Source organism: Ahaetulla prasina, chromosome 4 (assembly GCF_028640845.1).
Source record: "Ahaetulla prasina isolate Xishuangbanna chromosome 4, ASM2864084v1, whole genome shotgun sequence".
Taxonomy (NCBI): domain Eukaryota; kingdom Metazoa; phylum Chordata; class Lepidosauria; order Squamata; family Colubridae; genus Ahaetulla; species Ahaetulla prasina.
Window position 1 is genome coordinate 5,369,061 of NC_080542.1, and position 118,223 is coordinate 5,487,283.

Genomic DNA, 118,223 nt, shown 5'->3' on the forward strand with positions numbered 1-118,223 from the left:
TGATTGGTTGCCCAACTCCCATGGGGGGGCATGCAGGGGTAACTTCGTAGGTTGCCTGTGTCCCAGGCTTGGTTGACTCTTGCCAGGTGATGATGTGATGAAAGGGCATTTTTATGGCTCTGCCTGAAGGGGGTAGATCTTTGTTATGTAGAATAGACTGACAAATTGTGTGGGGACGGGGCTGAGTTTCTACCTCCCTTTTAGGGGAAATATTCTGCCCTAAAATACCTCATTTTTCTAGGAGACGGGTGGGTGCTATATGTCTTACAGTATCATATAACATATATGTGTGTGTGTATGTATGTATGTGTACGAAGCTGAAGCCTGAAGATGACGAATGAGACTTGATAAACGTCACAAGACACTTCCAATTTTACAGGAGAAAACCCAACAACCAAAGACCTATATACAAACACCCGTGAAAACCTCAGAAAACAAATATATATATATATATATATACACATACATACATACACACACACACATATATATATATGTAGGTCTTTGGTTATTTGGATTTTCTCCTGCGTAAAATTGGAGGTGTCTTCGTGACGTTTCGACGAAGTCTCATTCGCTCACCAGCTCAAATCCCCCTGCAACTCAGACTAATCTGGGCACAACCAAGCCCCCACCCAAACAGGACATACCCCCAGCCAATCAGAGCACAAAAAAAACCCCATCCAATCAGAGCACAGCCAAGCTCCCACCCAATCAGTTCAAACCCCCACTAGCAGTTAAAAAGGAAGAAACAGCTGCAATCCCACATTGCTCCCAGAAGCACGAAGCTGAAGCCTGAAGATGACGAATGAGACTTCGTCGAAACGTCGCCAAGACACTTCCAATTTTACGCGGAAGAAAACCCAAATAACCAAAGACCTACACACACACACACACACACACACACACACACACACACACACACACACATATATATATATCGAAAGGTCGGCAGTTCAGCGGTTCAAATCCCTAGTGCTGCGTAATGAGGTGAGCTCCCATTCCTTGTCCCAGCTTCTGCCAACCTAGCAGTTCGAAAGCAGGTAAAAAATGCAAGTAGAAAAATAGGGACCGCCTTTGGTGGGAAGGTAACAGCGTTCCATGCACCTTTGGCGTTGAGTCATGCCGGCCACATGACCACGGAGACGTCTTCGGACAGCGCTGGCTCTTCGGCTTTGAAACGGAGATGAACACCGCCCCCTAGAGTCGGAAACGACTAGCACGTGTGTGGAACACACATACATGATTTTGTATTTATTTATTTATTTTGTCATGTTCGTGTCGTGTATATTGGAGGCGATGACCCTTTTGGGAGCCGTGTGCGATTCCGGCAACCCATTTTTCATCTATTTTACCCTCCGGTCCCCCTAAATCGTGTTTTTGTGGCTCTTCTTTGCACTTTTCCGAAAAGCTCAACATCTTTGCTATAACGGTGGCGACCAAAACCGGAGACAATAGTCCAATATATTGATACTAGCCCTTCTCCATGATCTTAATTCAGAGGAGGAGATAGGGATTCAAGTCAAAGTGCCCTGGTTCTGTTCTATTCTCCAGAGCACCGGAAAGCAGGAGAAGAAGCAACGGATGGGAACTCTTCAAGGAGTTAGCTCACGCTGGTAAAGCCTGTTATTAAGAACACAGTAGCCTGCAATTACTGCAGGTTCGAGCCCGGCCCAAGGTTGACTCAGCCTTCCATCCTTTATAAGGTAGGTAAATTGAGGACCCAGATTGTTGGGGGGCGCAATAAGTTGACTTTGTAAAAATATACAAATAGAATGAGACTATTGCCTTATACACTGTAAGCCGCCCTGAGTCTTCGGAGAAGGGCGGGGTATAAATGTAAAAAAAAAAAAAAAAAAAAGGAGAGACGCAACCTAAGAACTAAGGAGAAATTTCCTGACAGTGAGAACAAGGGAGAACAAGGGAGGGAGGGACCGAGAGAGGGGGGAGAGGGAGGGACGTGTTGGAAGAAATATCCATCTGGGTTCAGTTCCAAGTGGGGACAAAGACACTGGAAACATGGAGGCTGCTTGGAAAGATGGTTTAATGGTGGTCAGGATCACATGGCTTGAGATCCTGAACAGAAAAGGGCTGAGATCCTGTGTGCTCCCTGGTTTTATGCTTTTTCTGAGCTTTGAACTTTCTGGGGCACAGGAAGAGTATCCTGATTGGCTGTCAGACTCCCAGGGGGTGGGGGTCTTAGCTAGCCTTGCTGGCTGTCTCTCAAGCTTGCCTGAGCCTTGCCATGTGGTGAGTTTCTATTCTATTGTGTTGCAAATGATGGTCCATTGAGGAAGGTGGGGGGATTGAGTGAGCTTGGCTGAAGCTTTAATGGCCCATTGACAAAGGTGGGGGGTGGCAGGAAGTTGCAGGGAGCTGCTTTGTCTTTAAAACATGTTTCTCCATTTCTCATCCAGGGAAATATATTCTGCCTTTTAAGTATTTTCTAAAATATTTCATTCTTCTAGGAGGGGGGTGGGTGCTAAATTCCTACAGACGGGGAGAGAGAGAGAGAGAGAGAGAGAATATAAATCTGAAGAAGAAATATCAGCTACTGAGATACAAGCAGAATAAGAAGCAATGGATGGAAACTCATCAAGGAGAGAAGCAACCTAGAGCTAAGGAGAAATTTCCTAACCATTAGAACAAGAGAGAACAAGGGAGGGAGGGAGGGAAAGATGGAGAGAGGGGGGGGAGAGGGAGGGAGGGAGATACACACACACACACACACACAGAGAGAGAGAGAGAGAGAGAGAGAGAGAGAGAATCTGAATCTGAAGAAGAAATATCAGCTACTGAGATACAGGCAGAACAAGAAGCAACGGATGGAAACTCATCAAGCAACCTAGAACTAAGAAATTTCCTGACAGTGAGAACAAGGGAGTGTAGGAATTTAGCACCCACCCCCCTCCTAGAAGAATGAAATATTTTAGAAAATATTTAAAAAGGCAGAATATATTTCCCTGGATGAGAAATGGAGAAACATGTTTTAAAGACAAAGCAGCTTCCTGACTCCCCCCCACCTTTGTCAATGGGCCATTAAAGCCTCAGCTAAGCTCACTCATTCCCCCCCACCTTTGTCAACCATCATCTGCATCATAATAGAACCCATCTAGCAACTGAAACTCGCCACATGGCACCTGGGAAGATTACATCAGCCAGCAAGGCTAGCTAAGACCCCCACCTCCTGGGAGTCTGAGAGCCAATCAGGGTACTCTTCTTGTGCCCCAGAAAGTTCAAAGCTCAGAAAAAGCATAAAGCCAGGGAGCACACAGGATCTCAGCCCTTTTCTGTTCAGGATCTCAAGCCATGTGATCCTGGCCACCATTAAACCATCTTTCCAAGCAGCCTCCATGTTTCCAGTGTCTTTGTCCCCACTTGGAACTGAACCTAGATGGATATTTCTTCCAACAGGAGGGAGAGAGGGAAAGACGGAGAGAGAGAGAAGGAGATGGGGGAGGGAGAGAGAAGAAGAGGGAGAGACAGAGAAAGGGGGAGGAAGGGAGAGGGAGAGAGACAGGGGAGAGAAGAGGAGGGAGGGAGGGAATGAGAGAGAGGGGGAGAGGGAGAGAAAGGGAGAGGGGGAGAGGGAGAGAGGAGAGGGAGAGACAGAGAGGGAGGAGGAGGGAATGAGAGAGAGAGGAAGAGGGAGGGACAGAGAGAGAGGGAGAGACAGAGAGAGGAGGAGGAGGGAATGAGAGAGAGAGGAAGAGGAGGACAGAGAGGAGAGGGAGAGACAGAGAGAGGGAGGGAGGGAGGGGATGAGAGAGAGAGGAAGAGGGAGGGACAGAGAGACAGAGCGGGGAGGGGGTTGGGAGAGAGAGACAGAAAGAGAGAGAGAGGGAGGGAGGGTGAAGTTTATAGAGGGGGTGAAATTTGAAGAAGAAACATCAACTGCTGAGATTGCAAAACTTAGAATTAAGGAGAAATTTCCTGACAGTTAGAACAATTAATCCGCGGAATGACTTGCCACTGGAAGTTGTGAATGCTCCAACACTGGAAATTTTTAAGAAAACGTTGGATAGCCATTTGTCTGAAATGTAGGGTTTCCTGCCTGGGCAGGGGGTTGGACTAGAAGGCCTCCAAGGTCCCTTCCAACTCTGTTATTATGTTATAAGACCTCCAAGGTCCCTTCCAGAAACTCTGCGTTTCTGTTCATCTGTCATGTTGCGCAGGCTCATTTAGACACACACACACACACACACACACACACATACACGCACACACGCATTTCCTCCAAACCCACCGGAATGTCTCGCCGCTTTCAGGATAACAGTTGTTTCAATATCCACTTTATACTGACTAAGTGGACTTTATGTTCGAGGAACCGAGCCAATTTCCCGTCCACCTCTCATCTCCCTCCCCACCTACCAGCATCTCCTACCGGGCAGAGTTTCGGCCCGAAGCAAAAGCCACCCGGCTGCCAGATCGTTAATTGCCATCACAACACACACACACAATGCCACCCGCCCCCACCGCCTGCTCCCGCTACTCCTTAATTCCTTTTGTCTCAATATAGAAAGGATGAGATTCCAGAATGGCAGCCAAAAGTGGAAAGCTGTCAGCGGCAGCTGAGCGTCAAGACAGATATTTCCCAGAGACATTCTCACATTCCGAGGGGTTTTTTTTGGAGGGGGGGGGTCCCGCACCAGCCTCTCTCTCCCCCCCGCCCCCACCGCACCCCTGTTCCTCAAACTCAACCGAGACCACAGACATGGTCCCCGAGCAATTTTACAGCTCGGCAAAGATACGGCTACTGTCCCTGTGTTTGGATAAATTGAGAATAATAAGAATAAAAATAAGAATAATAAGAATAACCTTATAACTGTCTGGTTCGGTTCTGCAACCCAACAAGAAAAACACAGACTTCAGAGGATAATTAGAACTGCAGAAAAAATAATTGCTACCAACTTGCCTTCCATTGAGGACCTGTATACTGCACGAATCAAGAAGAGGGCCGTGAAAATATTTGCAGATCCCTCGCATCCTGGACATAAACTGCTTCAACCCCTACCCTCAAAACGACGCTATAGAGCACTGTAGACCAGAACAACTAGACAGAAGAAGAGTTTTTTCCCGAAGGCCATCACTCTGCTAAACAAATAATTCCCTCAACACTGTCAGACTATTTACTGAATCTGCACTACTATTAATCGTCTCATAGTTCCCATCACCAATCTCTTTCCATTTATGACTATATGACTATAACTTGTTGCTGGCAATCCTTATGATTTATATTGATATATTGACCATCAATTGTGTTGTAAATGTCGTACCTTGATGAACGTATCTTTTCTTTTATGTACACTGAGAGCATATGCACCAAGACAAATTCCTTGTGTATCCAATCACACTTGGCCAATAAATTCTATTCTATTCTATTCTATTCTATTCTATTCTATTCTATTCTATTCTATAACAAGAATCGGAAGGGACCTTGTAGGTCATCTAGTCCCACCCCCCAGCTCGAGCAGGAGACCCTATACCAGTGGTGGCTCACCTTTTTGCCATTGTGTGCCAAAAGCGGTGGTGGTGGTGTCGCACCTACACGCATGTGCCCACACTTATAACTCTATGTGCCCTGCCCCCCCCCCCGCATATGCACACACGACCCCCTCCGTGCGACCCTCACTTTGGCACGTGGTGGGCAAGGTGGGTCCGGTAGGCCCGTTTTTCGCCCTCCGCAGGCTCTAGAGCAGTGGTGGGTTGCCCCCCCGGTTCGGACCGATTCTATAGAACCGGTAGTAAAACCGGTGGGAGGCTCCGCCCACTGACCCGAACATCATCAAACTCTTCTGCACACGAAGCAGGCACAGTGCAAACCGGTAGTAAAGGTAATTTAGAACCCATCCCTGCTCCAGAGCCTTTCTAGGAGCCTGAGGAGGGTGAAAATAGCTTCTTTTCCAAAAACACCACACTACTAAACAGAGCATATAAAACATTTGCTAGACCAATTCTAGAATACAGTTCACCTGTTTGGAACCCTCACCACATCTCTGACATCAATATAATTGAACGTGTCCAGAAATATTTTACAAGAAGAGTTCTCCATTCCTCTGTAAACAACAAAATACCTTATCCCACTAGACTTGAAATCCTGGGCTTGGAAAACTTGGAACTCCGTCGCCTTCGACAAGACCTAAGTTTAACTCACAGAATCATCTATTGTAATGCCCTTCCTGTCAAAGACTACTTCAGCTTTAATTGCAATAATACAAGAGCAACCAACAGATTTAAACTTAATGTCAACCGCTTTAATCTAGATTGCAGAAAATATGACTTCTGTAACAGAATCATCAGTGCTTGGAATACTTTACCTGACTCTGTGGTCTCTTCCCATAATCCCAAAAGCTTTAACCAAAACCTTTCTACTATTGACCTCACCCCATTCCTAAGAGGACCATAAGGGGCGTGCATAAGCGCACAAATGTGCCTACCGTTCCTGTCCTATTGTTTTTCTTTTCTTCTTTCTATATATATATATATATATATATATATATATATATATATATATATTTATATATATATATATATATATATATATATATATATATATATGCTTATACCTTTATATACTATATAACCTTTCTATATGATAGTTACATATATTGTTGTGACAAAATAAATAAATAAAAATAAATAAAAATGGCCTGTTTGCCAACTTCCGGTGGGACCGGAAGGCCCGTGTTTTGCTCTCCCCAGGTTCCAGAGCCTTTCCAGAGCCTTCCCCCCAGAGGTAGGAAACAATCTGTTTCCCTACTTTCGGTGGGCTCAGAAGGCCCGAAAATCAGATGGCTGGTGCGCGCATGTGCGCAGGAGCTGAGCTCGTGTGCCCACCGATATGGCTCCGCGTATCACCTGTTTTTTTCTTGAAAGCTTCCAGCAATGAAGCACCTACCACATCAGAACTCTCTTCGCAAACAAAACAAAGACTAGATGTTCTTCAAACGAACATGCTCCTAAAGTCCTCGGATCAGAGCTATCTTCTCAAGGAGGACATCTAAGATGTTCTCTCAAACATGCTCCTAAAATCCTCACACCAGAACTCTCCTCTCAGAACAACAAAGACGAAGACTTAGATGGTCTCCAAACGTGCTCTGAAAAAAACCCTCAAACCAGAAGGACAACATTTGGGATGTTCTCCAAAGATGCTCTTCAAGCCCTTCAACCGATGACTGTGGATGACCGACCTTGGGATGGAAGAGGCTGGTCTCCAAAAAGGAGTTCAAGACAGATATTCCTTCTCAGCTTTTGTTTAAGGAACCCTCCTTGAGGGGGAAAAAAAAATAACAGAATATCAGATTTGAAAGAGATCTTGGAGGTTATCTAGTCCAACCCACCACCCAAGCAGGAGACCCTACGCCATTTCTGACAAGACGGCACTCCAGTCTCTTCTTGAAAGCTTCCAGGGATGAAGCTCCCACAACTTCTGAAGGCAACTTTCCACTGGCCGGTCATTTGCTTGCTTGTTTGATTATTTCCATGGGTTGATTATTATTTGCGGACAATACCCAACTCAAATTGTTCAACCAGGCTCTGTGGACACCCTTGTAAGGCGTAGAAGTAAATTTAACCCATGTGCAGAGATGCTCTTGTTTTCCTGTAGTAAGACTGCGTCCACTTTTGGTCAACGTGTTATTAAAAAGATGTTGAGATGCTGGAAAGAATAGAATAGAATAGAATTTTTTATTGGCCAAGTGTGATTGGACACACAAGGAATTTGTCTTGGTGCATATGCTCTCAGTGTACATAAAAGAAAAGATACGTTCATCAAGGTACAACATTTACAACACAATTGATGGTCAATATATCAATATAAATCATAAGGATTGCCAGCAACAAAGTTACAGTCATACAGTCATAAGTGGAAAGAGATTGGTAATGGGAACTATGAGAAGATTAATAGTAGTGCAGATTTAGTAAATAGTTTGACAGTGCTGAAGGAATTATTTGTTTAGCAGAGTGATGGCCTTCGGGAAAAAACTGTTCTTGTGTCTAGTTGTTCTGGTGTGCAGTGCTCTATATTGTCGTTTTGAGGGTAGGAGTTGAAACAGTTTATGTCCTGGATGCGAGGGGTCTGTAAATATTTTCACGGCCCTCTTCTTGATTCGTGCAGTATACAGGTCCTCAATGGAAGGCAGGTTGGTAGCCATTATTTTTTCTGCAGTTCTAATGATCCTCTGAAGTCTGTGTCTTTCTTGTTGGGTTGCAGAACCGAACCAGACAGTTATAGAGGTGCAAATGACAGACTCAATAATTCCTCTGTAGAGTGCGGAGAAGAGCAAAAAAGATGATTAGGAGACTGGAGGCTAAAACCTACGAAGAACGGTTGCAGGAATTCCAGGATGTCTAATGAAGAGAAGGACTAAGGCATGACATGATAGCAGTCTTCCAATGTTTGAGGGGCCGCCCCAAAGAAGAGGAGGTCCACCTGTTCTCCAGAGCACCAGAAGGCAGGACAAGAAGCAAGGGATGGAAACTCATCCAGGAGAAAAGCAACCTAGAATTAAGGAGAAATTTCCTAACAGTGAGGACAATCAACCAGTGGAACAACTTGCCTTCAGGAGTTGTGGCTGCTGCATCACTGGAGGCTTTTAAGAAGAGATTGGCGACCCATTTGTCTGGAATGGTATAGGATCTCCTGCTTGAGCAGGGGACTGGACCAGAAGGCCTTCAAGGTCTCTTCCAAATCTGATATTCGGTTATTCTTTCTCAAGGAGAATTCCGTAAGCAAGAGCTGTGATGGAATATCTGTCCTGAACTCCTTTTTTGGGAGCCAGCCAGCCTCTTCCATCGCAACTTCCATCATCCACGGCTATTGGTTGAGTTTGGAGAACATCCAAATTTTGACCTTCTTGTTTGAGAAGATAGTTCTGATGGGAGGATTTTAGAGACACATTCGGAGAACATCTAGACTTCATCCTTCTGGTTTGAGAAGAAAGTTGTGATGTTGTTGTGTCTGCGCCCCCCGAGCCAGAAAGTGACTTGGAGCCGGGCCCCCTGCCAGAAAGTGACTTGGAAAGTGAGGGGGAAGGGCCATCAGGATTTACCTCTGGAGCACCGGCTTCCCTGGCTCAGCTCCAGGAGCCAGAAGCAGGCCAGGTGGAGGAGATAACGAGGCCTCCATCCCCTGACTCTTCCCCCCCCAGGCCACACCTTCAGACCCAGCTGATGTCAATCAGGCTTGGTTGGACCCTAGATTTCATAGGCAGGAGAGGAGGGAACAACAGAAGCAAGGGTAGGGAAGCCTAGGAAGTGCTGAGTCATGGAGCCACACCCCACAGAATATAAAGGCAGCAAGAGCTGCTGTGCCTCTTTGTAGCAAGAAAATTAACTGCTGAACTAAGAGCTGAAGTACTGTTTGACTTATCAGCATCAAGGGAGATAACAGAGCCACTTGGCAGACGCTTGCTTTTTTGCTGCCAGAGCTGATAGTGCCGGCTAATTAAGCCATCGCTCAGACGGAGGTGAGGGAGGACAGAACAGATGTAAGGAATTTAGACACACTTTTGGAAAATATCTAAATTTTATCCTTCTTATTTGAGAAGATAGTTTTGAAGTGAGGGATTTAGGAGCACATTTGGAGAACATCTAAACTTCATAAAGAAGATAGTTGTGATGTAAGGATTTTAGACACACATTTGGAGAACATCTAGACTTCATCCTTCTTATTTGAGAAGATAGTTGTGATGTAAGGATTTTAGACACATATTTGGAGAACATCTAGACTTCATCCTTCTGGTTTGAGAAGATAGTTGTGATGTAAGGATTTTAGACACATATTTGGAGAACATCTAGACTTCATCCTTCTGGTTTGAGAAGATAGTTGTGATGTAAGGATTTTAGACACACATTTGGAGAACATCTAAACTTCATCCTTTTGGTTTGAGAAGATAGTTGTGATGTAAGGATTTTAGACACACATTTGGAGAACATCTAGACTTCATCCTTCTGGTTTGAGAAGATAGTTGTAATGTAAGGATTTTAGACACACATTTGGAGAACATCTAGACTTCATCCTTCTGGTTTGAGAAGATAGTTGTGATGGGAGGATTTTAGGCACACATTTGGAGAACATCTAGACTTCATCCTTCTGGTTTGAGAAGATAGTTGTGATGGGAGGATTTTAGGCACACATTTGGAGAACATCTAGACTTCTTATTTGAGAAAAGATTTCTGAAGATTCAGAAGGGCCACACATTGGCCCTGGGCAACAACCCACAACCTCGCAACACATTTGAAAGCATGAGACAGTAGAACATTGGAGCCTTCTATCATGGGACTTGATCCTAAAGCTATTATCCATGTTCTCCTGCCTTAACAAGAGCTTTTTCCTCCTTTTTTATGGACCAGAGTTTGCTGTCAAAATAAATTGTCCAGTAGGGCCTTTTCTACAAGTATTTCTCAATACTTGGCCTCTGGTGGCTCAACAGACTAATGCAGTCTGTTATTAACAGCAGCTGCTTGCAATTACTGCAGGTTCAAGTCCCACCAGGCCCAAGGTTGACTCTGCCTTCCATCCTTTATAAGGTAGGTAAAATGAGGACCCAGATTGTTGGGGGGGCAATAAATTGGCTTTGTATATAACATACAAATGGATGAAGACTATTGCTTGACATAGTGTAAGCCGCCCTGAGTCTTCGGAGAAGGGCGGGATATAAATGCAAATAAATAAATAAAATAAAATAAAATAAATAAATAAATAATCATGGCAACCTTAAGAGATATGGACTTCAACTCCCTGAATTCCCCAGCCAGGATTGGGATCGATCTATCTATCTATCTATCTATCTATCTATCTATCTATCTATCTATCTATCTATCTATCTATCTATCTATCTATCTATCTCTCTATCTCTCTCTCTATCTATCTATCTCTCTATCTATCTATCTATCTAACTAAATAACTAACTAACTAACTAACTAACCTTCTGTCGCGAGCTTAAAACACACTTATTTATCTGCGCAGGACTGGACTAGTTTTTTAAATTTTATAGGGGTTTTAATTGGTTTTAATATTTATACTATTTTTAACAATTTGGCTTTTTGAATAAGTTTCTTAATGGTTTTCTTAATTTGTATATATATGTTTTTTATTTGCCTGTGAACCGCCCTGAGTCCTTCGGGAGATAGGGCGGTATACAAATACGAATAATAAATAAATAAATAAACAAACTAACTAACTAACTAAATCTGGGTAGCAAACATTTTCAATTTCTTTCCCCTTCCTTTTGACGGCAACCGCAAGCAAGAACGCACAATCATCACAAACGCAGCTCTTTGGCTCACCTTCCTTGGTTAACACATTATCTGGATTCAAACCAATGGTGGGTTTCTACCGGTTCACCCCAGTTCGGGCGAACCGGTAGAAGCGGCAGCGAGAGGCTCTACCCACCCGCCCAGACATCATCGCAAATGCTCTGCGCATACGTAGAAATGCTGCGCGTGAGCGAAGCAAGTGTGCGTGCATGCACATTCTCACTGAAGGTAAGTGAAACCCACTACTGATTCACACAACGACCTCGCTCTGCAATCCACTCCTATTGTGCGTTTACACAACCCCGTTGCCACCGACCAGATTTGCAAGGGATGTGACGGGCGAAACAATTGAAGACATGCAAAAAACCAACAACAACGATCCTAACCGAACTAACTTAAATTTGAACCACGGAATGCGAATCCAACTCACCTACTTAAGCGTGCAGGGCGAAGCAGGGCCTCTCGTTCACGGTGAGGACTAGAGGCTTGTCCTTTGGTGCACAACGGAAGCCGGCATCCTCTAGACTCATGGCGACAGCGGTTCGACGGCATGCGAAACCCTGTTGCAGGGTGAGTTTTCTCCTTAACAACATCACAGCATCTTATTTTCTCCGCCGATCCGTGTGTTTCCTTTCCAAGTTATCCCTAACGCAAAAGAGAGAAGGTCTGAGGAAAGGATCGGCCTAGCGTAACAAACAAGGAGGTGTTAATCTCTCAAAGTTGCCAAAACTTCGGTCCTGCCCTTCCAACCACCATTTTAATTCCACCCCTGGGTTTATCCCAGCTCCCGACACCTGTCCCGTTCTCCATTCCACCCCCAGTGGGTCAACAAGAGCAGCTGAGCATCAGCTCCAGATCCAAAGACCACGAGAGGTGAGGTGCAGGGTTTCAAGGCCGAGCTAATTCCAGCTTCCCCGTTATCAGCCTGCCCTCGCCAGACCCTCTCCCCTCAAACAACCTGCTTAGCGTTGCTTCTCTGCACCCTGCCGAGCTGCCCAAGGTCAGAAGGAAGGCCTACCGGTTGACCGCAGCCAACGTCAAATCTGGTGATGGGGAAGAAGGGTCAAGCCAACTGGTTGACCACACAGCCAACCCCAAGGTCAAAGATAGGGAAGGGGAAGGGGACATCTGGAGGACCACAATCAGCCTCAAGGTCAAAGACAGGGAAGAGAGTGAGGCCAACTGGTTGACCATAGCCAAGTTCAAGATTGAAGATGAGGAGGAAGGGGGAGATGTCATCTGATTGACCGCAGCCAGACCCAAGGCCAGAGGTGAGGAAGAGGCTGAAGTCAACTGGTTGACCATAGCCAGCTCCCAGGTCAAAGATGGAGAGTAGGGTGAAGCCAACTGGTTGATCACACCTGGCCCCAAGGTCAAAGATGGGGAAGAGAGTGAGACCAACCCGTTGACCCCAGCCAAGCTCAAGGTCAAAGACGGGGAAGAGAGTGAAGTCAACTGGTTGACCTTAGCCAGATCCAAGGTCAAAGATGGGAAAGAGAATGAGGTCAACTGGTTGACCACAGCCATCCGCAAGGTCAAAGATAGAGAAGAGAGTGAGGCCAACTGATTGATCATAGCCAACTTCAAGATCGAAGATGGGGAGGAAGAAGGAGATGTCATCTGATTGACCACAGCCAGACCCAAGGTCAGAAGTGAGGAAGAGAGTGAAGTCAACTGATTGACCATAGTCAGCTCCAAGGTCAGAGATGGGGAACAGAGTGAGGTCAACTGGTTGATCCCAGCCAAAGGCAAAGATAGGAAGAGGGTGAAGCCAACTAGTTGACCTCAGCCAACCTCAATATTGGAGATGCAGAAGAATGAGGCCAACAGGTAGACCACAGCCAGCCCTGAGATCAGAGATTGGGAAGACACTAAGGTCAACTGGTTGACCACAGCCATCCCAAGGTCAAAGACATGGAAGAGAGTGAGGCCAACTGGTTGACCCTAGCCAGGCCCAAGGTCAAAGATGGGGAAGAAGTTAAGGTCAACTGGTTGACCACAGCCATTCCCAAGGTCAGAGATAGGAAGAGGGTGGGTGTCAATTGGTTGACTACAGCCAGCCCCAAGGTGAAAAATGGAGAAGAGCGTGAGACCAACTGATTGAACACAACCAGCCTCAAGGTAAAAGATGGGGTGGGGTGGGGTCTACACTAGCCCCACGTTTCTCACGGGCACCTTGTTGGAAAAATCAGGTGGAAAAATGCATCATAAATGCCCTGCCTAAGGCCCCACTCCAACAAACCCCCTTTTGTGAAAATCAAACCAGTCCTATTCATGAGTAAATGAGTAGAAAGAAAATTTGCTTCAGAAAATTCCACCGTTGACTGAAAAAACTACAAGTAGTAGTAGTTACTAGTAGTTATTACTAGTATTTGTAACTACTTGCTACTACTAGTAGTTACTAGTAGTTACTACTAACAGTTAGTAATAGTTACTACTGGTAGTAAGTGGTTACTAGTATTAGTGGCGATATTTAGATTTGCTCGTCATGTCCTCAGAGGCATATTTTTAAAAAAGGTGGTGCAAGATGGCATGCTTGTTGCTGCCATTTTGACTTTTTTGACACACATGCACCCCGTTGGACATCCCTGGAGCCCTGCTTCTGCCCGCAGAGCTGGATCTTTTCAAAATAGATTCTTTCCAAACAAGTCAAATACATAAATGAATCCTAAATCCAGGCATCAGGTTGTAAGATAGTGTTTACTGACAACAATATCTGATCTTCTCTGGGGGCACAAGGAGAATGAAAAGACAATTAAAACCATAATTATCTACCACCCACTGTGTTCTATCTCTGAAAGTCCAGCCTCTAACAAACAAGGGAAGGGTGGAATATCTTTCTTATTTGATGCTAAATTTAGGAACTTTAAGAAAGGTGGACTTCAACTCTTAGCTGTGCTCGCTGGGGAATTCTGGGAGTTGAAGTCCACCCCTCGCAAAGTTCCTAAATTGTGTTTATTAACTGGATTTGTTGACTATTTACCTTACTGCCTTTCTGGGAAGATCTCAATTGATCAATGAGATTCAAAAACATGAAAATGTTCCGGATGTAAGAATAAGAGAGTTGGAAGGGACCTTGGCGGTCATCTAGTCCAACCCCCTGCTCACACAGGAGACTTGTGCTAGGGATTCGAACCGCCAAACTGCCGACCTTTCTGATCGACAAGCTCAGCGTCTTAGCCGCTGAGCCGCCTCGCCAGGCTAAACCTAGGTGATGTGGCCACCGTCACAAATGAGCCCCACTTCAAACCACGTTAACCAACTCAGTAAGCTACTCCGAACAAGCATTTTCACAAACCTGTGAGTTGTGACTCCATCTAAAGTGGCGATTCCCTTAACAGGGCGACTTTAAGAGGCTTGGATTTCAAACTTCCAGAAGTTTAAAAGAAAGTGGCTGGCTGGCTGGCTGGCTGGGGAATTCTGGGAGTTGAAGCCCCTACCTCTTGTGTAATTTAGCCCCAAAGTCCTTTCACCCGCCTTGATTTGGTGCCAAGACTCTTGTAATACACCATATCCATCCAAGAACACACAATGGGGAAGTGAAATTTCGGGATTTTATACCGTTCTCCAACCTTGCCATCTCCCTTCCTGTTGGCCATCTGGGGCCGGCTCTCCAACAGACGCTTCATCTGCTCGCTTATCAGCCGCCACCTCCACCATCGGCGCCCTGGCGAGTTGTGTGTTTGTGTGTGTGTGTGTGCGTGTCTCTGTCTCTCCCTCACCCCATCCTCTGGAATGTATGTCTCCTCGGAGCATCAAAAGGATGCAGGAAGGCGGAGGAGAAAGGCAGCGGATGAGGAGCTGAAAAGCAGCACCATTCATGGTCAGAGATGGCCCTTGCTGTGGGACCATCTCGCTGCTTCCTTGTCAACATGTCACTCACAGCTGAACGGGCCTGCAGGGAAGGGGAGGCTGGAGGGGGTGGGGGGAGCAGCTGGTGCTATTTTGGAAGGAGGGATATAAAGAAAAGGGGCCACCAACAAAGCCAGAGTTCTTGCTGGGACACCAGAGCGAGACACCTCCAGCCAAGTAAGTATGACATTCTTTGGATTAGGGACGGTTGTGTTTTCCCAGGAAGATCTGGGAAAAGGAACAGACCAGATCCAGAAACTCCAACCCATCCTGGAGCGATTTCTGTACCACTCCGACCAAGTTGGGCTGGTAGAAAGCTAGGAGTGGTAGGTTTTACCCGTGCCTTTCTCGGAGCCCTGGATGGAAGCCTACCATGATGGACATCTATCTTGGTGGAAGGAGGACTTCTGCGTCCTAGCAGCGTGGAACGTCTTCGGAGGGACTTCTTGGAGGACGTGCATGGATGGAGGAGTTGGGTCCGGATTATGAGGACGGTGGGGTGGGGGGGTGGGGGGGGGCACAGCATGATTGGAAGAACTGAGTTGATCATAGTTGGGGGAGCATCTACAGAGCTTGGCGTCCAATGTGGGTTATCACAAACATGGAGAGCATTGATTAAAGATCTAGATGGCTATTGTAGTATTTGTCAAGTTTGGGCATTTGAAGATGTCTGGATTTACACTCCCAGAATTCCCCAACCAGCTTTTGCTGGGAGTTTATCCAGACATCTTAAAAATGCCCAGAGTTGAGAAACAATCAGGTAGTAAAAGGAAATCAGGCCAGGACAACCTGGTAGCAGGTACTACACAGCAAGAAAACGTGCTGTAATTAAGAAGAGAGCGGATAACCCTTTGTCTGGAATGATATAGGGTCTCCTGCTTGAGCAGGAGCGGGTTGGTCTAGAAGACCTCCAAGGTCCCTTCCGATCCTGTTGTTCTGAATCCACGGATTTCGCCCTGGAGGTTTGCGCCGAACGAAAGAAGTTTGCAGAAGAGAAATAAAATTTAGCAGGCATTTTTTTTTTTTTTGGCTGAATGGGAACAACGGCCGCGAAGAAAACAGGTGATTAAATAAAAGATTAACGGTAAACTAGCAGGAGAAGAACGGAAGGAAACCTGCTGGAAACCATATCAACTAGTGAAGATGCTGAGGTAAAAAAAAATAATAATTCACAGATGGATGGCTGACCAGAAGCTGGAGAGAGAAAGAGAGAGGAGGGAGAGGGAGGGAGGGAGAAAGAGAGAGAGGGAAGAAGAGGAAGCGCGAGAGAGAGGAGGGAGGGAGAGAGAGGGGGGAGGGAGAGAGGGAGGGAGGGAGGGAGAAAGAGGGAGGGAGGGGGAGAGAAAGAGAGGAGAGAGGAGGGAGGAGGAGGAGGGAGAAAGAGAGAGGAAGAAGAGGAGGAGGAGGGAGAGAGAGAGAGGAGGGAGGAGGAGGGAGAGAGGAGGAGGAGGGAGAAAGAGAGAGAGAAGAGGGGGGAGGGAGAGACAGAGGAGGGGGGGAGGAGGGAGAGAGAGAGGGAAAGAGGGAGAAAGAGAGAGAGGGAAGAAGAGGAAGCGCGAGAGAGAGGAGGGAGGGAGAAGGAGAGAGGGGAGGAGAGAGGAGGAGGAGAGAGAGAGGAGGGAGAGAGAGAGAGGAAGAGAGGAGAGAGAGGAGGGAGGAGAAGGAGAGAGGGGGAGGAGGGAGAAGAGAGAGGAGGAGAGAGAGGAGGAGGAGGAGGAGAGAGGAGGGAGGAGGGAGAAAGAGAGAGAGAAGAAGAGGGAGGGAGAGAAAGAGGAGGGAGGGAGGAGGGAGAGAGAGAGGGAAAGAGGGAGAAAGAGAGAGAGGGAAGAAGAGGGAGGGAGGAGGGAGAGAAGGAGGGAGGAGAGAGAAAGAGAGAGAGAAGAAGAGGGAGGGAGGGAGAGAGAGAGGAGGGAGGGAGGAGGGAGAGAGAGAGGGAAAGAGGGAGAAAGAGAGAGAGAAGAAGAGGGAGGGAGAGAGAGAGAGAGGAAGGAAGAAAGAGAGGAGATGGAAGAAGGGACAGAGGGGGGGGGTTGTAGAGGGGGTGAAGTTTAAAGAAGAAACATCAGCTACTGAGATTGCAAACAGAACAAGAAGCAACGGATGGCAACTCATCAAGGAGAGAAGCAACCTAGAGCTAAGGAGAAATTTCCTAACCGCGAGGACAATTCATCGGTGGAAGGACTTGCCTCCAGGAGTCGTGAACGCTCCAAAAACTGGAAGTTTTTAAAGAAGTGATTGGACAGTTCTTTCTCTGACATAGGGATAGGGTCTCCCGCTTGAGCGGAGGGGGGGGGTCAGACTAGAAGGCCTCCAAGGTCCCTTCCAATTCCGGTTTCCTCGGTCCTGCCGTCCTTCCGTTCTTCTGCTCCTCAATCGAAATCATGGGGATAAAAATAAGGATAGAACTTTTCTCTGTAATTTCTTCTCCTCGCCCCCAACCCCAAAGTATCTATCCAAGGTTTGCAAACAGCCCCCTCCTCTTTCTTCCATCCCATATCGCAGCTTTCCGAGGGCAGCTGTCAACCTTTCCTTCCCTGGACATCCAAGTCCAGCTGGCTTTGTCCAACTGCACTTGGAAATGACGTTTTCCTCTGTTTTCTTTCTCTCCCCAGCCTCGGTTTCTCTTTTGTTCCGTCGTTCGCTCCTGCACGCTTCTTAAAAGGTAAGTTGTTGGGTTTTTTTGAAATTCTTGGCCATCTTCCTTTCCTTCTGAAGGGAAGACACCGCGGATGGGTATTAATAGAAGAGATACTGGTCGAAGGAAGCCCTCAAGCCATAGTATGAATACTATGTATTACATTACTATGTATTACATAGTATCAGAGGTGAAATGCTCCCGGTTCAGACCGGATCACCCGATCCGGTAGCGATGGGTGGTTCGGAGAACCGGTAGCAAAAATCCCTGCCCCCCACCCCCCATGCCCAGCTGAGCCGCGCGATCATCAGAGGTTTTTTTCAAAAAACTTTTAAAAGCAGTTTTTCTTCGGCTGAAAAAATGCTTTTAAAAGTTTTTTTAAAAAAGGCTCTGATGATCGCACGGCTCAGCTGGGATCATCAGAGGCTTTTAAAAGCCTTTTTTTACAATCTCTTCAGGCCGAAGAGGTTGTAGAAAAAATGCTTTTAAAAGTTTAAAAAAAAAGTTGGGCACGCCCAACCAGTCACATAACTCCTCCCACCAAGCCACTCCCACAGAACCGGTAGTAACAAATTTTACATTTCATCCCTGCCTAGTATTAATACTAGTACCCTGTTTCTCCCCAAAATAAGACATCTCCTGATAATAAGCCCAATCGGGCTTTTGAGTGCATGGCAATAAGGCCAAGCGCTGATTTCAGGGTTCAAAAAAAATATAAGACAGGGTCTTATTTTCGGGGAAACGCAGTATTAATACCGATAAAAGCCTTGGGAAACACCGAGAATCCTGCGTCCAGTTTTGGTCCCCACATTACCGAAAAAGATGTTGAGATTTTGGGGGTGAAAGTGCAGAGAAGATCAAGTAAGATGATCAAGGGCCTGGAGACAAAAAAAAACATATGAAGAACGGTTGCAGGATTTGGGTTTGACCAGTCACGGAGGGACATGGTGGCTCAGACACTGAGCTTGTCAATCAGAAGGCAGTTCAGTGGTTCGAGTGTTAAGGAATGGGGTGAGCTCCCGTGACTTGTCCCAGCTTCTGCCAACCTAGCAGTTCGAAAGCCCATAAAAAAATGCAAGTAGAAAAAAAGGGATCGCCTTTGGTGGGAAGGGAACAGCGTTCTGGGTGCCTTCGGCGTGGAGTCATGCCGGCCACATGACCACGGAGACGTCTCCGGACAGCGCTGGCAAGGCAAGGCAAGAAAGTTCTAGTTCTGCCTTAGGCATGAAAGCCATCTAGGTGACTTTGAACCACTCACTAGGAGATGGTGAGTTCTAGACTTCCCTTAGACATAAAAGCCATTAGGGTGCTTTGGGCCAAACACCAGGTGATGGTGAGTTCTAGTCCCATTTTAGGCATAAAAGCCATCAGGGTGACTTTGAGCCAACTACCGGGAGACGGTGAGTTCTAGTCCCACCTTAATCATGAATGACGGCTGGGTGACATTGGGCCAACCACCAGGTGACTGTGAGTTCTAGTCCTGTTTTAGGCATAAAAGCCATCAGAGTGACTTTGGGCCAAACACCAGGAGACGGTGAGTTCTAGTCCCACCTTAATCATGAATGGCGGCTGGGTGACATTGGGCCAACCCCCAGGTGACTGTGAGTTCTAGTCCCATCTTAGACATAAATGCTGTCGGGATGACTTTGGGCCAAATACTAGGAAATGGTGAGTTCTAGTCCTGCCTTAGAAGGAATGGTAGCTGGGTGAGCTTTTGGCCAGTCCCTCTCTCTCACGTCCCAACCTGCCTCACAGGGTTGTTGTCATTTTGGGCGAAAGAAGAAGTATTAGATAAGTTCTTTGCCTTGAGTTGTTTATAAAGGTGGGATATCAATCAATCAATTTATAGTCCGTCTCCCAAACTTAACCATGGGACAAATACCCCATGCGATAGAATCATCAACGGAATTAGCAACTTTCACTCTTGTATAATATATGTATTACACAGACCTTGTGTAATATACGTATTGCTTGAGCAGGGGGGGGATTGGACTAGATGACCTCTGAGATCCCTCCCGAGCCCTGTCATTTTATGTTTTCTAATGTTCCGCCCAGATGTGTGGAGAGCTCATTCTTTTCAAACGTTGGTGAGAAATGGAAGTTATGAAAGGCAAACATTTGAAAACCTGGCGGTTTTTTTCTTTTTTCTTTTTAATCAGCTTTTGTGCTAGCATTTTCGGCCCCGATGTTGGCATTTCTCTTCAATAAAAGTGAGCAAACATCCCGCAATTATTTTTGAAAACGTTGGAGGGGCGTCAAGAGAAGGGATTATATATATATATATATATATATATATATATATATATTTCCCCCCCACGAAATGGTGGGTAAAATGAAAAAGCAAGGCCTTTCTGGGAGAAAATGTTGAAAGAAGCGAGGCTTAGATCTCAATTGGGCTCTCCAATCGGCCTGATTTTATAATTTTTGAGGTGGTTCACGTTAAAAATGATCGTTTGGATTTTATCATTGGCAGCTACGTTAATAAATGGCTTAAGTCGTGGAGATTTTTATACAATTTTTACCCTTCGCGAAAGGATAATAACCACAGGCAGTCGATTGCCTCGTCTTGAAAAACGCATCGATAAAATTCAAACGTTAAATTCGCTGAGGGATTAAATCAATTGCATTTTGATTGAGCCGGGAAAGATGATAGAGACACTCGGTCAATCCCAGTTCTTGAACCCCATAATTGCGGAAAATCAGGGAAATTGAAGCATCAATCTTAGGGGAAATTCCATGATTTATTCTCAGAAGGATACAGAGAGAGTTTAAGCGGGGGGGGGGGAGGGGGGGGGAAATACAGCAAAAATAAGAATGCAGTTTCCCTTAGTGTAATTTTTAGCAATGCCACCCGTTCTATGCGTGGTCAGGAATAAGTAACATGGAGACCACGTTTATGACTTTAATAAAATTTGATTGACTGATTGGATTACATTGTTATAGACATGTAAAAAAAAAAATCAGAGCTGGCTGGGGAATTCTGGGAGTTGAAGTCCAGCCATCTAAAAGTACCCAACTTTGAGAAACACCGTTATAGAGTATTTTTTTTTAATTTTTTTTGGTCTCATGGAATTTGCTTCAGCTGGGGAATTCTGGGAGTTGAAGTCCACCCGTCTTAAAGTACCCAACTTTGAGAAACACCGTTATAGAGTATTTTTTTGGCCTCATAGAATTTGCTTTGGTTAGGGAATTCTGGGAGTTGAAGTCCACCCGTCTTAAAGTACCCAACTTTGCATGGAATTTGCTTCAGCTGGGGAATTCTGGGAGTTGAAGTCCACCCATCTAAAAGTACCCAAGGTTGAGAAACACTTTTATAGAGTTTTTTTTTGCCTCATGGAATTTGCTTCGGCTGGGGAATTCTGGGAGTTGAAGTCCACCCATTTAAAAGTACCCAAGGTTGAGAAACATTTTTACAGAGTATTTTTTTTCCTCATGGAATTTGCTTTGGCTGGGGAATTCTGAGAGTTGAAGTCCACCCATCTAAAAGCACCCAAGGTTGAGAAACACTTTTATAGAGGTTTTTTTTGCCTCATGGAATTTGCTTCGGCTGGGGAATTCTGGGAGTTGAAGTCCACCCATTTAAAAGCACCCAAGGTTGAGAAACACTTTTATAGAGTATTTTTTTTGCCTCATGGAATTTGCTTTGGTTGTGGAATTCTGGGAGTTGAAGTCCACCCATCTAAAAGTACCCAATGTTGAGAAACACTGCTGTAGAGTATTTTTTTTTGCCTCATGGAATTTGCTTTGGTTGTGGAATTCTGGGAGTTGAAGTCCACCGTCTTAAACTACCCAACTTTGAGAACCACTGCCCTGGATTCAGAACACAGCAACATTTCTCCATCTAGGCTAGAATGTAACCATGGTTTAGAGAAGGGTTTCCTTAAAAAAGACCATTTTTCAGGCTGTTTTCAGGCTGTTTTTTGGGCTTTTTTGACCGTTTTTTGGGCCGTTTTCAGGCCGTTTTCCGGCACTCCAGCACCCGCAAAGACCACTAGCCACTGCGCATGCGTGTGCTGGAAACCAGAAGAGCAGCTGACGACAGCGCGCGTGGCCAGAGAGAGGGCTTTCCGTGTCACCTCTGGCACATGTACCATAGGTTTGCCATTACGGCCCTAGGTCAAAGTTGCTTCATGTTTTCATTGGTCACTACAGGAACTGTTGAGGACTACCTGTAGAATAACTCTCAGTGTTCTGTCCTCCCTCGCCTCAGTCCAATGATGGCTTAATTAGCCGTCACGATCAGCTCTGGCAGTAGAATAGCCAGTGTCTGCCAAGAGCCTCCGTTGCCGGTGAGTCACCCAGAAAACAAACTTCAGCTCTTAATCAGTGGATTTGCCTGTTACAAAGAGACACACCAGCTCTCGCTGCCTTTTATATCCTGTGGGGTGTGGCTCCATGACTCAGCACTTCCTAGGCCTGCCCCACCCCTGCTTCTGTTGTTCCCTCCTCTCCTGCCTATGAAACCTAGGGTCCAGCCAGGCCTGATTGCCGTCAGCTGGGTCTGCAGGCGTGGCCTGGGGGGGGGGGGAAAGAGTCAGGGGATGGAGGCCTCGTTATCTCTTCTATCTGGCCTGCCTCTGGCTCCTGGAGCTGAGCCAGGGAAGCCGGTGCTCCCGAGGTAAGTCCTGACGGCCCTTCCCTCTCACTATCCAAGTCACTTTCTGGCAGGAGGCCCGGCTCAGGGGGCACAGACACAACACTCGGCCTAGGTCAAAGTTGCTTTATGTTTTAGCACCCCCAAGGTGCCCGTGCCACTCCCCAACACTCACTCCTGGTTGTGCCCCTCGTCTTCAATTTCCTTCTCTCGTCTCCTTTTTTTTTCCCCCGCCTTCCTTCCCTCCTGCCGCGCAGAATGGGTGATGCAATGATGGCCGAATTCGGGGCAGCAGCTCCTTACCTTCGCAAGTCGGACAAGGAACGCCTGGAAGCCCAGACTCGGCCCTTCGACAGCCGGAGCGAGTGTTTCGTGCCCGACGAGAAAGAGGAATTTGTCAAAGGCAAAGTGATGAGCCGGGAAGGGGGCATGATGACCGTGCAGACGGAGAACGGCAAGGTGGGTGGACGTGGAGAAGAGGGGTTCCGGAAGGAAGGTGGTGTGGTGACGCAGGCCCAAGTAGGTAGTAGGAAACTCAGTCAGTGTAAAAAGAAACAAACTTTATTCAAACAGCTGAGAATTACTTCATTCTCAGCGTCGTTCAACTAAATTAAAGCAAATTCTTCCCAACACAAATTCCTCAGTCCTATCACCAACGTTGGTCCAATTAGGCAAACTGCCAAAGGCCTTTCTTGGCAAAACATTCAGAAGACACTGATACAAAATGAATACAACAAGATGAAGCTATCAACATTGTTTTCCGGCAAAGAGCCCAAACGCCATTGCTGGTCTTTTAAGCCTTATGGGAGGGGCCAATCATCTCTTGGCTTTACTCCTGAGTCATCCTCTTTGCTTGAGCTGCTCTTGCCTTCTGGCATCTCTTCTCATGTGTGCATTAGGAACAGGCTCCTCCTGTTCCTCTGGCTCACTACTGTCTGCCTCTGGAGGCTCTGGAGTCCGCACATCACTCCCCAATGGCCCTGGCCCCACCTCTGCCTCCAATGCAGAGCCCTCATCCGGACCTTCCCCAGCTTCCAGGACTGGCCCATGCTCTTCCTCAGCCTCATCACTGTCTGATAGGTGGCCATGGAGGTGAGATGGTTGGGATGGTCTCCAAGGTGGACTGGTGAGAATTTGTAGAAAAGCTGGGTTCCAGAAGAAAGGTGGCCATAGAGGTGATATGGTTGGGATGGTCTCCAAGGTGGACCGGTGAGAATTTGTAGGAAAGGTGGTTCCAGAAGGAAGATGGAGAAGGAGGAAACCTGGTTGAGATGGTGTCCAAGGTGGACCGGTGAGAATTTGTAGGAAAGGTGGTTCCAGAAGGAAGGTGGCAAAGGAGGAAACCTGGTTGAGATGGTGTCCAAGGTAGGCTGGGGAGAATTTGTGGAGAAGGTGAGTTCCAGAAGGAAAGTGGCAACAGAGGAAACCTGGTTGAGATAATGTCCATGGTGGACCAGTGAGAATTTATGGAGAAGGTGGGATCCAGAAGGAAAGTGGCAACAGAGGGGAGATGGTTGAGGTGGTGTCCAACATGGACTGAGGAGAATCTCTGGGAAAGGTGAGTTCTTGGAGGAACCTGACTGAGATGAATTCCAAGGTGGACCAGTGAGAATTTGTGGAACTGTTGACTCTCCATCGGCCCAGGCTCTGCCTCTATCTCTCTCTCTCTCTCTCTCTGACATCTTCATTCCCTCTTCCTCCTCGGAGCTCTCAGGTTGCCTTGATGCTGGCCCTGACTCCCATACCGCCTCCTCCTCTTCCTCTGATTTAGCTGCTGGAGGGGCCGGCGGCCAACAGACCACAACAAAAGAAGCTACCTAGAACTAAAGAGAAATTTCCTGACAGTGAGAAGAATTAAACAGTGGAACAACTTGCATCTACGAATTTGTGGGTGCATCACTGGAGGTTTTGTAGATGAGATTGGACCACCATTGGTCGGAAATGACATAGGGTCTCCTTTTTGAGCAGGGGGTTGGATGAAGGCCCCTTCTGTCATGTCCCACCCCCCACTCCGACGAACGAGTCAAGGAAGTCCGTAATCAATTTGGCAACGAAGCCTCTGCAGCTTGCCAAGTTCCTCCGAAGTTTCTCAGGGCAGGCAGAAGTCCAAGTTGTGACTTCAGCGATAGGGTCCGGTATCAGCAGACTAGATGAGACTTTGCTTGACTCAAGGTTGGAATGCCAAAAGCAGGTCCTTTATATAGGCTATGGGGTGTGGCTCCATGACTCAGCATTTATCCAGGCCTGCCACACCCCTCCTTCTGCTGGCGTCGCCTCTCAGATCTCTGGAAGCGAGGGTCCTCCCACTCTGAATTGTCTTCAACTGGATCTGCTGGCAGCTTCTGGGAAAGGGAAGGGTCAGAGGGAGTAGGGCCGAGTAATTCCAGCACCTGGCTGACGTCCTGCTCTGACAGCTGAGCCAAAGGAACATACGCTGCATGAGTGAGATTTATTGGGCTACTCCTTTCACTCCTGGAATCCTCTCCGGGCATGGGGCCAGGGCCGGGGGCTGGAGGCATGACAGGCCGTTCATCTTCATTATCGGAGTCTGATAAAAGGCCCAGTTGGAGACAGGAAGGGCCCGGCTGAGGAGAGGAGGGAGGACGAGTCACAACACCTTCCAACTCTGTTATTGTGTTAGTTTCCAGAAAATTAGGGATGCTTCCCACACCTCTTTTCCTTCCTTGGGCTGAGATGTCTCTTATCTGATCACTGACTTGTCTGCCAAGGTCATTCTCACAGTCCAATTACACCCGGCCAACCTCTGTTCCTTCTTCCCGACCCTTTTCAGACAATGACGGTGAGGGAGGCTGACGTCCACCAGCAGAACCCTCCCAAATTCGACAAGATCGAGGACATGGCCATGCTGACATTTCTGCACGAGCCGGCTGTGCTCTACAATTTGAAGGAACGCTACGCCTCCTGGATGATCTACGTGAGTAAAGACGTCCATCCTTGTGGGCCACACTGGAAATCGGGGTTTATTTTCTCCCCTAAGCACACCCCTCCCATTTCCAGCAATCTCTGTTGATGTCGTCTTATGGGATCTACAGAGATTCTCAATCATCCAGGGTCATTGTTGTCCCAAAGGCAACTGGACTTGAAGATGTTTTGCTCCTCACCCAAGAAGCTTCTTCAGTTCTGACTAAATGGAGGAGGATAGAAGGATTTTTATTCCTTGCAGTCGTCTGGTCGTTAGTACTCTCTCTGAGGCCACTTGGAGGTTTATCTGAGCCCTCAGGATCAGGCAAACCAAGCCAAGCCATGCCCACAGAACCGGTCATAAAAAAATATTGGGATTTCACCATTGATTTCCATGCATCCAAAATGTGGACTCCTGGGAGGGAAGGGGTGGAGTGGGCGGGGCCAGCCAGGAGTTCTCCGAACCGCACAGAATCTTAGCTAGAGGTTCTCCCGAACCCCCAGCAGCCCACTCCTAAAAGGTAAAGGTTCCCCTTGCACATACGTGCTAGTCGTTGCCAACTCTAGGGGGTGGTGCTCATCTCTGTTTCAAAGCCGAAGAGCCAGCGCTGTCCGAAGACGTCTCCGTGGTCATGTGGCCGGCATGACTCGATGCCAAAGGCGCACGGAACGCTGTTACCTTCCCACCAGAGGTGGCCCCTATTTTTTCTACTTGCATTTTTTACGTGCTTTCGAAACTGCTAGGTTGGCAGAAGCTGGGACAAGTAACGGGAGCTCACCCCGTTACACGGCAGCACTAGGGATTCGAGCCGCCGAGCTGCCGACCTTTCGATCGACAAGCTCAACGTCCTAGCCCCTGAGCCACCGTGTCCCTCCTAGCCCACCCCTAGAATCATGCAATTTTGAGTGAAATTTTTGGTCTTTTTCTTATCCCAGACGTATTCAGGTCTCTTCTGTGTGACGGTCAACCCATACAAATGGCTCCCCGTCTACAACGCTGAGGTTGTGGCTGCCTATAGGGGGAAAAAGAGGAGCGAAGCCCCTCCCCATATCTTCTCAATCTCCGACAACGCATATCAGTACATGCTGACAGGTAGGAAACCTTCAAGCAGATGTTGCCAGGTGGTTCTTGAGCGCCTGTAGAAGAGAAGAGTTGTAGCCCAGGGTTGAAATGAGGGGCCCTTGGGGCTCTCTGAGTTTGGTTGTTTTCTTGCAGATGTTTCATCACCCAACTAGGAAACATCATCAGCGCTAGCAGGGAGGGGGGTTTTCAGAGGAGAAGGAGGAAGAAGAGGAGGAAGAGGAAGAGGAGGAGGAGGACTGTGAAGTCCTCTGAGCTCTCCTTTCTTGAAGGAGTTTCATTACCAAACTAGGGAACATTATCAGAGCTAGAAGGGAGTGTGGTTTATGGAGTGGAGAAGAAGGAGGGGAGGAGTGGGAGGAGAAGGATAAGGAGAAAGGGGAGAGGAGAGAAGAGGAGAGGAGAGGAGAGGAGAAAGAGGAGGACTGTGGGATAGTCGGTGGTCTCTGAACCTGGTTGGTTTCTTGCAGATGTTTCATGACCCAACTAGGTAACCTCATCATCTCATAGAAGAGAGTGGGGTTTGCTCTCTTTTTATATACAAGTGGCTCACCCCATCAGTGTCAATGGGAGTGTTCTTGGTGGTTCCTTGATTATGCTGTTGTTAATTTCCCAGCACGTGGATGGACTTAACCATAGTTTCAACAGGGTAGCGATGAACACCCTAGAGACTAAGCCGAGTCCAAAAACGCTAGAGAATTCCAGGAAGCCTGGCATTCAGGCAAATCAGCCATCAACAGACACACAGAGATAAGCAACAACTACACACCATTCAAAAGTGGGAAGCGAAAAGCGAAAAAGGAAACAAAAAGACCCTGACACCTCCTCACCATCAGTTAACACCAGTGATGGGGTTGCACATAATGTTGCTACCGGTTCGCCTTGCACGCGCACACTCACTTCATGTGTGTGCATGCCTGCCTGCCTTCTGCACATGCGCCCGGCCTTCCGTGCATGTGCTTTGCTCTCGCGTGCGCCTTCCGCGCATGTGCCCGGCTTCAAAAACGTGCCTAAATAGGACGGCATAGAGTCAGGACAGGCCCACCCGAAATTTCCGCTACTGGTTCGAGCGAACCGGTCTGAACCGGCTGAATATCACCTCTGATTAACACCCAGATGAGCAGAGACTAACACCAAGATCAACAGTCAAGAAGTAAACAATGCCCCAATCAAGGAACTACCAATGCAGACAAGCGAGCCAAGAGTAAACAACAGCCTAATCTAGCAACTGTCGCCAAAACAGTCCTAAAATCGGACGCGGCTGCCTTAACGACACACCTCGTTAGCAACGGAAATTCTCCTCCCAGTTGTGGCCGTAAGTTGAGCGCTGCCTCTGGATGGTGTCATTCGTGGTCAAAGATGAACGGATGGGTTAAATTCGGCTCCACTCTGAGCCCATCTTGATAGTTGCTATTTTCTTTCAGATCGAGAAAACCAATCTGTCCTCATCACGTGAGTATCGGAATGCATCTTCTCGTTCAAGTTTTACAAGCTGTAGGACCGTGACGGCGAACCTATGGCACGCCCAGCTCAACTCCACCATGCATGTGTGTGCACGCCTCCCGTCAGCCAGTTGATTTTCGGGTTTCTGGGGCAGGGGCGGGATGCATGTGGGAGATGCACAGGCGGTCTCGTGTACATGCGCAAAGGTGGGAGAAGCACTGGAGGACCGGTGTGCCTCTGTGTGCCAAAACAGGCCACAGGTGGTGGTGGGGGTGGCGCCCACTCCTTCAGCCTGTTTTTGGTCCCAGGGGAGCTCCGGAAATTGGAAGAACAGTTCCCCGGCATGCACCGGGAAACTGAGCTTCCGGTCTCCAGCATGCACATTCATGCCAGTTACCTGGCCGTTCGGTTTCTGGTGCGCATGCACACGCAAAGACCAGCTGGCCAACATGCATGCGCGCACTAGAAACCGGAAGCTTTAGCTTCCCGGCGCACACATGCACGCCAGGGAGGTGGTTTTCCGGTTTTCAGCATTCGTCGACGCAGGAAACCAGCTGGTGGCACACATGTGCATCCGAGGTGGGTTTCAACAGGTTCTGACCAGTTCTGGAGAACCGGTAGCAGAAATTTTGAGTCATTCGGAGAACCGGTAGTAAAAATTCTGACTGGGCCCACCCACATTTAATCTCTGCCTCCCGAGTCCCAGCTGATTGGGAGGAAATGGGGATTTTGCATAATATTCCCCTGCCACGCCCACCAAGCCACACCCACAGAACCGGTAGTAAAAAAAATTGAAACCCACCACTGATGTGCATGCTGGAACCCGGAAGAGAAACGGGCGACAGCTGCCACGCCTGGAGAGATGGCTTTGCGTGCCATCTCTCCAGCACGCATGTCATAGGTTCACCATCACGGACATAGATGAAAGCTACTCAGTTTTCCCACATACACAACCCTCCCTCACCTTATTCTGTCTCCTTTCCAGTGGAGAATCCGGTGCCGGGAAAACGGTCAACACGAAAAGGGTCATCCAATACTTTGCCAGCATCGCTGCCATTGGGGACCGCAAAAAAGAAGCCGCCAACTCCCCCAAGGTAGTTCTTATTCTGGTTTTGGGGTTCGATAGTCCAACCCAATCTGCTTCCCTCCAGATATGTTTAACTACGGGTGATGGGGCTAGTAGGCTAACATCTGGAGAACATCAACTTGGAAAAGCTTCTCTTATAGCAGTGGTTCTCAACCTGTGGGGCGTGACCCCATTGGGGGTCGAATGACGATTTGCCAGGGGTCGCCTAAGACCATCGGAAATATGGGAAGTATACTTGAGAGTCGAAGAATCGCGCTCCAATGGTTGACTCCACAAGCCAGCTGCAGGCTCTTCAAATCGCGAGCCGAATTCGGCTTCAGGCGCGTTGAATTAAAAAAGAGAGAAATCTTTGCTCTGATGTCTCCCTCTCAAGCCAGCTGCAATCACTCCCAATCGCTAGCCTAATCTGGCTTCAGGCGCGATAAACTTAATAGGGGAGGAGTCTCCGCTTTAATGCCTCCGTCCTCAAGGCAATCGCAAGCAGTTCAGATCGCTAGCCAATACAGCTTCAGGTGCGATAAATTCAAAACGAAAATAATTTTACGGTTGGGGTTGCTGTGTCATGGGGAATTGTATTAAAGGGGTCACAGCACTATAAAGGTTGAGAACCACTGTCTTATAGCATGTGTCAGCGTTCCAGAAAACCCCTCTTGCAGAAAAGACTCCGAAGCAAACATCTTTCAAAGTTCTTTTACTAGCATAGGTAATCTGGCACAGTTGGTTGAATTCCAAATCTGGGGATCCGGGTTCCTCCCTCAGTAATACAAACTCCAAAATTCCCACCCTCAAGACCCCTCTGCCGATCACATGCTCCAATCTTCAACCGTCCCATCTCGAGACATCAACCCGGCTACTCCTCCTCCAGATGTGTGAGCTCAACCTGACCTTGATCAGCAGGAAGAATGTTGTTATGGCTAATAGCCCCTTGTACCGTCACACACACACACCCTCCTACTTTCCCACACAGTAGAAAGCGGCAGTGTGTGGAAGCCTTCAGCCTAGCATGGCTTCCAAAGCTGACAACATGCTCCTGAGAAGATGTTTCTGGCATTTTCTAGAGAACATCGACCTCAAGAAGCTGGAAAACATCAACTTGCAGAAGCTTCTCTTATAACATGCTCCTGGTACTTTCTGGAGAACATCAACATGGAGAAGCTTCTCTTATAATATGCTACTTTGAAGATGTTCCTGGTATTTTTTGGAGAACATCAACCTGGGGAAGCTTCTCTTATAACATGCTCCTGAGGAGATGTTCCTGGCATTTTCTGGAGAACATCAACCTCAAGAAGCTGGAGAACATCAACTTGCAGAAGCTTCTCTTATAACATGTTTCCTGAAAAGATGTTCCTGGTACTTTCTGGAGAACATCAACATGGAGAAGCTTCTCTTATAACATGCTACTTTGAAGATGTTCCTGGTATTTTTTGGAGAACATCAACCTGGGGAAGCTTCTCTTATAGCATGCTCCTGAGAAGATGTTCCTGGTGTTTTCAGGAGAACATCAACCTGAGGAAGCTTCTCTTATAGCATGCTCCTGAGAAGATGTTCCTGGTGTTTTCAGGAGAACATCAACCTGAGGAAGCTTCTCTTATAGCATGCTCTTGAGAAGATGTTCCTGGTGTTTTCAGGAGAACATCAACCTCAAGAAGCTGGAGAACATCAACTTGCCGAAGCTTCTCTTATAGCATGCTCCTGAGAAGATGTTCCTGGTGTTTTCAGGAGAACATCAACCTGAGGAAGCTTCTCTTATAGCATGCTCCTGAGAAGATGTTCCTGGTGTTTTCAGGAGAACGTCAACCTGAGGAAGCTTCTCTTATAGCATGCTCCTGAGAAGATGTTCCTGGTGTTTTCAGGAGAACGTCAACCTGAGGAAGCTTCTCTTATAGCATGCTCCTGAGAAGATGTTCCTGGTGTTTTCAGGAGAACGTCAACCTGAGGAAGCTTCTCTTATAGCATGCTCCTGAGAAGATGTTCCTGGTGTTTTCAGGAGAACATCAACCTGAGGAAGCTTCTCTTATAGCATGCTCCTGAGGAGATGTTCCTGGTATTTTTTGGAGAACATCAACCTGGGGAAGCTTCTCTTATAACATGCTCCTGAGGAGATGTTCCTGGCATTTTCTGGAGAACATCAACCTGAGGAAGCTTCTCTTATAGCATGCTCCTGAGAAGATGTTTCTGGCTTAACATTGCCAAAATTGAGAAACCCTGTTCTACGGTCTCATTCAGGATGATGGGTTAGGAACTGTTTCTATGGAGATGATGGGATGAAAAAGCAAATTATCTTTTTTCTCATCTGGAATTTTTTTCTTTTTTTTCCCTTTTTTTTCTTTTTGGTCTGTTTGGTTCCTCTTTAGGGGACGTTGGAAGATCAAATTATCCAGGCCAACCCTGCCTTAGAAGCCTTCGGCAACGCCAAAACTTTGAGGAACGACAATTCTTCCCGTTTTGTGAGTGTTCCAAATCTAAAGTTGGATTTGAGCAGAGGGGGTATTCAGCCGGTTTGAGCCGGTTCAGACCGGTTCGCCCGAACTGGTAGTGGAAACTGCAGGTGAGCCCGTTCCGGCACTGTGCCATCCTATTTAGGCACATTTTTGAGGCTGGGAGCATGCGTGGAAGGGGCGCCTGCGAGCAAAGTGCATGTGTGGAAGGCAGGCGCGTGCACGTCAGTGGTGGATTTCACTTACCTTTGTTACCGGCTCGCTCGTGCACATGCACTTGCTTCGCTTGCGTGGGGTGGGAATGGAGATTTTGCAGTATCCTTCCCCTGCTACGCCCACCAAACCACACCACACCCACCAAGCCATGCCCACAGAACCAGTAGTAAAAAAAATTGAATTTCACCACTGCCTTGCAGGGTGGAGTCTGGGCAACTGAATGGAGCTGAGTGTTTACTGGCCGGATGCCCTTCCCTGTTGCCAATCTGGAGTTTTGTTCGGCAGATATATATTCTCATTGTGTCCAGAGAGAGAAATATCCGCCTCTACCTAGGATCGAACTCATAGCCTTCTGATTGTGATGCGAGAGCTCCACCTCACTATTGAATTTATACTCGTTTTTCTACTTAGGGTAAATTCATCCGAATTCACTTCGGGGCAACCGGCAAGTTGGCGTCCGCTGATATTGAGACATGTAAGTCACCCTGGTTAACCACCTGTCCGTCTTCTTTCCCTGGCCAACATCCAGTCTAATGCCTTCCTAAGCAATAGGGCCTCTTAACCAACCCACCGATGCTGGTTGAGTATTTTAGCAGTTACAAACCTGGTTTAGATATCTAGGGAGATTCTCCGTAATCCAGGTTCGTGGTTGTCCCAAAAATGCTTTTTTTCAAGAGGCAACTGGACTTTCTGGTTGTTTGTTTCTTTTTTTGAAGATGTTTCGGTTCTCATCCAAGAATCAAGATCACGTGAAGTATTAGCACCGCTTTATAAAAGGTGGGACGCGGTGGCTGAGTGGCTAAGATGCTGAGCTTGTCGATCGAAAGCTAGGCAGTTCAGCGGTTCGAATCCCTAGTGCTGCGTAACTGGGTGAGCTCCCGTGACTTGTCCCAGCTTCTGCCAACCTAGCAGTTCGAAAGCACATTAAAAAATGCAAGTAGAAAAACAAGGACCACATTTGGTGGGAAGATAACAGCACTCCGTGCACCTTTGGTGTTGAGTCATGCCGGCCACATGATCACGGAGACGTCTTCGGACAGCGCTGGCTCTTTGGTGTTGAAACGGAGATGAACAGCGCCCCCTAGAGTCGGGAATGACTAGCATGTATATGCGAGGGGAACCTTTACCTTTACCTTATAAAACCCTAGTGTAGAAAGTTAGCACCAATGGTGGTATTCAGCCGGTTTTACCCGGTTCGGGCAAACTGGTAATAGCGGTTGCGGAAGGCTCCACCTACCCGCCCAGACATCATCACACTTTGACGCTCTGCACATGCACTCACATTTGTGAACCGTAGCAAAGGTAAATGAATGCCACCCCTCTCCTAGAAGAATGAACACTTTTATAATAAGGCAGAATATTATATTTCCTTATTTATTTATTTATTTTTATTTATTTATTATTTCCATTTTTATACCGCCCTTCTCCCGAAGGACTCGGGGCGGTTTACAGCCAAGTAAAAAGTAATACAAAAATTAGGAACAATTTTAAGAAACTAATTTAAATTGGCCGAAATGCTAAAAATCTACTAAAACCCCATTAAAAACTAACTAAAACTGTTAAAAAAAACTATTAGGCCAGTCCTGCCCGGTGAAATAAAAGAGTCTTCAGCTCACGCCGGAAGGCCCGGAGGTCAGAGAGTTGGCGCAACGTTGGAGGTAGTTCGTTCCAGAGGACTGGGGCCCCCACAGAGAAGGCCCTCCCCCTGGGGGTCGCCAGCCGACATTGTCTGGCCGACGGCACCCTGAGGAGACCCTCTCTATGGGAGCGCACTGGTCAATGGGAGGCCACCGGTGGCAGCAGGCGGTCCCGTAAGTAGCCCGGTCCTAAGCCATGGAATGCTTTAAAAACGGTCACTAACACCTTGAATTGCACCCGGAAGGCAACCGGAAGCCAGTGCAGCCTGCGCAGGATAGGTGGTATATGGGAGCCTCGAGCCGCTCCCACTATCACCCGCGCGGCCGCATTCTTAAAGGAGAAACATAGCCCCCAAGTCTTTCTTAATAGCCCCAGCACTGGGCCAGCCTATCTGCAAGACAAAAGGCTTTCAGCTCCAGGATGATGGGAGCTTATCCCAGGGGGTTCGCAGGAGGTTTGGCAGAACCTCTAGCTAAGATTCTGTGCAGTTCAGAGAACCCCCAAATCCCACTCCTGGATGGCCCCGCCCACCCTGCTCTTCCCCTCCCAGGAGTCCCCACGCAGCCCATTTTGGATGCAGGTAAATGCAGGGCGCGCGTGGAGGCTCAGGGAGGGCAAAAAAATGGGCCTACCGGAAGTTCGGGAAGGCTGGAAATGGGCCTGTTTCCAGGTTCTGGAGGGCCTCCGGAGCCCGGGGAGGGCAAAAACACCCTCTCCACCATGGTGCAGGAGGCCGACTAGGCCACGCCCACCATGACCACACCCACCCAGCAAATGGGCAGAGAACCCCTTGCTAAAATTTTTGAAGCCCACCCCTGGCTTATCCTTGATGGCAAAGCCATTCAATATAAACCGCATTGCATCAGCCCCAACCAAGCTTGACTCCAAAAACTTACAAAGTTAGCTGTGTGACCCCTGCATAGCCCCGTGGGAGTCTGATAGCAACCAATAGAATACATGTCCTTGCCACAGGAACAGGAAGCTCAAGGGCAAAGCCCAAGAAAGGGTATAACAAACACTCACACTCCACTCCATGTGGTCAGCTATCCAGGACCTCCAAACCCATTGCAGGCCTGTTCGCCAGTAAACCATCTTTCCAATCAGCATCCACGTTTCCAATGTTTTTCTCCCCATTTGGAGCTGAACCAGATGGACATTTCTTCCGACACTAGTAAGACCACACCTGGACTACTGCAACTAATTTTGGTCGCCGTATGACAAAACAGATGTTGAGAAAAAGTTCAGAGAAGAGCAACTAAGATGATCAAAGGCCTGGAGACTAAAAACATATGAAGAATGGCCACAAGTTTTGGGTCTGGCTAGTTTAAAGAAAAGAAGAATTAGATGGGGGGGACACATAATAGCAGTATTCCGGTATTGGAGGGGCGGCCCCCAAAGAAGAGGGAGGTCAAATTATTCTCCAAAACACCAGAAGGCAGGACAAGAAACAATGGTTGGAAACTAATCGAAAGAGAGAAACAGCCTGGAATTAAGGAGAAACTTCCTAACAGTGAGGACAATTAACCAGCGGAACAGCTTGCCACCAGAAGTTGTGGGTGCTCCATCCCTGCAGATTTTTAAGAAGAGACTTGACAGCCACTTATCTGAAATGGTATAGGATTTCCTGCTTGAGCAGAGGGCTGGACTAGAAGACCTCCAAGGTCCCTCCCAGCTCTATTCTATTCTATTCTATTCTATTCTATTCTGTTCTGTTCTGTTCTGTTCTGTTCTGTTCTGTTCTGTTCCGTTCCGTTCTATTTCTATTTCTATTTCTATTTCTACTTCTATTATTTCTATTTCTAATTCTTTTTCTTTTTCTAATTCTTTTTCTTTGTCTATTTCTACTTCTATTATTTCTATTTCTAATTCTTTTTCTTTTTCTAATTCTTTTTCTATTTCTATTTCTGCTTCTATTATTTCTATTTCTAATTCTTTTTCTTTTTCTAATTCTTTTTCTATTTCTATTTCTTTTTCTTCTTCTATTTCTATTTTACTTCTATTATTTCTATTTCTAATTCTTTTTCTAATTCTTTTTCTATTTCTTTTTCTATTTCTTTTTCTTTTTCTATTTCTTTTTCTATTTCTATTTCCACTTCTATTATTTCTGTTTCTAATTCTATTTCTGTTTCTGTTTCTTTTTCTATTTCTTTTTCTATTTCTGTTTCTACTTCTATTATTTTTATTTCTAATTGTTTTTCTTTTTCTAATTCTTTTTCTATTTCTACTTCTATTATTTCTATTTCTGTTTCGATTTCGATTTTAATTTCTATTTCTTTTTCTATTTCTATTTTTTTTTCTACTTCTGTTGTTTCTATTTCTATTTGTATTCTATGCTTCTTCAGCTGTGAAACGAAATCCTTATCTCCCACCACCATCCAGTCAAAAGGGAAGAAGCTTCTTGGATGAGAAGCGAAACGCCTTCAAAGAAAAATCAGAAAGTCCAGTTGATTCTTGGGAGGGGGGGGGGAGCACCTTTGGGACAAACCGGGTCTAGCTGAGCAAAACCGATTTACACACTAGAAAAAGTAAAGACTCGGAAGAAGAAGCAGAAAGACAGCAGAGAAGATGGATGGATGAGGACAGCTAGGTGACCGGAAGGGCTATAAATTATCCCCAGAGACGATTAAGATGAGGAGAACCAGCTAGCAGGAATCACCTTGAACTCAATAAAACCCTAATTAATTGCTCATCTGTCCATCTTTCCATCCAACCTTTTGCTTCCTTCTTTAAATTTTTCATCCATCGGTTGGGCACTTCTGTTGACAGATGTTTCCTTTTTTTTTTTTAAAGGACCACTTCTTTGTATCTGATTCCAATATCATTTGTCTTTGGGGTTTTTTTTCCTTCTTCTTCTTCTTCTTCTTCTTCTTCTTCTTCTTCTTCTTCTTCTTCTTCTTCTTCTTCTTCTTCTTCTTCTTCTTCTTCTTCACCCTCTCCCTCTTCCTCTTCCTCTCCTCCTCCTCTCCTTCTTCTTCTTCTCCTCCTCTTCCTCCTCCTCTTCTTCTTCTCCTCCTCCTCCTCCTCCTCCTGCTCCTCCTCCTCTCCCTTCTAGCATTGATGATGTTCCCTAGTTGGGTCATGAAACGTCTGCAAGAAAACCACCCAGCTCAGAGAGCATCAAGGACCCCACAGCCGTCCCTCCTCCTCCTCCCCCTCCCCCTCTTCTTCTTCTTCTTCTTCTTTTCTCCTTCTCCTTCTCCTTCTCCTTCTCTTTCTCCTTCTCCTCCTCCTCCTCCTCCCCCCTAAATCCCCACTCCCTTCTAGCACTGATGATGTTCCCTAGTTGGGTCATGAAACGTTTGCAAGAAAACAAGCAAGCTCAGAGAGCACCAAAGACCCCACAGACCTTTTCTTCTTCTTCTTCTTCTTCTTCTTCTTCTTCTTCTTCTTCTTCTTCTTCTTCTTCTTCTTCTTCTTCTTCTTCTTCTTCTTCTTCTTCTTCTTCTTCTTCTCCTCCTCCTCCTCCTCCTCCTCCTCCTCCTCCTCCTTCTCCTTCTCCTTCTCCTTCTCCTTCTCCTTCTTCTTCTCATGTTTACGTAGCCTCTGTTATATGTCTTTATTCTCTCTCCTTTTTTAAATAGATCTCTTAGAGAAGTCTCGGGTGATTTTTCAGCTGAAATCTGAGAGAAATTACCACATCTTCTACCAGATCTTGTCCAACAAGAAGCCAGAACTTCTGGGCAAGTTTTATATGGGTTTTGGGGTGGGGGGGGGAGGGTGGATAGAAGGAAGATGTTTACAGATTTACAAACATCTATTTAGTCAGGGGTGGGATTCAGCCGGTTCGAGAAAACTGGATGCTAATTTTACATCCGATTCGCCGAACCGGTAGTTGCAAGGATTGGCTGGCCCCGCCCACCATACCCTGCCCCGCCCCTCCCAGGTGTCTCCATGTGGCCCGTTTTAGATGCCAGGTAAGTGTAGGGCCCACACAAAGGCTATGGGAGGGTGAAAAACGGGTCTCCCGGAAGTTCTGGAAGTCCAGAAATGGGCCCATTTCTAGCCTTCGGAGGGTCTCCAGAGCCCGGGGGAGGCCGTTTTTGAAGAAAGCCACCAGAGTTTGGAGAGGGTGAAAAGTTCCCCCCTCCATGGTACAGGAGACCCAGCAACCGGGCAAAGAACCGGTTGCTAAAAGTTTTGAATCCCATCCCTGCATTTAGTAACTGTTCAAAACTTACAAAAAGTACTGAAGAACGGGACTCACACTTTTTCACACTTACGAACGTTGCAATGTCCCCGATGGTCACGTGTTCAAAATTTGGCTGCTTGGCAACTGACTCCTATTTACGACGGTTGCAGAAGCATCCCCTTTTTTGCGACCTTCGGATGAGCGCAGTCAATTCACACTTAACAACTGGGTGACTAACACTGTTATCAACCGCAGCAAGGAAGGCGGTAAAAAAGGGGCACTTCACAACAGAAATGTTGGCCTCTGTTGTGTCTCGTCCGATCTCACCACAGCCGGGGCCTTCTTATCTGCTTCCGAACATGGAGGAATGTCCTAGTATGCCTCCCGGCCCCAGCCCTGGCTCCATGCCCAGACAGGCTGAAGAGGAGGAAGTATCTCCAGCCCCCAGCTCTGGCTCCATGCCCAGGCAAACGGAGCAACTAGACCCCTCCCCCTCCTCCACAGCATGTGAGCCTGAGGAGTCAATTGCCAACAGCTGCAGACTGGAGTGACCCTCGCGTCAGAAGACTTGATAGACGGAGGCAACAGAAGGAAGGGAGGGGCAGGCCTGGATAAGTGCTGAGTCATGGAGCCACACCCCATGGCCTATATAAAGGACCTGCTTTCTGGCATTCTCTGAGTCAGGCAAAGTCTAAACATATCTTGCTGAAGTCACTTTCTGGTCTCCTGCCTGCCCTGAGGACTTTGCTAGGACTTTGGCAGAGCTGCAGAGGCACGCTGGATTCGGATTTCCCTGACCCGGCCGTCAGCGGAGGAGTGGGACACGACAGCCTCTTCCATTGTGGTCGTAAATTGAGGACTGCCTGTATTATGAATAAGCTCATCTCATAACTTCGCTTTTCCTCCCATCCGCTCCTAACAGATCTCCTGTTGGTCACCAACAACCCTTACGACTACCACTACGTCTCCCAAGGAGAAGTAACGGTAGCCTCCATCGATGACTCCGAAGAGCTAATGGCTACCGATGTAAGTGACTTTGGGTTGAGGTTCACCAACTTTTCAGGAATGGGTAGCACCCTACATCTTCTTCACATTTCATGGACATTGTCTCTTTCTACTCACCCACCTCTTTTCCACACAGAGTGCCTTTGACGTTCTGGGCTTCACCCCTGAGGAAAAAGTGGGTGTCTACAAGCTGACGGGCGCCATCATGCACTACGGGAACATGAAGTTCAAGCAGAAGCAGCGTGAAGAACAGGCTGAGCCTGATGGGACTGAGGGTGAGTGTTGGAATTCATTGTTGGAATGTATTTCTATGCAACAACTACAGCGATATTCAACCAGTAGATGGCAGTTTTTACAAGCTTGGATCTGTGGTATATCCTATATGCTCTTTTATTCTAAGTAGAATTTTCCGTTTCCTGTTACAGTTAAACAGTTAAGCAGTAAAGCACATGGTGACTGTTATATATAAACACCATGTCTAACAGTGAGAAAGCAATGGACCCTAGGATAAAGGTAAAAGCGACTGGAGAAGTACCTGTAGATGGTATGAAAGGATCTTCCTCAACGTTCTCTTCCAGTTGTGCTGGTCTACTGGTTGCAGAATTCCATTGGTGGTTGGGAATTTCAGGGGTAGAGGGAAAAATTTTTGGAGGAAGATAGATAGTGAAGGTCTCTTCTGAGTGTCACGGAAGAAGACGACTTCTATGGAAGGAAGAAAACATCAGAAGAGGAATATCTTACAGGCAGTGGTGGGATCCGTCCACTTTGACAACCGGTTCGGTGATCATGCGTTGCGCGCATGTGCACAGTTCAACACAAAGTTACCTTCTGCATTAGTGCTAGGGAATTAAAACAGCTGAGGCACAACAATCTGCTCTGCCACGCTAATCAGCTGCGAAGATAAAGGTAAAACGCAAGGCGGGCAGGCGCATGGGCAGGCCTGTTCTGTCCCCCCTCGCCTCCGTCCGAGCGATGGCTTAATTAGCTGGCACTATCAGCACTGGCAGCAAACTAGCGAGCGTCTGCCAAGTGTCTCTGTTATCTCCCTTGATGCTGATGAGTCACCCAGGAACAAACAGTACTTCAGCTCTTAGTTAAGCAGTTGATTTGCCTGCTACGAAGAGGCACAGCAGCTCTCGCTGCTTTTTATATCCTGTGGGGTGTGGCTCCATGACTCAGCACTTCCTAGGCCTGCCCCACCCCTGCTTCTGTTGTTCCTGCCTCTCCTGCCTACGAAGCCTAGGGTCCAGCCAGGCCTGATTGCCATCAGCTGGGTCTGGAGGCGTGGCCTGTGAGGGGAAAGAGTCAGGGGACGGAGGCCTCGTTATCTCCTCCACCTGGCCTGCCTCTGGCTCCTGGAGCTGAGCCAGGGAAGCCGGTGCTCCCGAGGTAAGTCCTGATGGCCCTTCCCCCTCACTTTCCAAGTCACTTTCTGGCAGGGGGCGCAGACACAACAAGGCCCAGCTGATATGTCGGAGCTACCGGTTCACCCGAACCGGTGCGACACCGATAGAATTGAACTCCTGCTCACAGGGTTGGGAATCTTCCTTGTTTATGTTCCCGTGAAATTTGCTGGAACCGTTTCTTTCATTCTCCAGACGCAGATAAATCGGCCTACTTGATGGGTCTCAACTCGGCCGACTTGGTCAAAGGGCTGTGTCACCCCCGAGTGAAGGTTGGCAATGAATATGTCACCAAAGGGCAAAATGTCCAACAGGTAAGGTTGCTTCCTTCTCCTACCTAGACTCGGTCAAGAGATCCAAGAGAGAAGTCCTTGGACTTGACCCACAGCTGCCCCAATGGAGAAAACAGCATCTGTTGAACTTCCGCCTTGCAATTCTTTTCTTTTCTTTTTTTTATAAAAAAAAGTTTTATTTCCATTTTCCATCAACATATTCAATGTACAGTCTCTTATTCAACATCAATCATTAACTTTTTATTTATTTGTTTGTTTTATTGAAAAAGTTTTAACAAACAAAAATATTTTAATAACATAATGATTATAATAATATAATCATTAACTTTCATTTGTTTCTTATTCGGGCCTGCTCAGCTACCACTTCCTTTCTTAACACAACCTTTCCTCTTCCCTTCTCTACCTTCTTCTACTTTCTCCATCCTTCCTCTCCTTCACTTTTCTACTTCCTCTCCTCCTTCCCCACTCCTCTCTTCCTCCACCCTTTCTAACCCTCTCTCTTTCCCCTTCGTTCTTCCTCTCCTTTCCCCCTCTTCTACCTCTCTTTCCTACCTACTTTCTTCCTTCGCTCGCTCTACTCCTCTCTCCCTCTCCCTTCCCTTCTGAAATGGCAGCTGAGCAGCCCCGATTTCATTTCAAATTATCTCTATTTTTTGATTGCGTATCTTCAATCATTCCTGTACATTAATAATCCTTCATCTTCCACCCCCCCTCCCTAACTCCCTTCCCCCCCCAAGACTTCCCAGAACAAAGTACAGGGTATAAAATTAACAATCATAAATTAAAATACAACATAAGTCATAATCTATAGTCACTCCTCCCCCTTTGTACCCTCAACTCCTCTCCCGATTAAACATATAAACTAGTATAATACAATTCCTAAATTTACTCATAAGCTACTTGGTACTTTTTAGTCTGATAGTTATTTTGAATATAATCAATCCACATTCTCCATTCCGATACATATTTATTTATTTATTTATTTATTTATTTATTTATTTATTTTGTCACAACAATATATGTAGGTATCATACAAAAATATTATATAGTATATAAACACATATATGAGTAAATATAGGAGGTATAAGCATATATATATATATATATAGGAAGAAGAAAAGGGGAAAAAAACAATAGGACAGGAACGGTAGGCACATTTGTGCGCTTATGCACGCCTCTTATGGTCCTCTTAGGAATGGGGTGAGGTCAATAGTAGAAAGTTTTTGGATAAAGCTTTTAGGATTATGAGAAGAGACCACAAGAGTCAGGTAAAGTGTTCCAAGCACTGATGATTCTGTTGCAGAAGTCATATTTTCTGCAATCTAGATTGAAGCGGTTGACATTAAGTTTAAATCTATTAGTTGCTCTAGTATTATTGCAATTAAAGCTGAAGTAGTCTTTGACAGGAAGGACATTACAATAGATGATTCTGTGAGTTAAACTTAGGTCTTGTCGAAGGCGACGGAGTTCCAAGTTTTCTAAGCCTAGGATTTCAAGTCTGGTGGGATAGGGTATTCTATTGTTTTCAGAGGAATGGAAAACTCTTCTTGTAAAATATTTCTGGACACGTTTAATTGTATTGATGTCAGAGATGTGGTGAGGGTTCCAAACAGGCGAGTTGTATTCTAGAATTGGTCTAGCAAATGTTTTATATGCTCTGGTTAGTAGTGTGGTGTTTTTGGAAAAGAAGCTACGCAAGATTAGGTTTACAACTCTTAGAGCTTTTTTTGCTATGTAGTTGCAGTGGGCTTTGGCACTTAGATCATTTGACATGAAAACTCCAAGGTCTTTGACGGGATGGGGGTCTTTCTCTTGTGCGCCTTGCAATTCTTACAAGGGCGCATTTCCTGAGTACAAAAGAGGGGGGCACTGGGGAGAATTTAGCACAGGCGGTCCTCGACGTATGACCGCAACTGAGCCCAAATTTTCTGTTGTTACATGAGATGCGTTTTCGCCCCATTTTGCCGACTTTTCCCGCCACGGTTGTTAAGTGAATCCTTGCAACTGTTCGGTTAGTAAAGGTCGCAAAAGGTGACCTCTGTGCCACGGCGACCGTCATAACGATGGATCACTTGCCGAGCATCTAAATTTTTGCCGAGCATCTAAATTTTTTCTAAATTTTAATTGCGTGAGCATGGGGATACCGCAAAGGTCGTCCCTATGAAAAAACAGTCAGAAGTCACATTTTCCTGCGCTCTTGCAACTTGGAATGGTCCCTAAGCAAACCGTTGTAAGTTGAGGGCTACCTGTATTGGAAGAGGCTGTCAAAGCCATTGAGGGCACCCTGAGAAGCGACGGATGGAAAATAATCAAGGAGAGAAGCAACCTAGAACTCAGAAGAAATGTCCTGAAAGTTTGGACAGTGGAATAAATTGTTCTTCAGAAGTTGTGAACGCTCCAACACTGGAAGTTTTTAAGAAGGGATTGGACAACCATTTGTCTGAAATGGTTATAGGGTTTCCTGCCTAAGCAGGAGGTTGGACTAGAAGACCTCCAAGGTCCCTTCCAACTCTGTTACTCTGTTCTGTTCTGTTCTGTTCTGTTCTGTTCTGTTCTGTTCTGTTCTATTCTGTTCAGTTCGGTTCGGTTCGGTTCCATTCCATTCCATTCCATATTTTCTATTCTATCCTATTCTATTCTATTTATTCTATTCTATTCTATTTCTATACTCTATTCTATTCTATTCCATTCCATTCCATTCCATATTTTCTATTCTATTCTATTCTATTCTATTCTATTCTATTCTATTCTATTCTATTCCATTCCATTCCATTCCATTCCATTCCATATTTTCTATTCTATTCTATTCTATTCTATTCTATTCTATTCTATTCTATTCTATTCTATTCTATTCTATTCTATTCTATTCCATTCCATTCCATATTTTCTATTCTATTCTATTCTATTCTATTCTATTCTATTCTATTCTATTCTATTCTATTCTAATCTATTCTATTCTATTCTATTCTATTCTATTCTATTTCTATTTCTATTTCTATATTCTATTCTATTCTATTTTCCATTCTATTCTATTCTATTCTATTCTATTTCTATTCTATTCTATTCTATTCCACACCACTCCATTCCTGTAACCTATTTTATTCCGTAACCTATTCTATCCTATCCTATCCTTCATTCTTCTCTTCTCTTCTCTTCTCTTCTCTTCTCTTCTCTTCTCTTCTCTTCTCTTCTCTTCCTCTTCCTCTTCCTCTTCCTCTTCCTCTTCCTCTTCCTCTTTCTTTCTATTCCTATTCCTATTCCTATTCTACTCTAGTCTAGTCATCCCTGGTCCTTCTTTTCACTCAATGAGACCCATCCAATTCCTGCCACCGTTCATCGTATCTTTTATCCTCCAGTCCCCTAATCATCTTTGTTGCTCTTCTCTGCCCTCTTTCCAGCGTCTCTGCATCTTCTTTTTTTTTGTATATCGTGGTGACCAAAACTGGATGCAGGATTCCCCCAGGTGTGGTCTTGCCAAGGCCTTAGAATTTTTCCTTTCGCTCTGGAATGACGGGCTGAGCAGAAGGCCTGAAGCTGCGGATTTGGGGCGGGTGGGGAGCCAGGCTCAGCAAACACCTGTCCCACCGACGACCTTCAAGCTACGACGGCGACAGCTGGAACCAAAAACACAAAGCTCGCCACAAATACACAACAGGTTTCCAATCCTAGCCCGTAACTTTATCTCCTTCTTCCATTGGCCGGAAACTGAAAAACGGGCATCTTACTCAGATATTTCTTCTTTCAGACATTGGAAACTGGGGAGGGAGGGGGGAATGGCTATAAATGATACCCGGGCTATTATAGGTAGTCCTCAACTTACAACCAGTGGTGGGTTTCACATATTCTTGCCACCGGTTCGCCTTCCGCGCATGTGCCCGGCCTCAAAAAAACGGCTAAATAGGATCTCTTTATGGCAGGGTGAGTGGGCAAGACCATGAGAAGGTAGAACCAGCATGAACCGGCTGAATACCACCTCTGCTTAAAGGTAAAGGTAAAGGTTCCCCTCGCACATACGTGCTAGTCGTTCCCGACTCTAGGGGGCGGTGCTCATCTCCAGTTTCAAAGCTGAAGAGCCAGCGCTGTCCGAAGACGTCTCCGTGGTCCTGTGGCCGGCATGACTAAACGCCAAAGGCGCACGGAACGCCGTTACCTTCCCACCAAAGGTGGTCCCTATTTTTTCTACTTGCATTTTTTACCTGCTTTCGAACTGCTAGGTTGGCAGAAGCTGGGACAAGTCACGGGAACTCACCCCGTTACACGGCAGCACTAGGGATTCGAACCGCTGAACTGCCGACCTTTCGATCGACAAGCTCAGCGTCTTACCCACTGAGCCACCGCGTCCCTAGTCACCTCTGCTTACAACCATTCATTTAGTGACCGTTCAAAGTTACAACCGCCCTAAAAGCCAAGAAATGGATCACCATTTTTCACACTGTTACGACCGTTGCAGAATGCCACCCCCCCACCATCACGCGATCAAAAATTCAGCCGATCGGCCACTGACTCGTATTTATGACGGTCACAGTGACCCCGGTGTGTGTGTGCGTATGTGTGTGTCACGCGTTCTCCTTCGGCGGCCTTCCGACAAGCAAAGTCAACGGGAAACCCGATTGGCTTAACAACCATGTTACTAACTTAACAATGGCGGTGATTCACTTAATAACTCTGGCAAAACCTCAGTGAAAAGCTGTTTTGCTTAGCAACGGGAAATCTTGGAGTCCATTGTGGTGGTTAGTCGAGGACTACCTTAAACACTCTCCAATTTTGGTAGAAAAAAAAAGAACCAAAAAAACCCCGGTTGCTCGGGGTTTTAAAAAAAGTTAGCCTCGATTTCATGATTCCTTTGATCACAGGATGAGATTTATGTCTTTTTTTTCTTTATTTACATCCCGTAGTAAAATCCTGATAGATTTGATTGTTGTTCTGCTGGATTTGCAGATTTGGTTTAGATCAGAGATCTCCAACCTTGGTCCCTTTAAGACTTGTGGACTTCAACTCCCAGAGACCCTCAGCCAGCAAAGCTGGACTAGAACAGGACTGGACTAGAATTTTAAATTTTAAATTTTATATGCTTCAATTTTAAATCTGGTTTTAAATGGGGGTTTTATTAGTTATATCTCTATTTTAAATATTTGGCCTGTGTAATAAGTTTTTTAATTAATGTTTTACTTTGTATATATGTGTGTTTTTATATGCCTGTAAACCGCCCTGAGTCCCTAGGGAGATAGGGCGGTATAAAAGTATGAATAATAAATAAATAAATAAATAAATAAATAAATAAATAAATAAATAAATAAATAAATAAATAAAGGGACCAAGGTTGGAGACCCCTGGTTTAGATCGAAGTACCAGACCACGAAGGGATGCTTGCAGGATTAGGCGAAGTTCGCTATTTTTAAACCCTGATTATTGGCTTTAGGGAGGCGACGGCCCGACTGCGCCGGAGCTATAAACCAACATTGGTTTGAGCCGATCTGGCTCTGGCGTTCTTTCAGAAGATAAAAAGGGGATTGAAATGCCAGGGACCGTTTGAGGACTGGAAGGGGCTCTGGTAGAGCAGGATCCTGTGGCATTGTGGGAAATTAAGAGTTGGGAGGGGTCCTTGGTTCTCTCTGCGCTTGGCTGTTGTTCGCAGGTGTTTTCATACCCATTGAAACCTAATTAGCCTGATGATGCTGTCTATTTGAGTAATAAAATGTCTGCAAGAAAACAACCAAGCTCAGAGAGTAATAAGGACCCTACAGCCCTCCTACTCCTACTCCTCCCACACTCCCTTTAGCACTGATGATGTTCCCTAGTTCGGTTTTGAAATGTCAGCAGGAAAACAACCAAGCTCAGAGAGCACAAAGGATCCCACAGCCATCCTCCTCCTCCTCCTCCTCCTCCTCCTCCTCCTCCTCCTCCTCCTCCTCCTCCTCTTCTTCTTCTTCTTCTTCTTCCTCCTCCTCCTCCTTCCTCTTCCTCCTCCTCTTCCTCCTCCTCCTCCTCCCTCTCCTCCTCTTCTTCTTCCTCCTCCTCCTCCTCCCTCTTCCTCCTTCTCCTCCTTTCTCTTCCTCCTCCTCTTCCTCCTCCTTCTCCTCCTCCTCCTCCTCCTCTTCTTCTTCTTCCTCCTCCTCCTCCTCCTCTTCCTCCTCCTCCTCCTCCTCCTCCTCCTCTTCCTCCTCCTCTTCCTCTTCCTCCTCCTTCCTCTCCTTTTCTTCTTCTTCTCCTCCTCCTCCTTCTCCTCCTCCTTTTCCTCCTTCCTCTTCCTCCTCTCCTTCCTCCTCCTCATCCTCCTCTTCTTCTTCTTCTTCTTCCTCCTCCTCCTCCTCCTTCCTCTTCCTCCTCCTCTTTCTTCCTCCTCCTCCTCCTCCTTCTTCTCCTTCGTCTTCCTCTTCTTCTTCCTCCTCCTTCTTCCTCTTCCTCCTCCTCTTCCTCCTCCTCCTCCTCCTCTCCTTTTCTTCCTCCTTCTCCTCCTCCTTCTCCTCCTTCCTCTTCCTCCTCCTCTTCCTCCTCCTCTTCCTCTTCTTCTTCCTCCTCTTCCTTCCTCTTCCTTCTCCTCTTCCTCCTCCTCCTCCTCCTCCTCCTCCTCCTCCTTGGGTCTTGAAACATCTACAGTAAAACAACCAAGCTCAGAGCACCAAGGACCCCACAGCCCTCCTCCTCCTCCTCCTCCTCTTTCTCCTCCACCACCACCTCCTCCTCCTCCTCCTCCTCCTCCTCCTCTTCTTCTTCTTCTTCCTCCTCCTCCTCCTCCTCCTTCCTCTTTTTCCTCCTCTTCTCCTCCTCCTCCTCCTCCTCTCCTCCTCTTCTTCCTCCTCCTCCTCCTCTCTTCCTCCTCCTCCTTCCTCTTCCTCCTCCTCTTCCTCCTCCTTCTCCTCCTCCTCCTCCTCTTCTTCTTCTTCCTCCTCTCCTCCTCCTCTTCCTCCTCCTCCTCCTTCTCCTCCTTCCTCTTCCTCCTTCTTCCTCCTCCTCCTCCTTCCTCTTCTTCTTCTTCTTCTCCTCCTCCTCCTTCTCCTCCTCCTTTTCCTCCTTCCTTCCTCCTCCTCTCCTCCTCTCCTCTTCTTCTTCTTCTTCCTCCTCCTCCTTTCCTCCTCCTCCTCCTCCTCCTCTTCCTTCTCCTTCTCCTCCTCTTCTTCTTCTTCCTCCTCCTCCTTCCTCTTCCTCCTCCTCTTCTCTCCTCCTCCTCCTCTCCTTTCTTCTCCTCTCCTCCTCCTTCTCCTCCTTCCTCTTCCTCCTCCTCTTCCTCCTCCTCTTCCTCTTCTTCTTCCTCCTCCTCCTTCCTCTTCCTTCTCCTCTTCCTCCTCCTCCTCCTCCTCCTCCTCCTCCCACACTCCCTTTTAGCACTGATGATGTTACCTAGTTGGGTCTTGAAACATCTACAGTAAAACAACCAAGCTCAGAGCACCAAGGACCCCAGCCTCCTCCTCCTCCTCCTCCTCCTCCTCCTCTTCCTCCTCCTCCTCCTCCTCCTCCTCCTCCTCCTCTTCTTCTTCTTCTTCCTCCTCCTCCTCCTCCTCCTTCCTCTTTTTCCTCCTCTTCTCCTCCTCCTCCTCCTCTCCTCCTCTTCTTCCTCCTCCTCCTCCTCTCTTCCTCCTCCTCCTTCCTCTTCCTCCTCCTCTTCCTCCTCCTTCTCCTCCTCCTCCTCCTCTTCTTCTTCTTCCTCCTCTCCTCCTCCTCTTCCTCCTCCTCCTCCTTCCTCCTCCTTCCTCTTCTTCCTCTTCCTCTTCCTCCTCCTTCCCTTTTTCTTCTTCTTCTCCTCCTCCTCCTTCTCCTCCTCCTTTTCCTCCTTCCTTCCTCCTCCTCCTCCTCTCCTCTTCTTCTTCTTCTTCCTCCTCCTCCTTTCCTCTTCCTCCTCCTCCTCCTCTTCCTTCTCCTCTCCTCCTCTTCTTCTTCTTCCTCCTCCTCCTTCCTCTTCCTCCTCCTCTTCTCTCCTCCTCCTCCTCTCCTTTTCTTCTCCTCTCCTCCTCCTTCTCCTCCTTCCTCTTCCTCCTCCTCTTCTCCTCCTCTTCCTCTTCTTCTTCCTTCTCTTCCTTCTCTTCCTTCTCCTCTTCCTCCTCCTCCTCCACCTCCTCCTCCTCCTCCTTCCTCCTTTTAGCACTGATGATGTTACCTAGTTGGGTCTTGAAACATCTACAGTAAAACAACCAAGCTCAGAGAGCACCAAGGACCCCACAGCCCTCCTCCTCCTCCTCCTCCTTCCTCCTCCTCCTCCTCCTCCTCCTCCTCCTCCTTCTTCTTCTTCTTCTTCCTCCTCCTCCTCCTCCTTCCTCTTCCTCCTCTTCCTCCTCCTCCTCCTCTCCTCCTCTTCTTCTTCCTCCTCCTCCTCTCTCTTCCTCCTTCTCTCCTTCCTCTTCCTCCTCCTCTTCCTCCTCCTTCTCCTCCTCCTCCTCCTCCTCTTCTTCTTCCTCCTCCTCCTCCTCTTCCTCCTTCTCCTCCTCCTCCTTCTCCTCTTCCTCCTCCTCTTCCTCTTCCTCCTCCTTCCTCTCCTTTTCTTCTTCTTCTCCTCCTCCTCTCTCCTCCTCTTCCTCCTTCCTCTTCCTTCTTCCTTCCTCCTCATCCTCCTCTTCTTCCTTCTTCTTCTTCTCCTCCTCCTCCTTCTTCCTCCTCCTCCTCCTCTTTCCTCCTCCTCTTCCTCTTCCTCTTCCTCCTCCTCCTTCCTCTTCCTCCTCCTCTTCCTCCTCCTCCTCCTCCCTCTCCTTTTCTTCTCCGTCTCCTCCTCCTTCTCCTCCTTCCTCTTCCTCCTCCCCTTCCTCCTCCTCTTCCTCTTCTTCTTCCTCCTCCTCCTTCCTCTTCCTTCTCCTCTTCCTCCTCCTCCTCCTCCTCCTCCTCCTCTTCTTCTTTTCCTCCTCCTCCTCCTCCTTCTCCTCCTCCTTCCTCTTCCTCCTCCTCTTCCTCCTCCTCCTCTTCTTCTCCTCCTCCTCCTTCCTCTTCCTCCTCCTCTTCCTCCTCCTCCTCTTCTTCTCCTCCTCCTCCTTCCTCTTCCTCCTCCTTCTCCTCCTCCACCTCCTCCTCCTCCTCTTCTTTTTCTTTATTTGTTTATTTATTTATTTGTCACAACAGTATATATAAGCATAAGCATGAAGTGACTATACAATATATAAGCATAAATATAATCATAAGTATGTAATAACTATATGAAATTGGATACAATCAAAGGACAGGAACGGTAGGCCCATTGGTGCTCTTATGCACGCCCCTTACAGACCTCTTAGGAATGGTGTGAGGTCAATAGTAGACAGTTTTTGGTTGAAGCTTTTGGGATTTTGGGAAGAGATCACAGAGTCTGGTAGTGCATTCCAGGCATTAACAACTCTGTTACTGAAGTCATATTTTTTGCAGTCAAGATTGGAGCGGTTCACATTAAGCTTAAATCTATTGTGTGCTCATGTATTGTTGCAATTGAAGCTGAAGTAGTCTCCGACAGGAAGGATGTTGTAACAGATGATTCTATGAGTTAAATTCAGGTCATGTCGAAGGCAGCGAAGTCGCTTTCTTCTCCTTCTTCTTCTTCTTCTTCCTCCTCCTCCTCCTCCTCCTCCTCCTCCTCCTCCCTAAATCTCAATGATATTACTTAGTTGGGTCTTGAAACGTCTGCAGGAAAACAACCAAGCTCAGAGAGCACCAAGGACCCCACAGTCGTTGTCCTCCTCCTCCTCCTCTTCTTCCTCCTTCTCCTCCTCTGCCTCCACCCACACTCCCTTCTAACTCCGATGATGTTCCCTAACTGGGTCGTGAAATATCTGCAAGAAATCAATCAAGCTCAGAGAGCACCATGAACCCCTCATTTCAACCCCGATTTTTAGAACAAACCATGATAGCTAGTTTCACATCAAAGTCTTAGCCATGAGCTAACAAGATGTCTAGATTCATATGTTGGGCTAGGCCAGAAACAAACCATGATCAATTAAGAGTTATGTGTGAACTGATGACCTTTCAGCTTAGCTATAGAGCAGGAAAATTCCTCAGCTCCAGAATGGATTAGATTTTTTTTTTAACATTAGATTTTGTTAATCACCACTTTTATTAATATTTTATACATAACTCAAGGTGGTGAACGTACCTAAGACACCTTCCTTCTCCTATTTCCCCCACAACAACAACTCTGTGAGGTGGGCTGGGCTGAGAGAGAATGACTGGCTCAGTCACCCAGCCAGTTTTCATAGTTAAGGTGGGACTAAAACTCACCATCACCTGGTGATGGGCACAAAATCAACCAACCCGCTTTCATTCTGAAGGCGGGATTAGAACTCACTGTCTCCTGGCGATTGGCTGAAAGTCACCCAACCAGCTTTCATGTCTAAGGCAGAACTAGAACTCCCAGATTGGCCCACGGTCATCCAGCTGGCTTTCATGCCCAACACAGCACTAGAAGTTACTATTATCCTGGTGATTGGCCCAAAGTCACCCAACCAGCTTTCATGTCTAAGGTGGAACTAGAATTCCCAGATTGGCTCAAGGACGCCCAGCTGGCTTTCACGCCCAACATGGGACTAGAAGTCCCTGTCTCCTGGTGATTGGCTGAAAGTCACCCAACTAGTTTTCATGTCTAATGTGGAACCAGAACTCCCAGACTGGCCCAAGGTCACCCAGCTGGCTTTCATGCCCAACATGGGACTAGAAGTCCCTGTCTCCTGGTGATTGGCTGAAAGTCACCCAACTAGCTTTCATGTCTAATGTGGACCTAGAACTCCCAGATTGGCCCAAGGTCACCCAGCTGGCTTTCACGCCCAACATGGGACTAGAAGTCCCTGTCTCCTGATGATTGGCTGAAAGTCACCCAACTAGCTTTCATGTCTAATGTGGAACCAGAACTCCCAGATTGGCCCAAGGTCACCCAGATGACTTTCATGCCCAACATGGCACTAGAAGTCCCGTCTCTTGGTGATTGGCCCCAAGTCACCCAACCAGCTTTCATGTCTGGAATTGATGTTGAGATTCTAGAAAGAGTGCAGAGAAGAGCAACAAAGAGGATTAGGGGACTGGAGGCTAAAACATATGAAGAACGGTTGCAGGAACTGGGCATGGCTAGTGTTGTGTCTTGCCCGCCCTCAGAGCAGCCGGGGCCTTCTTACCTGCTCCCGCACACTGAGGAATGTATGCCTCCCGGTCCCAGTCCTGGCTCCATGCCCACACAAACTGCAGAAGGAGAATCTCCCTGCCCCAGCCCTGACTCCATGCCCAGGCAAGCAGACAGCTAGACCCCTCCCCTCCTCCACAGCAGGTGAGCCTGAGGAGGTTTACTCAAGAACAGCTGATTGGTGTGACCCTCGCATCAGAAGATTGGAGGCGGAGGCTACAGAGGGAAGGAGGCAGGCCTTAATGAGTGCTGAGTCATGGTGCCACACCCCATGGCCTATATAAAGGAGCTACTTTCTGGCAGTCTCTGAGTCAGGCAAAAAGTCAAACTTATCTTGCTGAAGTCACTTACTGGTCTCCTGCCTGCTCTGAGGACTTTGCTAGGACTTTGGGCAGAGCTGCAGAGGCACGCCTGATTCGGATTTCCCGGACCCAGCCGTCAGCGGAGGAGTGGGACACGACAGCTAGTCTAGTGAAGAGAAGGACTAGGGGAGATCTGATAGCAGTCTTCCAATATTTACAGATTTACCAATTAACAGAGTTGGAAGGGACTTTGTTGGTCATGTAGTCCAACCCGCCACCCAAGCAGGAGACCCTACACCATTTCTGACAAATGGCAATCCAGTTTCTTCTTGAAAGCCTCCAGGGATGAAGCTCCCACAACTTCCAAAGGCAACTTCTGGTCCACAGGTTTGGGATTGTTCTCACTGTCAGAAAATTTCTCCTTCTTTCCAGGTTGAATCTCTCCTTGGTCAGTTTCCATCCATTGTTCCTTGTCTGGCCTTTGGGTGCTTTGGAAAATAGCTTGATCCCCTCCTCTCTGGGGCAGCCCCTCAATATTGGAAGACTGCTATCCTGTCTGCCCTGGTCCTTCTCTTCACTAGACTAGCCATGCCCAGTTCCTGCAATCCTTTATCGTATGTTTTAGTCTCCAGTCCCCTCATCATCCTGGTTGCTCTTCTCTGCATTCTTCCCAGAGTCTCAACATCTTGCTTATAGCGTGGGAACCAAAACTGGATGCAGTACTCTAAGTGTGGTCTTACTAAGGCTTTATAGAGTGGTATTAGTACCTCCCTTGATCTGGATTATATCCTTCGGTTAATGCAATTTAGGATTGCGTTGGCTTTTTTGGCTGCCGTGGCTCACATTTAATTGGTCGTCCACTAAGGCTCCAAGATCCCCCTCACAGCTACTGCTACTAAGCCTGGTTTTCCCCAGTCTGTATGTGTAGTTTTGAGGGGCTCCTACAAAGACGAGATGGTTAACCTGTTTTCCAAAGCGCCAAAATGCAAGGCAGGAAACGATGGATGGAAACCAACCAGGGAGAGAAGCAACCTGGAACGGAGGAGAAATATCCTGATGGTGAGAGCAATCAACCAACAGAACAGCGTGTCTTCAAAAGTTGTGGGAGCTTCATCGCTGGAGGCTTTCAAGAAGAGACTGGACTGCCATCTGTCCAAAATGGTGTAGGGTCTCCTGCTTGGACCGGGGGTTGGACTAGATCAGGGGTCTCCAACCTTGGCAACTATAGGGGGTTAACTATAGGAGGTTAACTATAGGGAGTTAACTATAGGCAGCTATAAGGGGCGTGCATAAGAGCACCAAAGTGCCTACCGTTCCTGTCCTATTGTTCCCCTCATCATATCAAATTGATATAGTTGATGCATATTTTTTAACATATATGTATATATTTTCTTCAAAATATGTTGTTTTATCTATGACAATTGTTTGTGTATACTGTTGTGACAAAAAGAAATAAAAAAAAAATTTAAGACTTGTGGACTTCAACTCCCAGAGTTCCTCAACCAGCTTTGCTGGAGTTGAGTCACAATCTAAAAGTTAGGTTACCCTAGACTAGATGACTTCCAAGGTCCCTTTCCAACTCTATTAGAATAGAATAGAATAGAATAGAATAGAATAGAATAGAATAGAATAGAATAGAATAGAATAGAATAGAATAGAATAGAATAGAATTTTGTTTTGGCCAAGTGTGATTGGACACACAAGGAATTTGTCTTGGTACATATGCTCTCAGTGTACATAAAAGAAAGATACCTTCATCAAGGTACAACATTAACAACATAAATGATCGTCAATCAATATCAATATAAATCATAAGGATTACCAGCAAAAAAGTTACAGTCATACAGTCATAAGTGGAAAGAGATTGGTGATGAAAACGATGAGAAGATTAATAGTAGTGCAGATTTGGTAAATAGTTTGACAGTTTTGAGGGAATTATTTGTTTAGCAGAGTGATGGCCTTTGGGAAAAAACTGTTCTTGTGTCTAGTTGTTCTGATGTGCAGTGCTCTATAGTGTTGTTTTGAGGGTAGGAGTTGAAACAGTTTATGTCCAGGATGTGATCCAGTCCAGGATCTGTAAATATTTTCACGCCTCTCTTCTTGATTCGTGCAGTATACAGGTCCTCAATGGAAGGCAGGTTGGTAGCAATTATTTTTTCTGCAGTTCTAATTATCCTCTGAAGTCTGTGTCTTTCTTGTTGGGTTGCAGAACCGAACCAGACAGTTATAGAGGTGCAAATGACAGACTCAATAATTCCTCTGTAGAACTGAATCAGCAGCTCCTTGGGCAGTTTGAGCTTCCTGAGTTGGCGCAGAAAGAACATTCTTTGTTGTCCTTTTTTAATGACGTTTTTGATGTTAGCTGTTCATTTTAGATCTTGCGATATGATAGAACCTAGAAATTTAAAGGTTTCTACTGTTGATACTGTGTCGTCTAGTATTGTGAGAGGTGGAAGTATGGAAGGGTTTCTCCTAAAGTCTACCACCATTTCTACGGTTTTGAGTGTCTTCAGTTCCAGATTGTTGTTTTTTTTAATTTTTCATTATTTTAAAGTTTCACTATGCAAATCCATGATCTCTCCTGTCCACCCACCCAGGTGTATTATTCCATCGGGGCCCTGGCCAAGTCCGTGTATGAGAAAATGTTCAGCTGGATGGTAGTCCGAATCAACAATTCTTTGGAGACCAAGCAACCTCGGCAGTATTTCATTGGCGTGCTGGACATAGCAGGATTTGAGATCTTCGACGTAAGGCCATCACAATGAGGTCCACAGAGAGCGGGGTGAGACTCGCGTGACCCACATCGGCGGGTCGACTTTGGGTGGTCCATAATTTTGTTTTCTCCCTCCCCCCTCCCAGTTCAACAGCTTTGAGCAGCTCTGCATCAACTTCACCAACGAGAAGCTGCAGCAGTTCTTCAACCATCACATGTTCGTGCTGGAACAAGAGGAGTACAAGAAGGAAGGCATCGAATGGGTGTTCATCGACTTTGGCATGGACCTCCAGGCCTGCATTGACCTCATTGAGAAGGTAAGCTGGGGGAATTGGGTAAATCTTCTATCGTTGGTTCTCCGAAACGTGTCTCAGATGAGCTTCTCTGAACAACAGTTGGGTTATTTGGAAGACACAATCAGGGGTGGGATTCAGCCGGTTCGGACCCCACAGAGGCCCCAAAGAGGCCCCACAGAGTTTGCGATCTCCCTGTGCTGGTCAGTCCGTGCTCCTCTTGTTTGTTGTCCCTACAAGATGACTTAGGTCACTTGAGACCCCTGGACAACGGAGATATCGACGGGTCTTCAAGAGACCTCAAAGAACCCGTCGTACTGTCGCGACGCTGGCACGCCCTCTCAGCTTTTTTTAAATTTAATTTAATTTTATTTGCATTTCTGTCTTCATTGTTGTCTCTTTCCTCTCCCTTCTTTTGGGGTCAGCCTCTGGGCATCATGTCCATTCTGGAAGAAGAGTGCATGTTCCCCAAAGCCAGCGACATGACCTTCAAGGCGAAACTCTACGATAACCACCTGGGCAAGTCCTCCAACTTCGGAAAAGCCCGCAACACCAAGGGGAAACCCGAGGCGCATTTTGCCCTGGTCCACTACGCGGGCACCGTGGACTACAACATCAACGGGTGGTTGGAGAAGAACAAGGACCCCCTCAACGAGACCGTGGTGGGCCTCTTCCAGAAGTCGGCCCTGAAGCTTCTGGCTACCCTCTTCTCCAGCTACGCTGGTAACGAAGCGGGTGAGATTTGGGGAGGGGTAGAGGAAAGAGAGAATTATGTTAACGACTGGCTTGAACCTTCTGCGTCTCCAAAGATGGTTTTGACGTGGAGATGCTCCAAGAAACCACCATCTGATGACCTCTTGGAGAGTCGATATATATATATTTTTTTAATTGAAAAAGTTTTACAAAGAAAATTTTTTTAAACCATTGTTCCCCCCTCCACTTCCCCTCTCCCTCCTCCCTCCTTCCACTCCCCCCCGCTCCCCCCACCCCGAAGACTTCCCAGAACAGAATGCAGGGTACAACATCTATCAATCATAAGCTAAAATACCAGAAAAATCTTAACTCATTTTTTTTTTATTTTGTCACAACAGTATATACAATCATCAACATAAACAATAATTCATCATGAGAGAAAAAGTATATATAACTAAAAGTATAAGTAAAAGTATGCATATAATACTATAATGAAGAGAACAATAGGACAGGAACGGTAGGTACTTTTGTGCTCTTATGGACGCCCCTTATAGTCCTTTTAGGAATGGGGTGAGGTCAATAGTAGACAGTTTTTGGTTGAAGATTTTGGGGTTTTGAGTAGAGACTATAGAGTCAGGTAGTGAGTTCCAGGCATTAACAACTCTGTTACAGAAGTCATACTTTCTGCAATCAAGTTTGAAACGGTTGACATTAAGTTTAAATCTATTGTTTGCTCTTGTATTGTTGCGATTGAAGCTGAAGTAGTCTTTTACAGGAAGGATATTACAATAGATGATTCTGTGTGTTAAACACAGATCATGTCGGAGTCGGTGGAGTTCTAAGTTTTCTAAACCCAGGATTTCAAGCCTGGTGGTATAAGGTATTTTTTTGTTTTCAGAGGAGTGAAGAACTCTTCTAGTAAAATATTTCTGGACGCATTCGATTGTATTAATGTCAGAGATGTGCTATGGGTTCCAGACGGATGAGCTGTATTCAAGAATAGGTCTGGCAAATGTTTTGTATGCTTTGGTTAGTATCCACCCTCTTCCAACACCCCCTTAACTCCCCTTTCCCATTTAAACATATACATTAATATATGTCATTCATAACGTTATTCATAAACTATCTGATACTTTTTAGTCCGATATTTGTTTTGAATATAATCAATCCAACTTCTCCACACCAATACATATTTTTCTTGTGAATGTTCTTTCAAATACGCAGAAATTTTTGCCATTTCTGCTAAATTTGATACTTTAAGTGTCCATTCTTCAATCGTAGGTAAATCTTCTCTCTTCCAGTATTGTGCAACCAAAAGTCTCACTGCTGTTATTAAATTTAAAATCAGCTTAGTCTCTATAACTGTACAGTCTGTAACTATACCCAATAAGAACAACTGTGGAGTAAGGGCCTCTGTGGCTCAGGCTGCTAATGCAGTCTGTTATTAACAGCAGCTGCCTGCAATTACTGCAGGTTCTAGTCCCACCAGGCCCAAGGTTGACTCAGCCTTCCATCCTTTATAAGGTAGGTAAAATGAGGACCCAGATTGTTGGGGGCAATAAGTTGACTTTGTATATAAATATACAAATAGAATGAAGACTATTGCTAACATAGTGTAAGCTGCCCTGAGTCTTCGGAGAAGGGCGGGATATAAATGCAAATAAAAAAAAATTGGAGAGTCGATATTAATGCCTCTCAGGAAAATAAGAGTTGGGGTGATTGGTGTTCTGGGTTAATGAGGGTGCTCTTTGCTCCCCAGCTTCCAATGTTGAGGTCCAATGGGTCTTCTCTTCTGCAGTTGAGGGCCCTCATCATCTTGGAAATGTCCTGGAGAAGGCAAAGGGGACAACTGGAAGAGACACAAACCAGAAAGTGGCGGAGTCTAATCTAGAAAGCTATAAATCAGGGATGAGGAAGGAAGGAAAGAAGAGAGAAAGCGAAGGAGGGAGGGAAGGGAGAGGGGATGGGGGAAAGGAAAGGAAAGGAAGATAGAAAAAGGAGAGGAAAGGACAATAGAAAAAGGAGAAGAAAGAAGGAAAGGAGAGGAAAGGAAAGGAAAAGAAGATAGAAAAAGGAAAAGAAAGGAAAGGAAAGGAAAGGAAAATAGAAAAGAAAGAAAGAAAGGAAGATAGAAAAGGAAGGAAAGGAGGAAGGAAGGAAGGAAAGGATGATAGAAAAGGAGAGGAAGGAAGGAGGAAAGGAGGAAGGAAGATAGAAAAGGAAGGAAGGAAAGAAAGGAAAGGAAGGAAAATGAGAAAGAAAGAAATGAAATGAAGATAGACAAAGGAAGGAAGGAAAGGAAGAAAGGAAAGAAAGGAGAGGAAAAGGAGAGAAAGGAAAGGAAAGGAAAAGAAAGGAAAGGAAAGGAAGATAGAAAAAGGAAAGGAAAGAAAGGAAAGGACAATAGAAAAAGGAGAAGAAAGAAGAAAAGGAGAGAAAAGGAAAGGAAGATAGAAAAAGGAAAGGAAAGGAAGATAGAAAAAGGAAAGGAAAGGAAGATAGAAAAAGGAAAGGAAAGATCATAAGGGCGAGGACAAGTTTGTAAAATCGTTTTTTCCAGGGCCACGCTAACTTTGGTCGCTAAACAAATCGCGGTAAGTCGAGGACTCCCTGTGCGTGTGCAGATGAGAAAGAGTCCTGCAACGGCCTCCCTCCATCAACTTTCTCTTCTTTCCTTCAGGCGGAGAAGGCGGGAAGGGCAAAGGGTCCAAGAAGAAAGGCTCCTCCTTCCAGACGGTCTCAGCGCTTCACCGGGTACGAGACGGGAACCCCCCGGGGAAGAGAAAGATGGGTTCTAGCTCGCCAACGAGGGGGGAGTCGTGGGGGAACCGTGGGGCTGGGGGACAATCCTGACAGTTGGGGGAGAACTCAGAAGCTTGGAGGCCTCTCCCGGAGGTCCATCATCTCCTTTCTGAGGAACAGAGGACCTCCTGGGGGCAGAGGGTCAGTGTCATGTCCCATTCCACCTCCGACGACCGGGTCAAGGAAGTCCGTATCAAACTTGGCAACGAAGCCTCTGCAGCTTGTCAAAGTCCTTTGAGGTTTCTCAGTGCAGGCAGGAGTCCAAGTTGTGACTTCAGCAATAGGGTCCAATATCAGCAAACTAGAGAAGACTTTGCTTGACTCAAGGTTGGAATGCCAAAAGCAGGTCCTTTATATAGGTTGTGGAGTGTGGCTCCATGACTCAGCATTTATCCAGGCCTGCCCCTCCCTTCCTTCTGCTGGCGTCGCCTCTAAGATCTCCAGAAGCGAGGATCCTCCCACTTTGAATTCTCTTCAGCTGGATCTGCTGTCAATAATTCCAGCACGTGGCTGGCTTCCTGCTCACACGCTGTAGGAGTGAAGGTTATCGGGCTTGTCTGTTCACTCCTGACATCCTCTCCGGGCATGGGGCCAGGGCCGGGGGCTGGAGGCATGACAGGCCGTTCATTTTCATTATCAGACTCGAAGTCTGATAACAGGCCCGGGTGTAGACAGGAGGGGCCCGGCTGAGGAGAGGAGGGAGGACGAGGCACAACAGTTAGGACCCACAGCTGGGGTTTGGGGATGTTGTTGTGTCGCAATGTTGTCCGAACTTGGCGTGCTGACTGGGGGGATTCTGGGAGTTGAGGGCCACGTAGCTTCGTGGCCAAATGTTGGTTTCTACCTTACTAGGGTTTGCAAGGAGAAACACAATGAATATTTCTCTCTCCCTCTCCTCCTCCTCTCTCCTTCCTTCGTTCTTTCCTTCCTTCCTTTCTTCCTTCTTTCCCTCCCTTCCTTTCTGCCTTCCTCTCCTTCTCCCTCCTCCCTTCCTTTCTTCTTTCCCTCCCTCCTCTCATCTCCTCTCCCTCCCTCTCTTCCTTTTCTCTTTCCTCTTCTATTCTCTCCTTCCTTCCTTCCTCTTTCCCATTATCTCCCTCTTCTCACCTTCCTTCCTGCTTTTCCTCTCTCTCTCCTCTCTTCTCCCTCCCACCTCTGTTCCTTCTCTCTCTCTTCTCCTCTGCTTTTCCTCCTCCTCCTCTCTCTTCCTCCTCCTCTCTCTCTTCTCTCCTTACTTCTCTTCCTCCTCCTCTCATCTCTCTCCTCCTCTCTTCCTTTCTCTTTCCTCTTCTATTCTCTCCTTCCTTCCTCTTTCCCATTATCTCCCTCTTCTCACCTTCCTTCCTTCTTTCCTCCTCCTCTCCTCTCTTCTCCACTCCCACTCTCTGTTCCTTCTCTCTCTCCTCTTCTCCTCTGCTTTTCCTTCCCTCCTCCCTCCCTTTCTTCCTCCCTCCCTCTCTCTCTTCTCTTCTTACTTCTCTTCCTCCCTCCTCTCCTCTCTCCTCCATTCCGTTCCTTCTCTTTTTCCTCTTTTTCCTCTTCTATTCTCTCCTTTCTTCCTTCCTTCCTCTCTGCTTCTATCTCTCCTCCTGTCTCCTTCCTTCCTTCTTCCCATCTTACTTCCCTCTATCCATCTCTCCTCTTTCTCTTTCCTTCCTTTCTTTCTTCCTTCTCTCCCTTTCTCCATCCCTCTATCTCTCCTCTCCTCCTTCTCTCTCTCTCTCTTCTCTCTCTCCTTCCTTCCTCCTTCCTCCCTCCTTTCTTCCTCCCTCCTCCTCTCTCTCTGCCCCGTCTCTCTCTCCTCTCGCCTTCCCTCCCTCCTTCTTTCCTCCCTCCCACCTCTTCTCCTTTTGCCTTCCTCCCTCTGTCTTTCCTTTCCTCCTCTCTCTCTCCTTCCTTCCTTCCTTCTTCCCTTTCCCTCTCCCTTCTCTTCTTTTCCTCCGGCAGGAGAACCTCAACAAATTGATGGCCAACCTCAAGACCACCCACCCTCATTTTGTGCGGTGCATCATCCCCAACGAGCGAAAGGCCCCTGGTAATCTAGTGGGGGAACCAAAGGGATTCCAAAGCTGAGGGGGTGGGGCAGCCAGGCATTCAGCCTGGGGAACTCTCGCACACAAGATTCCTTCAGCCGGTTTGCTGGACTCAGCTGGGAATGACACTGCTGCTCATCTTCTGCATTTCCTGCTTAATGGCAAGCTAAAACACCAGGAAGAGAACAGAAAAGGGAAGTTTTCTCTCTCTTGCTCTCTCTCACTCCCTCTCGCTCTCTCTTGTCTCTCTCTCTCTGTCTCTCTCCCTCCTCTCTCTGTCTCTCTGTTTATGTCTCTTTGTCTCTCTCTCTCTCTGTCTCTCTCCTGTCTCTGTCTCTCTCTCCGGTCTCTCTCTCTCTGTCTCTGTCCCTCTTGTCTCTTTGTCTCTGTCTCTGTTTCTCTCTGTGTCTGTCTGTCTCTGTCTCTCCTGTCTCTCTCTCTGTCTCTCTGTCTCTCTCTGTCTGTGTGTCTCTGTCTCTGTCTCTCTTCTGTCTCTGTCTCTCCTGTCTCTTTTTCTCTGCTCTGTCTCTCCTGTGTCTCTCTCTCTCTGTGTCTCTCTGTTTCTGTCTCTGTCTCTCTGTCTGTGTGTGTGTGTGTCTCTCTCTCTCTGCTGTCTCTGTCTCTGTCTCTCCTGTCTCTGTCTCTCTCTGTGTCTCTCTGTTTCTGTCTCTGTCTCTCTGTCTCTCTGTGTATGTGTGTGTCTCTCTCTCCTGTCTCTGTTTCTGTCTCTGTCTCTCTGTTTCTGTCTCTGTCTCTCTGTCTCTCTGTGTGTGTGTGTGTGTCTCTCTCCTGTCTCTGTTTCTGTCTCTGTCTCTCTCTCTCCTGTCTCTGTCTCTCTCTGTGTCTCTGTTTCTGTCTCTGTCTCTCTGTCTCTCTCTGTGTCTCTCGCTCTCTCCTGTCTCTGTCTCTGTCTCTCCTGCCTCTGTCTCTCTGTCTCTCTCTGTGTGTCTCTCTCTCTCCTGTCTCTGTTTCTGTCTCTGTCTCTCTCTGTGTCTCTCTCTGTGTCTCTCTCTCTCCTGTCTCTGTCTCTGTCTCTCCTGCCTCTGTCTCTCTCTCTCTCTCTGTGTGTGTCTCTCTCTCCTGTCTCTGTTTCTGTCTCTCTCTCTCTGTCTCTCTCTGTGTCTCTTTCTCTCTCTCTCCTGTCTCTGTCTCTGTCTCTCCTGTCTCTGTCTCTCTGGTGTCTCTCTGTCTCTCCTGTCTCTGTCTCTCTCTATGTCTCTCTGTTTCTGTCTCTGTCTCTCTGTCTCTCTGTCTCTCTGTCTCTCTCTGTGTCTCTCTGTTTCTGTCTCTGTCTCTCTGTCTCTCTCTGTGTCTCTCTCTCTCTCTTGTCTCTGTCTCTGTCTCTCCTGTCTCTGCCTTTCTCTGTGTGTGTATCTCTCTCTCCTGTCTCTCTCTCTCTCTCTCTCTCTCTCTCTCTCTTACACACACACAGCATTAGCTTTGCTCCAAGAGATGGCAACTCCTTTGCAGACAAGCTGCCACTGCTGCTTATCCTAGCCTTAGGAAGCAGCAAATTGGATCCTTCTGCAAAATTCAGGGGGGAAAATGCACATATCAGATGCGCTTTACGGCAAGCTGGAAGGCGACATCCAGCAGGGAACTACAGGTAGTCCTCCACTTACGACCCCAATTGAACCCACCATTTATGTTCCTAAATCAGACATCTGTTCAGTGAGGTTTGCCCCGTTTTGCGACCTTTCTCGCGAGTGCCGTTATTAAGTGGATCGCTGCAGATGTTTAAGCTAGCAACACGGTTGTTAAGTGAATCTGATGTTCCCCGCTGATGTTACTTGTCACAAAAGGTCGCAAAAGAGGAATCGCCTGACCCCAGGGACGATGCGACCGTCGTAAATATGAGTCAGTTGCCAAGCGGGTGAACTCGAATCACGTGACCAGGGGGGAGGGTGCAACGGTCCAACGTTTGAAAAAACGGTCGTAAGTCACTTTTTTTTCAGCGCCGTAGGAACTCTGAATGGTCACTAAATGAACGGTTGTAAGTCGAGGACTGCCTGTAGGAGATCTCTATAGAGATGGTGAACTGCAGAATTGCTCCCAGCTCGAGTACAGATAGTCCTCAAATTGCAACCATTCATTTAGTGACCGCTCGAAGTTACAACGGCACTGAAAAAAAGCGACTTACGACCGTTTTTCACGCTAACGGCCGCGGCAGCATCCCCAGGGTCATGTGATCAAAATTCATCCACTTGGCAACTGACTCACGTTTATGACGGTCGCAGTCTCCGGGGGGGACACGCGATCCCCTTTTGCGACCTTCTGCGACCGGCAAAGTCAATGGGCAAGCCCGATTCGCTTAACGACTGCGTTAAGAAACTGAAGTGATTCACTTTACGACGGCGGCAAGGAAGGTCGTAAAATGGGACCAAACTCAGTTCGCAACGGTCTCGCTTAGCAACGGAAATCTTGGGCTCATTTGTGGTTTTAAGTAGAGGAACACCCCCCCCCTCGGTTACAACAGGTTGCATAATCCCGGAATATTCTTTCACGTCTTGAGTAAACCCATTTTCTAATTTGCAAACCCATCATTTGTAGGGGGGGTTTATGGCCTGTGGGTTCAGGGTGTTGTTGTTTTTTTTCATAAAAAAGTTTTATTTTTACAATCATATCAAACAGCTCATCCAATGTACAGTTATATACAATTAGTCGGGCTTGCCCAGTCACCACCCCCCTTTCTAACACTCTTCCCTCTTCTACCTTCTTCTACTTTCCAGACCTTCGTCTCCTTCTCTTATCTACATCCTCTCCTCCCTCTACCCTACACCTTCCTTTTCCTCTTCTACCCCTCTTCCTTCCTCTTCTCCTCTTTCCTACCTCCTACTCTCTCCTCTTTTCTCCCTCCCCACCGTTCTAAAATGGTAACTGGGCAGACCCGACCCTACATTAATTATATTTATACATCTTCAATAATCCCTGTACATTCACCATCACTCCATCTCTATCCTCAACCCCCAATTCCCTCCCCCTTACCTCCCACCCCAACCCCGACTTCCCAGAACAAAATGCAGGGTATCAAAACTAACAATCATAATCCAAAATAATTCCTAAATTATAATCTCTAGTCACTCCACACATAATCACACTCTCAATTCCCCTCTCCTTCAGAAATATATCTAATACAAAATATTTCCTAAATTTACTCATATGCTATTCGATATTTTTTTATCTGATACTTATTTTGAATATAATCAATCCACATTTTCCATTCTAAAATATATTTTTCTTGTGTATAGTCTTTCAAGTAAGCAGAGATTTTTGCCATTTCTGCCAGATTTGATACTTTGAGTGTCCATTCTTCAATTGTAGGTAATTCTTCTTTCTTCCAATATTGAGCAATCAAAAGTCTTGCGGCTGTTATTAAGTTCAAAATCAATTTAGTCTCTATAGCTGTACAATCCATAATTATTCCTAGTAGAAAGAACTGCGGAGTAAACTTAATCTTCTTCAGGGTGTTTTTTTTTATGGCTTGTGGGTTCATGGTGAGCCAGAGACAGCGGGCCTAAAATGCATCTTGCTAAGGGGAGGTAGTATTTTTTTTCCTTTTCATTTATCTCTCCTCCTCCACCCTACACCTTCCTTCTCCCTCTTCTACCCCTCTTCCTTCCTCTTCTCCTCTTTCCTACCTCCTACTCTCTCTTTTCTCCCTCCACACCGTTCTAAAATGGTAACTGGGCAGACCTGACCCTACATTAGTTATATTTATACATCTTCAATAATCCCTGTACATTAACCATCACTCCATCTCTACCCTCAACCCCCCCAATTTCCCTCCCCCTTACCTCCCACCCCAACCCCGACTTCCCAGAACAAAATGCAGGGTATCAAAACTAACAATCATAATCCAAAATAATTCCTAAATTATAATCTCTAGTCACTCCACACATAATCACACTCTCAATTCCCCTCTCCTTCAGAAATATATCTAATACAAAATATTTCCTAAATTTACTCATATGCTATTCGATATTTTTTTATCTGATACCTATTTTGAATATACTCAATCCACATTTTCCATTCTAAAATATATTTTTCTTGTGTATAGTCTTTCAAGTAAGCAGAGATTTTTGCCATTTCTGCCAGATTTGATACTTTTGAGTGTCCATTCTTCAATTGTAGGTAATTCTTCTTTCTTCCAATATTGAGCAATCAAAAGCCTTGCGGCTGTTATTAAGTTCAAAATCAATTTAGTCTCTATAGCTGTACAATCCATAATTATTCCTAGTAGAAAGAACTGCGGAGTAAACTTAATCTTCTTCAAGGTGGTTTTTTTTATGGCTTGTGGGTTCATGGTGAGCCAGAGACAGCGGGCCTAAAATGCATCTTGCTAAGGGGAGGTAGTATTTTTTTTCCTTTTCATTTATCTCTCTCCCTCTCTCTCTCTCTCTCTCTCTCTCTCTCTCTCTCTCTCTCTCTCTCTCTCTCTCTCTCTCTCTCTCTCTCTCTCTCTCGTTTTCTTTCTCAGGTGTGATGGACAACCCTTTGGTAATGCACCAGTTACGTTGCAACGGAGTGCTGGAGGGAATCCGGATCTGTCGGAAAGGATTCCCCAACCGGATCCTCTACGGGGATTTCAGGCAAAGGTGAATCCCATTCCTCGGGCGTTCAAAGGCGCCCATTGGCGGGTCAGCTCAGACTGTCTAATAGAGGGATAAACTCAAGGTTATGTTAAAAGTGCTAATACCGCTTTCGTGCAAACCGGCAATGGTGACATGAGGGTGATCCTGCCCACCCACCCATTCCTGGGGCTATTCCATCCTATTTAGCCACGTTTTCTAAACCACGCACATGCGTGCAAGCTGTGCGCATGGGCAAAGCGCATGTGTGGAAGGCGCGCACACACATTTTGGGTGTGCAGCGAACGGGTGGTAAAATTATATGAAACACACCTCTCATCTTTGTTTTTGTTTTTTTTATTTGAATTTATATCCCGCCCTTCTCCGAAGACTCAGGGCGGCTTACATTGTGTTAAGCAATAGTCTTCATCCATTTGTATATTATATACAAAGTCAACTTTTATTGCCCCCAACAATCTGGGTCCTCATTTTACCTACCTTATAAAGGATGGAAGGCTGAGTCAACCTTGGGCCTGGTGGGACTAGAACCTGCAGTAACTGCAAGCAGCTGTGTTAATAACAGACAGACTTAGTCTGCTGAGCCACCAGAGGCCCTGTTTCTCTTTCCTGCACTCTTTCTAGAGTCTCCACATTTTGTTTTACATCGTGGCGACCAAAATTGGATGCAGTATTCCAAGTGTGGCCTTCCTTACCAAGGCCTCCCTCCCTCCTTCTCTCAGGGATTCGCTTACCAACCGTAAAGCATAAAATCAGGGCCGACTCACTTAAGGAGCCCTGATGGCACAGTAGTTAGACTGCCGTATCGCAGGCTGACTCTGCCCACTGCCAGCGGTTCGATCCTGACTGGCTCAAGGTCAACTCGGCTTTCCGTCCTTCCGAGGTCGGTAAAACAAGGACCCAGATTGTTGGGAGGTCAAGATGCTGATACCGTAAACCACTCAGAGGGGGCTGTTAAGAGCTATCAGCTGATATATTAGCCTAAAATGCTACTGCTATTATTATTATTATTATTATTATTATTATTATTATTATTATTATTATTATTATTATTATTATTATTATTATTATTGCTATTAGCAAACACTCTACTGAGCATTGGTTCTTACCATGGTCATAAATCGAGGATTAGCCACACGCTTAATCAGATGCTGAAATGTTTAAGCAGCTGTTTCTCTTTCCCGGTCAAATCTCAGTTAACCTTTAGCAAAAGAATATAGCGAATTTTTTACTTTCTTGCCAGGTACCGGATCCTGAACCCGGCGGCCATTCCGGAGGGTCAGTTCATCGACAGCCGGAAGGGGGCCGAGAAACTTCTAGGCTCCCTGGACATCGACCACAACCAGTACAAATTTGGACACACCAAGGTGAGGCGAGCAAATCCCTTTTCCCACAAGGAGCCCAGGAAGGGAATTTTAGAATACAGATAGTCCTTGAGTTACAACAGGGAGGGAGGGAGGGAGAAAGAGTGGGAGAATGGGCTGAAGGAAGGAAGGAAGGAAAGAAGGAAGGAGGGAGGGAGGGAGGGAAAGAAGGAAGGAAGGAAGGAAGGAGGGAAGGAAGGAAGGAAGGAGGAAGGAAGGAGGAAGGAAGGAAGGAAGGAGAGGAGGAGAAGGAGGGAGAATGGGATGGAGGAAGGAAGGAAGGAAAGAAGGAAGGAGAGAGGGAGGAGGAAGGAAGAAGGAAGGAGAGGGATGGAGGGAGGAGAAGGAGGGGGAGAATGGGATGAAGGGAAGGAGGGAGGGAGGAAAGGAGGAAAGGAGGAGAGGGAGGGAGGGAGGAGAAGGAAGGGGAGAGAATGGGAGGAAGGAAGGAAGGAAGGTAGGGGATCTACAAGTGACTTTAAAGGAGGCTTACATTTTTTGGGGGACTTTAAGCTAAAATGTTTTGTTTTCAGCCTGAAGGAGAGTTGGCAACTTGAAGTTCTGTGGACTTCAACTCCCAGAATCCCCCAGCCTGCATGAGAATTCTGGGAGTTGAAGTCCACCCCTCTTCAAATGGCCAAGCTTTCGAAAAACCCTGTTTCAAAGTCACCGTCGCGCCAACAACAACCAAAACAGAAACCCATTTGACAACGGGTGGACCTTAACAACCACGTTTTTCTTTTACGTCGCTTATTTTTAAATTATTTTTAATTTAGCAAATCCAATGAAATCAAAACCGTCTTCCCATCCCACAGGTGTTTTTCAAGGCGGGGCTGCTGGGTCACCTGGAGGAATTGCGCGATGAACGGTTGTCCAGGATTATCACCCGCATCCAAGCCCGGGCAAGGGGCCAACTCATGCGCATTGAGTTCCGGAAGATCATGGAGCGGAGGTGAGCCCTAGAGAAGAAAACCAAGGTTATGGATGGTGACACCAACTAGAGGAGAAGGACAAGGGTCAACAGAAGGGAAAGACCCTCTGTCGTGTCCCACCCCCACTCCGACGAACGAGTCAAGGAAGTCCGTAACAAACTTGGCAATGAAGCCTCTGCAGCTTGCCAAGTTCCTTCGAGCTTTATCAGGGCAGGCAGGAGTCCAAGTTGTGACTTCAGCGATAGGGTCCAATATCAGCAAACTAGAGAAGACTTTGCTTGACTCAAGGTTGGAATGCCAAAAGCAGGTCCTTTACATAGGCTGTGGGGTGTGGCTCCATGACTCAGCATTTATCCAGGCCTGCCCCACCAGTCCTTCTGCTGGCGTCGCCTCTCAGATCTCCAGAAGCGAGGGTCCACCCACTCTAAATTGTCTTCAGCTGGATCTGCTGTTAGTGTCTGGGAAAGGGAGGGGTCAGAGGGAGTAGGCCCGGGTAATTCCACCATCTGGCTGGCTTCCTGCTCTGAAGGCTGAGCCAAAGGAACACATGCTGTATGAGTGAGGTTTATTGGGCTTCTCCTTTCACTCCTTGAATCCTCTCCGGGCATGGGGCCAGGGCCAGGGGCTGGAATCATGACAGGCCATTCATCTTCATTATCAGACTCGGAGTCTGATAAAAGGCCCAGTTGGAGATGGGAGGGGCCCAGCTGAGGAGAGGAATGAGGACGAGTCACAACACCCTCTTCTTAGATGCTATCGGAATACAAAAGGTCTTTTGTTACCCAGATTGCAGGTTGCAGAATTCCTAAACTAGTGGGGTGTCAAACTCAAGGTCCACGGGCCGCATCCGGCCCATGGGGTGCTTAGATCTGGCCTGCAGGCCCGGCCTGGAACTATCAAAGGACCAGCCCACAATGCCTCTGCCGGCCAAAACAGGGAAGGAGAAAAGGGTTTTCTGGAAAGTTAGTGTGGCTCTCTTTGGTCCCTTTCACTAGGGATGCCTTGCTTATTATCCAGTACAATATCCGGGCTTTCATGGGGGTGAAAAATTGGCCTTGGATGAAGCTGTTCTTCAAGATCAAACCTTTGCTGAAGAGCGCGGAAACCGAGAAAGAAATGCAGGTGACTGCTTTCATTCATTTGTTTGTTCGTTCATTCGTTCCTTCATTCATTGAGTGGTGCAGTGGCCTAGAGGTGGAGCTCTCACCTCACAATCAGGAGGCTGTGAGTTCAATCCTAGGTAGAGGCAGATATTTCTCTCTCTGGGCACATTGAGAATATATATCTGCTGAATATAACTCCGCATTGGCAACAGAAAGGCATCCAGCCAGTAAACACTCAGCTCCATTCAGTTGCCTTAAACAGTTGAGCAGTAAAGCACATGGTGACTGTGCTCCTTTATGTTTGCTCTGTAGTGCTATCTATAAACAGAATTTCTAACAGGAAATATGGTCATAACTAGTTGTTAATCGGGTAACTGTGGGACCCTTTTTATGACCTGGTTTGCAGTGGTTGCAGGTCCTAAAAGGGGATCGGATGACCCCGGGACATGGCAACCGTCATAAATATGAACCAGTTGCCAAGCATCTGAATTTTGATCACGTGATCAGGTAGATGCTGCAACGGTCGTAACTGTGAAAAACAGTCATAAGTCATTTTTTTCAGTGGCATTGTAACTTTGAGCAGTCACTAAATGGATTGTTGTAAGTCGAGGATTACCTTATTTTTTATTTATTTAATCAAATTTTTATACCGCCCTATCTCCCGAAGGACTCAGGGCGGTTTACAGGCCAATAAAATACAAATATCATACAAGGTAAAAACTAATTAAAATACTTATTTAAATAGGCCATGATCTAAAAGTACGTTAAAATAATAAAACCCCTGTAGGATAATTAAAGACCTGGAGATTAAAATATATGAAGAGTGATTGCAGGAATTGGATATGTCTAGTCTAGGGTAGGGTAAGGTATCCTGCCTAGGCAGGGGGTTGGACTAGAAGACCTCCAAGGTCCCTTCCAACTCTGTTATTCTATTCTATTCTATTCTATTCTATTCTATTCTATTCTATTCTATTCTATTCTATTCTATTCTGTCTATTCTATTCTATTCTCTGCTATGCTATTCTCTGCTATGCTATGCTATTCTTCTACTCTATTCTATGTGATGCGATGAGATGAGATGAGATGAGATGAGATGAGATGAGATTTGATGAGAGGAGATGAGATGAGATGCTATGAGATCCTTGACCGGGATGCCTTATGCACGGTCACTCACGCTCTGGTCACATCTCGTTTGAATTATTGCAATGCTCTCTACATGGGGCTGCCCTTGAAGTGCACCCGGAGGCTGCAGCTAGTCCAGAATGCAGCTGCGCGAGTAGTAACGGGAGCCACTCGTTGCTCCCATGTAACACCACTACTACGCAGTCTGCACTGGCTCCCTGTGGTCTTTCGGGTGCGCTTTAAGATTCTGGTTACCACCTTTAAAGCGCTCCATGGCTTAGGGCCCAGGTACTTACGGGACCGCCTGCTGTTACCTCATGACTCCCACCGACCCGTACGCTCACAGAGAGAGGGTCTTCTCAGGGTGCCGTCCGCCAAACAATGTCAGCTGGCGGCCCCCAGGGGTAGGGCCTTCTCTGTTGGAGCCCCTACGCTTTGGAACGAACTTCCCCCTGGTTTACGCCAAGTGCCTGATCTTCGGACTTTTTGCCGTGAGCTGAAAACGCATTTATTTATCCAAGCGGGACTGGATTAAAAGTTTTATTAAATTTTAACTGGGGTTATTTATTAATTTTTTAGGGTTTTAAACTTTTTAAAGTCGGCCACTCTTGTAATATGCTTCGTTTTAAATTCTGTTTTGATTGTGTACATTGTGGGTTTTATTTTTGGCTGTACACCGCCCTAAGTCCTTCGGGAGAAGGGCGGTATAAAAATCTAATAAAATAAATTAAATAAATAAATAAATAAATAAATAAATAAATAAATAAATAAATAAATAAATGCTGTGCTATGCTATTCTAATGAAAAGATAGACTAGGAGTAACATGACAGCAGTGTTCCAATATTTGAGGGGCTACTACAAAGAAGAGGGGGTCAATTTGTTCTCCAAAGCAAAGGATGAAGACTCATCAAGGAGAGAAGCAACCTGGAACCAAGGAGAAACTTCCTAACAGTGAGGACAATTAACCACTGGAACAGCTTGCCACCAGAAGTTGTGGGTGCTCCAACATTGGAAGTTTTTAAGAAGAGACTATACAGTCACTTATCTGAGATAGTATAGATTCTCCTGCTTGAGCAGGCGGTTGGACTAGAAGACCTCCAAGGTCCCTTCCAGTCAGAGGTGGGATTCACATAATTTACCTACCGGTTCGCCCAGCACCGAAAATTTATTTATTTATTTTATTTATTTATTTTGCCACAACAATATATGTAACTATCATACAGAAAGGTTATATAGTATATAGAGGTATAGAAGAAAAGAAAAACAATAGGACAGGAACGGTAGGCACGTTTGTGCGCTTATGCACGCCCCTTATGGTCCTCTTAGGAATGGGGTGAGGTCAATAGTAGAAAGGTTTTGGTTAAAGCTTTTAGGATTATGGGAAGAGACCACAGAGTCAGGTAAAGTATTCCAAGCACTGATGATTCTGTTACAGAAGTCATATTTTCTGCAATCTAGATTAAAGCGGTTGACATTAAGTTTAAATCTATTGGTTGCTCTTGTGTTATTGCAATTAAAGCTGAAGTAGTCTTTGACAGGAAGGACATTACAATAGATGATTCTATGAGTTAAACTTAGGTCTTGTCGAAGGCGACGGAGTTCCAAGTTTTCCAAGCCCAGGATTTCAAGTCTAGTGGGATAAGGTATTTTGTTGTTTTCAGAGGAATGGAGAACTCTTCTTGTAAAATATTTCTGGACACGTTCAATTGTATTGATGTCAGAGATGTGGTGAGGGTTCCAAACAGGCGAGCTGTATTCTAGAATTGGTCTAGCAAATGTTTTATATGCTCTGGTTAGTAGTGTGGTGTTTTTGGAGAAGAAGCTACGCAAGATTAGGTTTACAACTCTTAGAGCTTTTTTTGCTATGTAATTGCAGTGGGCTTTGGCACTTAGATCATTTGACATGAAAACTCCAAGGTCTTTAACGGGATGGGGGTCATCTGTAAGGTAATGTCCATCAAGCAAGTACTTAATGTGAGGCATGCTCCCAGCCTCAAAAACGTGCCTAAATAGGACAGCCTAGAGCCATGGCAGGTGGGTGGGCCTACCGCTAGCGGTTTGCTCAAACCAATCCGAACTGGCTGAATATCACAAACCGAAAGCTTCCAGTGCTATTTTGATTGATTGAAGTGACTCTTTTGTAACCTTCGCAGACGATGAAAGAGGAATTCGTGAGGCTGAAAGAAGCTTTGGAGAAGTCGGAAACCCGGAGGAAGGAGCTGGAGGAGAAGATGGTTTCGTTGCTCCAGGAGAAGAACGACCTCCAGTTGCAAGTCCAAGCTGTGAGTATATTTTTGGCCACTTTATTCTCCTTTTTAACTCGGAGGTTTACATCCTTGCTCCTTGTTCTGAAGTTCTTCCTTTGCAGGGAGAACTTGGAGATCTCCGAGGTTGGTTGCTTTCTCACAGACATTGCATGATCCAACTAGGTAATATCATCAATGCTAGAAGGGAGGGAGATTTGAACAAACATCTGGCATTGATGATGCTCCCAAGTTGGGTCATGAAATGTCTGCAAGAAAACCACCAAACTCAGAGAGCAGCAAGGACCACAGCCCTCCTTCTGCTTCTCTTCCTCCTCCTCCTCCTCCTCCTCCTCCTCCTCCTCCTCCTCCGTTGTGGTCCACCTGCAGCCTACAGAGCTGGCAGTGGAGTCGGACAATAAGGAGGCTGGGGAGGACACTGGGCCAGTTCTGGAGTCAGGGGAAGGCCCGGACAAGGGCTCTGTGTCAGAGGCAGAGATGAGGCCATCTGGGAGCTATGCGCAGACTCTGGAGCCTCCAAAGGCAGACAGCAGAAAGGCAGAGGAACGGGAGGAGCCTCTTCCTAGTGTGCACATGCAAAGAGCTGCCAGAAGGCAAGAGCAGCTAAAGCAAAAAGGACGACTCGGGAGTAAGGCCAGGAGGTGATTGGCCCCACTCATAAGGCTTAAAAGAGCAGCAACGGCTCTTGGGCTCTTTTTTTTTTTTTTTTTTATAAAAAAAGTTTTATTTTTACAATCTTATCAAATAATTCATCCAATGTACAGTTATATACAATTAGTCGGGCCTGCCCAGTCACCACCCCCCTTTTTAACCTTCTTCCCTCTTCTACCTTCTTTTACTTTCCAAACCTTCCTCTCCTTCTCTTATCTACCTCCTCTCCTCCCTCCACCCTACACTCTTCTCCCTCTTCTACCCCTCTTCCTTCCTCTTCTACCCCTCTTCCTTCCTCTTCTCCTCTTTCCTACCTCCTACTCTCTCTTTTTTCCCTCCCCACCGTTCTAAAATGGCGACTGGTCAGACCCGACCCTACATTAATTATATTTATACATCTTCAATAATCCCTGTACATTTACCTTCACTCCATCACTAACCTCAACCCCCAATTCCCTTCCTTTACCCCCACCCCCCACCCCGACTTCCCAGAACAAAATGCAGGGTATCAAAACTAACAATCATAATCTAAAATAATTCCTAAATTATAATCTCTAGTCTCTCCACGCTTATTCACACTCTCAATTCCCCTCTCCTTCAAAAATATATCTAATACAAATTATTTCCTAAATTTACTCATATGCTATTTGATATTTTTTTATCTGATACTTATTTTGAATATAATCAATCCACATTTTCCATTCTAAAATATATTTTTCTTGTGTATAGTCTTTCAAGTAAGCAGAGATTTTTGCCATTTCTGCCAGATTTGATACTTTAAGAGTCCATTCTTCAATTGTAGGTAATTCTTCTTTCTTCCAATATTGAGCAATCAAAAGTCTTGCGGCTGTTATTAAGTTCAGAATCAATTTAGTCTCTATAGCTGTACAATCCATAATTATTCCTAGTAAAAAGAACTGCGGGGTAAACTTAATCTTCTTTTTCAAAATATTCTGCATGATCCACCATACTTTAATCCAAAATGCTTTAACTTTTTTGCAAGTCCACCATATATGATAATAAGTAGCATCTTCACAATCACATCTCCAGCATTTAGCCTGTACATTAGGATACATACATGACAATTTTTTGGGGTCTAAATGCCATCTATAAAACATCTTATAAAAATTTTCTCTCATATTTTGCGCTTGTGTAAATTTTACATTCCTCACCCAAATTCTTTCCCAAGTTTCCAACATTATTGGTTGCTGAAAATTTTGTGCCCACTTAATCATACAATCCTTAACCAAATCAGTCTCTGAATCTATTTCTACTAATACATTATACAACCTCTTAATATGCTGTTGACCTTGATCTCTCATTTGTTTTAACAAATTATCCTCAATTTGCTTAACACCTATTTTTTGATCTAATTTCCATCTAGCTTGTAGTTGTCCATATTGGAACCATGTATAATTTTTCCCTTCTTCCCCCATCTTTTCTCTAGATTTTAATTGTAACTCCCCCTTTTCCATACAAAGAAGTTCTTTATAAGTAACTACCTCCATCTTTTGATATATATTTATATTTTCTATCATGTGTCTCGGGTTTGCCCATATTGGAATCTTTCCATCTAATTTGTATTGATATTTCCTCCAAACCCTCAATAATGCATTTCTAATTATATTATTTTTAAATATTTTATCAACTTTCTTATCATATTGATAAGATTGGATTAATTTAACTGAGGAAAGAGTTCTGAATATAGAAGGTTATGGTTTGTTATATGGGTGGCATGCTCTTGGGCTCTTTGTAGGAAAGCAACATCGCTACATCTGTTTCTAGTCGGCGTCTCTTGTTTCTGAACTTTGTGGGGCTTTACCAAGGAAAGCCTTTGGCAGAGTGCCAAAGAGGACAAAGGTTTGTGATAAGGCCGAAGGACTTTTCCTGAAGGACTTTGTTTCGGAATTAATTTGGACTAAGCTGAGAATGAAATAATTCTCAGCTGTTCTAATAAAATACGTTTGTTTAGGACTGATTGTGTCTGGTAATAACTACTTGGGCCTAGGTCACCCTCCTTCTCCTCCTCCTTCTTCCTTCCTCCTTCCTCCGAGCGCTGATGATGTATCCTAGTTGGGTTGTAAAACATCTGCAAGAAACCCACCCAGCTCAGAGACCATCAGGGACCCCACACCACTCAACCCCGACCGGCAAATCTTCTTTTCTATTCGTTCTTCTTTTCTTCTCTCCTTCCCTTCTTCCCCCCATCCAGGAACAGGACAATCTGAACGACGCCGAGGAACGCTGCGACCAGCTGATCAAGAACAAGATCCAGCTAGAGGCCAAGGTAAAAGAGATGACCGAGCGGATAGAAGACGAAGAGGAAATGAACGCCGAACTGACCGCCAAGAAGCGGAAGCTGGAAGACGAATGTTCGGAACTCAAGAAGGATATTGATGACCTGGAGTTGACCTTGGCCAAGGTGGAGAAAGAGAAGCATGCCACGGAGAACAAGGTACGTTGAAAGCACAGGGGGTCCTCGACTTACGGCCCCAATTGCGTCCAAAATTTCCCGTGGCTTAGCCAGAGAGTGGTTGAGTTTTGCCCCACTTTACGACGTTTCCCGCCGCAGTTGTTAAGTGAATCATAGCAGTTGTTAAATCAGTAACACGGTTGTTGAGTGAATCTGACTTCCTTGTTGGCTTCGGTCGCTTGACCCCCTGAGACACTGCAAAACCATCATAAATATGAGTTGGTTGCCAAGCGTCTGGATTTTGATCACCTGACCAGGGGGGGGCGCTGCTCCCGTTGTAAGTGTGAAACACAATCACGATTACACATTTGTCCGCGTCATCGTAACTTGCAACAGTCATTAAACAAACTGTTGTAAGTCAAGGTTTACCCGTACGAACCGATTGTCGAATGTCATAACTTTAATCACATGACCGAGAGGATGGCGCTGCAACCGTCGTAAGTGTGAAACACGGTCACGATTTCACTTTTCGTCGCCACCCCCCCCTCGGCGCTCCGAACCGTCCCTGAACGAACGGCTGTAAGCCAAGGGATTCCTCGGACCTTCGGGATTTGTTCTCTTTTTTTCAGGTGAAAAACCTGACCGAAGAAATGGCCGGTTTGGATGAGATCATCACCAAGCTGACCAAGGAGAAGAAGTCCCTCCAGGAGGCCCACCAACAGGCCCTGGATGACTTCCAGGTTGAAGAAGACAAAGTCAACAGCCTCAGCAAAGCCAAGATGAAGCTGGAGCAGCAAGTGGACGATGTGAGTGGACCGCGGCAGGAGGGTGGGCTTCAAAAATTTTAGCAAGGAGTTCTCTGCCTTGGTTGCTGGTTGGGCGTGGCCTAGTCAGCCTCCTGCACTATGGTGAAGGGGGTGTTTTTTGCCCTCCCCGGGCTCCGGAGGTTTTTCTTGGGCCACCGAGGCGCAACCTCCCAGGCCCGGAACCTGGAAACAGGCCCGTTTCCAGCCTTCCCGAACTTCCGGTAGTGTTCTGTCCTCTTTCGCCTCAATCCGAGTGATGGCTTAATTAGCCGGCACTATCAGCTCTGGCAGCAAAATAGCGAGCGTCTGCCAAGTGTCTCTGTTATCTCCCTCGACGCCGATGAGTCACCCAGGAACAAACTTCAGCTCTTAGTTACTCAGTTGATTTGCCTGCTACGAAGAGGCAAATTATTTATATCCTGTGGGATGTGGCTCCATGACTCAGCACTTCCTAGGCCTGCCCCACCCCTGCTTCTGTTGTTCCCTCCTCTCCTGCCTACGAAACCTAGGGTCCAACCAAGCCTGATTGCCATCAGCCGGGTCTGAAGGCGTGGCCTGGGGGGAGGAAAGAGTCAGGGGACGGAGGCCTCGTTATCTCTTCCACCTGGCCTGCCTCTGGCTCCTGGAGCTAAGCCAGGGAAGCCGGTGCTCCCAGGTAAGTCCTGACGGCCCTTCCCCCTCACTTTCCAAGTCACTTTCTGGCAGGAGGCCCGGCTCAGGGGGGGCGCAGACACAATAGGTAGGCCCGTTTTTTGCCCTCCCCAAGCCTCCACGCGCACCCTGCATTTACCCGCATTCAAAACGGGCCGCGTGGGAACTCCTGGGAAGGGAGGGGCAAGGTGGGTGGGGCCAGCCAGAAGTGGGATTGGGGGGGTTCTCCGAACTGCACAGAATATTAGCTAGAGGTTCTCCCGAACCCCCTGCGAACCCCCTGGGATAAGCTCCCATCATCCTGGAGCTGAAGGCCTTTTGTCTTGCAGATAGGTTGGCCCAGTCCTGCTAGGGCTATTAAGAAAGACTCGGGGGCTATGTTTCTCCTTTGGGGAAATACAATATTCTGCCTTTTATAATATTTCCCAAAACATTTCATTCTTCTAGAAGAGGGGTGGCATTCATTTACCTTTGCTACCAGTTTACAAATGTGAGTGTATGTGCAGAGCGTCAAAATGTGATGATGTCATGAGCTGCCGCTACCGGTTTGCCCGAACCGGGTAGAACCAGCTGAATACCACCACTGGTGCTAACTTTCTACACTAGGGTTTTAAAAGGTAAAGGTAAAGGTTCCCCTCGCATATACATGCTAGTTCCCAACTCTAGGGGGCGCTGCTCATCTCTGTTTCAAAGCCGAAGAGCCAGTGCTGTCCGAAGATGTCTCCGTGGTCATGTGGCCAGCATGACTCAACGCCAAAGGCCCACGGAGCGCAGTTATCTTCCCACCATAGGTGGTCCCTGTTTTTCCACTTGCATTTTTTATATGCGTTCGAACTGCTAGGTTGGCAGAAGCTGGGAAAAAGTCACGGGAGCTCACCCCGTTACGCGGCACTAGGGATTCGAACCGCTGAACTGCCGAGCTTTCGATCGACAAGCTCAGCATCTTAGCCACTCAGCCATCACGTCCCACCTTTTATAAAGCGAGTGCTAATAATCGGGAAATATAATATTCTGCCTTTTATATTTCCCAAAAAATTTCATTCTTCTAGGAGAGGGGTGGTATTCATTTAACTTTGCTACCGGTTCACAAATGTGAGCGCATGCACAGAGCATCAAAAACAGGACGTGACGACGTCCGGGTGGGTGGGCGGAGCCTTCCACAGCCGCCACTATCGGTTCGCCCTAGTCGGCCTCCTGCACCATGGTGGGAGAGGTGTTTTTGCCCTCCCCGGGCTCCAGAGGCTTTTCTCGAGCCTCCGGGAGGGCAAAAACAACCTCCCCAGGCTCTGGAGGCCCCCTTCCCAAACTTCCGTTAGGCCCGTTTTTCGCCCTCCCCGAGCCTCCGGGCGCGCCCTGCACTTTCCTGCATCCAAAACAGGCCGCATGGGTACTCCTCGGAGGTGCGGGACGGGGTGGGTAGGGCCAGCCAGGAGTGGGATTTGGGGGGTTTTTCCCGAACCCCTGCGAACCCCCAGCAGCCCACCCCTGGGTCCGTCTGTCCGTCCATCCAGGTTCTTGGTCCTCCTGGACCGAGTTTTGCTAACGAATGGTGGGAGCCTTGAGGACAGATTAGGACTCTTTGCAGCCCTCGACTGGGGTGGGATGTCCATCCGTCCTTGATTGGCCTTGGCAACATCTGGAGAACATCTTCTAGAGAGGTTTGGGATAGGCCTGGCTTCTTCGCTGTATGCGCCCGGTGAGCTAGAGAGGGGAAGTAAAAGCTACTACCGGATGTTTCGATATTGGTTCGCGCTGGTTGGTGATGGATGCTAGGGATATTAAACCTGGAGCATCCAGAGAGTGAAGGTGAGATTGGTTGGTGGCATGGCCCACCATCCGTGCCAAAATCTTCTCTCTTCTCTTCCTTCCTCTTTCCTTTCTTCTTTCTTCCTTTCCTTCCTTCCTTTCTTTTCTTCCTTCCTCCTTCTTCCTTCCTCCTTCCTCCGAGCGCTGATGATGTATCCTAGTTGGGTTGTAAAACATCTGCAAGAAACCCACCCAGCTCAGAGACCATCAGGGACCCCACACCACTCAACCCCGACCGGCAAATCTTCTTTTCTATTCGTTCTTCTTTTCTTCTCTCCTTCCCTTCTTCCCCCCACCCAGGAACAGGACAATCTGAACGACGCCGAGGAACGCTGCGATCAGCTGATCAAGAACAAGATCCAGCTAGAGGCCAAGGTGAAAGAGATGACCGAGCGGATAGAAGACGAAGAGGAGATGAACGCCGAACTGACCGCCAAGAAGCGGAAGCTGGAAGACGAATGTTCGGAACTCAAGAAGGATATTGATGACCTGGAGTTGACCTTGGCCAAGGTGGAGAAAGAGAAGCATGCCACGGAGAACAAGGTACGTTGAAAGCACAGGGGGTCCTCGACTTACGGCCCCAATTGCGTCCAAAATTTCCCGTGGCTTAGCCAGAGAGTGGTTGAGTTTTGCCCCATTTTACCACGCTCACCGCAAGAGTTGTTATGAATCATAGCAGTTGTTAAATCAGTAACACGGTTGTTGAGTGAATCTGACTTCCTTGTTGGCTTGATTGACTGAGACACTGCAAAACCATCATAAATATGAGTTGGTTGCCGCCTGGATTTTGATCACCTGACCAGGGGGCGCTGCTCCCGTTGTAAGTGTGAAACACAATCACGATTACACATTTGTCCGCGTCATCGTAACTTGCAACAGTCATTAAACGAACTGTTGTAAGTCAAGGTTTACAATACGAACCGATTGTCGAATCGAACTTTAATCACGTGACCGAGAGGATGGCGCTGCAACCGTCGTAAGTGTGAAACACGGTCACGATTTCACTTTCGTCGCCCCTCGGCGCTCCGAACCGTCCCTGAACGAACGGCTGTAATCTCGGACCTTCGGGATTTGTTCTCTTTTTTTCAGGTGAAAAACCTGACCGAAGAAATGGCCGGTTTGGATGAGATCATCACCAAACTGACCAAGGAGAAGAAGTCCCTCCAGGAGGCCCACCAACAGGCCCTGGATGACTTCCAGGTTGAAGAAGACAAAGTCAACAGCCTCAGCAAAGCCAAGATGAAGCTGGAGCAGCAAGTGGACGATGTGAGTGGACCGAGGCAGGAGGGTGGGCTTCAAAAATGTTAGCAAGGGGTTCTCTGCCGTGGTTGCTGGTTGGGCGTGGCCTAGTCAGCCTCCTGCACTATGGTGAAGGGGGTGTTTTTTGCCCTCCCCGGGCTCCGGAGGCTTTTCTTGAGCCACCGGGAGGGCGAAAACAACCTCCCCAGGCTCCGCCCTCCGGAACCTGGAAACAGGCCCGTTTCCAGCCTTCCCGAACTTCCAGTAGTGTTCTGTCCTCTTTCGCCTCAATCCGAGTGATGGCTTAATTAGCCGGCACTATCAGCTCCGGCAGCAAAAATAGCGAGCATCTGCCAAATGTCTCTGTTATCTCTCTCGACGCCGATGAGTCACTCAGGAACAAACTTCAGCTCTTAGTTACTCAGTTGATTTGCCTGCTACAAAGAGGCATAGCAGCCCTCGCTGCCTTTATATCCTGTGGGGTGTGGCTCCATGACTCAGCACTTCTTAGGCCTGCCCCACCCCTGCTTCTGTTGCTCCCTCCTCTCCTGCCTACGAAACCTAGGGTCCAACCAAGCCTGATTGCCATCAGCCGGGTCTGAAGGCGTGGCCTGGGGGGAGGAAAGAGTCAGGGGACGGAGGCCTCATTATCTCTTCCACCTGGCCTGTTTCTGGCTCCTGGAGCTAAGCCAGGGAAGCCGGTGCTCCCAGGTAAGTCCTGACGGCCCTTCCCCCTCACTTTCCAAGTCACTTTCTGGCAGGAGGCCCGGCTCGGGGGGGCGCAGACACAACAGGTAGGCCCGTTTTTTGCCCTCCCCAAGCCTCCACGCGCGCCCTGCATTTACCCGCATTCAAAACGGGCCGCGTAGGGACTCCTGGGAAGGGAGGGGCAGGGTGGGTGGGGCCAGCCAGAAGTGGGATTGTGGGGGGTTCTCCGAACTGCACAGAATATTAGCTAGAGGTTCTCCCGAACCCCCTGGGATAAGCTCCCATCATCCTGCAGCTGAAGGCCTTTTGTCTTGCAGATAGGTTGGCCCAGTCCTGCTGGGGCTATTAAGAAAGACTTGGGGGCTATGTTTCTCCTTTAGGGAAATACAATATTCTGCCTTTTATAATATTTCCCAAAATATTTCATTCTTCTAGAAGAGGGGTGGTATTCATTTACCTTTGCTACCAGTTTACAAATGTGAGTGTATGTGCAGAGCATCAAAATGTGATGATGTCTGGGCGGGTGGGCGGAGCCTTCCGCAGCTGCCGCTACCGGTTTGCCCAAACCGGGTAGAACCGGCTGAATACCACCACTGGTGCTAACTTTCTACACTAGGGTTTTAAAAGGTAAAGGTAAAGGTTCCCCTCGCATATACATGCTAGTTGTTCCCAACTCTAGGGGGCGCTGCTCATCTCTGTTTCAAAGCCGAAGAGCCAGTGCTGTCCGAAGATGTCTCCGTGGTCATGTGGCCAGCATGACTCAACGCCAAAGGCCCACGGAGCGCAGTTATCTTCCCACCATAGGTGGTCCCTCTTTTTCCACTTGCATTTTTTTATATGCGTTCGAACTGCTAGATTGGCAGAAGCTGGGACAAGTCACGGGAGCTCACCCCGTTACGCGGCACTAGGGATTCGAACCGCTGAACTGCCGAGCTTTCAATCGACAAGCTCAGCATCTTAGCCACTAAGCCATCACGTCCTAGTGCTAATAATCGGGAAATATAATATTCTGCCTTTTATATTTCCCAAAAAATTTCATTCTTCTAGGAGAGGGGTGGTATTCATTTAACTTTGCTACCAGTTCACAAATGTGAGCGCATGCACAGAGCATCAAAAACAGGACGTGACAACGTCCGGGTGGGTGGGCGGAGCCTTCCACAGCCGCAACTATCGGTTCGCCCTAGTCGGCCTCCTGCACCATGGTGGGAGAGGTGTTTTTGCCCTCCCCGGGCTCCAGAGGCTTTCCTCGAGCCTCCGGGAGGGCAAAAACAACCTCCCCAGGCTCTGGAGGCCCTCTTCCCAAACTTCCGTTAGGCCCATTTTTCGCCCTCCCTGTCGTGTCCCACTCCTCCGCTGAAGGCCGGGTCAGGGAAATCCAAATCAGGCTTGCCTCTGCAGCTCTGTCAAAGTCCTAGCAAAGTCCTCAAGGCAGGCAGGAGACCAGAAAGTGACTTCAGCAAGATAAATTCGACTTTGCCTGACTCAGAGACTGCCAGAAAGCAGATCCTTTATATAGGCCATGGGGTGTGGCTCCATGACTCAGCACTCATTAAGGCCTGCCCCTCCCTTCCTTCTGTTGCCTCCGCCTATCCAGTCTTCTGATGCGAGGGTCACTCCAATCAGCAGCTGTTGGAAATAAACTTTCCTCAGGCTCACATGCTGTGGAGGAGGGGGAGGGATCTAGCTGCTCCGTTTGCCTGGGCATGCAGCCAGGGCTGGGGCCGGGAGGTGCTCCCTCCTCTGCAGCCTGCTTGGGCATGGAGCCAGGACTGGGGCCGGGAGGCATACATTCCTCCGTGTTCGGGAGCAGATAAGAAGGCCCCGGCTGCTGTGAGGGCGGGCAAGACACAACACTCCCCGAGCCTCCAGGCGCGCCCTGCACTTTCCTGCATCCAAAACAGGCCGCATGGGTACTCCTCGGAGGTGCGGGACGGGGTGGGTAGGGCCAGTCAGGAGTGGGATTTGGGGGTTTTTCCCGAACCCCTGCGAACCCCCAGCAGCCCACCCCTGGGTCCGTCCATCCAGGTTCTTGGTCCTCCTGGACCGAGATTTGCTAACGAATGGTGGGAGCCTTGAGGACAGATTAGGACTCTTTGCAGCCCTCGACTGGGGTGGGATGTCCATCCGTCCTCGATTGGCCTTGGCAACATCTGGAGAACATCTTCTAGAGAGGTTTGGGATAGGCCTGGCTTCTTCGCTGTATGCGCCCGGTGAGCTAGAGAGAGGAAGTAAAAGCTACCGGATGTTTCGATATTGGTTCGCGCTGGTTGGTGATGGATGCTAGGGATATTAAACCTGGAGCATCCAGAGAGTAAGGGTGAGATTGGTTGGTGGCATGGCCCACCATCCGTGCCAAAATCTTCTCTCTTCTCTTCCTTCCTCTTTCCTTTTTTTCTTTTCCTTTTCCTTCCTTCCGTCGTCTCTACCTCCCTCCCTTCTTTTCTTCCTTCCTTCCCTTTCTTTTCCTTCCGTCTTTTCTTCCTTCCTTCATCTCTTTCCCTTCTTTTCTTCCTTTCCTTCCTTCCTTGCTCTCTCACTTCTTTCTTTTCTTCCTTCCTTACCTCCCTCATTTTTCCTTCCTTCCTTTCTTTGCTCCTTCCCTTTCTCCCTCCCTCCTTTCTTTCTTTCTCTTTCTTTTCATTCTTCTTCCTTCCTTCCTCCCTCCTTTTTTCTTTTCTTCCTCCCCTTCTTTGCTTCTTTCCTTCTATCCCCCCTCCCTCCTTCCTTTCTTTCCTTCTTTCCTTCCTTCCTTCCTTACCTCCCTCCTTTCTTCCTTTCTTCTTTCCCTTCTTTGCTCCTTCCCCCTTCCCTCCCTCCTACCCTCTTTTTTCTTCTTCCTTCTTCCTTCTTTCCTTTCTTCCTTTCCTTCCTTCCTTGCTCTCTCACTTCGTTCCCTCCTTCCTTTCTTTGCTCCTTTCCCTTTCCCCATCCCTCCCTCCTTCTTTCTTTCTTTTCTTCCTTCCTTCCCTCCCTCCTTTCTTCCTTTCTTCCTCCCCTTCTTTGCTCCTTCTCTTCTTTCCTCCTCCCTCCCTCCCTCTTTTCTTTCCTTCTTTCCTTCCCTCCTTCCTTGCCTCCCTCCTTCCTTCCTTCCTTTCCTTCCTTCCGTTGTCTCTACCTCCTCCTTCTTTCTTCCTTCCTTCCCTTTCTTTTCCTTCCGTCTTTTCTTCCTTCCTTCATCTCTTTCCCTTCTTTTCTTCCTTTCCTTCCTTCCTTCCTCTCTCACTTCTTTCTTTTCTTCCTTCCTTACCTCCCTCGTTTTTCCTTCCTTCCTTCCTTTCTTTGCTCCTTCCCTTTCTCCCTCCCTCCTTTCTTTCTTTCTCTTTCTTTTCATTCTTCTTCCTTCCTTCCTCCCTCCCTTTTTCTTTTCTTCCTCCCCTTCTTTGCTTCTTCCCTTCTATCCCCCCTCCCTCCTTCCTTTCTTCCTTCTTCCTTCCTTCCTTACCTCCCTCCTTTGTTCCTTTCTTCTTTCCCTTCTTTGCTCCTTCCCCCTTCCCCCCCTCCTTCCCTCTTTCTTTCTTTCTTTTCTTCCTTCCTTCTTTCCTTTCTTCCTTTCCTTCCTTCCTTGCTCTCTCACTTCGTTCCCTCCTTCCTTTCTTTGCTCCTTTCCCTTTCCCCATCCCTCCCTCCTTCTTTCTTTCTTTTCTTCCTTCCTTCCCTCCCTCCTCCTCCTTCTTTCTTTTCTTCTTCTTCCTTCCTTCCCTCCTCCTCCTCCTTCCTTCCTTCCTTTTTTCCCTTCTTTGTTCCTTCCCCCTTCCCTCCCTCCTGCCCTCTTTCTTCCTTCCTTCCTTTCTTTTCTTCCTTCCTTCCTTTATCTCTTTATCTTCTTTTCTTTCTTTTCTTCCTTCCTTCACTCCTTCCTTCCTTATCTCCCTCATTTTCCTTTCTTCCTTCCTTTCTTTGCTCCTTCCTTCCTCCTTCCTTCTTTCTTTTCTTCTTTCTTCTTCTTTCCATTCTACTTTCCTTCCCTCCATCCCTCCTTTCTTCTTTTCTTCCTCCTTTGCTTCTTCCCTTCTTACCCCCTCCCTCCGTCCCTATTTCCTTTCTTTCTTTCTTTCTTTCCTTCCTTCCTAATTTCTTCTTTTCTTCTTTCCCTTCTTTGTTCCTTCCCTCCTTCCTGCCCTCTTTCTTTCTTTCTTTCTTTCTTTCCTTCCTTCCTTCCTTCCTCTCTCCCCTTCTCCTCTCTTCTCCTCTCCTCTTCCCATCAACAGCTGGAAGGCTCTCTGGAACAGGAGAGGAAAATCCGGATGGATCTCGAGCGGTCCAAAAGGAAAGTGGAAGGAGACCTCAAGCTGGCCCAGGAGAACATCATGGACTTGGAGAACGACAAACAACAGCTGGAAGAGAAAATTAAAAAGTAAGGGAAGAGCCAGTGCTGTGCTTTGGGGTTCTCCAGTCAGTTGTCTCAGGGGGTCATGCCACAAAAATGGCCAAGCACAGGAGTTTTCATATTTGTCTCCAAAATAAGGACGAAAGTAAAACCGGTCTCATCATCTCTCTGCCAGAATTTGTGTGTTGTGTCATCCACAAGTGGTTGGCAAGGAATTAGCTTCCTTTCTCCAAGCTGGAGAATGACTGGAAGTCAGAAATCCCAGTTTATATGGCTCTGTAACCCAGTTTTAGGGGGCGGGGGGGAAATAAAGTTAGTCCTCGACTTACAATCACAATAAGAGCCCGGAAGTTCACTTGTCAAGCGATGTGTTCATTAAGTGAGGCATCCCAAGACTCTGGCTGATTTTACAAACGTTTTATGGTGGTTGGTTGTTGTTTTAAATATATTTTTATTAGTTTATCAAAATATAAAATAGAAAGAGACATTTTGAAAAGCAATAGAAAACTGGGGAGGGAGGGAAAGAGAGAAAGAAAGAAAAGAAAAGAAAGAAAGAAGGAAGGAAGGAAGGAAGGAAGGAAAGAAGAAAAGAAGAAAAAGGAAAGAAGGAGGAGGAGGGAGGAAGGAAGGAGGGAGGAGAAGGAGGAGGGAGGGAGGAAAGGGAGAGAGAAAGAAAGAAAGAAAGAGAGGGAGGGAGGGAGGGAGGGAAGAAGAAAGGAAGAAAAAGAAAGAAAGAAAAAGAAAGAAAGAGAGGAAGGCAGGAAGGAAAGAAAGAGAGTGAGTGAGTGAGTGAGTGAGAGAAAGGAAGAAGGAAAGAAAGAGAGAGGGAGGGAGGGAGGGAGGGAAAGGAAGGGAAAGAAAGAAAAGAAAGAGGGAGGGAGGGAGAAAGAGAAAGAAAGAAAAAAGAAAAAAAGAAAGAAAGAAGGAAGGAAGGAAGGAAGGAAGGAAGGGGAAGGAAGGAAAGAGAGAGAGAGAAAGAAAGAGAGGGAGGGAGGGAGTGAAGAAGAAAGGAAGGAAGGAAGGAAAAGAAAGAATGAGAGAGAGAGAAAGGAAAGAGAGAGAGACTGAGTGAGAGGAAGAAAGAAAAGAAAGAGAGGAAGGGAAGGAAGGAAAAGAAAGAAAGAAAGAAAGAAAGAAAGAAAGAAAGAAAGAAAAAAAGAAAGAAAGAAGGAAGGAAGGAAGGAAGGGGAAGGAAGGAAAGAGAGAGAGAGAAAGAAAGAGGGAGGGAGAGAAGAAGAAAGGAAGGAAGGAAAAGAAAGAATGAGAGAGAGAGAGGAAGGAAAGAAAGAGAGAGGGAGGGAGGGAAGGAAGGAAGAAAGAAAGAAAGAAAGAAAGAAAGAAAGAAAGAAAGAAAGAAAGAAAGAAAGAAAGAAAGAAAGAAAGAACCTTTCTACCTTTTTGCTGGTGGGTTGTTAAGTGAATCACATAATTGTTAAGCGAATCCAGTTTTCCTCATTAACTTTGCTTGCTGGGGGCCAGTTAACTGTGACCTCAGGGACATTGTAATGATGGTGAGCCAGGACCTAGCGCAAGTCCCTTTTTCCTGTGCCATCATAACTCGAAACAGTCGCTAAACGAATGGCCGTAAGTCAAGGATTACCTGCATAGCGGAGATTGCCGGGTGGGTTGAGAAGCTGGACGCTCTATGACATTTGGGCTACAGAGCAGGGTTGAAGAAGTTGCAGAGTGATCAGCTGGATAAAGACAGTCCTTGACTTACGACCACAATTGAGCCCAAATTTTCACTTGCTGATTTCTTAAGTCAATTTTTTGTCCCGTTTTACGACCTTCCTTGCCACGTTGGTTAAGCCAAATCCTTGCAGCTGTTAACCTGACTGTTAAGTGAATCTGGCTTCCCCGTTGCCTTTGCTCATGAAACGGTCGCAAAAAGAGGATCACCTGACACTCCCGTATGACTCTACGACCGTCGTACGTATGAGTCCGTGGCCAAGCGACTGAATTTTGAGACTAAGTGGGATGCTGCAAAGGTTGTGTAAAGTCTGAGAAACGATCACTTTTTTCGGTGCCGTGGGTACTGGTCGCTAAACAAACCGTTGGTTGTAAGTCGAGGACTGCCTGTATTTTATAGACCAGGGTTTTTAACTTCCCAGAATTCTCTTTGGCAGGAAAGAGTTTGATATCCACCAGCAGAACAGCAAAATTGAAGACGAGCAAGCTCTGGGTTTACAGCTGCAGAAGAAACTGAAGGAGCTCCAGGTAGAAATACCTTCCTTGTTACTCGGTCAGGAAAAAGGAGAAATCCCCCAAAATACGAACCATCCGTCTATTTCGCCCCTTGTTGCGGCCCGCCAGTGGCCCACAGAGCCGGCAACAGATTCAGACAGTGAGGAGGTTGTGGGGGAACTTGGGTCAGTCCTGGAGTCTGGGGAAGGCTCGGACGAGGGCTCTGCGTCGGAGGCAGAGAGGGGGCCAAAGCCATCTGGTAGTTTTTTGTAGCCTCTGGAGTCTGACATCAGCGAGGCAGAAGAACAGCGGGAGCCTGTTCCCAGTGTGCGCATGCGCAGAGCTGCCAGGAGACAGAAACAGTTAAGGAAACAGGGTCGACTTGGGAGTAAGGCTTGGAGATGATTGGCCCCTCCCATAAGACATAAAAGAAAAGCGAACGGGACGTGAGCTTTTGCAGGAAGCAGTTAGTTCATCTGGCCGATTCAAGAGTTGAAAATTCTGTTTGTGACTCTGTGCCAAGTTTGGCCTTGCCCTGCGTCTGGAAATTAGCTCTTTGGCAGCGTTCCAGGTGAGCTAGGTGGGTGTTGATAACCTTTCTCTGAAAGACTGTTTATCAAGCCTTGCAGACTGTAAATGAAAATAATTTACAGCCGTACGAATTAAAGAGGTTTGCTGGGACTAAGTTTGTGCTGTTTAATTTTTAAGTTAACCTAGGTCAGAACACCCCTTTCTAAGTTATATTGCGGCCTCTTCGCACGTGGCGACTCAAGGCGGCTTACGGAAATATAAAAACATCATATCATCCTCTTTTAACGACCTCAGAATCCCTTGTGGGGAGGAGTCTTGGGCAACTGAATGGAGTTGAAGTGATTACTGGCCAGATGCCTTTCCTGTCGCCAGGGCGGAGTTATATCCAGCAGATATCATCTCAATGTAATCTCAACATAAAAACATCATCTATAAAAAAATAAAACTAAGAAAAAAGCATAATCAAAGAATAAATTAATAAAATAATATAATAACCCCCCACCCCGGTGATAACACATCATACGAGCCATTTTAATGGGCTCCATATTGCTCCGCATTCCCCGGGCCCACTGGCAGAACCAGGTCTTCAGCACCTTCCGGAAGAGTGTCAGAGTGGGGGCCATTTTAACGTCCAGGGGAATGATGTTGCAGAGAGAGGGAGCCACCACGGAGAAGGCCCTTCTTCTGGGTCCTGCCAGGTATATCTCCCTAGGGACGGGACCCGCAACATTCCTTGCCTCCCCACTCTGGTGGGTCAGGTAGATGTGAGAGAGAGTCCCTCTGTTGTGATCCAGGCCCAAGTAGGTAGTAAGAAACTCAATCCGCGAAAAAACAAACAAAGTTTATTCGAACAGCTGGGAATTACTTCATACCCAACATCGTTCAACTCAAAGTAAAACAAATGCCTCCCAACACAAATTCCTCAGTTATCTCGCAAACCTTGGTCCAATTAGGCAAACTGCCGAAGGCCCTTCGGGGCAAACGTTCAGAAGCCACAAAAACATAGACGAACCAGAAGATGGAGCAGAAAACGCAGCTACCAACATTATTTTCCGGCAAAGCTCAAATGCCGGTACTGGTCTGTTTTAAGCCTTATGGAAGGGGCCAATCATCTCTTGGCCCTACTCCCGAGTTGTCCTCTCTGCTGGAGCTGCTCTTGCCTTCTGGCAGCTCTTCTCATGCGTGCATTAGGAACAGGCTCCTCCTGTTCCTCTGCCTCACTACTCTCAGTCTCTGGAGGCTCTGGAGTCCGCACCTCACTTCCCGATGGCCCTGGCCTCACCTCAGCCTCATCGCTGTCCGACTCTGTTGCCAGCTCTGTAGGCTGCTGACGGACCACAACACCCTCAGATAACCTGGTCCCAAGCCATGAAGGGCTTTACAGGTGACTACCAGCACCTTGAATTGTGCCCGGATGCAAATCAGCAACCAATGCAGCTCCCGCAGGAGAGGTGATATATGTGTACACATGGAGGTTTGAGAAAACCGTGCGGGCTGCTGCATTTTGCACCAGCAGGAGCTTCCGGGTGCTCTTCAAGGGCAGTCCTACATAGAGTGTGTTACAATAGTCAAGAACAGGAAGTGTTTAGGGCAGGGGTGTCAAAGGCCCTCCTGGCCACAACTGCCACCTGCTCTTCAAGCAGGAGTCGCGGCTTCAGGAAAAACCCCAGATTACACACAGGGTCTGTTATCGAGGATGAGGTGGTGGTGGATGGTTTCACATGCAACTTAGACTTTGTGCGTGCACAGATGAAACTTTGCTTGCTTGCTCACCAGGCGCTCACCTTCGGCTTCGCGGACCGGTTCCTAACAGGCTGTGGACCGATATTGGTCCACAGCCCGGAGCGTTGGGAACCCCTGCTCCAGAAGATTGAAGGATCGTAGTGATTTATCTTTTTCCTGCTATTCAGGCACGAATTGAGGAGCTGGAAGAGGAGATGGAGGCGGAACGCGCAGCTCGCGCCAAGGTGGAGAAACAGCGCTCCGACCTCTCGCGAGAACTGGAGGAGATCAGCGAGCGTCTGGAGGAGGCCGGAGGGGCCAACTCGGTGCAGATCGAGCTGAACAAGAAGCGGGAGGCCGAGTTCCAGAAGATGCGACGCGACCTGGAAGAGGCCACGCTGCAGCACGAGGCCACGGCGGCCACCTTGCGCAAGAAGCACGCGGATTCCGTGGCCGAGCTGGGCGAGCAGATCGACAACCTGCAGCGGGTGAAGCAGAAGCTGGAGAAGGAGAAGAGCGAGCTGAAGCTAGAACTGGACGACGTGGCCTCCAACATGGAGCAGATTCTGAAGGCCAAGGTGTTGTGTCAGTGGAAGGGAGGGTCCCAAAACCAGCCGAGCGGGCCATGGATAACGCAGACTCATTCTTGGATAGATTTTGTTGCCTCAGAGTCTACAGGTAGAATCTGGGAGGAAAATGCTGGTGTCCTTGGTACTCTCTGAACTGGGTTGTTTTCTTGCAGACATTTCATGACCCAACTAGGGAACATCATCAGTGTGAGGATCATCAGTATAGCACTGATGATGTTCCCTAGTTTGGATTACAAAATGTCGGCAAGCAAACAACGGAGCTCAAAGAACCCCAAGAACAGTTGTTGTCCTCTTCCTCCTCCTCTCCAAAAACCCCACTCCTTTCTAGCACTGATGATGTTACCTAGCTGGGTCAATGAAATCATCATCATCCCCTTTATCGACCCCTTAATCCCTTGAAGGGCGCAGTCTGGGTCACTGAATGGAGATGAGTGTATACTGGCCAGATGCCCTTCCTGTCACCAATGCGGAGGTTTTTTTCCATCAGATTATATTCTCAGTGCGCCCAGAGAGACAAATTGTCGTGTCCCACTCCTCCGCTGACGGCTGGGTCAGGGAAATCCGAATCAGGCGTGCCTCTGCAGCTCTGCCAAAGTCCTAGCAAAGTCCTCAGGGCAGGCAGGAGACCAGAAAGTGACTTCAGCAAGATATGTTTAGACTTTGCCTGACTCAGAGAATGCCAGAAAGCAGATCCTTTATATAGGCCATGGGGTGTGGCTCCATGACTCAGCACTTATCCAGGCCTGCCCCTCCCTTCCTTCTGTTGCCTCCGCCTATCAAGTCTTCTGACGCGAAGGTCACTCCAGTCGGCAGCTGTTGGTAATAGACCTTCCTCAGGCTCACATGCTGTGGAGGAGGGGGAGGGGTCTAGTTGCTCCGTTTGCCTGGGCATGGAGCCAGAGCTGGGGGCTGGAGGTATTTCTTCCTCTTCAGCCTGTCTGGGCATGGAGCCAGGGCTGGGGCCAGGAGGCATACTAGGACATTCTTCAGCGTTTGGAAGCAGATAAGAAAACCCCGGCTGCGGTGAGAGCGGGCAAGACACAACACAAATATCTGCCTCTACCTCAGATCAAACTCACAGCCTCCTGATTGTGAGGTGAGAGCTCCACCTCTAGGCCACCGCACCACTCTAGTTGGGTCATGAAATGTTGGCAAGAAAACAACCAAGGACCCCACAGTTGTCCTCTTCTTCCACCTCTCCCTCCTCTCCACCAACCCCTTCTAGCACTGCTAATGTTCTCTAGCTTAATCATGAAACATCTACAACTCAGAGGACCTCACGGTAGATCTCTGAGCTACAAATATTCTCTTCTATTAGCGAAGAACGTAACTACTAGAAGCCAAGCTGGGCACCTTCTCCTGGATTGGCTTCATCATAAATCCATGATGGCGAACCTGTGGCATGCGTGCCACAGGTGGCAAGCAGAACCATATTTGTGGTCACACGAGTGTTTCCCTAGCTCAGCTCAGCGCTCATGCGCGTGCCAGCCAGCTGATTTTCGGGCCTTCTGGGCCCACCGGAAGTCAGGAAACATGCTGTTTCCGGCCTCTGGAGCACCTCCGGGGGGATGGGGAAGGCCATTTTTGCCCTCCCCAGGCTCCAAGAAAGGCTCTGGAGCCTGGGGAGGGAGAAAAATGGCCCTAACAGGCCCACCGGTAACCTTTTTGCCGTCGCGTGCCAAAAGCGGGGAGAATGGGGTGGGGGTCACACACTCATGCATGGGGGGCATTGAATTATGGGTGTGGACACACACGTGCACAACCCCCCTACACTCCCCTCGGTTTTGGCACGCGACAGCAAAAAGGTTAGCCATCACTGTCATAGATCTTCCTACGATCAACTGATATAGGATTACTAAGATGTCCCTCAAGTAGGACCACCTCACAATCCATAGACTTGGTATCCTGCACGTGGAAACTCTACAGCTCACTTCTGACATCCCCAAAACCATACTGTCCCAGTGGTTGAAGGCACTTTCCATGCCTAGGTCCTTTCAAGTGAACTTAACAACGTAGTTTCGTTGGAAAACATACTCCAACTTGTGCCCGGTTTTCTTCGGGTTTAATTCTTCTATTTCTTGGCAGGCAAATTTGGAGAAGATGTGCCGTACCTTCGAGGACCAATCTACGGATCACCGCGCCAAGTTAGAGGAGACCCAACGGACGCTCAATGACGCAAACACCCAGCGAGCGAAACTGCTCACCGAAAATGGTACCGGCTACCATTTTTCTCCCTCTTGTTGTCGATGGTGGTTCTCCTTCATCCAGGACATGGTTGTCCCAAAGGGGTTTTTTTTCAAGAGACAACTGGTCTTTCTTTGTTTTTCCTTGAAGATCTTTCGCTTCTCATCCAAGAAGCTTTCTTCAGTTCTGACTGAATGGAGAAGGATGGAAGGATTTATATTCCTTTGCAGTCATCTGGTCGTTAGTACTCTCTTTGAGAGTCGTTGAGGCCACTTGGAGGTTTATCTGTGCCCTCGGAATCACCTGAGTAGTGCAAATGGGTGTGGAACCTTCTCGGAACCACTGAAGGGAACTTTCTTGTGACTCCAGCCCCCGAACCTGGCCCCATGCCCGAAAGTGACTCCAAGAGTGAGGGGGAAGGGCCGGTAAGGCTTACCTCGGGAGCACCGATTTCTTTGGCCCGGCTCCAGGAACCAGAACCAGAACCAGACCAGTCGGAGGACATAATGAGGCCGTCATCCCCTGATTCCTCCTTTCCCCAGGCTACGCCTTCAGACCCAGCTGATAATAATAATAATTAAGCTTGGATTGACCTGTGCTTCAGAAGATTAGAGAGGCGGTGTCATCAAAGGGAAGGGTGGGGCAGGACCTTCACCACACAGGATATATAAGGAGCTTTGGGACTGCTCTCATTCCATGGGAAGCAAAAATTAGCTGAACCATTTCAAAGAGAGCTGAAAGTCTTACTCTTGTGAGTCATTTGTTTGAACTTTGGCAGGCAGCTGCGATTTCTCTGCCAGGACTGATAAGAGCCGTGAATCCACTGGCTGAAGGCCAGCTCATTGCTCCAAAGTAGGGAAGGAGACAGAACAACCTTGTTGTAACATTTATAAACCATTTGCCCTATTCAGGTGACCCTTAGGGCTGAGATAAACTTCCATGACTCTCAGAGAGAGTACTAATGACCAGATGACTGCAAAGGAATATAAATCCTTCCGTTCACCATTCAGTCAGCACTGAAGAAGCTTCTTGGATGAGAAGAAAAAGGTCTTCAAGGAAAAACAAAGAAAATCCAGTTGTCTCTCTTGTTTTTCTACACCTCTTTATGAGGTCCACCCAAGAAGACGCTTCTATCCCATGTAGCTTCTGGAACTCAATTTTCCTCTTTTCCCACCCTCAGGAGAACTCGCCCGACAGCTTGAGGAGAAAGAGGCCTTAGTTTCCCAGCTGACTCGTGGGAAACAATCCTACACACAACAGATGGAGGACCTCAAGAGACAACTGGAAGAGGAGAGCAAGGTGAAGAAACATCACTTGGGAATTGTGGGTCTGGGTTTTTTGAGGTGAAGGGAGGAGGTGTGATGGACACACCCTCCAAATTGACATGGGTTCCTCATTGACGTAGGCCAAAAACGCTCTAGCGCACGCTCTCCAGTCCTCCCGCCATGACTGCGACCTTCTGAGAGAACAGTATGAGGAGGAGATGGAAGCCAAAGCGGAGCTCCAGCGTGTCCTCTCCAAGGCCAATTCGGAGGTGGCCCAGTGGAGAACCAAGTATGAAACGGATGCCATCCAGAGAACAGAGGAGCTGGAGGAGGCCAAGTAAGTGAGGGAGATGAATTCCAGAGGTCACAATCCTGACCTTCAGGATGGACAAGGTAGATGGCCACCTTGGATCATCAACAAGCATGACTTTTGACATGGTGTTCATGCCTGAAGATTCCATCTCTTTGAGTATGTCAACCAAAAATAGATAGCCCTCCACCTAATGACTCACGTTGCTAATCGAGAGGGTTGCTAAGTGAGTTACGCTCAATTTTAGGACCATTTTTTGCTCTGTCTATCGGGTCAATCATGTCGTTGACCTAAGCCAGCTTCCCCTGTTGACTTTTTTATTTATGTCTGAAGTCAGCTGGGAAGGTCACAAACAGTGATCACGTGAGCTCGGGACAGTACAACTGTTATTTATATATATATATGTAGGTCTTTGGTTATTTGGGTTTTCTCCCGCGTAAAATTGGAAATGTCTTGGCGACGTTTCGACGAAGTCTCATTTGTCATCTTCAGGTTGGTGTTTACAGCTTCATGCATTTGCTCCTAGAAGCACGAAGCAAAGTGCTCACATAAGTGCTCACATAAGAACAAAGCCAAAGTCTGAAGATGATGAGCGAGATTTCATCGAAACGTTGGGTAAATACTTCCAATCTTACACGGGAAAAGACCCGAACATACCAAAACCTGCATATATATATATATATATATATAGGTCTTTGGTTGTTCGGGTTTTCTCCCGTGTAAAATTGGAAGTGTCTTGGCGACGTTTCGACGAAGTCTCATTCGTCATCTTCAGGCTTCAGCTTCGTGCTTCTGGGAGCAATGTGTGATCGCAGCTGTTTCTTCCTTTTAACTGCTAGTGGGGGTTTGAACTGATTGGGTGGGAGCTTGGCTGTGCTCTGATTGGATGGGGGTTTTTCTGTGCTCTGATTGGCTGGGGTGTGTCCTGTGTTGGTGGGGGCTTGGTTGTGCTCAGTCTAGTCTGTGCTGCAGGGGGATTTGAGCTGGTGAGCTGCATAGCTGTTGTTTGGCTTTGTGGTCGTGCTACATCTTCATAGTGGGTGTCAGTCTGCTGCATGAATGGATTGGAGGGGTTTGAAATGGCTAATGTTGCAGCTGCGGTCTGGCTTCTGGTCCTTGGTCGTGCTTCATGATCAGTGTGGGTTTGGGTCTGCTTTCTGGGTGGATGTGCGGTGGTGACATCCTGTGTGGACCTTGTGAGTGTGGGTCTGGTGTCATTCCTCGTGTTAGGGACTCGTTTGTCAATAAGGGCGGGTTTCCAAATGGCTGGTAGGCGGGAGGTGTCATCTCGTTTGTTCATGCTGTGTGGGCGTTTTTCTATCTCAATGGCTTCTCTGATTATTCTGTTGTTAAAGTGTTCAGTTTTCCTGTGACTTTAAAGTGTTGGACCAGGGAAGAAGTTGGTTCCTCTTTTTTGAATGAGTTCTTGTGTTCTTCAATGCGTGCACTTATTCTTCTGTTGGTTTGTCCAATGTATGTGGTGGGGCAGGCGGTGCATGGGATTTCATATACTCCTTGATTTTCTAACTCAATTTTGTCTTTGGGGTTTCTTAGGATGGTGGATATTTTTCTGTTTGTGCAGAATGCTGTCTTGATGTTGTGTTTGTGGAGGATCTTGCTGATTCTGTCTGTGGTGCCTTTTATATATGAGAGGAGGGCTGTGCCGTTTTCTTGTTCTCTGTCTTGGATTTTAGTGGGGGGTTCTTTTTGGATTAGCTTGGTAATCTTATTTCTTTGGAATCCATTGGATGTTAGTACGTTAGTGAGAGTGTCTAGTTCGGGTTTTAGGTGTTGTTCATCAGCTAAGGTGTTGTTCATCAGCTAAGCATCATCAAAGAAGCCTTGACAGCTATCCAAAACAAATATAACCCCCCCAAGCACATCCTAGATCTGACCAACCACTGCCTATCCAACACATACTTCATCTATAATGGACAAAAATACAAACAAGTAGAAGGAGCACCCATGGGATCACCCCTCTCACCTGTCATTGCCAATCTCTACATGGAACACTTTGAAACCCAAGCTCTAGAAAAATCTGATCACAAACCCAAACTCTGGCTCAGATATGTAGACGATACCTTCATAATCGGGCCACACGGGAAAGAAAAACTTGACAACTTCCTCACACACCTCAATAGCCTACACCCCAAAATACAGTTCACCATGGAAACAGAAATTAATAACCAACTTCCCTTCCTGGATGTCTTAGTCTACAGAAAACCCAATGGCTCCCTAGGACACACCATCTACCAGAAGAAAACACACACAAACCGCTATCTGCACGCACTCTCACACCACCACCCAGCACAGATCAACTCCGTAGCCAAGACACTCATCTCCAGAACAAAATGCTTAGCTGATGAACAACACCTAAAAGCATGAAGCTGAAGCCTGAAGATGACGAATGAGACTTCGTCGAAACGTCGCCAAGACACTTCCAATTTTACACGGGAGAAAACCCGAACAACCAAAGACCTATATACAAACACCCGTGAAAACCTCAGAAAACAAATATATATAATATATATAATAATATATATATATAACAAATATATATAATAAACATATATATATATGTCTTTGGTTATTCGGGTTTTCTCCCGCGTAAAATTGGAAGTGTCTTGGCGACGTTTCGACGAAGTCTTATTCGTCATCTTCAGGCTTCAGCTTCATGCTTCTGGGAGCAATGTGTGATCGCAGCTGTTTCTTCCTTTTAACTGCTAGAAGGGGTTTGAACTGATTGGGTGGGAGCTTGGCTGTGCTCTGATTGGATGAGGGCTTTTTTGTGCTCTGATTGGGTTTTTTTGTGCTCTGATTGGCACAACCAAGCCCCCACCCAAATAGGACACATCCCCAGCCAATCAGGGGATGGCTTAAATGTCAAATTTTATTAATTTTAAATGGGGTTTTTTTAGTGTATGGTAAATTTTTAAATTTTCAGGCTAATTTAAATAAGTTTTTTATATTGCATTTTAATTGTATTTTGTATTGTTGTTTTATTCTGCCTGTACACCGCCCTGAGTCCTTCGGGAGAAGGGCGGTATAAAAATCAAATAAATAAATAAATAAATAAATAAATAAATAAAAGGAAGAGACAGCTGCGATCACACATTGCTCCCAGAAGCACGAAGCTGAAGCCTGAAGATGACGAATGAGACTTCGTCGAAACGTTGCCAAGACACTTCCAATTTTACGCGGGAGAAAACCCGAATAACCAAAGACCTACATACAAACACCTGCGAAAATCTCAGAAAACAAATATATATATAATATATAACAAATATATTATATATTTATATATATAATATATATATATATATATATATATTCGTAGGTAGGTTTTCACGGGTATAGGTATGTAGGTCTTGGCATTTTCGGATCTTTTCCCGTGTAAGGTTGAGAGTATTTTGGTGACGTTTCAACCAGGTCTCACTCATCATCTTCAGGCTGGTGTCTTCGGCTTCATGCTTCTCTTTGCTCGAGAAGCACAAAGCCGAAGACACCAGCCTGAAGATGATGAGTGAGACCTGGTTGAAACGTTGCCAAAATACTCTCAACCTTACACAGGAAAAGACCTGAATATGCCAAGACCTACATATACACACACACACACACACAGACACACACACACACACACATATATATATATATATATATATACATACATACATACATACATACATACATACATGCCAGCAGGGGTGGGCTCCAAAAATTTTAGCAAGGGGTTCTCTGCCTGTTTGCTGGGTGGGCATGGCTAGTCGGCCTCCTGCACCATGGCAGGGAGCGTTTTTGCCCTCCCCAGGCTCCAGAGGCTTTCCTTGAGCCCCCGGGAAGGCAAAAACTGCCTCCCCAGCTCTGGAGGCCCTCTGGGGACTGGAAATGGGCCCATTTCTGGCCTTCCCGGACTTCTGGTAGGGCCTTTTTTCACCCTCCACGAGCCTCCGTGTGCGCTTTACACTTACCTGCATCCAAAACGGGACGTGTGGGGACTCCTGGGAAGGGGGGGTGGGGTGAGTGGAGCCAGCCAGGAGTGGGATTTGGGGGTTCTCCGAACTTCCCAGAATCTTAGCTAGAGGTTCTCCCAAACCCCTGCGAATCCCCAGCAGCCCATCCCAGCAGGCCTATTGACAAGCGCCTGAATTTTGATCCTGGGACCTCAGGGAATCTGACCGTCGTAAGTGTGTGAGGAGCAATTGTCGGGCGTTTATGTCTTTCAACATAGTCATCATTTCGAGAGGTCATTCAACGAACGGTTGAAAATCAAGGACTACCTGTAGCCAAAATTGATTTGGGAAGGGCATATAGATGTCGACGTTTTCTACCTGGAGTACTGTGTGTTTTGATGACATCTCCAGGATGAGATTGCGCTATTTGAAGGACATTTGACCCTCGTTTGGGACCTGTTCGGAGCTTCTGGCCTCCATATCTTTGTCCCTCATAAACATGGACCCCATATTTTACGTTTCTCCTCCCTCCTCCCTTCCTATGTCGTCTCCACCCCTCCCCTCAAGACCCCGGGCGTCTCTTTTGACCGTTGCGTCCTCTAATGAAGAAGCTTTTGGCTCGGGTTATATTTGAACTCGGCAGCGTATAAGACGAGCAAAAAGCTTGTTGGTTGGAGGAAATTTCCCCATTTAAAAACACCAAGGTAGGTGGGCAGGGATGGTTTTGCTGGGGGAACATCCTGGTTTTGAGGGCCAGAAGCTTATCTGTGACCTTCGGAGTCAAAATGAGCAAAAGGTCCTCCAGGCCCAAATTGTATCCCCATCCTTGTGTGGTTTTTCCATCTTATTTACAAATCTATCGCAAAGCACGAGGTGACCAGTTGGAGCTGGCTAGCCACTCGCGGTCATCTAGAGAAGAATGTGATTGTTGTGCCTCGTCCTCCCTCCTCTCCTCAGCTGGGCCCCTCCCGTCTCCACCCGGGCCTGTTATCAGACTCCGAGTCTGATAATGAGGATGAACGGCCTGTCACGCCTCCAGCCCCTGGCCCTGGTCCCATGCCCGGAGAGGAGGTCAGGAGTGAACAGATAAGCCCGATAAACTTCACTCCTACAGCGTGTGAGCAGGAAGCCAGCCACGTGCTGGAATTACTGACAGCAGATCCAGCTGAAGAGAATTCAAAGTGGGAGGATCCTCGCTTCTGGAGATCTGAGAGGCGATGCCAGCAGAAGGAAGGGAGGGGCAGGCCTGGATAAATGCTGAGTCATGGAGCCACACCCCACAGCTATATAAAGGACCTGCTTTTGGCATGCCAACCTTGAGTCAAGGAAAGTCTCATCTAGTTTGCTGCTATCGGACTCTATCGCTGAAGTCACAACTTGGACTCCTGCCTGCCCTGATAAACCTCGAAGGAATTTGACAAGCTGCAGAGGCTTCGTTGCCACGCTTGATACGTACTTCCTAGACCCGGGCGTCGGAGGGGGAGTGGGACATGACAGGGAGATTCCCATTCCATGTGGTGGGATTCAAACATTTTTTACTACTAGTTCTGTGGGCATGACTTGGTGGGCGTGGTTTGGTGGGCTTAGCAGGGGAAGGATACTGCAAAATCTCCATTCCCACCCCACTCCACTAACCTGCTTTCCAGCTCCATTCTCCTGTGCAGGACAACAAAAGAACACCTAGCCAATCAGCTGGGCCTCGGTCAGCTTGGACTCAGGAGGCAGCAAATAGATCAGGGGCGGGGCCAGCCAGAGGTGGTATTTACCGTTTCTCTGAACTACTCAAAATTTCTGCCACCGGTTCGCCAGAACCGGTCAGAATCAGCTGAATACCACCTCTGCCCTTTCCCCATCAGCTGTGGAAAGAAGGAGGCCTCTTCCAGGGGTGACCTTCTCTTGGTTGTCCTCATGTGCCAGGAAGAAGCTGGCCCAGCGGCTGCAGGAGGCTGAGGAAGCAGTGGAAGCGGTGAACGCCAAGTGTTCCTCGCTGGAGAAGACCAAACACCGCCTGCAGAATGAGATTGAAGATCTCATGGTGGACGTGGAGCGCTCGAATGCAGCCGCAGCTGCCCTGGACAAGAAGCAAAGGAACTTTGACAAGGTGAGGTTCACGGAGACCATCTCTCTCCAGTCTCATGGAGGAGGCTGCTGCTCCAGTTCAGTTGGAGGCATTCGATTGCCAGTGCGTCTGGGATTTGGTACTTCCTGCTGTCTTCCCCAATGACTTTGGTTGTGGGAAGCCACCAGGAAATTGCCTTGTGCCTTGTCTGTAGGATTTAGTTCAGGACTTCAGGGATTGCTGTCACTAAGCAGTGCAGCCAGACTTTAGACTACATCATTTATCAACAGAAATTATTGTCGTAAGTTGAGGACTACCTGTATTTATTTGGTGGGGGGAGGGGAAAGGGAAAAGGAAAGGGAAGGATGAAAGGAGAAGTGGAGGAGAAGGACAAGGAAAAGGGGAGGGGAAGAGAAGACAAAAAAGAAAGGGAAGAGAAGAGAAGGTGTAGGGTGAAAGGAGAAGGAGGAAGAGAAGGAGGAGGAGAAGGAAAAGAGGAGAAAGAGAAGGGGAAGTAGAAGGGGAGGAGGAGGAAGAGAAGAGAAAAAGAAAGGAAGGGAAGGGAAGAGAAGAGAAGAGAAGAGAAGAGAAGAGAAGAGAAGAGAAGAGAAGAGAAGAGAAGAGAAGAGAAGAGACGGTGTAGGGTGAAAGGAGAAGGGGAGGAGAAGGGGGAGGAGGAGGAGCAGGAGGAGGAGGAAAAGAGGATAAAGAGGAAGGGAAGTGGAAAGGGAGGAGGAGGGGAAGAGAAGAGAAAAAGGAAGGGAAGGGAAGGGAAGAGAAGAGAAGAGAAGAGAGGGTGTAGGGTGAAAGGAGAAAGGGAGGAGAAGGGGAAGAGGAAGAGTGGAGGAGGAGGAGGAAAAGAGGATAAAGAAGAAGGGAAGTGGAAATGGAGGAGGAGGAGGGGAAGAGAAGAGAAAAAGAAAGGGAAGGAGTGGGATGAAAGGAGAAGAAGGACGAGAAGAGGGAGGGGAAGGAAAAGAAGAGAAAGAAGAGGGGAAGAAGAAGGGGAAGGGGGAGGAGGGAAAGACAAGAGGGAAGAGAAGGAGAAGGATGAAAGGAGAAGGGGAGGAGGAGGAAGAGAAGAAGAAGGCAAAAGAAAAGAGAAACAGGAGGGGAAGTGGAAGGGAAGGAGGGGGAGGAGGGGAGGAGGGAAAGAGAAAGGGAAAGGGAAGAGGATGAAAGGGAAAGGGGAGGAGGAAGAGGAGGAGGAAGAGGAGAGGGAGGTGGAGGAGGAAAAGGGGAAGGAGAAAGAAAGGAGACAAAAGAAAAAGAAGAAACCGACTCTTTTGCCTTCCTCCCCTTCTGCCCCCTCAGATCCTCTCCGAATGGAAGCAGAAGAACGAAGAATCTCAGGCGGAGCTGGAGGCATCCCAGAAGGAGTCCCGTTCCCTCAGCACAGAGCTCTTCAAGCTGAAGAACGCCTACGAGGAGTCCCTGGAACTCCTAGAGACCTTAAGAAGAGAGAACAAGAACTTGCAAGGTGGGTTGAGCTGGGAGCAGGTGGCAGAGGTGACTCCTCAAAGCCTCCTTGCTTGGGGGTGCCAGATGTTGAGGGACATCCTTTCCAGTAGAGGGGTTCACTTACCTTCACTACCGATTCGGAACTGTGAGCGTGCGCAGGCAGCACTTCTGTGCATGTGCAGAACATCCATGATGACATCCGGGCGGGTGGGTGGAGCCTCTCGCCACCACCACTACTGATTCGCACGAACCGGGACGAACCAGTAGAAACCCACCACTGATCCCTTCCATGTCCTCCTCCTCCTCTCCTCACCGGAGCGTGGCCGGAATCTCTTTCTTCTCCACCTCTATCCCCAGAGGAGATTTCGGATCTCACCGAACAGCTGAGCCAAGGGGCCAAAAGTATGCATGAGCTGGAAAAAGTGAAGAAGCAGCTGGAGTCTGAGAAAGTGGACTTACAAGCAGCTCTGGAAGAGGCAGAGGTGAGGTGTTATCCTGCTTACCTTTCCTAAAACTCCCAAGGTTTTTCCCTAGCTGATGTCTCTCCTATTTCACTGTAAAAGCCATTTAAAGCATCTGAAGCAGGATCGTAGAGTCCCTTCCCAGGTGGGAACAGAAACAGACAAGCAGCTTTACTCACTGGTCTCATCTATCCTGAAGGAGAGGCAATATTCTGGAACAGGAAGCACTTAATTAAAGGCACAAAAGAACTAAACAGAACAGAATATGGAGCAAGAGGGATTTAGTTAAAGGCACAGGAGAGCTAGACAGAACAGAACAGAACCTGGAACAGGAAGCACTTAATTAAAGGCACAAAAGGGCTAAACAGAACAGAACCTGGAACAAGGACAGAACAGAGCAGAATCTGGAACATGAGGCATTTAATGCATTTAATTTATTGCTAACATAGTGTAAGCCGCCCTGAGTCTTCGGAAAAGGGCGGGATATAAATGCAAAAAAATAATAATTTAAAGACACAAAAGGGCTAAACAGAACAGAACGGAATCTGGAACAGAGCATTTTTATTATTATTATTATTATTATTATTATTATTATTATTATTATTATTATTATTATTATTATTATTATTATTATTATTATTATTTATTAGATTTTTATACCGCCCTTCTCCCGAAGGACTCAGGGCGGTTCACAGCCAATATAAAACAAAGACAATTTACAATTAAAACATAAATTTAAAAACTTATTATATGTTTAATTAAAGACACAGAAGAGCTAGACACACACAGAACAGAATCTGGAACTGGAAGCACTTAATTAAAGGCACAAAACAGCTAAACAGAACAGAATCTGGAACATGAGGCATTTACTTAATTAAAGGCACAAAAGAGCAAGACAGAACAGAACAGAATCTGGAACAGAGCATTAAAGGCACAAAAGAGCTAAACAGGACAAAACAGAATCTGGAATAGGAAGCATTTAATTAAAGGCACAGGAGAGCTAAGCATTTCCAGGGTGCTTTCTCTGTGAGGTTTTCTGCTTCTATTGTCTTGTAAAAGAAAACAGGACTGCAAATCAAGATTGTCTTTAAAAAAATAACATAAAAACACTGCAAGAATATCACACTGATACCATAACCCAGATTTCAATAAAAAAATAAGTGGAATTTTAGAAAAAAAAGGACAAAGAAGGAAGCTGCTAACTCATAAAGCCTTCGTCCATTAGCAAGTAAGCGACTCTAATTTGAGCTAATTTTAATAAAACAGAATAACAGAGTTGAAAGAGGTCTTGGAGGTCTTCTAGTCCAACCCCCTCCTCTGGCAGGAAACCCTATATCATTTCAGACAAATGGTTGTCCAATCCCTTCTTTAAAATTTCTAGGGTTGGAGCACCCACAACTTCTGGAGGCAAGTCGTTCCACTGATTAATTGTTCTCATTGTCAGGAAATTTCTCCTTAGTTCTAAGTTGGTTCTGTCCCTGAGAACCAATCTAGAACTAAGAAAGCTTTCAGGTCTTAATACTATTCTTCTTCACTTTCACCATTTTACCCATAATTCTTTGCTGGTCTGTTGAGTGTAATAAAGATTGATTGATTGATTGATTCCCATAATTCCTTGACTCCTCAGGCCTCTCTGGAACATGAGGAAGGCAAGATCCTCCGAGCTCAGCTGGAGTTCAACCAGATCAAGGCCGAAATTGAACGCAAGTTGACCGAGAAGGACGAGGAGATGGAGCAGGCCAAGCGGAATCATCTGAGGACGGTGGACTCGCTCCAAGCTTCCCTGGATGCGGAGACCCGCAGCCGCAATGAGGCCTTGAGGATCAAGAAGAAGATGGAGGGCGACCTCAACGACATGGAGATCCAGCTCAGTCAAGCGAATCGGGTGGCCGCCGAAGTTCAGAAGCACCTCAAGATCGCTCATGCCCACCTCAAGGTAAGGAGATATGGAGACCTTCAGATCTTCCTCGTTCATCCCTCGTTTTCGGGGTCAATAGATTTGCTCCAAGCTGTGTGTCTTTGATGGCCCAGGACACTCAGATTCAACTGGATGATGCCCTTCGAGCCAATGAGGACCTGAAGGAGAACATCGCCATCGTGGAAAGACGGAATACGCTGCTGCAGGCTGAGCTGGAAGAGCTACGTAGCGTATTGGAGCAGACGGAGCGTGGGCGGAAACTGGCAGAACAGGAGCTGACGGAGGCCAGTGAGAGGGTCCAGCTCCTCCATTCTCAGGTGAGGAGAAGCCAGCTTATTCTTCTCCAGGTTTCTTTGAATCTGGTTTGCTAAGAACCACAGACAGAACCCTGGAGAAGCTATTCAGAGCCTGTTCAGACAACTGCAGGGCCTGAAGGGTGCACGTTTTAGGAAAAGACTCACGTTGGCTGTGTTTCTCAACCTTGGCAACTTTAAGGTGAGTGGACGTCAACTTCCGGAATTCCAAAAATAGGTTCTGCATGAAGATTGAGAAAATAAAATAGGTTCTGGATGTAGATTCTGAGGGGATAAAATAGGTATTGGATGAAGGTTGAGGGAATAAAGTAGGTTCTGGATGTAGGTTCTGAGGGAATAAAATAGATTCTGGATGAAGATTGAGGGAATAAAGTAGGTTCTGAGAGAATAAAATAGGTTTTGGATGTAGGTTAGGGGATAAAATAGATTCTGGATGTAGGTTAGGGGATAAAATACTCGATGAAGATTGAGGGAATAAAATAGGTTCTGGATGTAGGTTCTGAGGGAATAAAATAGGTTCTGGATGTAGGTTCTGAGGGAATAAAATAGGTTCTGGATGTAAGTTCTGAGGGAATAAAATAAGTTCTGGATGTAGCTTAGGGGATAAAATAGATTCTTGATGAAGGTTGAGGGAATAAAGTAGGTTCTGGATGTAGGTTCTGAGGGAATAAAATAGGTTCTAGATGAAGGGTGAGGGAATAAAGTAGGTTCTGAGAGGATAAAATAGGTTCTGGATGTAGGTTAGGGGATAAAATAGGTTCTGGATGTAGGTTAGGGGATAAAATAGATTCTGGATGTAGATTAGGGGATAAAATAGGTTCTTGATGAAGGTTGAGGGAATAAAGTAGGTTCTGGATGTAGGTTCTGAGGGAATAAAATAGGTTCTGGATGTAAGTTCTGAGGGAATAAAATAAGTTCTGGATGTAGCTTAGGGGATAAAATAGGTTCTTGATGAAGGTTGAGGGAATAAAGTAGGTTCTGGATGTAGGTTCTGAGGGAATAAAATAGGTTCTGGATGAAGGGTGGGGGAATAAAGTAGGTTCTGAGAGGATAAAATAGGTTCTGGATGTAGGTTAGGGGATAAAATACTCAATGAAGATTGAGGGAATAAAGTAGGTTCTGGATGTAGGTTCTGAGGGAATAAAATAGGTTCTGGATGTAGGTTCTGAGGGAATAAAATAGGTTCTGGATGTAGCTTAGGGGATAAAATAGGTTCTTGATGAAGGTTGAGGGAATAAAGTAGGTTCTGGATGTAGGTTCTGAGGGAATAAAATAAGTTCTGGATGAAGGGTGGGGGAATAAAGTAGGTTCTGAGAGGATAAAATAGGTTCTGGATGTAGGTTAGGGGATAAAATACTCAATGAAGATTGAGGGAATAAAGTAGGTTCTGGATGTAGGTTCTGAGGGAATAAAATAGGTTCTGGATGTAGGTTCTGAGGGAATAAAATAGGTTCTGGATGTAGCTTAGGGGATAAAATAGGTTCTTGATGAAGGTTGAGGGAATAAAGTAGGTTCTGGATGTAGGTTCTGAGGGAATAAAATAAGTTCTGGATGTAGCTTAGGGGATAAAATAGGTTCTGGATGTAGGTTGAGGGAATAAAGTAGGTTCTGGATGTAGAGTCTGAGAGGATAAAATAAGTTCTGCGTGTAGGTTCTGAGGAAATAAAATAGGTTCTGGATGAAGGTTGAGGGAATAAAGTAGGTTCTGAGGGAATAAAATAGGTTCTGGATGTAGCTTAGGGGATAAAATAGGTTCTCGATGAAGGTTGAGGGTATAAAATAGGTTCTGGATGAAGGTTGAGGGAATAAAGTAGATTCTGGATGTAGGTTCTGAGGGAATAAAATAGATTCTGATTGTAGATTCTGAGGAAATAAAATAGGTTCTGGATATATTTTGAGAGAATAAGGTAGGTTCTGGATATAGGTTCTGAGAGAATAAAGTAAGTTCTGGATGGTTTCAAACCATCTTTGACCTTCATAGGTCCCATGCTACATGAAGGCACCAACCGTTCGGACCTGTCAGTTGCTTTCATGTCTCCTGTTGTGGCTTGACTCACTAATTTTGATTGCCCCTTTTCTCCAGAACACCAGCCTCATCAATCAGAAGAAGAAGATGGAGGTTGACCTGACGCAGCTTCAATCAGAAGTGGAAGAAGCTGTGCAGGAGTGCCGAAACGCTGAGGAGAAGGCCAAGAAAGCCATCACAGATGTGCGTGAGAGTGAGATCACAGACGAAGGTTGACCACGAATGGTCCATGAGGACCATTTGATTCTTTCTCCCTAAATCGGGGGGAGGGGGTGTCCAAACTTGACAACTGTTAAGACTTGTGGACTTCCGCTTCCAGAACTTCCATGCCTGGCTGGGGAATTCTGGGAGTTGAAATCCACCGTCTTAAAGTTTGGAGACCCCTGATCTAGAAGGAGACATCTCCAGGTCCTCCATTGCTTCGGTCCACCAGGAGCATCAAAAGAGGACCCATGTTGACATGAATAATTAGCCTTTGAGTTTAGGATTAATTTCCCAATTCATGCAAAGAAGGAAGCCTGGATGGACGTCTTTTTCTCTCGTCCTCTTGTACGGGGCAGGCGGCCATGATGGCGGAGGAGCTCAAGAAGGAGCAAGACACCAGCGCCCACCTGGAGAGGATGAAGAAGAACATGGAGCAGACCATCAAGGATCTCCAGATGCGTCTGGACGAGGCGGAGCAGCTGGCCCTCAAAGGCGGCAAGAAGCAGCTCCAGAAACTGGAGGCCCGAGTACGAGAGCTGGAGAACGAGCTGGAAGGGGAGCAGAAACGCAACGTGGAGAACATCAAAGGGATGCGCAAGTGTGAGAGACGCATCAAGGAGCTCACCTACCAGGTGAGGAGCTCAGAAAGCACCAAGGACCCTATAGTCCACCTCTTCCTGCTCCTCCCTCCCTCCTCCCCTCCTCTTTCTCCTCTACTCCACAAACCCCACTTCGATTCTAGCACTGATGATGTTACCTAGTTGGGTCATGAAACATCTGCAAGAAAACTCAGAGAGCACCAAGGACCCCACAGTCCTCTCTCCTCCTCCTCCTCCTCCTTCCCACCTCCTTCTCCTCCACCGCCTTTTGCTCTTCCTCCTCTTCCCCTTCTCCTCTACTCCACAAACCCTAGTCCTTTCTAGCAGTGATGATATTACCTAGTTGGGCCATGAGACGTCTGCAAGGAAACCGCCAAGCTCAGAGAGCACCAAGGACCCCACAGTCCTCCTCCTCCTTCTCCTCCTCTCCTCCTCCTTCTCCTCCTCTCCCTTCACTCCACAAACCCCACTTCAGTTCTAGCATTGATCATGTTACCTAGTTGGGTCATGAAACATCTGCAAGAAAACTCAGAGACCACCAAGGACCCCACAGTCCTCTCTCCTCTTCCTCCTCCTCCTCTTCCCATCTCCTTCTCCTCCACCGCCTTTTGCTCTTCCTCCTCTTCCCCTTCTCCTCTACTCCACAAACCCTAGTCCTTTCTAGCAGTGATGATATTACCTAGTTGGGCCATGAGATGTCTGCAAGGAAACCGCCAAGCTCAGAGATTATCAAGGACCACACAGTCCTCCTCCTCCTTCTCCTCCTCTCCCCTTCACTCCACAAACCCCACTTCTAGCACTGATGATGTTACCTAGTTAGGTCATGTCTCCAACAAAGAACCGAGCTCAGAGAATACCAAGGATCCCACAGCCCTCCTCCTCCTCTTCCTCCCCCTCCTCTCCTCCCACTCCTTCTCCTCCACCATCTTTTGCTCTTTCTCTTCCTCCTCCTCCCCTCTACTCCACACACCCCGACTCCCTTCTAGCATTGATGATGTTACTTAGTTGGGTTATGAAACATCTGCAAGGAAAACACCCAGCTCAGAGAGCATCCACAGCCGCCGCCTTCTTCTCCTTCTCCTTCTCCTTCTCCTTCTCCTTCTCCTTCTCCTTCTCCTTCTCCTTCTTCTTCTTTTCCTCCTCCTCCTCCTCCTCCTCCTCCTCCCCTTCTTTTCCTCCACTCCACGAACCCCACTCCCTTCAATCACTGGTGATGTTCCCCAGTTGGGTCATGAGACATCTGCAAGAGAAACAAGCAAGCTCAGAGAGCACCAAGGAGCCCACATTTCTCCTCTCCCTCCCCCTCCTCCTCCACTCCACAAAACCCCACTCCCTTCTAGCACTGATGATGATGCCTAGCCAGGTCATGAGACGTCTGCAGAAAAGAAAACCCTACAAACCCATTTTTATTTATTTATTTATTTATTGGCAAACCAGTTCCAGCTAGACGGTCTTTTTGATGGCCCTTTGAAACGACACTATGGATGATAACGATTCAGACATTGTTGTGTCTGCGCTCCCCGAGCCAGGCCCCCTGCCAGAAAGTGACTTGGAAAGTGAGGGGGAAGGGCCATCAGGACTTACCTCGGGAGCACCGGCTTCCCTGGCTCAGCTCCAGGAGCCAGAGGCAGGCCAGGTGGAGGAGATAACGAGGCCTCCGTCCCCTGACTCTTCCCCCCCCAGGTCACGCCTCCAGACCCAGCTGATGGCAATCAGGCCTGGCCGGACCCTAGGTTTCGTAGGCAGGAGAGGCGGGAACAACAGAAGCAGGGGTGGGGCAGGCCTAGGAAGTGCTGAGTCATGGAGCCACACCCCACAGGATACAAAAGCAGCAAGGGCTGCTATGCCTCTTCGTAGCAGGCAAATCAACTGCTTAACTAGAGCTGAAGTACTGCTTGTTGACTCATCGGCATCAAGGGAGATAACAGAGACACTTGGCAGACGCTCCAGCTGATAGTGCCGGCTAATTAAGTCATCGCTCCGACGGAGGCGAGGGGGACAGAACAGACATGCCGTAGGATAATGAGGGTCCTAATCTTCTACCCTCCTCCCACCCTTTCTCCTTTTTTTCATGATCTGCAGACCGAAGAGGACAAGAAAAACTTGCTGAGACTCCAAGACCTGGTAGACAAACTGCAGATGAAAGTGAAAGCTTACAAAAGACAAGCCGAAGAAGCGGTGAGTTTCCAAGCCCGGGTCCCCGACAGCTAGTCCTCGACTTGCAACAATTCATTTAGTAGTGACCGTTCGGTTTTGAGCTCCCTAGTGGTCGTAAGTCAAGAGTAAGAGGACGAAAGACAGAACTAGCAAATGGTTGATAACAGCCTATTTCCTGGGCTTGGTTTTTTTTCTTCTGACTTATTCCCTGCTTACTCCTATCAGGTAGATAGAGATGGTGGGGGGCGTGGATGGGGGAAGAGAGAAAGGGAGAGGGATAGAGCAAGGGTGAAATGCTCCCGGTTCAGACCCAATCCGGTAGCGATGGTAGCGGGTGGTTCGGAGAACCGGTAGCAAAAATCCTTGCCTACCCGCCATGCCCAGCTGAGCCATGCGATCATCAGAGTTGTTGTTTTTTAACTTTTAAAAGCATTTTTTCTTCGGCTGAAAAAATGCTTTTAAAAGTAAAAAAAAAAATCCTCTCATGATCGAGTTTTTAATATTGTATGTGTTTGAGTTGTATTTTATTTGGTTGTTCACCGCCCTGAGTCCTTCGGGAGAAGGGCGGTATACAAATTAAATTATTATTATTATTATTATTATTATTATTATTATTATTATTATTATTATTATTATTATTATTATTATTATTATTATTATTATTATTATTATTATTATTATTATTATCGCGCAGCTCAGCTGGGATCGCCAAATGCTTTTAAAAGCATTTTTTCTGCAACCTCTTCGGCCTAAGAGGTTGTAAAAAATGCTTTTAAAAGGCTCTGACGATCCCAGCTGTTGCCTGATCGTCAGAGCCTTCGGTAGAAAAAATGCTTTTAAAACTTTTTTTTTAATAATTGGCCATGCCCACCCAGTCACATCCCCCCCCCAAGCCACGCCCACATAACAAATTTTACATTGCACCACTGAGATAGAGATAGAGAAAGGGAGTGAGAGAGATGGAATGGACAAATGGATAATAGATAGGGGAGAGAGATAGAGGTAGAGAAAGGGAAAGAGAGCTAGAGAAAGGGGGAGAGAAAGAAAAAGGGAGAGAGAGAAAGAGAAAGGGAGAGAAAGGGAGAGAAAGAGGGGAGAGAGAGAGTTAGAGAGAAAAGGAGAGAGGTAGAGGTAGAAAAAGGGAAAGAGAGATAGATAAAGGGGGCGAGACAGAGAAAGGGAGAGAGAAAGAGAAAGAGAGAGAGAGAGAAAAGGAGAGAGAGAAAGGGAGAAAGAGAAAGGGAGAGAGAAAGGGAGAGAGATAGAGGTAGAGAAAGGGAAAGGGAAAGAGAGATAGATAAAGGGGGAGAGAGAGAGAGAGAGAGAGAGGGAGAGAGAGAGAGAGAGAGAAAAGGAGAGAGATAGAGAAAGGGAGAAAGAGAAAGGTAGAGAGAAAAGGAGAGAGGTAGAGGTAGAAAAAGGGAAAAGAGAGATAGATAAAATGGGAGAGACAGAGAAAGGGAGAGAGAGAAAGGGTGAGAAAGAGAGAGAAAGAGAAGGAGAGAGCTAGAGAAAGGGAGAAAGAGAAAGGGAGAGAGATAGAGGTAGAGAAAGGGAGAGAGAGGGGGGAGAGAGAAAGAAAGAGAGGTAGAGAAAGGGAGAGAAATATAGAGAAAGGGAAAAAGAGATAGAAAGGGAGAGAGACAGAAAGGGAGAGAGATGATAGAACGGACCAATGGATGATAGATGGACAGATAGACAGAGAGAGATGATAGACGATAGATTTTGCTATTTGCACAAGAGTTTCTCCGCTTAGTAAAACTGCTTCGCTTAAGCTCACCTGGCGCTTTGGTTTTTATTTATTTCTTTTTTTTTTCTTTTTTCGATCCGCCAAGCCGGCGATTTTCCAAGTCAGCAGGTAGCCGGGAGAGTTTGTCAGCCGTAAAGCTTTTACAAGACTTTAAACGGCTTGGCGTGATCTCTTTAAGCCCCGGATAACCTTGGATTGAAACCACGGCAGACGGGGCTAAGTCAATGAGGAAAGAATTGCTCTCTTTTTTTTTTTATAGGCAGTCCTCGACGTGCGACTAACGGCCGTTCAAAGTTGCAGCGGTGCTGGGACAAAAGGGACTTAACGTCCGTTTTTCACACTTACGACCGTTGCATTACCCCCCCCCCAGGGATACAAAATTCAGCCGCCTGGCAACTGGCTCGTTTTTACGACTGGTACAGGACCCCAGGGTTGCACGAGTCCCCGTTGGCGACCTGCTGAGAAGCAAAGCCAAATTCACTTAACAACCTTCAGCGATTCACTTAACAACTGTAGCAAGGAAGGTCGTAAAAAGGGGGCAAAACTCGCTTAACAACTGCCCTGCTTGGCAGTAAAACTGTCCGGCTCAACTGTGGGTCTCATTCGAGGATTGCCTGCATTATGGGTCAAACCTTATTTGTGGGAGGTAGCCCCTGAAAGCTGGAAGAAAGCCGTCTTCGTTTCTGGAAAGGAATCCGATAGCGTCTTTTTTGACTAACTAATTTTATTTTTTAAATCGTGGGGAGGGGAGGGGAAACGTTAAGAAATACCTAATCTTAACGACTAAAGAAAGGCTGTCAAATAAGGTTGGGGATGGAACCAACTCAGTTTGCAAGGATGGGATAGGAGAGGACAGGATAGAAGGAGAGGAGAGGAGAGAAAAGATGGAATGGAATGGAGTGGAATGGAATGGAGTGGAGTGGAGTGGAGTGGAAAGGAACGGAACGGAACGGAACAGAACAGAACAGAACAGAATAGAACAGAATAGAACAGAGTAGAATAGAGTAGAATAGAATAGAAAATATGGAATGGAGTGGAGTGGAATAGAATGGAATGGAATGGAGTGGAGTGGAGTGGAGTGGAGTGGAGTGGAGTGGAGTGGAACGGAACGGAACAGAACAGAACGGAACGGAACAGAACAGAACAGAACAGAGTAGAGTAGAGTAGAAAATATGGAGTGGAGTGGAATAGAATAGAATAGAATAGAATAGAATAGAATAGAATAGAATAGAATAGAATAGAATAGAAAATATGGAATGGAATGGAATGGAGTGGAGTGGAGTGGAGTGGAACGGAACGGAACGGAACGGAACGGAACGGAACGGAACGGAACAGAACAGAACAGAACAGAACAGAGTAGAGTAGAGTAGAATAGAAAATATGGAGTGGAGTGGAGTGGAGTGGAGTGGAATGGAATGGAATGGAATAGAATAGAATAGAATAGAATAGAATAGAATAGAATAGAATAGAATAGAATAGAATAGAAAATATGGAATGGAATGGAATGGAATGGAATGGAATGGAATAGAACGGAATGGAACGGAACGGAACGGAACAGAACAGAACAGAACAGAATAGAAAATATGGAATGGAATGGAATAGAATAGAATAGAATATAGAATACCATAAAATATAGAATAGAATAGAATAGAATAGGCTGGAAGAGATCTTGGAGGTCTTCTAGTCCAGCCCACTGCTCTGCCAGGAAACCCTACAACATTTCAGACAAGTGGCTGTCCAGTCTCTTCTTAAAAACCTCCAGTGATGGAGCACATACAACTTCTGGTGGCCAGCTGTTCCACTGGTGAATTGTCTTCCCTGTTAGGAAGTTTCTCCTTAATTCCAGGTTACTTCTCTCCTTGATGAGTTTCCATCCATTGTTTCTTGTCCTGCCGTCAGGTGCTTTGGAGAACAAAGTTGACCCCCCTCTTCTTTGGGGCAGCCCCTCAAATACCTCTCTCTTTCTCTCTATCCTTGGAGGTTTTTAAGAAGCCGTTTATCAGACCGGGCGAGAGCAGAGAGTTGGACTAGATGACCTCTGAGTTCCCTTCCAACTCTGTTACTCTTACTTGACAACTATTTCTTCTGCCTCTTCTCATCATATCGAGATCCTTCAAGGGATCCTTCAGAGGATTTCGATTTCCCGCATCCTTCGCCATCTAGCCCATCTTCCTCGGCACTTGATCTCCTGTCCGTTCTGGAGTCTCGTGTCCACAACTGGGCAGCGGACTCCAAACGAAGAGACGGAGAGACACAGCAACGATGACAACAACAACAAGGGAAGGTTTTGCACACCGCAAAACATCCCTCCATCTTTTTCTACTCCTTTTCCAGGAAGAGCAAGCCAACACCAACCTGGCCAAGTTCCGGAAGGCTCAGCACGAGCTGGACGAAGCCGAGGAACGGGCGGACATCGCCGAGTCCCAGATCAACAAGCTGAAGGCCAAAAGTCGCGACGTGGGAGGAAAGGCGAGTTCTTATTTTGCGGGGTTCGCTAGGGCAGCGGTCACCAACGTGAGAAAATGTTGGCGGTCCGCAGAAAAATTATTTGCATTCTTTTTTATATTGCACTAAATCAGGGGTCCTCAAACTACGGCCCCTGGGATGGATACGTGCAATGAATGTTTGTGTTGCTGTAGAGAGTCTCCCCCTTCGGGGTCTTTTTGTGCGGGTCGGAGGGGGACAGAAATTCTGATTCGGGGTCTGCTTCGGCCTCCTGGTGTGGGGCTTTGGGCGAAGGCTGGAGGGAAGCGCGGCTGGTGGCGAAGAGCCGGAGGGCCTCGTTCCAGCATCATGTCCTGGAACTGGCTGACCGTCTCAATCTGCTGAGATAATAGAATAGAAAATATGGAATGGAATGGAATGGAATGGAATAGAAAATATGGAATGGAATGGAATGGAGTGGAGTGGAGTGGAGTGGAATGGAATAGAATAGAATAGAATAGAATAGAATAGAATAGAATAGAATAGAATAGAATAGAATAGAATAGAATAGAAAAGAAAAGAAAAGAAAAGAAAAGAAAAGAAAATATTGAATGGAATGGAATGGAATGGAATGGAATGGAATGGAATGGAATAGAATAGAATTGAACAGAACAGAACGGAACGGAACGGAACGGAATGGAATGGAATAGAAAATATGGAATGGAATGGAATGGAGTGGAGTGGAGTGGAATAGAATAGAATAGAATAGAATAGAATAGAAAAGAAAAGAAAAGAAAAGAAAAGAAAAGAAAAGAAAAGAAAAGAAAAGAAAATATGGAATGGAATGGAATGGAATGGAAAATATGGAATAGAATAGAATAGAATAGAATAGAATAGAATAGAATATATCGAATGGAATAGAATAGAATAGAATAGAATAGAATAGAATAGAATAGAATAGAATAGAATAGAATAGAATAGAATATATTGAATGGAATGGAATGGAATGGAATGGAATAGAATGGAATAGAATAGAATAGAATATATCGAATAGAATAGAATAGAATAGAATAGAATAGAATAGAATAGGAAATAGAATAGAATAGAATAGAATAGAATAGAATAGAATAGAATAGAATAGAATAGAATAGAATAGAATAGAATAGAATAGAAAAGAATATATCGAATGGAATGGAATGGAATGGAAAATATGGAATAGAATAGAATAGAATAGAATAGAATAGAATAGAATAGAATAGAATAGAATAGAATAGAATAGAATAGAATAGAAAAGAAAAGAAAAGAAAATATGGAATGGAATGGAATGGAATGGAAAATATGGAATAGAATAGAATATATGGAATGGAATAGAATAGAATAGAATAGAATAGAATAGAATAGAATAGAATAGAATAGAATAGAATAGAATAGAATAGGATTCTTTATTGCCCAGGTGTGTTTATTAGACATGCAAGGAATTTTTCTCCAATGCAGAAGCTCTTAGTCTATGTGCAAAACAACAAAGTAATAATAATCATAATAAGAGAGCTCCTTCGCCACTCCCGGGGAATCCCGCAAAAAGGAAAAATGTATGCGTATTTCATAGTGGCAAAGAATTTGTGATTTATTTCTCCTTTCTCGGCTTGCTTTCGTTCACGCTTTTCCTTTCTGCTTCTCTCTTCCAGAAACTTCTCGATGAAGAGTGAGGAAGCCAGGGGGGGAAAAAACTTATTTTAGCCTAAGTAGCCATTTAGCGACAACTTTTGCCTCGAGAGGCCCTAATAGTGATTATAGAGCTGTGAAATAAATCTGAATAGCAACACAAATTTGGTTTCCCATGCATTTCTATCGCTCGAAACCTGAAATGTGTGTTAAGAGGCCAACCAACAAGCGGCATCAAATGATTTCCCCACCCCTGTTCAAATAAAATCACGTCAGAATCATTACTCGCAGGAGAAAAACAACTTCCAAGACTCATGCAAGTAGTCCTCGACTTATGTCAGCTCGCTTAGTTAACAACAGCACGGGCAAAAGTAACTTACAACTAGCGGTGGGTTTACAATATTCTGACCACCGGTTCACCATGCATGTGCACGCACACTTCACATATTTATTTTTATATATATACCACTCTTCTCCCGAAGGACTCAGGGCAGTTTACAGCCAGGGTAAAAGCACAACTCAGAAAAGTTAAAAAACCTTTAAAAACTACTTAAATTAAAGGCTGAAGGAATATAAGACTATAATAAAACCCCAATAAAAACTTCATTAAGCCAGCCCTGCATGATGAAATACAAAAAGTCTTTAGCTCGCGGTGGAAGGTCCAGAGGTCAGGAAGTTGACGTATCCTCGGAGGCAGCTCATTCCAGACGGCAGGAGCCCCCACAGAGAAGGCTCTCCCCCTGGGGGGTCGCTAGTCTACATTGTTTGACCGATGGCACCCTGAGGAGACCCTCTCTATGGGAGCGCACAGGTCGATGGGAGGCTATTGGTAGCAGCAGGCGGTCTCGTAGATAACCTGGTCCTATGCCATGGAGCGCTTTAAAGGTGATAACCAACACCTTGAACTGCACCCGGAAGACCACCGGAAGCCAGTGCAGCTCGCACAGAACAGATGTTACATGGGAGCCTCGGGTTGTTCCCACTATTACCCGCGCGGCCACATTCTGAACCGATTGGAGCCTCCGGGTGCCCTTCAAGGGGAGCCCCATGTAGAGAGCGTTACAGTAGTCCAGGCGGGAAGTATGCGCCTTCCACGCATGCGTCCGGCCTCAAAAATGTCTTCTGTGTATGCACTTTGCTCACTCGTGCACCTTTTATGCATGCGCCTGGCCTAAACAGGACAGCATACAGCCAGGGCGGAAGGGCAGGCCCAGCCAAGATCTCCACTAGCAGTTCGCCCTAACCGGTGCGAACCGGCTGAATACAATCTCTGCTTACAATCATTTTTTACGCTTATGACCATTGCAACATTACCAGGGTCCCGTGATTTACATTCGGCTGCTTGACGGCTGACTCACATTTACGACGGTTGCAGTGTCCCGGGGGTCACGTGATGATCCCCTTTTTACAACCTTCTGAAGAGGAAAATCAACGGGGAAACCAGATTCGCTTAACAATCATGTTACTCATTTAACAAGTGCAGGGATTCCCTGAACAAATGTGGCAAGGAAACTCACTTTACCAATTTCTCACCTCAGCGACAGAAATTGGGGGCTCAATGGTGGTCATAACTTGAGGACTGCCTGTATTTAGGTCATGCGTGTATGGCGGCTTTTGTAAGCAAGCGTGCCTTTGAGTGACGTTATCTGGTACAATATTAGGGATAGAAGAGAATATTTTCCTAATATCTGATTCGTTACTTAAAAATTTTAAAAATGGGTTTTCTAGAGTCCTTAATTCTAAAGTTGCAAGGATCAATGGTGCCCCCTGGTGTTTAGAGTTGGCATCCGCAGGCAGAATTAGATTCCACGCCAAGGAATTATTTCTTGTAGGATGGCTCCCTCTGGTGGTGATGTTATGTATTACAGTCGTTATTTATAAACGGGAAGGAAGGAATTGGACCGGAAGGAATTAAGCATCGAAAGTAGAATTATTCCCTTCCAACGAAGCAGAAAAGGACACGTATAATTTAACAATGAAAACAAGCTGCCATCTAATTTGGTGATAATTAGGGCCGCGGTGTGGCTCAGGCTGTAAGAAGCCTGTTATTAAAACACAGCTGCCTGCAATTACTGCAGGTTCTAGTCCCACCAGGTCCAAGGTTGACTCAGCCTTCCATCCTTTATAAGATAGGTAAAATGAGGACCCAGATTGTTGGGGGGGGCAATAAGTTGACTTTGTAAATATACAAATAGAATGAGACTATTGCCTTACACACTGTAAGCCGCCCTGAGTCTTCGGAGAAGGGCGGGATATAAATGTAAACAAAAACAAAAAAATTATCAATTTAGATGAGAAATTCACAGTCGATTCGGCGGCCGAAGTTGTTTTCTGAACAACTTGGTGGTTCAAAAAAATGTGAAAAATAGTAAATAAACAAACAAACAAATAATTAAACTAGTGGAGAGTAGCAACTGAAGAGAGATACAGTTAGTCCTCGACTTATAACGGTTCGCTTAGTGACCGTTCCTGAAAAAAAAAGTGACCTATGACCATTTTTTCATGCTTAACGACTGTTGCCACAGCTTCGTAGTCACGTGGCCCAAATTCAGACACTTGGCCACCGACTCACATTTATGACGGTTTGCAGCGTCCCGGGGTCGCGTGATCCCCTTTTGCGATCTTCTGACAAGCCGAGTCAACGGGGAAACCGGATTCACTTAACGACCGTGTTACTTATTTAACAACTGCAGTGGTTCACTTAACTAATGGGGTGAGAATAGTCGCAAAATGGGGCAAACTCACTTAGCAATGGTGAGCAACCCATATTACGATTTTCACAATTTATGCGACCATAATCGCCGGGTTCAGTTAGAGGCCTCAACTTAACGACCGCAATTGAGCCTGAGATTTCCGTTGCTAAGCAAGACAGTTGTTAAATGAACTTTGCCCCCTTTTATGACCTTTCTGGCCACAGTTGAGTGAATCCCTCCAGCTATTAAGTTAGTCACTTACTAAGCGAATCTCCATTGACTTTGCTTGTCAGAAGGTCACAAAAGGGGATCATGTGATCCCAGGACACTGCAACCGTCATAAGTATGAGTCAGTTGCCAAGTGTCTGAATTTTGGTCATGTGACCATGCACACGTAGTGAGTGGTGTGGTGGCTTAAAGCTGGCTTTCTCGCCTCACAATCAGGAGGCTGTGAGTTCGATCCTAGGTAGAGGCAGATATTTCTATCTCTGGGCACACTGAGACTATCTCTGCTGAACAAAACTCCGCACTGGCAACAGGGAAGGGCATCCGGCCAGTAAAAAACAATCTGCTAGCTCCATTCAGTTGCCCAGACTCCACCCCTGCAAGGGCCCATTAAACAACCATACACATGTAGCGTGAAAAATAAGTCGCTTCTTTCTCTGCTGTTGTGACTTTGAATGGTCACTAAACGAGAGATTGTAAGTAAAGGACTATCTGCATGTTTTCTGCCTCGCCTCACTCTGGGCAGCTCATCAAATCTTGTTCTCTAGGCCAGCTTTTCACAACCTTGGCAATTGTGTAAATTGGACCAGTGGTCGGATTCAAATAATTTAATAACCGGTTCTCTGCCCTAATGACCAGCTGGGTAGGTGTGACTCGGTGGTCATGTGACCGTGTGGGCATGATCAACTCAACATCACTCATGTCGATGGGCGCTTCGCTTTAGCTGTTACAATGTAATAAAGGTTAACCAGAGAGGCAGTTTCTGTAAGCAGGGCAATAAAGATTAGGCTAGAAACACCAGAATGTTTCCTTCCTGTCTTCCTAACAGGATTAGCCCTATAAAGTGGGGACAAAAACAAAATAAGGCTTCTTCCACCAACCGGTTCTCCAAACTGCTTAGAAAGTTAAGCAACCAGTTCTCCCGAATAGGTGCGAACCGGCTGAATCCCACCACTGAATTGGACTCTTAGATTTGATGAGATTTCTTGGAAAAGCGAAAGGAGAAATTCGAAGCTCCGTTCCGACCCATCCAATTTCATCTCTTCGTCGGGGGAAAATTTCTTCGGACCCTTTTTTTAAAGAGATTCCAGAGCTTGCAAAAGTTTGAAACCCCCCCTTTTTTTTTTGCGCACACACAAACACGCACAAGCACTCCATTCACACTCGTTCTACAGGCTACTGTTCTGCCGAGCCCCAGACTTCACAACCCACTGCTTCATACAAAGGCCATTCACTCTACCTCATGCGCCTTTCAATCTGAATAATACACGATGCACTCCACATCCGTGCTTCGCCGTAGCTTCAAACGATCTCCTGCTCCGGAATTTCTTAATATTAATGCAAAATATTATTATTACAACCGCAGAGTTGAATTTGCTCTGTTTTGTCTGATTTGCACAGGGGTTAAAAGTCCCTTCAACCTTCGATTTTGCCCAACCGGTTCTGAAAGTTGCATACTCAGTTTCTGTACACAAGGAGACAGCGCAAATTTTCTCTATCGTAGCCCCTTTAAGATGTGTGGACTTTAATTCCCAGACTTCTGACTGGTTGGTGGCATTCTAGGAGTTGAAACCTGCTGTCATGTCCCACTCCTCCTCTGACGGCCGGGTCTGGGAAGTCTGTATCAAGAGTGGCCATGAAGCCTCTGCAGCTTTGCCAAATTCCTGTCAGAAT

At 46.7% G+C, this 118,223-nt stretch overlaps 1 protein-coding gene across 1 annotated transcript; it reads left to right on the forward strand.

Annotated features, from left to right (window-relative positions):
* The first annotated feature begins 15,262 nt into the window (after nucleotides 1–15,262).
* On the forward strand, nucleotides 15,263–113,788 carry LOC131198695 (myosin-6-like). Its single transcript, XM_058183607.1, has 42 exons — nucleotides 15,263–15,285; nucleotides 17,721–17,770; nucleotides 22,595–22,796; nucleotides 25,129–25,272; nucleotides 26,196–26,352; nucleotides 27,765–27,792; nucleotides 28,769–28,877; nucleotides 31,225–31,317; nucleotides 31,936–31,999; nucleotides 36,744–36,842; nucleotides 38,214–38,317; nucleotides 38,433–38,571; nucleotides 39,895–40,013; nucleotides 53,951–54,100; nucleotides 54,213–54,383; nucleotides 54,785–55,094; nucleotides 57,733–57,806; nucleotides 59,802–59,889; nucleotides 64,365–64,482; nucleotides 65,717–65,840; nucleotides 66,653–66,789; nucleotides 67,765–67,891; nucleotides 71,149–71,277; nucleotides 74,123–74,332; nucleotides 77,962–78,129; nucleotides 78,676–78,852; nucleotides 83,742–83,887; nucleotides 85,987–86,077; nucleotides 88,486–88,875; nucleotides 90,973–91,099; nucleotides 92,252–92,370; nucleotides 92,477–92,673; nucleotides 98,514–98,697; nucleotides 99,970–100,135; nucleotides 100,474–100,598; nucleotides 102,205–102,513; nucleotides 102,609–102,812; nucleotides 104,893–105,018; nucleotides 105,396–105,671; nucleotides 107,721–107,816; nucleotides 111,880–112,014; nucleotides 113,655–113,788. Exons 3-42 carry the CDS (start codon nucleotides 22,596–22,598, stop codon nucleotides 113,673–113,675), a joined length of 5,952 nt encoding a protein of 1,983 aa, XP_058039590.1. The 5' UTR covers nucleotides 15,263–15,285; nucleotides 17,721–17,770; nucleotide 22,595; the 3' UTR covers nucleotides 113,676–113,788.
* The last annotated feature ends 4,435 nt before the right edge of the window (nucleotides 113,789–118,223 follow it).

Bases quoted from the DNA above. Each gene is read 5' to 3' on its own strand.
- LOC131198695 (XM_058183607.1), top strand. From the start codon at position 22,596: ATGGGTGATGCAATGATGGCCGAATTCGGGGCAGCAGCTCCTTACCTT. The intron at 65,841-66,652 runs GTGAGGCGAGCA...CCCATCCCACAG, and splicing joins ACAAATTTGGACACACCAAG to GTGTTTTTCAAGGCGGGGCT. The intron at 105,672-107,720 runs GTGAGGAGCTCA...CATGATCTGCAG, and splicing joins TCAAGGAGCTCACCTACCAG to ACCGAAGAGGACAAGAAAAA.